This window comes from Cydia splendana, chromosome 9 (genome assembly GCF_910591565.1).
Source record: "Cydia splendana chromosome 9, ilCydSple1.2, whole genome shotgun sequence".
In the NCBI taxonomy this organism is placed as follows: domain Eukaryota; kingdom Metazoa; phylum Arthropoda; class Insecta; order Lepidoptera; family Tortricidae; genus Cydia; species Cydia splendana.
In genome coordinates, this window is record NC_085968.1 from 12,355,218 (window position 1) to 12,499,396 (window position 144,179).

Below are 144,179 nucleotides of genomic sequence, written 5' to 3' on the forward strand. Positions count from 1 at the left end.
TTCGATGACAATGCAATAATTGCATATTATTATATTGCCATTAAACTTTTGACGGCCACAGGGAAAATCGTAAAGTTTAAAATGTTTGTAAAGAACACAGTCAAAAACTTAGGTAGGTAACCGCAACATTACCCGTTCAGACACTCATTAATTTGAAGACAAGTCACATTTCCCGAACGTGTAATCAAATTTGAACCTTAAATGGGAATGCTACAGTTGAAATTCTATTGGCGTGTATGTGGTCGATAAATCGTACCATGCCTGGAAAAGGGTTAACTCGTTATACTTAGGTCCTTACGCATTTTTTCAAGACAAGGTGGTCTAACTAAATAAATATAATGAAATGACCGGTGAGCATAACAAAGCAATCTCATTTTGCTCGAGCTCGTTACAAAATAATTTAATTTAAATTGAAAGTAAATTCACAAGATAATGACAAGCAAACATTAAAAACCTGAAGTTGCCTGGAGCATCGTCCCCGGGACGCTTGCTGCGTTTCACCGCTGAATTGTCAGACTTAGCCGCCGAGCAAAATATTCACCCGCTCGAAAGTCGCCAGACACCCAGACAAGTTTATTTGAAATTTCTTTCACAACTTCTCTGGTGCCTGTTGACCATGGCCCAAAGGTTTCGACTGCAAGCGCCGCAAATACGTAATTGTCTGTTAAAAATGCATATTTGAGACGCTTTTTAAGTTGGGCGTCTTCTGCAGCCGTCCCCGGTTACCGGGCCGAGCGCTGGACGGGGGATGGAGCCAAAGTATCCACGCAGGTCACATCCCACGCCAAGGGATACACAATCATCTTTTTGAGTACCTACTAAATTACTGTCTCAAATCGTACCTACACTCCTAATAAGAGCAACACTTAGGTATCTGGCCATTTGTATAGGACCTTATTTCTTTACAGTAAGGTTTACTATCAGGTAAAACGGACTTTATGTTATAGAAGACTTGACAAAAAGTTGTAAATTCGAAGCGAAGACGTCACAATGACCAATGAATGGCAAATTCTCACTGATAATATCAGTGGGAAGCCCGTGCCTATTATGGTACGCTGTACCCACATAAAAAGACGTCATAATTAGCACCTACATATGTTTAGTTCAAGGTGACACAGGAGATGTGATTTGGCGGCATTCAAATTTGTTCTGGGCCACCCACAGGTCTACAATGTACCTGCAAGATTGCCTGTCAAAAATTGAAAGCACAACCAATATCGGAATGGTGTCATTGGAAGTTTTGAATTCAGAATATGTGCTTGCGTAAACTATTTGGTTTTCTAACAGTATATTCCAAGATATAACCACCCACCATGTCTTCTAATTGCAGTTTTTCGTATTTTCCAAACCGCTAACCTTATGTCTTGTATATTCAAGCCGGATGCTAGCAGCCGCTATGGAGCACATAAGTGGTCACTATTTTTTATTTGTGGACAAAACAATATAACTTACGGACCCAGGTGTGCATATACATATATCTTGTTTTTCTTAGTCAGACTAATAATTTTGTTTTCTTTTTTGGTGAAATAAAGAATCTTTACTTACTTACAATATCTTCTGTCGATGTTTCAGGGAATACTCATGGTCTATTCTTTACAAAGAACAAATTTGAAATGTTTATTAAAAGACATAATTTATTAAAAATTAATAAAAGGTAGGTACATTACCTATTGACTTACATTAAACAAATAAAACTTATTGACTAGCTTGCCGTAGGTGTTCCCAAGGATCTTTTAGCATTGAAGGGTGCAAATATGCATCAATATTGCTTTTATCTCTGCCAAAACTACTGTTACTGTCACTCTGAAACAAGTACAAATAAGGTATTTATAAGCATACATACTACATATTTTGAAATACTAAAAAATTATATAGCACCAACACCAAATTCAGTTGGCACGGTACACATAACAAGGCGCCTCGCGAGGAAAATGCCGCGCGAGGCACTTCAGCCTGTGTAGACGCCAGAGACGCCCAAGGCAATGCGGCCGAGGCACGTCTCCACCGACCCAGATGCTTCGCGCGGCAATTTCCTCGCGAGGCGGATCGTTCTGTGTGGACCCGCCTAATACCATACAAAATTTAAAAAATTCAAAATATATTTATTTCATAACTTGATGTTACAGAAGGGCAGTACAGTGATCCCCACACTAGGCTTAGCCTGTGACGTGGGGATCTAAGCGAAATACAAATTATTATTAATGCTACTACATCAAAATTAAAACTAAGAATTTTGTCTATAACCTTAGTTTTTGTCAAGATTAGCAAAGCGCTCCAAAAACTGCAAATGACTAAAAACCTCAAGTGTTATGAATGAAATGTGCTAACATTTATGGCGTGGGCTGAATGAAGGCAAAAAATAATGGAAAAGTTGTTGGTGTAGAACGTAAATATCACGCAGCCGTATTTAATTATTTACTTACCCCAAAACTACTGTTCCTTTGAGAATTATTAGCCCATCTGTTATTGTGACCACTTCCTCTTCTATTGCCGTTCTGAAATCGGTTATTTTGATATCTTGGTTGACTTTGGTTTTGTTTCCTGTCTTGCCATTTCCCTTGCATAGGCGTGCTCTGATTGAAAGGTATAAAATCGTCGGACATATTTATAGTCAAAGTATCAGTTGAAGCAAAACAATGCGAGTTGTTTTACCACACAAAATAAACACAAGATTTACGATACGCCATACGCTAATATTTTTTATTGACAGTTGACACCAAGGCCTATTGACTTCCTTGGAATGACGTGACCCTTCATAATTGTACATGTGTGCTCCGTTCCTAGAGCAAGATTGCCAGTAATTACCATAAAAATGTTTTACTACAGCAACATTGCTAGAACTGGCTTTGTTTATACGATTTCTAGGAACAAATCCAATTAATTGTATCAAATATATTTTGATTCGTAATTCAAAGTCATATGTAAAGTATTATTTATTTTAAATATTATCTATTTCAGTTTGTCTTTGTCTATGTTCATAAAATCTATGAAGGGTAGACGTGCCTCTACCCTCCTTGATAAAATTAAAAAAAAATCTTTTTCAATAGGCCTCTTTGATAGGCCTTGATTTGGGTCTGGCCGGTAAAAACATAGAGAAGACAAAAGTCTGTAATTAAATTAAATTAATTAAATTTCTTTATTAAAGACAACATATGGTCCATACATTTGTTAGTTATTGCTTATAATTTATGTTAGTAACAACAGTAACCTAATAAAATATTTAATAATTTATAAACAAAAGTGACTTTGTCCGCTGACCCATTGCCCATAACAGAGGACAATCTAGCTTATTAGCTATCATGTTTAGAATGCTGTTGGTACTCCCGCGCACTCTGTCAAGCAGTGAGGCCGTTTTCTTGCGCCACACGGCATTGAAACCGTCTGTGCGCGCCTCGGCGAACATGGACGATGCGCTGCAGAAACGCGGCAGTCTCAACAGCATCCTAAACGCATTATTGTATTGAATGCGCAAGGCATTGTAAGCTCGCTGAGTATATCTAACCCACAGACTTGACGTGTACAATGATGTACAATAAGCCTTAAATAGAGTGATTTTGACTTCATCTGTACACCGAGCAAATCTGCGGGCTAGCATGTTCGCTCTAACTGACAATGCCCTGCGCTCCCTCTCCATATCTAAATCAATAATGTCAATGCTGTCACTAAAGTCATTTAACGCAAAAATATCAGTTTTCATATAAAACGATTTATTCACTTGAAATATATTTATTTACCTATTAATTAAAAAAAAAACTATGCATATGTACGAGCAACATATCTAAATGCGTCTTCGCACAGACGTAGTTAAATTCAAACCGTTGTAGTAAACCAGAAACAGCGATAATTTCAAGGTAAGAAATATATTAATCTTTAAATAAAAATGAGCGTACTAATTGCCAAATTCAAATATAATAATTTAATCTTACTATCCCCGTAAGTCCCACGGACGCTATATCGCGTCCGAAATTATAATCAAAATTCATCATAGATGTAAAACCTCACATTGTTTAAGCTGGTAAATTTAGACCCGTAGCAATTAGCGACGTTAGTAATTAGGAAATAGGAAGTTAGATTATATTGTTTAATTTGTGACTGTTTTGTTTTAGAGAGTGAATCAGCAGATGGCTTGAGCGTGAGATAATAATATAATCCTGGGCCGTCATATGATTTCTTGGAAAAAGCTTAAAGGGCACGTATCTGCCGCATATCCAGACTAGTTTCCCGGTGACCAAGAACGCTGCGCGGAGCTGTGAAGCAGAAAATGTCCGATAACCGGATAGATGTAATAACAACTTGTAACCATTTGCCATATCAATGTATGTATTCATATGTATTGCTCCTAACATATATACAGTAATCCTAATAGGAATGAAAATATTTATATCTTAATAATACGTAACTTTTTTGTTACCTTTTATATATGACGAATTTCTAAATATAGTACCTAATCATTATCTTTTAACGTATTCTTTTATTTATTTGTGTTATGCCAATTTAAGAGCCCATCAACGTACACACTAGCGCCACTGCTAAATAATCGTGATTATTTAAATTTAATGACAGGTATTTAAAAAAGGGGGCCGCTACGGACTGTATTGTGTATTAAAGTACCTTTTGAATACATCAAACTAGTTTTTATGTTACTGGATTCGTCAATCTACGCGTCCAAAGTTAAAACGGCCGTTTTTGTTTTGAGCTCATAGATCGACGAATCCAGCAACATAAAAACTAGTTTGATGTATTCAAAAGGTACTTAAATACACAATACAGTCCGTAGCGGCCCCCTTTTTAAATACCTGTCGTTAAATTTAAATAATCACGATTATTTAGCAGTGGCGCTAGTGTGCTCGTTGATGGGCTCTTAAAAACCTGACCCCAACAAAAAAGAAAAAAAATCAAAAAGAAATTCCCTCTCCGGGATTCGAACCCAGGACCATTAGCTTCCTGAACTGGATTACTGCCAATACCCGCTAGGCTAAACGGGTTGTCAATTCTAATTACAATGGTATCCTACCAGAGCGCTAGTAGTATAAACGAACTTTTGAAAGGGACATTTTTTTGTATGGAGTTATCGTTCTTCTCCTAGTGAGTATTATATTCTTTGGTTGACACCATGGACCTATATAATAGGTTTCATATTTCAGTGGTTGACACTCACGTCAGTTTGACGTAACTACAGATAGTACAACGATTAAGCAAGGACACCAACAAGCACAATTCTAAACAAAATATATGTGATCAACATAATAAAAAACGGCCAAGTGCTTGTCGGGTCACGTATAATGGTTCCGAAGTGGTTGTGTCCTAACAATAACTGTGGGCCCAATAATAACTGTGGAAGATCAAATTCAATTGGTAATCAAAGTATACTTGGTCAAGCAGATCTTGTCAGTAGAAAAAGGCGACAAATTTGAAAAATGTAGGCGCGAAGTGATTACGTCCCATAGAAAATTTAAATTTCGCGCCTTTTTTTACTGACAAGATTTGCTTGACCAGCTATATAATCACTGCCGGCATTGATTGATCTTTTTACATTTTTTCTTATTTGGTTGGTACTATGCATTTATTCTTAATTTACGTTGCTTCTTTGCAACGTTCTTTGTCGTTATCTGTGGTAGAAGCTGTCCAAGACACTGTTAAAAAATCAGATTTTGTATTTCAATATTTAAACAAAAGTCAAGATTGCACATTTTTTTAATAGTAGCAACACGCAGAAGATACTTGTCAAATCTATTAGTCGATTCGATTGTCTTTCTCTGCAGCCAATAATATATTTGAGGATTTATTATTCTTAATCAAACATTAAACTATTTACGATGTTATTGTGAATTTCTAAAACGCGACAAGTTTAATATTGTTGCGGCACAGGATGTGGGTGCCGACTAAGTCTCCTAAATTAGCAGTCGGTAAGACAAACCTTTTATGTATTCCGTCGGCAATATAATACATCCTGTCCGGAATTGCAACGGAAACGTAAAAAATATGTGTATTATTCATGTTTATACGGCTATATGAGATATTGTCATACATACATTGTTTACGTTCATCTTTATTATTTACCAGACAATGGTCAGACATAGTTATAGTTATTTTAATTATTATGATGAATAATTAGCAATAGCTTGTTAATATTATTTAATAAATCAATCCTCCTAAATAAAGAGGAGTGAAGATTTATTTATAAATTAGGTTACTGAACTTTATGTCAAAGTCCTGACTAAGAAATACTGCATAGTCTTCAATGAAATACAGCCTTTTAACATTTGTTTTCAAGTTATATAACTTGTTATAAAATTGTAATAAGAGCTCTGTAGCTCTTATAATAATTTACATGAATTTATAGATAACTCTGGCATCATGGTGATCAAATCAATCAAAAACCATATGTTTATTCTTAGAATATTACATTGGATACACTTCTTCCCATTAACATACACTTTAAGATTAACAGACAGTGCAAGTGTTATTTTAAATGTCATACTTCTATGGAATTATAACATTTAAATAACACTCGCACAGCCTGGGCTGTCAAAATCTCTGTTTGGAAAAAACTTAGCTTGTTCTAACTCTAGTAAATGATTGCATTTCATATTTAATTTTGTAAAACTTTTAGTAGGACTATTAATGAAAATTGAAATGCATTGAAATTGATTCACTCTCTTTGCCAGCTTGCACTTAATGAATTAAATTCATTATTTTGTTAATTAGTCCATTTACTACAAATTAAGTATATGACGAGAGTAGGCTGATGATGATGATGATGATATGACAATAAACAGATGACTCTTGAGAATTTGTTAGTTAAGAAGGTCATTCTGGTTCAAATTGTATTTTATTTACAGATTTTTGTTTTAATCAAAAAATTCCATCTGCTCTGAGTATTTAGTAGAGTTATAATAATTAATAAAATTATTACAGCTGTTTACAACTGGAAGGGAGATGTTCGGTCCGGGTTGCCGCTGGAGATAGGAGAGACTGTGCAGATACTAGAAGAACACTCAGGTAGGTCATTAGCTTCATCATACCAACCTTCAATTCGGAATTAAAGCATACTTGAGCATTCCATAAAATAATATTTACTTTACTTTTAAAAGTTTACTCTATTAATTTTCAGCCATTTATAAATGTTTACATATACGAAATCAAAAAGCTCTTTGACTCATAATATTCATAAAAGGAGAAAAAAGCTTCCATACTTTTTCGTGTACCACATTATGTTACCGTCATACAACCTATATACTTATATTGTTACAAAATGGGTAAATTAAACTTTGTACTCATTTTTATGAACTTTTACAAAAACAAGTGCTAATTTAAACCATCTTATTTTCTGCACCCAAATGCTTTTTATAACTTTAGTGATTTTGCTCCAGTTTTCTTGGTTTTGAAACCTACTACTACTAATACATGATTTCTAGCTGCTTAGTCCTTCAGGAAATAGGGATTATTATGTATGAGCTTATTTAGATTTGTCTTAATCATAATATTTTCAAAGGCTGATGTACCTAACAGAATGTGAAATGCTGGCCAATATATTCTTTCTTTATCTGAGTATGGCAAAGCCAAAAAAAAGTGTGTATGATTGAAGCAAGCTTTGTATTTGGAGTATAAACTAATTTGCTAATTCTATGAGAAAGTGATTATAATATATCATTCCTTCCCCTTGTCCTTCCTTTGACCCCGACAACACAAACAACTTTAAGCAAACATTTAAGACTTGTAATTTGCATATTCAAACATTTATGTGATGAACTTATGAATAAGGCGTTTGGTTGGAAAACAATATGAGATGAGTTATTCGAATTTGAAGATAAAATTTGAATAAATTATTATGTATTAAGTCAAAAGTCTGTTTAGTTGCATGAACTGTCTCAGGATACTGCAATATACTCAAATGAAGGATACGATGGAAATATTCGCTGCCGACCGTTAATTCACGGCGGCTCAGTTGTTAGAGCGATGGGTTGGTATCCAGCAGTCGCGAGGTCGAGTCTCACCTAGGCAGTGAATATTTCATTTTTTTTTTCTATTAATTCTTGATTATAAACTTACTGCTACAGCAACTTTTTTACATAACGTAACAACTTACGACACATAAAACAAATCAAAGAATTTCAAGACGCTATATTTTTTTCTAGGATGGTGCCGCGGCTTCAGCACGACGGACAGATCGGCATGGGGCATCTTTCCCCTCTGCGTGGTGTCCGTACGGCCCTGCACTGTAAAGGGTTCTGGACCAACAGCTATAGCAGAGTTGAAAGACGATCCTCTAGTTCGCGAGATTGCTGTCGTGCTGAGAGAATGGGCGCGACTGTGGAAGAAACTTTATGTGGTGAGTATGTTTTAGGGTGGTATTCCATCTGTCTAATGTCATTGCGTCTCACTCTCTCATTAAGCAAAATGTGAGACAAAATACACATTGAACAAAGAAATTCGACAGGTGGAATACCACCCATAGTAACTTTATGAAAAGTGTTCCCACATGTCATAATGGGTTCCTTTCAACGTGGAGTTGAAAAAACCGGACAAGTGCGAGTCGGACTCGCCCACCGAGGGTTCCGTACTCTTTATTATTTGTTGTTATAGCGGCAACAGAAATACGTCATCTGTGGAAATTTCAATTGTCTAGCTAGCTATCACTGTTCATGAGATACAGTGGAGTTTTAGTGGTGACAGACAGACGGACAGTGGAATCTTAGTAATAGGGTCCCGTTTTTACCCTTTGGGTACGGAGCCGTAAAAAGGAGCCTGTAGTGCAGTGTTGGCCAAAACGTTAATGCAATTAACCATTTTTGGCCATTAACCATTATAAATTGACCCGTAAACTGTTAACCGTCCCTTACGGTTTATGGTTCAATTTATAATGGTTAAGGGTTAATTGCAATTAACGTACGGCCAACATTGCTGTAGTGTTGAATGGGCGCGAGTCTGAAAAGTCTTTGTGTACTCATGGTTAGATATTAGAGTCCCTGCACAGTGGCCATTTTAGAGCTGATACCATTTAGTGCGTCATAATGCTTAATTGTACAGGTTAATATGATCACTGTCGCGGCAGTATAGTTCTTTTCATTCAAGTTTGCTCTGGGAAATCGATCTGTAAGTAGGAACGGGCCTTTGGTGCTACTAATAAGGTTTAATTACAATATGTTCAGTGCACTCAAGGGTACAGTGTAGCTAGTGGGGACCCTATTTATCCCTTCTTCAATACAGTGAATCCTTTTAAACTGAAAGGGTCGGCAACGCGCGTGTGTCTTTAATAGTATTGCAAACGCCCATGGGCTGCGGGGCCGTTTAATATCATGCGGGCCGAACCCTTGTTTGCCACCGTAATGGTATTTAAAACACCTACACAATTAGGTATACATAAATGTTACATTAGCCCAACTTTCTGAGGTGATCTATCCTACTTTAACGGCTATCGAAAGGTACAGTCAGCAACAGAAGTTGCTAAGCGGGTAAGGTGTTCAAAATTACCTTGACACGCTCTTATTCTCTTAACGATAAAGTCGCGACAAGTTCATTTTGAACACCTGGCCCGCTTAACAATTTCTGCTGCTGACTGTAGACTAATGCTTCGATTATATAAAACGATATGTCTGCCGGCAACTAAACCAACGAATTTAACCCAAAACCGAAATCACCACCTCTTTAAATACATAATTTATTCACGACCTTCGTTTGATTATGGATGACAAAGATGAACAAAAGACGTGACTTGCTAAATGCTATTTCCATATTCTAGTAGTTTTTGTTTATCTGAAACATGCTCGAAGAATACTTACCTACCTACAGTCAGCAGCAGATTACATAGTCAGCAGCAGAAGTTGCTAAGCGGGCGAGGTGTTCAAAATTACCTTAACACGCAAGAGCGTAAGAATAAGAATTCTCTTAACCTGTAGCCGCCCAGACGTCAAAACATGCCAAGAAAAATGCAATTTTGATTTGTCAAAAAAGATTCATATTAGAATGGAACCGGAGACCTTTTTATAGGTCTCTGGGCGGCTAGAGGTTAACAATAAAGTCGCGTCAAGATCATTTTGAACACCTGGCCCGCTTAACAACTGCTGCTGACTGTACATTGTAGCTTCTCAGGTTATTTTTTGAGATCGATTCTGATCTTTAAAAAACCGGGCAAGTGCGAGTCGGACTCGCGCACGAAGGGTTCCGTACCATAATGCAAAAAAAAAACAAAAAAAAAAGCAAAAAAAAAAAACGGTCACCCATCCAAGTACTGACCACTCCCGACGTTGCTTAACTTTGGTCAAAAATCAATCTCAATCAATCAAATCTTTATTTTATTCTGTTTTTAGTATTTGTTGTTATAGCGGCAACAGAAATACATCATCTGTGAAAATTTCAACTGTCTAGCTAACACGGTTCGTGAGATACAGCCTGGTGACAGACGGACGGACGGACGGACGGACGGACAGCGAAGTCTTAGTAATAGGGTCCCGTTTTACCCTTTGGGTACGGAACCCTAAAAATACTATAAGGTACTTTACTGTAGATATTAAGAGGAAAGGGGGCGGCCAACACCGAGAAAAAAATACATAGAGTGCTCACTCCATACTTCAGTTTCAGTACCAAAAAAAGACTATTATTTTCGTAATCGACAATCCAGCATCCAGTAGCGGAACCATCAGTACTGCTTCTTGACAATAGATGTAGCACCGACCGAAAAGTCTAATGCTCAACAATTTTCAGCTTATATCATAATCGGTTAAACCGGAACTCTCTTTTCAACGACTTCAACTTTTAATACGAGTCGCGACACTAGAGAATTCTAGTGTCGAGTAGCGGTACTGATAATTCCGCTACTTGATGTTAGATGTCGACTGCGAAAATAATAGTCGATTTGGTACTAAAACTGATGTATGAAGTGAACACTCTATTCTTTCTATATTTCTCTATGATACAAACGTAGTCCTCATTTACCTCTACATATAAAAATACTTTTACATAATTTGATGTAAGTAAATTAAACTATTTACGATGTTTTGACTATCGTTTTTAATGCCAGGAATAATTTAATAAAACTTGGCTAGTCTTCTTAGGTTACTGACGACTGAAGCAATATTGCGAAAGCCTTACCGGAACATGGCACATTCCTTTTAGGAATGCGTTTTTTTTTATATATTAGTCATTTTAACTTATTCTGTTTCTTTGTTCTTGAATGAGTCATAATTTGTCACTAAGCAGAAAATGTAGATCTCAGAGCCTTACATTCAGCGTAGACTATGCTGTAATAGTTTCCTTGCAATAATCTAGATGGCGCTAAAAACATTACTCGGCCCTATGATCTCAAAAACATTATTAATTAGGCGTAGGTACCGTAGACCGGGGTGACTTTAGAAAATTTGGGGTTACTTTGATAGATTTAAAACGGCCATAGAATTACCATTATTCATTATTTACTGAAAATGTTCCTGTAACTAGTTAGATTACTGTATATTCATATTCACCTACTGTATAAAATCTCGCATAAATATGTATTATGGCTTAAAAACTAGAATTTTAAAGTCACCCCGGTCAATGGTACCACGTACCGGTACGTTGATTTTTTTCAGAAATTCAACACCTGAATCTCAATTCGAAATAAATGAAGTCATGTTCTGACCTGCTTTCTTCTATAGAAAAATCCATATGGTTACGGAATCATCATCATCTCATTAGGAAGGGGATTAGGGGACACAACCTCTTGACGACTCATTTTTACTTCCGTTTCTACCCGATTACGGGAAACAGCAATGTCATTTTATTTTCAATTGTAACCTACACTGGGAAAAGTTGTATTAATTCTACTCAGAATCACGAGAACTTTCGATCCTAATAAGAGAAAATAGCCTTAGTTACCGTCCTATAAAGTCTACGAAAAACGGTAACGGAATGGAAATATAAACCTTGGGACAAATTCTTTATCCTATTAGGATCGAAAGAGCTTGTGATTTTGAGTAAAAATAACATAAAATATCCCAAATATAAAAAAGTGTATTACCGTGTTAAAGTTTAATTAAATGGCTCATGTGAATAGGTATGTTTGTGTTGTTTTCCACCGCAGCGTCAAATCTACACAGCCGATGAATGAGGTGTCAATCGATTCGTTTTTATGACGCGAATGGCATAAAGGCAACATTTTTAACTGACTTTGAAAGAGGTGGTTTTTTTTTTAAAACAAACCGATATCGGATTTTTTAAACGATTTGTCTTTTATCTTATCTGCTTCTGCATAGGAACCTACATAATGCCATACACTGAAATCAGAATTTTATTTCTCAGGAACGCGAGACTTACCGGTTCAGCGCCGTGGCGAAAGTTATGAGAGAGCTGCTGAGCGGCCGACGGGCGTTACTAGCTGGGACTCTGACACAGGACCAGACCAGGGCGCTGCGGCTGAAGCTCGTCGCTAAACTCGACTGGGGTAACCGGTAAGTGAATTCTTTAGTTATACTATGTATCTTTAGGTATTTAAATAAAAGTAAACAAAGTCTACCCTCAAATGGCTCCTTAAGCCAGTTGAGGGTAGATGAAAACATTACATGATCAAAAAATTTAGGTTAAGGGCAGGTCGTTCAGTGACAGATCCAGGCGGTTTTGTATTTGGTTGGTTAACCAATAAATGTTACAACTAAGTACTCGAAAATTTACAAATTGTTTATTTTTATTTAAATAACTAAAGATACAGACTATAGGCCTATTTCTCGAACGATATTAGAATAATATTATTAGTCCACGAACTGTGAAATCGTGTGTGGGTTTCCATGATAACACTGATAATATTGGTCATCGTCATACCCCATAACGTAAATTTCCCCACCAGGCGGGCTGTAAGATTATTTGACTCGCATCGTGGAATAAAAAATGTCTAGTACTGTTTGAGAAATGGGTCCTAACCCGAAATATTAGTTGATTCCACTGAATCCCTCAATGAGTTCCGCCACTCCAATGAATGAACGGCACTCCATAGCATTGGTTATGAGGGAACTGCTCACTTGCTCAGCGACCGACGGGCACTGCTCCGACTGAGACTTTTACACAAGAGCAGCAAGGGCGTTGTGTCTTCTTGGACTTGTCGCTGTACTACGGAAATGAGTAAGTTAATAGTATAGATATATACTTGAGTCGCTTAACTTCAAACTCGGGTCAAATAAATGATTTATCTATCTAAAATCCAACTGTCCGATTTTGCGATTTTGGTATTAAGTAAAGGTAGGGTAGATTTCCTAAGAGGGTTGAATGGACTTATCCGAGTGTGAAGTTAAGCGACACACTTTGTGCTCAGTATTTTCAAACATAGCGAGTGAACGTAGCTGAGGTACCTAAATGTAATTACGGTTACCGACAGCTGAAGAACCGGCTCTCACTTTATAGCATATTGAATATTGGTAAAAATTATTAGAACTTTTCACGCTGAACATTAGATACTACTGTAATCAGTAAGGTGGTTTATTTTCCCTTACCCTTATTTTCTGACTTAACTTATCTACTTAGATGACAGACGAGTGGAAACTAATTTATTATTTACCACTTGCTACCATAAGCTTGCTAAAAACATTTTTTTTTTTGAAGACAACACTTTGTTTCAATGTTAATAATAATCGGTGGTGGTGTATTGGGATTAACACGAAATAAATAAGATGGAAACTTTTAATTCGTTTATTTGAAAGAAAATATAACCAAATTACATGGCAACTACGTGAAAATGTGTACACAGTTTCACAGTAGCAGTCTTTCTTACATAATTGTACGCAATGATCGGCTACAGGTATTTACCATATAAGAAAAAAATATCTTGTTTATGTAGTAAAGTCAAATAATATAGTTAATGTCACAGGCATACTGCTAAAACTGAAATAGTAACGTCATAATACTTATTATACAGGGAGATGTAGGAAGTTTTTATCAAAATGATTGATAACTTACTCTTAAGAATATGGCTAAAATGACTGAAAATAATATAAACTACAACTAAGTATATCATTTGCATAAAACATTCGAGACATTAAAATGGAAAACATTGTACAAAGTATCGTAGGAAGTCAGGAAATGCAAATCTGGTGTCCAATTTCATCCAAAAAGCATAACAAGGATTTGTTACAATGGCACAATATTTCGAGTAACTTACTTGAGTACAAAAATATTCTCTACGCATTTAGTACCTTATTATTTGCACCGAAATCCTACCACTTAAGTAATTAATTTGTACCTATTACTAGTAAAAAGTAAAATTCTATCATTTCAATGCTGGTGATATGTGTATTCGTCTTTTTGTCTAAATTTAAGTCTATAGTATTATTTTGTGTCGAAGTCTAGTCAAAGGCCTCAATTTGTCGCTCACCATAAGGACGAGATTTGTTTGTATCTTTATACGAATAACATGTCAAGGCGTCCTTATGGCAAGCGACAAAGTGGGTCGCTCTGCCGGCCGAGGACACAATTATCGTCAATTATTAGGTGTAAAAAGTTAAAATATGGAATTACTCGTTAGCTTAAAGTGTAAAAGTATTGAGATAAAAGCATTTATTTAGTTATACCACTAATTGCATCTTAGAACAAGTCTTCATATGCTTATTTAAAACTAAAAAGGAGTTATTTTATTATATTTGAACTAGAATAATATCTCTCACATGTTCCGTCTAAGCCACCCTGCGAGTTTCCGTTTATGATAGCAAAGTCATCTTCATCTCTATTGAGTTTTTTCTTAGACACAAAGTTAACAAACAGCTTTGTTATGTAACGACAATTGAATTTCTAACTACTAAAATTCGATAATTTCACTGTGTTAGTTCACATATATCATCGACTTTTACGCGACAGTCTCACACAATTTATTAAAATATCGTAACAATTAGATCACTCCTTACATCTATCCGTTCACACTATAAAATTCAATTTATTAACTATTTTATTCACAAAATATCAACGTACAATTTTGAAAAAAATATTTTACACTAATTTATTTGATTGAGACCCAAAGTTAAAGCTTAAGCTTAGAAAAAAGGCAAACCGAGGCTTAGTTCTTATCGTGCGTAGTCAACGTTTTCTTCTTCTTCTCTACTCTAATAAAAAGGAATGTCACGAACCGTCTATTTTCGTTACCTGGAATATCTAAGGATTTAAATTAATAAACCCAGTTACAATATAAAGTAATACACATTTCCTTCGAATGCCTCTTTACCAAGAATTAAGATAAAAATATCTTACCCTGCCCATAATTTGATAGTCTACTAGAGGCACTATGCCGAATATCAAATGACTACTGGACAAAATTGTGTACTACTTTAAAAATATCGTCGCTTACGTCTCTGTTTCCTTGGAGAACTTGTCTATATTGGGGTATATGGGTGCCATTTCGATGGTGGAGGGCGCGGAGGGCGGGTTGGACCCGAGGTGGAGCCGCCGAGACAGCTCGTCCAGGACCTCGCCGAATACCCGCATCGACATGTTTTGCCCGAGCAAGTGCAGAAGCAGGAAGTCACCCACCTGTTGCAAAAAAATTGTTGAAAATAAAATTGTTTAAAAAAATCACGTTTGTTGTATGGGAGCCCCAGCTACATATTTATTTAATTCTGTTTTTAGTATTTGTTGTTTTTCAACTGCCTAGCTGTCACGGTTCATGAGATACAGCCCGGTGACAGATAGACGGACAGCGGAGCCTTAGTAATAGGGTCCCGTTTTAACCCTTTGGGTACGGAACCCTAAAAACTGCATCTAAAAAGTTATGCAGTGTTGCATGTAGCGTGCAATAGCGAGAATATTATCCTGCCATTGTTGATTTCTTGTTACATAAATCGTGTGATGCAACTAACGTTGTAATTGATGAATGGATTACAGATTATATAGCAAACTCGTGAGCTTATGAAAAATAATCTTAACAAATAAATCAAACACTTGATCTACATACCTGCGTCTTTCTGACAAGAGCCTCGACTCCCTTCGGCGTTCCAAAGCGGAAGCGACGCTTCAGGATTTGTTCACGGGTGCTGGGCAGGAGAATCACAGCCGCAGAGTATACTAGCGCCAGCCCCGACACTATCGACAGGATGATGAACCTGAAACACGTCAAATAGTACAGTGATATTATGTCAGAATTTAAATAGCATATTCTCGTTCTATCATCTCGGTGTTTTGGAGCACAGCATCCGCTTGATACCTAATGCCTTTATGAAATCTTTTTTTTAAGATGTAGTAGGCAAGCGAGCAGTCGAATCGCCTGACTTCAGCCTGTATTGTTTGCTTAAATATTTATCTCTTCAGTCCTTTATAAAAGGAAATTCTGGGATGATACCTAAAGGTGTCCTAACAGACTCATTTCGGTTGATTGATGATTTTCACAGTCGTATAATCATACAATTGGTTTAGTATAGTGAACAAAGGGGTCGTAGCTATACGTTAACAATATATAATGGAATATCATCGCATACTCATATCGTGTCAGTCGCCTGATGAAATGTGCTTGTAATTATGAATAATTGTAATTAATAGGAATCAAATTATCAATACTATAATTGAAAGCTAAATCTAGAGGTAACTCTAGATTAGAGTTGCCTTTAAATTAAGAGCCGTACTCACCAAAACCAGAGGAAGATAAATATCTTCTCGTTCAGAATGTTCAAGGCGAGGACGCATAGCGAGTCGTGTTTCTGAATTGAACCAGACGCACCATATTTGTGGAATGTACACTTCGTCAGTCTGGGGAAGACTTCGATCTGGAATTAACAACAATAATGTTAACATAGTGCATTAGACAGAGATATATGAGTATTTAGAATCACAGTACAAGTAGTCAACTAATGTTGACAACATAACTACTAATGAAGTAAGTAATGAGTCTTTGTCAAATAAGTATCCCATCATGCAGGTGTGTGGCTAAGCGTGCACTAAGATTTTTTGTCGTGCGACAATTTTGTCGCAGAAATGCAACATATGTGTTTATATGTCAGTGCGCGCATATACGACAATATGTATTACAGCGCGATTCTAACATCGTGTCGCAAAAATGTAAATAGTAGTGTGCGCTTGGCCTTATTGCATTGAAATTCGAAAAATCGATATTGATTACTACTTATTTAGAGGTTAGAAGTTGAATCGATAACATAAAGGCCTGTCTCCATTGCGCGCGGCTGCCTCGCGAGCCAATGTTTGATAGTTTGCCGCGCAATATGGAGACAGGCCTTAACACTCATGCATGTATCATTGCTAAAGGAGTCTATAGGGATAAAATAGATTTAAAAAAAATTACCATAGGATCTGTCCTCTGCTCTTGGTTCATGTTCGAAAACCTCACTACATCAGTACCGTATGTCAAGAAGGCGCCGTTGAGGAATTTGTCTAGGAAGAAGATGTTACCAACCTGAAATTAACAAATGCATATGTGACGTCCCACGGTCAAAGGTACCTTATGGCGGGTATGGAGTTATGCATACCCCAGTAATCTACAATAAATAAGCTATCGATAACACAAAAGATCAACCTTCTAGGTTGCGTAGTTACAGAGATATGATTTTTTGAAAATAATGTTGTGAAATGAGCAACTTTACGATAGAGAAGTTTTAAGTTTAGCCGCCTAAAAAACTATGTTCCTGAAGTAAGTTACATAGTTGACTACAAATAATAATGCCTTATATATCTGAGATTAAAAAAATATTGCGACTTGTTCTGTAATGCAAATAGAAACTTTTGATATCGACTGATTTATGTGTATACTAACCAATCTCTTGAAAATAAAGTTTTATTTCATTTTCACGATTGATTGCAATGAGCTCTCAAGATTTAAATTTTATCTATTAGAAAACGACACTGACAGACAGTTTAAGCAAAAAACAATACCGATTTAGAGGTGAAAATGTATTTTCTGACTTTTTCATATAAAATCACAAAATTGAATATTTTTACTTTTAATGTGACACACAATCAATTTTTCTGAGCACATATGAAAGAAATTCTGTCATTCAAATGAAATAAATCCTAAAACCCCAACTAAATACTATATTTAACCCCTTATGCCACTTTAAACTTACATAACAATAACAGTATTTGCTCCATACATTTACGAAAAGGTACCTTATGGAAATAAATCTAATAATACATCACTACAAAATATCAATCATATTATAGTTTATCTTTTATGAATAGAAAATATTAATTTACATTAAACTGCCCCCAATTTAATTAGTTCTTCGTCATAATAATCTTAAAAAAGACCAATAATTTGTATGTAATGAAAAGGTACCTTGTGGTCAAGTTACATGATGAGGCATGATGATGATGGAACAGTTAGGATAAACTAATAATATTTTGGGGTTAAGATGGTATAAATCGTCTATTTCTTATCAATAATATATTTCGGTTGCTATTGAAGATAAGCGGCATTGAGGTTCAATGACCTCAGATATTCCATAAGGTAATGCGTCGGGTATTGGCATTTTTCAGCAAACCAATGGCTGATTTACTGCATGCGACCAAACCAAATGAAGATTATTCTAGTTAAGAAAGACTTGACGAGAGTAACTTTGGTATAATAGCAGTCTACTTGGATTTGTGATGTCGGTCTATGTACGGTTATAATATTTGCGAGGCGCCCCAACCAGAACTGAAATTATCAAATTAGTTTTGCAGAATGCTAATACAGTTCTCTACCAAACTTCTTTTCCCGTATTGACTAGTTTTTTTGGGAATTTTCAATCTTTTTTCCATAAGGTACCTTTTCTACTAAACTCTGAGACGACATTACTAGGCTTATAACTAACTTATAACAAAAATAAAAACAGGTAAACAAACTTTAGGCATTAAGGTTTCAGATCACACAATAAAAAAAAATTGAGCATTTTTTCACCTCTTTACAAAACATTTAATATCTCCGAAACTAGAAACCCTCATAAGGTACCTTTTCCCGTGGAACGTCACATATTATGTCAGTACATTTTGTTCTTTGTCAATGTTAGGTGGTAGGTACGGACTTAAAGATATTAACTTTAGAGTTTTATTTGCGCAAATATGATCTTGCGTCCCTTTTGTTTTTCTATAATAAGGAAAGACACACACGAATATTTGAAAAGGAAAGGCGAAGCTTATTGCTAATTTTACGACATTTACAAAATAGTAAACTGTCTAGCGTATTTTGTTACGGTACTACTAAGTTGAGTGAATGGTCCATACTTACAACATTGATAAAGTTCAAGGCTTCACAGAAGAAATACCCAAAGGAATAGGTGTTGTGCATGTTCAACGTGGCTATAAGGTATTCGACGAGTCGATTCTGAAAATAGATAATTATATGTTCAACATTATTTCATATTTGCATAGTCGTGATAACAATAGTGTTTTAAAAACAGGGCAAGGCCAAACACAATCAGTAAAACAATAACGAATTAGTGTTTTACTAAACACATAATGACGTGGACTAAAAAACAATGCCAAATCTAAATCATAATCAAATCGGGTTCGTTTGTTTTGTATCTATAGTGTTTAGTGGTCGTCATGAAGCAAACAGTTATAATATCAGACCGAGAGATAATACAAAGGGTTCATTATAATTTTTGGTGACTTGATGCAGTTTACATAAATTTTTGTGTCCATTAAGTAGGTACGTACTAATGAGCCATTAATTACTTAGACGTAATTAGTAAAACTTATTAATATGTGATACGGTCTAACTAAAGGATCATTTGTATTTCGTCTTCAAACTCACTCAATAGCAAAAACATGGGTCACTTGATATTTACTTGTTTTTAAGTGTACTTTATGTTGTAATTTGGACTTTAATGGCGTTATTCATAAACGCGTTACTGGCCTGAATTAGCTATGAAGCGTTTGTCTTAATCTGTCATATTGACTTACGTATTTGTAAGAAAGGGATGAAACATAATTTAACTAAACCAAGCCCGTAAAATTTTATGAATAAGGGGGTTAACATTTACCTGTCGTTTGTTCCTGTCATCGGAGATGTTGGCCACCGTGCCACGGATGCCATCGGAGATCATACGCACTTTGCCTTCCTCCCAGTTCTTCCAGATCCAGTGGGGGATGTAGAACAGGAGACCCTGACAATTTACAACGCGAATAAGTCATACGATAGTAGATAACGACTAAACATTTGTTATGCACATATTTGCACGATTTAACGCAGTTTTCTTGAATATTGACACATGCAGTCATGCACTAAGTTTTATCTTTTTACGTAGAATAGACGCCTAGTCAATATAATGTAGACATGGGAAGAGCCTCTATGTGATTAGTTCGGGGTCTCCATTGTTTCCTAAAAAGTTTTAAGTCATAATGTTTTATTTGTCCGCATTTCCGTTAGTCAGAATTTGTTTGGTTCAGAAACGCGTAACTGTTCAGGATTGCCATAAAATAAACCTAACCTAACTTATCTATAGGATAACCTTACGAAAATCCTGAAAAGTTAACGGTTTTAGTTTTAGGACTAATGATAATATGACAAACAATACATTATGACTTAAAACGTTATGTCAAACAAAGGGACCCCGATTAGTTCGTCATTGAACTTTTGACTGCGTGGTTTTTCATGTTTATTCAATATAAGATGTCGTCATCAATGTGCATGTATTTATGCGACATGTACCTATGTATGTCTTCGAGGATCTTACAAAAACGTGCATCTTACGGTGCGTAAATAGTGGTCCACTAATATATTCATATATACACTTTTATGACCTTACGTAAACCTTCTAAAAACACATCAGTACTTTGCTTTATTGGTCATTTGCGATCAAAGGTTAAAATCAAACGTAAGTATGGTCCGCCACAAATTCACTTGGCCGTTTGTCCAAGTCTACAAAGTATGTAAGATAACAGTTATTTTGGGGCCTGCGCGTACTTGAAATTATGGGAATAGAGTCGCATTACACATGATGCGCATTCCTGTTATCCCTCATTAGGGACATAGGGCTCGCAGAAGAATTCTCCATTTGTCGCGATCTTGAGCGTTACACATAATTAGGTACCGTAAATAAATGTATGTTGGACACTGCCTCACTAAGGATGATCAACAGGTCAACAAATGGATTGAGGCTAGCTACTATTGTCAAATATATTATTATGCCGGCTGTACACCATCGTCGAGACACCTCGAGACAGGCCGAGAACGAGTGTGTAGATACTGCTCCCTTCTTATCTCGTTCTTACTCGTCTTCGTCTCGCGCCTCTCCGATTGGATCAGAGCGGTGCCGTCTCGGCGAGAGGCTCTCGACGAGCGTGTACAGCCGGAATTAGGTTATTCATACCTGGAAGAAAAGCATAAACGGCACCCATTGATAGTAGGCATGTATGCGTTTGTCATCCGCTCCGTGATTGTTTTCGTTGCCAAGATTATTGACGCCGGGATGCGCGTGCTGGACCGCCGGGCTGTACGGCAGCGTGAACGTGTATGTGATCCAGCAGAAGTTGTTTAACACGTGCTGTGGTATCGAGCCTTCGGTGATACAGGATATTGGGTCGCCTGAAATTAAAATAATACATCATAAATATTTCTAATGCTATTTACTGGCTTTGTGGTTGTATTAGCTAAGAGCAACATTGTTAACTTAAATGACAATCGGTGAACCTTGTGTTTGCAGTAAAATTTACGAATCGTTAATTAATAGTTCTGAACGATGGTACCTATACACACAACCTGTGTCAAGAGATGAGCACGTATAATCGCAAGTCGAAACTTATTAGGTACTAACAAAGAAACCGGACAAGTGCGAGTCGGACTCGCCTACCGAGGGTTCCGTACTTTTTAGTATTTGTTGTTATAGCGGCAAAAGAAATACATCATCTGTGAAAATTTCAACTGTCTACAGCTATTATGGTTCATGAGATACAGCTTGGTGACAGACAGACGCTTACCCTTTGGATACGGAACCCTAAAAATATGCCGGTAGCCCTGTTCGCAGTAAACTATCCCTAGAACTAATTTGTCTACTTTTTGTTGTTAAATAAAAACTTCAATGCTAATTACAGTTTCAGTGGAACTGTTAGGATCATTTCTTCAAGCGTTACAACGAAAATTACAATTATATTTTTACTATAATACCTACGAGTATTAAATTTAACTGGACCTACTACCTACTACCTAAATCAATATACGTACGGGACAAACAATTTATCACACATTATAACGATTTTAGTTAGTAATTACATAATGTAGCATCATACGACATCCATCTTAGTACTAGTTATGCCACTTATTAAGGTCAACTCTAGTCCCAACGAATACTCAGGGTCGCGACTAGACAAACGGGTCAGCCGACAGACAAAGTTTATGTTCAGTCCCACCAAAAAGGAAGTATACACCTGTATTTCGTGACTTATTGACAATAGCAGAGAACAAATGAAAGCACCGTCAACCTTTTATGGGTAGGTACATAGATGTAGGATCGGTAGAACTATACTTAAGGTTTACTTATATGGACAGAAATAATATAAACCAAGCTGTCGCAGTAGAACAAAGACGTTTCTAAAAGTAGTTCCTTTTATGCCACAAGCAGTTAACAAAGTATGTGAACTAGAATGACAAAAACTATGGCATCATAATAGAATATTAATAGTAGTCTGAATAGACGCAAATAAATGCAATCGTAAAGTATACGTAAGATTGCAATCATTATGTCCGATGACCTCGACATTGTACGATTATGAAGTATGATTAAACGCCTTTTATTTCATTCGGCTTCTTACAATTTACTTAAAACTGCTTTGGCGGTACATAAATAACACGCGTATGAAATCGGCCAATCTTTCCGGGTGGCTCGGTAAAAATATTGTACGTATTATATAATTTACATATACGCAATTTAAGATACCTATATTTTTTTTAAACTGCGAACTAATATTTAAATTAGTATAATACACAAAAATTAGATACCTATATTAGTTCAAAGTTTGGCGAATTTCATACTGCAGAGTAGTTTCTTCTAAAATATGCTTCGCATTCTTAAATTAAACGAATAAAAGTACACGAAACAAACATTTCTATAAGTTATTTATCATTTGTCGCAACCAACGTTTGTTACACGAGCAAAAACTTGCACAGAAGACGGCTTTGTGATCTTTGCATTTATTGACGTCTTTAGATGCGTTTTCCTTACAATCTTCGTTGTAGCATATCGTTTAAACACTTCATTTAACATAGCCGGTTTATCTCTCTGGGGATCTAGTTTTATATAATACTTTGTTGTTCGCTTGTATTTCCGATAGTGCAATAGTGCAATAATGATATCCCCCGACCTCGACATTGCACCGGCGGATGGTAGTAATACTGTAATGGCTGCAGCTGCCCTGCCGTCACAATTGCGCCCGTGACTCGATCACCTTGCCCGCTGGGGTTACCATGGTATTTATAGAATGCACGTAAATTTATAAATATAACGTTTATGTCCAGTCGGCGGCAAACCTAATGTGCTTAGAACTTGCTTGTGACACGATCTTAATGCTTCAGACTCTTCAGAGGCAAGAATTTGATTTGAGACTGTTCGATAAATATGATATGTTGATTGAAGTCCGTCTTAGCTAACTCTGCACCGACTTTGAGAGAACAAGGTGTAGGAATAGAAGAGTACACGTCACGTTTTCATAGATATTAACCATTTATGATGGCAATGCTAACCGTTTTCATAGCAAATTCAATCATGCAAAGTTGGTTTGGTTTGGTCCGACTCTACTATCCTTACTATAGCGGACTAGAAATCACAATTGTTATACTTAACAAAACTAATTTAAATGTTTTTAATTCTAAACTATTTAATTTAAGAATGTAAAGTAGAATATCACCACTGCATCCCAATATTTAAATATTAGGGTACCTACTGTTTGTATTTTATTACGCGGTAAACTAGTAACGCTTGCATACAGTTTTATTGAAAATACGTATGCTGCGTCAGTTTCCGAGAATGGTGTCATGCCGCGACTTAAAGTTAAATGCCACATCGGCTATGATAAATATGAGCAACATGTGGGTTCTTCGCGTTGCCCTCCGGCGGCAAACGATAGTGACCAATATTTACGAGGTCGTTCGACAATTTTTATGTCTATGTTCATGTTTTTAACGTTAGTGTGCATTTGTTTTCCATAAATACAGCGACGTTAATAAATAGGATATCATGTATCAATCAAACAACTTCCTTGTCCTAATATAGGTAGCTGTCATTTCTTAGTTTGCTAAGAGTTCATTGATCTCTGGTTCTCAGCAACTATCGTGGCTAGAAACGTTTTTATGGATAGGTCATGCTATGTACAGAAAGTTGTCGTTGCTTGCGGTTGCTAAACTAACCTGTCTGCCTTTTCTGGATATAAAAATCTCAGTAAGGGAACGGAGCTTCAATAAAACTTTAATGATTTCTTGGTCGTAATAGTACTTCTACTAGCTAATTCCTGTCGCTTAGTTAAATTATTGTACGCCTCAAAAACACAAAAACATTAAAACATAAGCCTCAAAGGTCCCAGCCGTAACCATATTCAAGATGAGCAAGAAATCAGTTTTCGTGTAGATACTGACAGTGGTACTACAAAAAGCCAAACAGTTAAAAAAAATCTAAATTGGACCCGTAAGACTTCAGTAAGAATTTAATCCTTCGCAAACAAGGAAAGTCCAACAAACATTCAAAACAATGTGTTAGCCCGACACATTACATGACTCACTAATAACAGCCTAGGTGTGAATTTGACTGACTTCGCCTCGCGTTGATTGAGCAATAACGAGCATTTAGGGCATTAGTTAGAGCATTTATCATCAGCGCTCGCTATTTATTATCCCGCGTGCTCGACTTCGGTGTTACGCTGAGCGAAGCTTACAATCATTAGGAGAAAAAAGATAATATTATAGAGAGGTTTATAAAAAGTTATTGCAAGATGGGTATGGCGCGTATGGCGTGTATGTAAGAAAATATTGCATCGAATAAAAGCGGTGTTAGCCGGGCCTATACACGGTGTAATATGAGGAAACCGAATAATTTTAACAGCGTATTCCTGATCATATTTAGAGACAAAAATGTACTATAAACTTTTTTGAAATTCGCCTAGTTTCAAAGATAATATTAATTAAAAAAAAAAAAACAAGTTTTTATTGTTACATAGTGTAAAAGGCCTTTTTGATGGTGATGTTGCTGCTATGAGACGTAGTCTAAATATCCTTATTGATAGATGTCAAAAAGTGACAAGTAACACTTTGCAAAAAGTAGGTTTTACGTAAACAAAATGTAAAAATCAATTTTAAGCTCGGAGTAATTAACAATGGAGCCGCCATTAACAGGCGTTCCCCTCTGTCGAAAATAGGCGGCCAATGGTCAACAACTTGTCAACCATATGTATGGACTGACGTTTATCTGACATGACGTACCTATACATTTGATGTGCCCCTCCCCCGCAAAAAACGGCAGACTATTTTGTACCGAAAATTTTAGACATGGCGTCTCCGTTGGTTATATCCTCTAAGATTTTAAGTGACAAGTTTACCAATAACATTTTTTTTGTACAGATACATTCAAAAAATTTAAAAAACAAGACAATAAAAAATTTTTTTTGGCGAAATTGACCTAAACTCATATTACATTTTTTCCTTCTTTTGACCTCAGAAATGCGTGGTTAAAATTATTCGGTTTCCTCGTGTTACACCGTGTATGTGTAGGTGCAAACTATTGTGGTCTCTAATTTAAACAGTGGAGTAGATGGGGCTGACAATCCATTTACCACACGGCTATTGGTGTCTTAATTGCGTCTTAGTATTCTACTAAATCGACCAAAAGCAAAAGTGGAAACTATCAAAATACCATAATGTTTTAAGTATCGGAACGTATTTGTCCTGGCTTAGATTTCAATTATATTTGAAACTACACGTGCATTGATTATACACAGCATGGAAATATGTCATACCTAAGTTCTAGGAAATGGTGTATCATTTCCGAAGTTTGCAGAAAGTAATGCGATAGCGAATTTACGAAAATTCTGTTAATGATTACGAAAGAACTAAATAGCTCGACAGTTTCGAAATACATATTCATTGATTTAATGTTTCGAAGTTAATTATGTCATCGAAGTAAACATTTTTACGGCGTACCCTCATCTCATGCTAGTCCCACATCCTTAATTTAATAAATAAATAAACATCTTACACATATCAACCTAGAGCCCCAAACCACAGAATAACTAATAGTACTACCCCAAACTAAGCAAAACTTGTGTTGTTTAATGCTTATTAGATAATTAAGAGAACTCTTTTTGGTACCTACCTACAGATGATGTTTCCTTCCTTGACTGTAGCTTTTATTTTTCAATTAGTATTGAGACATCGTATACCTGCCTCTCCCAGCCTGTATAACAGGCATGGTATACCAGCCAGACATGTCCTACTTTACAATATGTTTCCAATAACACCAACCCTTCAGCACCGTGCTATCGATTCAGGTTATTCTTGTTATGGTAATTGCATCGTCTGTGTACATAAAACGCGAGATAAGGGCTTTAATCGCCGTAGGTGACCGCTCGCAGGTTGCACAGCTGCAGGCGGCTGTTACTGGGTCACGGAGAACTTTGCAACGTATGAAATTTATTGATGACTTCATTTCATCATTGCAAATCCAAACAGTGATCAAGATTGTACCTAGTGTGAGGTTGGTATTCCAACTGTCCAAGTTCTTTGTCCAATGTGGATTTGCGTCTCACATTTGCTTATTGAGAGAGTGAGACGCAATGCACATTGGACAAAGAAATTGGGCAGGTGGAATACCTTCCACCCTAAGTACTTTTCGAAACTTCTTACTAGAACGGTCCAAATGACTTCACAACTCTGATAAATATAGAGGTATGTTAGATAAAGGATGTTTTTAGGATTTTTTTGTCGATTATTGATCCCGTTTATAAACAAACAAGCTACACAAATGGATGACTAATTAATTATATGTATAGGTATCTGTTATTAAGCCTTCGGTATTACTAGAAACATATATTTTTATCTAATACGAATATGCTACCAACAAGACTCTGACGAGACGTTGAATAATATTTGCTTCGTCATCATCTTAATAGACTCGTAATGTTGGAATATGATTTTTTAATATTATTATTCACAATAAAAACCTATGACTAAACAGTAAACCTTATATGAGGAAAGTAGTCAATACTCAACAGGACGTCTGGGTCCTCATTTCTTGGAATTCATTTGGATCTATATAATTCTGCAAATCTTCAAATAATATATGAAAAACTGCTGCCTTGTGTTTGATTAATTCAGATCATGAGGTAACAATGGAAGAATGATTGTTTTGGTGTTGGACATTGCAACATCTTCATTGTCAGTTTTTGAAATAAACCTCATTCATAATAACTTAATTTTAATTGTTATATGTAATTTTAGAGATAATATATACCTACATGTATAGTCTGTGCGGAAAGAGAAGAGTCGTGGAATGTATGGGGCCCAATACATTCCACGACTCTTCTCTTTCCGAACAGACTATAATTTATAGCCACAGTGGATTTATGTATTCAAAAAGATTGGAAACGTCAGTACTACCTACACACATTTAAAACATTTCAACACCATTACATACCATAAGATACCTACCAAATAAGTTTTCAAATTAGAAATGTCGCTTGCTTTATCTTTCCATGCCAAAACAGATCAGTCGGTATCGCTTACTTGATTATTAATCCAGTTAAATCTAGGCGACCTAGCAACGGCTGACGCACATGATATCAATTGTTTTGCTTATTAACACCTGGAGCACAAATGTGCATGTTTATACCTAATCGTGTTATGGGCAGAGATCACGAACTAAAACGTTGCTATCTTGTAAGGGCAGAGTATTCTAAACATCGCGTTGCTAACTGAAATACAAAGTGGTATTTGGAGATATAATATGCAGCATTACATTTAAAAGAAATTGCCGACTGTTGCTATCTCGCTACAAATGTGATAGCGTTTCATATTGCACAAGTAGGTTAGTGCTTTAATAAGATAGCTGACTTAAAAAGCAGTATGTTCTCAAATCGACTTCATGTTTCTTATCTTAGTTCTCAGTTATTTATTAACTAATTAATATTTTATTTGAAACAGGATGTTCTTGCCAGACTGCGATTTGGTAATGACTCAACAGGACAACTCCTATAATGTTATTGGGATATGTGAGCTGCCTATCAGTAAGACTGATTATTTCTATTCTTGGCTTGAAACGTGCAAATACAGTGGAAAACAAATCATCAGTACGTCTACCATCAGTTTTAACATTGACATAACGCTCACGTCTACGTAATTTACTTTCTGTACATCTCGCTCGTACTCGCATATTAGTGCAAGCGAGATGTATAGAAAGTAATTTACGTAGACGCGAGCGTATCTGTCAATGTCAGAACTGGTGGTAGCCGTACTGGGGGATCTATGAATGAACTTGTGTGACATCCAAGCAGCTGAATGGCGTCGGATCGCACAGGACAGGAACGAATGGCGAAATCTAGTGACGGAGGCCAAGATCCACTTCGGGTCGCTGAACCAGCGAAGTAGTAATAGTAGTATCTATGAATGAATCTGTCTGTAGATCTAGGATTGCCCACTTATTAAATTACCTGTTCAAAAATTTACGTTTATGTTGTCAGTCTTAAGAGAGTTACTAAAGTACGAGTAGGTACTTAATCTTAGAGTGGATGAAGTCAATTCGAGGAGCTAGGTTAATTAACAGTCACTTAGAGACAAATTGCCGATGGCGAGCCTGTTATTATTCTAAATTGCACGGCTAATTCATACAATTTGCTAAATTAGGTAATTATTTAATAGTACGTTTTGAATTGAGTAACTTGCCCCGCTAAAATATCAATGAGCATTTTTTTCGACTATATCGGGCTATCTTACAAGGAAGGGTACCCAACTGTCCGACTCCGATTTGATTTATTTTGATATATGTTATAGAACTTATAGAGTAGTCTAAAATAACGGACACGTATTTTTTTTTAGCTGCCCAAACTCAACCTGTTAGGAGAAAATGGCCTTCAAAGTACTGAAAATTGACCAAACCTTCTAATTTCATATAAAAATATATTTATTATATATATATATATTTTTTTTAATATAAAAAATGAGTTTGTGGTGAAATGACAAAACACGTCCCCATTTTTTTTTTCATGTTCTCCAACATATAACGAAACCAGTAATTAATTATAAATTTTTTTGAAAAAAGTTTTTCTATGAAATTAGAAGGTTTGGTCAATTTTCAGTACTTTGAAGGCCATTTTCTCCTAACAGGTTGAGTTTGGGCAGCTAAAAAAAAATACGTGTCCGTTATTTTAGACTACTCTATAACATATATCAAAATAAATGAAATCGGAGTCGGACAGTTGGGTACCCTTCCTTGTTAGACTTCAAATATTTTTAAAGAACTAATAGGTAAAACTGTGCGTTCCGGTGAAATTAAATTCGGATTATGTGTTATACACGTACCATAATATTTTCTTACACTTTGGAATTTAGTTCAGACGATCTAAAAAGACTGTCATACTCATAACTAATAAATCTAATAATCCACAAGACCGACATGAAGGTATACACACCGCAACATGTTACAAACAATAATACGACAATATAGTATTTCATAAGTGGCTATTACCGAATCTGTTTACATCGGCTGAACGAGGGGTATGCGATAACGCGAACATAAACACCGTATACCCGAGTTCCCGCCTTTGTTGCCACTTCACTGAGGCGCTACAGATCAACCACTAATTATTAGTAGGTAGCTGGTAGAACATCCACTTGAACGTTAATAGCTTTGATTGGCACGAATTTATCTAATTTAATAATTTAGATGTAGATATTGGTATAGTAATAATCTGTGTCGATTTAACGTAGGTTCGTATTTGTAATCCCCTAACAACGGGTGGCGCGCAAATTATCTAGTAGATTAGGTACAATATTTATTTACATACATGTTTAGGATTTCGTCTCACAGAAAAATATAAGTATACACGAACGACGACGTTGCAAAAAAGCAACTAAGTAGGTATACTTAAAAACAAATCTTATATCTAATTTGTTAGTTGATTATGCGCAAGGTAGTTATGATTCTGATTAACAAACAAAAGACATCATCGTGTTAATATTCATGAAGGGAATAGTTTCATAATTGACGGGATATTCATTTACAATGGAATCGCTACAGTGAATGATTATCTCAAGTTTCCGCACTTACTTAGCTACACTGTCACAGAATGATTCGGTAATTTAAAACAATAGCACTTGCTACCTGAGACGGTGCACGACAAATCCTTACTAGCTGCAGTTCACTGACCCGATTCGCTTCAGTGACTCCAACATACGTATGACCGGCCATGTTTTGTTTGTACAAGCAATTTGTCGATGACGTATCAATTTGGGTAACTGTTACGTAGTACGTTTCCGCACCACTACTGAATGACCTGAAAATGACTCATTACAACGGACCGTTATCTTTCATGAGCGGATTCATTGTTGTATGTCTAGTTCATCAGGTCAATAGATTTGCGATTTGTGTTAAAGGAATATTGATTACTTTCACTGTGTGTCTGGTTCATGTTGCGAAAGTAATGTTGCTGAAGCGTGTTGACGTTTCTACTTTCACATTATTCCCTTTAATGTTTTACTTGCGGTATTCGGTGTTGGTTAAAATGTAACTGTTATATTATCTGTCGATACCTCATTGAGGTTAAGGGGTCGCTTTAGTAGTAGTAGGTATAATTCTAGTTGTTTGCTTAAAATACCTAGATAAGTTCAACTTCTTGTACAAGTTACACCAGCTAATAAGTAAAATAGATAATTACATTTTTGACTTAATAATTTCTGCTCAAATGTTCGTGCTCATCACAAAATTACTAACACTCATTGGGTCTTGAACCAGGGACCCCAAACTTCCCAACTAGGTCAAAGGATCCCCAGTATTTTGGATTGCGGCCCCTAAATGTTAAGGGGTATCTGCCTTTTTCCCGTGTGACCTGCCTCCACTTTCAAACCTATGAACTAGCCTAATCAGACGTGTAACAATAATGCAACTCACCAATTAAATTATTGGCCGTAACGAGTATACAAAACAGGAACAGCATGGCGGATGTGATGCGATAGTGCATCCTGAACACCATGTTGTCGATCACGGCCTTGTCGATCAGGTAGCGGACTTTGACGAAGCCCGCCACAGCGGACACCATACCCAACACCGCCATCTTGGATTAGCTGAAACAAATGAAGAAATAAATGTAGAACTGGATTAATGAACTAAGGGGTAAGTAGTAGGGTGGCAAATCATGTTTTAGGTACTTTCCATTCAAGTCATCTCCGATATGGGTAAATAATCTATCAATGCATTCAGTACGATGTCCTAAATGCAAATATGTAGGTACATATATGCCAAGCGCGAAAATCGATTTCTAGAAGACTTTTAAACAAAATAACGACTAAGTATAGGAGGGATATGATCCAAGTAAATTTCAAATATGTATATGGACACTAATCTTGGAATAAAATTTTATTTTAGTCTAATTGACACTTAACTAAATATTAATGGTACCTAATCGGCTTCCGACTTCGTACCTAAATTCACTTTCAAACCATCACATAGCTTATGAAGTCCATAATCTTATCTGATTATTGCGAAAAAAAATTTTTGATAGATAATATTGAATTCGTTAATAATACAACCAAAAATAAAATAAAGTAGGTACTGTCGTAGGTCGTGTCTGTAGGTAGGTCTGAATTGATACACTACTTTTTTTCAGTTACAAATGTTACAACACAATCTAACAAATCATATAAACAAATACAGTAGTAAAGGGGACTATAAATAAATTCACGCGGCTATAGCATCCTCGTCGTGACAAGTGCCATGCGCTACCCATACTAAATTAGAACTTTAAACGGTAAATTTTACTCCGTCCGATATGATTGGGATCAATGTGTTAAACAGCTGTCGTTCGTCGTTCAACCTTAATTACTAGCATCTTTTAACTTTCAGTCTTGTTGAATGTATTTAAGCATAAAAACAAAAGCCTATTAGAAATCGTAAGTTACAGTTTAAATGTAGTTGTAGCTCACATAGGTGCAGCATCCACAGCCGTCTCCCAATCAATGACCTCACAGCATTATTTAACGATGCGGCTACCTCTCGCCCACGCTTCGCATTAGGCGCTCGGGGTCTATCGCTTTTTATAAACTAATATTTTCGGCCCGGCCCGAACACCTTAAGCATCATCATTTCGATCATTACTTATTTAGAATCCGCCCGTTACGTCTTCTTGTATTACTACCGAGATAAACTCATAAATGAATACGTCTATGAGACAATTTGTGTTTAATGGGTCCAGCCTTGGCATGCCAAGTCTGTTCCTGTGCTATATCGCATGTCCAGCACTTTATACTATTTAGGTCGTTTACTAGGGGGCATAGGCTAATGGACAATTGAAATTGAATATCATTGCTTGCCTTGTTACAGAATAAGATTATAATTAAAAGTCTTGCGTAAGCGTGGTAGTAAGTGGTAGGAAATAATCATTAGTAACAAATAACGTATCAGATTTAGTGACCTCGCTTTTAAGTAGATTTTTTTGCGACTTAATTAAAATTTTGTTTTGTCTCTGTATGTGATTTAGGGCTGTCTGAGGAGTTTATATTTTTTTCTTTGAGGTCATTTTGCTTTTCCATTCACTGTAGGCAACACAGCAATGCTAGTCGTTCCTGTGAAGAATTTCGCCAACGTCGTGGTCGTAGAATAGTCGGCGGTAGAGGCGAATGTTGCGCCGGCGCAGGGCATGCGGCGGGTCGTCGACCGGCCGCTGCTCATGCGCCTCCTGCGTTTCCAACCGCACCCTCCCCCTCATCCCTCCCTACTCTCCTGACCCTGTGCTGATGCACCGCGTGGCAACGCGAATTTTACGCGAAAACCAGTTTGCGCGGCGACAAAAGTTGCCCGATTCGCACGGCGCGATCTGCCAATCGATTAGTTTTCGGAAATTCTTTACAGTCCGCAGCGTAGCGTGAGTTTAGCTCAACCTTAAGTCTAAGACCAGAAAAATATAAGTTATTTTATGCCGTACTCTCAACTTCTTCGAGAAAATATCTCTGAATGTATCGACGGAGTGACATGTCCTAAATGAACATTGTTTGCTAACGCGGTGACCGATAATAGGGCCACAGGGCGGGCGCAGCGCGGGCGCGGGGTGCGGGAGCATTCCACCGTTTATGACAGGCACAGGCGCATACGCTGCCGGTAGGATACATCCCTGAACCTGCTTTGTCACTCGTAACATACATATTTATTTATTCTTATCCTCATTGCCGAAGCTCATTAAATCTTAAGTGTGTCTCATTCGCAGTTCGCCGCAGAATTTTCGATAAGCATAAGCAATAAACATTCTTATCACGAATACCGATTTCATGTTTTAATATAAATTGATATCCTTAGAGCAATTTCACGGCGCAAGCAACCCACATACTTATTGCTGACTTAACAAAATGATAACCAGTTAAAGTAATCAGCTGCTGTACTTATATAAGAGCGCCGGCACGCGTCGACTTGCCGCTGAATGGACACTAATTGCGGCAGATGAGAGCGTCCGACCGAGCATCACACGTCTACACAGTCTCACACAATATGGACAACCCGTACGTGGGAAAAGAATCTCGGAGTCACTCGCCGACAAAACACAATATCGATACTCCTCGGACAATAACGGGCTATTTAAGCTGCAGGCTTAATAAGAGAGCGGTAAAAGCGTGACTAATGACAGGAAAGACGAGGTCGGTTGAAATTATTGAGCAACCTGGAGATTTGCGCGTTACGAGTGAATGGACAAGTGACAATTATGTTGAAATGCATGCGTAACTGTGATCACGATCGAGCCTTTAATCTCTGCTTAAAACATTTTTACTGTCATCAAATTTTGAATGGCAGTGGCAGTATGACGATTCGCTCGGTTGGGGTCGCAGTCAGTGACGTTGACTACAATTAACTATGTTGTCGGCGTATGCTTGTTCCGGTTACTCTTTCATTGTTTACGTCGTAGAAAAATCACGTGCGTTTAGTATCACATGCTTCATATGGGAACTTTGTATTTGTGATTGGGCGCCTATACACTTGCCTTTCGTAGTCATGTTCGAGATAAGCTGAGCTAACCCGATATCAATTCTATCGCATCCGTTGTTGAATATTACGTACGGAATACGCCTGTTTTTCGTCATAAGCTTACGTATATGGAGCTGTATAGAAACGATAGATAAGTACTCTGCGGTTGCGATAGCTCGATGAAGCTTGTGTCATACAAGGAGATTGGGTGCTCAGTCAATCATAAACCACATCATAAGGCTTCATATTGACGACTTATATAAAAATACGTATAAAATTACTATACCAAACAATGTTTTACAGTATATCATCAAAAAGATAATTGTTATCAAGCTAAGGTCAAAGTTGCTTAAGGTTGCAAACAAACGCACTCATTGTGGAACATGCGGGTTAATTGATATCGCATGTGCTGCGTACGGAATGAGCGGGGTCTTATCTGCTTACCATTATCGATGAGACCCGCACTTACCCAGCTACGAAATGACGAGTAAATGCCACGCAAGTCACCAGATTGAATACTAAACTGCGAATTCGTGGGTAAAATGGGGCTGTTAAAATTTAACGAGGGGTTATCACCAGGCGCCGGAATCATTGGTTATGCAGGTAGCGTGGTGCAAGCTCCGTGACATGAATCCAATGACTATGACCTGTTAAAGATGCTTTGTCCAGAGCGATGAGAACCTCGCACACCGCGCGGTGGGAAACGAATTCCTACTCCACTGGTTGTCATTTGAAATTTAAATGTGTTGCTGCTCAAAGTGCAGGTTTTTAAGACTACCTATATATATTTAGCTTAAATGTTCATGCTAGACTATTACTTTTAACCGAAATGTCAAACTTTGACGTTTACTTTCTATTGGAAAAGCAGGTAGGTATACTTGTATCTCAACTTCCATGCTAAGGATTTTTTTTTGGTTTGGTTTTCTATGAGAAGGTAGGTCCCTATTTCTTATTTGCCTTGACATGAAACTGATGTATGATTACCCTTGAAACAAAGATAGTAAATCTTGTAATGATCTTTAATTAAGAACAACAAATAGGACCTAATTTTAGAGATAACTAAACTTCATTGCTACAATAACGTCTTGAATATTTCGTAGGTAGATGTGCATCTACTTTATTTCATCGTTGCATACTGATTTCATCAATTTTTAATAGCCTATATTCGGGCGATAGGCTGTAAATGGACAGGTACCGAACATTGGCCAGTTTATGTTGTTTGGCCTGTCCTTGGCCGGAACATCTTCAATAAAGACCCGTGGACCGTGACAATTCACGTGCTGCCACAAAATCAAGTGTCTACCTGTTTCGAGGCATGTGGGCGATTTTTCGATAGTCGTCGGCGTGAGAAGTTACTTTTGTACACAACCGCCCTTTTTTTACGAGAACAATGATCTCTAACTTTATGATTTTCTCGGCCAAGGTGTGAAACACATTCATTACTTAAACCTAGAGTTGCTTTGTCTATTCTATACAAACAAATATTCCCGGTAAAGGGAGCTGCGTCCCTTCTCCTTCGCTTGCCGCACAGGTAAATGGGGACAGCGCCGCTACCTGCGCGATACTTTATCCTGACACGTCAGATTATGCTCATTTTGCAGCATTACTGCTATCATCTCATAAACACGTCGTATCGGTTCCATATTACTCACTGTCGTACAACATTCCTCAAACACAAGAAAGCGAGCGAAAAAAAAGACCAGGGATGACTATGCACAAGGCTTTTGTTCCCGCATATGTCCATTATGCTGTCAAACTGCATTCCTCGCATCGAAGACAGGAGCTACGCGTCTCGATCCGTCCCTAAAACCAAGCTTTTGTGACACAACTTACCTGTTTTAAACCTAACAGTTATTTTTCTAGCGCCACCTCCGGTTTCTCAAAACTTACAATTTCACGTTTAGAGTCTAACCACAACACTAAAATACGGTCTCACATTTAATTTAAATAGCACGTTCTCATATTAATTGAACACTGGTTTCTTGGATTCGGGGTATTTCATAATGGAACGATTTAAAATGAGTTAAGTAAAACGGGTGGTCCGGGCGGCTGGCTCGCACACCAGCTGCACGCGGGTCGAGACACTGACTGGGGGATCAGTGCAATCGGTCCGCCGGCCTCCTGCCTTTTCACTACCGAACTTGCGTATGCGCAGCCATGCTATCTGTCCTTGTCACTCGCACCACGCGACCGTTGCTTGCGCTCTGTCTTAAACAAAACCGTAGTACAGTAGTCAGTAGCTCTGAACCAGTTCTGTCGAGCGTTGGACCGCGCTGCGCACCGTACTTGCGTTTTCTCCACGAGCAATATGTCGGAAGTTTCATTATGCCATTTTTTAGATGAGACTATGATTACCGGTTTTAAGAGTTGTAATTGCCCTGGGCTATTGATTGTCTCGATCAGCCATTTGACTTCTATCTTACGTGCTAGAAGACCTGCTTATTGATGAAGATATCTTCCGTTCACCGAAAAAATATTGTAGGTTATACTCCTTGTTCAAACGGAAATAAAATAAAGAAAGATGCTAAATGTATATTTTTCTATTTTATTAACAATAATATTATTAATTTGACTACTTTTCTGAATTTATCATAAGATAACTTACATATTGCACCAAATGTGAGGCCATGTCATTGAATAGGCATCTGACCACATGTTCAAAAAACCCCGAGATTTCCGATCGATCGCACAAAAAACTGTAGAGTCTTACAAAAGAAGAGAGAAGAGTTAAGGGTATTCTGGACTTTTTATTTTCAAAAAAATGCAGGGTTATCGTAACGGGTTTTTCCATAATATTCGTTCCCGCAAAACGACAACGCAATAGTACATATTTATTCGTAATATAAGCTGAAGCGGTTATTTGGCGTCGTCCATACCTATATAACATATTTAGATAAGATAAGATAAGGTACCTAATATTCAATAAAAGTTACACTAGATTGTTTTTTACAATGGTAACTATGCAATAGGTATATACTTAAGAAATAGGACATTCATATATGTGACGTCCCACGGTCAAAGGTACCTTATGGCGGGTATGGAGTTATGCATACCCCAGTAATGTACAATAAATAAGCTATCGATAACACAAAAGATCAACCTTCTAGGTTGCGTAGTTACAGAGATATGATTTTTTGAAAATAATGTTGTGAAATTAGCAACTTTACGATAGAGAAGTTTTAAGTTTAGCCGCCTAAAAAACTATGTTCCTGAAGTAAGTTACATAGTTGACTACAAATAATAATACCTTATATATGTGAGATTAAAAAAATATTGCGACTTGTTCTGTAATGCAAATAGAAACTTTTGATATCGACTGATTTATGTGTATACTAGCCAATCTCTTGAAAATAAAGTTTTATTTCATTTTCACGATTGATTGCAATGAGCTCTCAAGATTTAAATTCTATCTATTAGAAAACGACACTGACAGACAGTTTAAGCAAAAAACAATACCGATTTAGAGGTGAAAATGTATTTTCTGACTTTTTCATATAAAATCACAAAATTGAATATTTTTACTTTTAATGTGACACACAATCAATTTTTCTGAGCACATATGAAAGAAATTCTGTCATTCAAATGAAATAAATCCTAAAACCCCAACTAAATACTATATTTAACCCCTTATGCCACTTTAAACTTACATAACAATAACAGTATTTGCTCCATACATTTACGAAAAGGTACCTTATGGAAATAAATCTAATAATACATCACTACAAAATATCAATCATATTACAGTTTATCTTTTATGAATAGAAAATATTAATTTACATTAAACTGCCCCAAATTTAATTAGTTCTTCGTCATAATAATCTTAAAAAAGACCAATAATTTGTATGTAATGAAAAGGTACCTTGTGATTAAGTTACATGATGAGGCATGATGATGATGGAACAGTTAGGATAAACTAATAATATTTTGGGGTTAAGATGGTATAAATCGTCTATTTCTTATCAATAATATATTTCGGTTGCTATTGAAGATAAGCGGCATTGAGGTTCAATGACCTCAGATATTCCATAAGGTAATGCGTCGGGTATTGGCATTTTTCAGCAAACCAATGGCTGATTTACTGCATGCGACCAAACCAAATGAAGATTATTCTAGTTAAGAAAGACTTGACGAGAGTAACTTTGGTATAATAGCAGGCTACTTGGATTTGTGATGTCGGTCTATGTACGGTTATAATATTTGCGAGGCGCCCCAACCAGAACTGAAAGTATCAAATTAGTTTTGCAGAATGCTAATACAGTTCTCTACCAAACTTCTTTTCCCGTATTGACTAGTTTTTTTGGGAATTTTCAATCTTTTTTCCATAAGGTACCTTTTCTACTAAACTCTGAGACGACATTACTAGGCTTATAACTAACTTATAACAAAAATAAAAACAGGTAAACAAACGTTACGCATTAAGGTTTCAGATCACACAATAAAAAAAAATTGAGCATTTTTTCACCTCTTTACAAAACATTTCATATCTCCGAAACTAGAAACCCTCATAAGGTACCTTTTTCCGTGGAACGTCACATATTTTCAAATTCACTTTATAAGTTAAAACATGGTTAAAACTAAAATTCCAACTATAATTTAACACCTAGGTAAGTACTGTCACATTTGGCATGGACCCCTCTCCCCCTCCCCCTGTTGGTGTTACGTAATATGTGGATGACCCCTTTCAGTGTGTCCATATTTACTTTCATTATAATATTTTTAATACCTTGAGCCATAGTATTGTAGGTATCATAATGAAAGCTCGATGAACTAAGTGCACCTTGTTCACCTTGTCCCTTTGTGTACAAGTGTTACAAATTCCCTTTACGATCCATTTAGTTTTTAGCCGGGGACTTAACTATGTTTAAATCTAATAAACAATAAGATTTTAACGATTTTTAGGGTTCCGTACCTCAAAAGGAAAAAAGGGAACCCTTATAGGATCACTCGTGCATCTGTCTGTCCGACCATTCCCCCCCTTTATCTCCAAAACTACTGGGTCTAAAATTTTGATAAAAATACACAAAATAGTTCTTTACCTATAGATGACAGGAAAACCTATTAGAAATGTGCAGTCAAGCGTGAGTCGGACTTAATTACTTAGTTTTTGATCCGACCCCTACGGGCGTTTTAAAGACATTTCATTCAAGTTCCACATAAAGAAATACATTGTTAAAAAAAAAGAATTACTCAAATCGGCCCACGGGTCTCGGAGTAATCGATGAACATACATAAAAAAAAAAAAACATAGCCACAACCGAATACAGAACCTCCTAAGCTCCTTCTATGAAATGGAAGTCGGTTAAAAATTAAGTAGGTAATGTACGGAACCCTTGGAACGTCCGTCCGACTCGCACTTGACCGGTTTTTATTTACGTGACGTGCCTGTTATTTTGTCTAGACATGTGTTAATACGTGTCATGTGAAACTGTAATACCCACTTTGGATCATTTAATTTTTTAGATATCTTCAAATCTTTCTGAATTTTTTTCTTTTATTGAGTAGGTAGTTATTTGTTTCGAAGGAAGATAAAAAACTAATAAATCATCCATTTTTTGCACTGATATCAAAAAAATATCAGAGCTATTCTGAGCGCGCATGGTGAAATTATTATTTTTTAGGGTTCCGTACCCAAAGGGTAAAACGGGACCCTATTACCAAGACTCCGCTGTCCGCCCGTCCGTCTGTCACCAGGCTGTATCTCACGAACCGTGATAGCTAGACAATTGAAATTTTCACAGATGATGTATTTCTGTTGCCGCTATAACAACAAATACTAAAAACAGAATAAAATAAAGATTTAAGTGAGGCTCCTATACAACAAACGTGATTTTTGACCGAAGTTAAGCAACGTCGGACGGGGTCAGTACCTGGATGGGTAACCGTTTTTTTTCTGCCGTTTTTTGCATTATGGAACGGAACCCTTCGTGCGCGAGTCCGACTCGCACTTGCCCGGTTTTTTTTTTATTACCTGAATTATAAGCAGCAAGTTCTAATAAAGTGTTAACGGTTAACGTTTACAAATCACTGATTCACTTCGACATAAAGTCGTAAAGTTGATTTTACGATGATTAGTGACACCTCATAGGCATATGAATATTAACTTGAAATTGGTTATAATTATATAATAACAATCGATATTATCTAGTACAGATAAGATTTTTATCCCTGCCCGGCCCGTCCTGTTGAATCATGTCATATCATTTTGATGACTCTTAGTAAACTGTTCTAACAGCAATAGTAGCAATACCCGATTTCTTAAAGCTACAAGGCCTTCAAGTTACAAGTTTACAGGTGTAAAGGGGTTAAAGGCGATGTGTAATGAACTCTCGTGGACGTCAGCTGCCGCTCCGTTATTAGGTTGAAGAACGGAAGCCAACCAAACACGTAAACAAAAAAATCATCGCATCCCGAATGAAATTTTCTCCCATGATAGTTTATTGCTATTGTGAAGAAATCGTCAGCCGGTTGTATCACGTTGGAAAGACTGATCAGCTTGTCATCGCACCCTAATAGAAACTTTTTCAGATCGTTTTTGTAACTTTACGAAAATTTTAACTTATAGCTATATAATCATTATAGTTGCAGCAATGTAATAAAAGTGTTATCTGTCTATCTAAATATCTTATAAAATGCGCCCCTGCTCATTACAAATTTTGATCATGCCTTCGCCTTACGTTTACATAATATAACTACATATTTTCGGATAATACCACTTAGATTGGGTGGCAAGTATGCCGCAAGCTTTGCCAGACATCTTCCAGTGTCGCTTGACTAACTGGTTTGGCGACCTTTCCGTTGCACACCGATCGGTCCCATGCCACGAGACAATTAGTCTTAATCTCAGTATTAGTCATACCCTGGAATAAGTACCTATATGTTTTTAACAGGAGTGCCGTGTGGTAGCCGGCCTAAGAATAGCCCACTCCGTGCCTATCCATGGATGTCGTAAAAGGCGACTAAAGGAAGAAAATGACAGTCACCTAAGTCAACTAAGGAGTCCCAAGGAGGGTTGACGTCAGGCAGGCGGCCGGTTGTAAAAACTAAATGCCAAATCCTTTTAGCAGCATGTATATTGGACAAAATGAGATGAGCGATAGGACTAGGGCGTACCCCGCAGGCGACGCGCAGGGGCAGCACCCGGCTTCTGTGGGAAATGGACAAGGGTTGTCGCACCAGCCCGGGTGGGGGCGACGTAAGAAGCAAGCCCGGGAACCTAAGTGTGTGAGATTGAGGTATGCCAGCTGGAATATAGGGACTATGACTGGGAGGGGAAGAGAGCTAGCAGATGTGATGAAAAGACGACGTATAAATGTAGCCTTCTTACAGGAGACGAAGTGGAAGGGTGCAAGGGCTAGAGAGATTGGGGAAGGATATAAGTTCTACTACTGCGGGAGTAACGGCAAACGCAATGGGGTCGGTATAGTACTAGATAGTCAGTTGAAACAGGGTGTCACTAATGTAAACAGGAAGAGCGATAGGATTATCGCTATAAAAGTGATGCTGGAAAACGTAACACTCAATTTGATAAGTGTGTATGCTCCCCAGAGTGGATGTGACGATGTAGTGAAAGAGAAGTTTTGGGAGGATTTTGATACAATTAAAATGGATATACCAGCAAATGAAGAGATTTTCGTGGGTGGAGATTTTAATGGACATGTGGGAAGAATGAATGTAGGGTATGAAAGAGTGCATGGGGGCTTTGGTTTTGGAAGCCGTAACGTGCAAGGTGAAGCACTGTTACAAGCAGCCGCCGCCTTTGACCTGGCAATTGCCAACACCTGGTTCCAAAAAAGAGATGAACACCTGATCACCTACAAAAGTGGTAAACACACGACGCAGATTGATTATTTCCTTGTTAAGCGAAATAAAATCAACTGTATCAAGGACATTAAAATCATACCAGGAGAACATCTTACTTCGCAGCATAGGCTGCTTGTAATCGATCTCAACATAAAAGTCCATATACTTAAAAGAAAAGAACGGCTTCCACCAAAGATACGATGGAAAATGCTAGAGAAGTATGAATGTGCCAAAAAACTCAAAGAACGGGTGATAGATAAAATGATAGAGATGAAAGATATGGAAGGATTGAATGGGAACGAATGTTGGAAAGAAATGGCAAACTGTATAAGGAGAGTAGCGAAAGATGTCTTGGGAGAATCGAAAGGCAAAGGCATCATAGACAAGGAAACTTGGTGGTGGAATGAGGAGGTGCAGGAAATACTAAAGCAAAAGAAACAAGCATTTAGAGAATGGCAAAAGGTTAAAGCTGGACAAGAAACTGAGGAGGCAATAAAAAGAACGAAGTATATGGAATGTAAGAAGATGGCAAAACGTGCAGTTGCTATAGCCAGAACAACAGCACAGGACAAATTGTATAACTCCTTAAATAGTCCTCAAGGCGAAAAGCAGCTGTACCGCCTTGCCAAAGCGAGAGAAAGGACTTCCCGTGATGTATCTTATATAAAATGTGTGAAAGATGATGCAGGAAGGGTGCTAACGAAAGATGAAGGCATAAGAGAACGTTGGAAAGGCTACTTTGAAAGGTTGATGAATGAAGAGAATGATTGGAGTAGAGTACTGGATCATAAACCGATAAATATGGGTGCAGTGAGAGAAATATATATGGATGAAGTAAGAGCGGCTGTGAGAAGTATGAAAAATGGAAAATCAGTAGGACCAGATGATATACCAGGAGAAGTATGGAAGTTATTGCGTGAGGATGGATGTAAGTGGTTGACTTTGTTCTTCAATAAGTTGTTGCATGAAGAAACTATTCCCGACGAATGGTGCGACAGTTTGCTGGTGCCCATTTTTAAAAACAAAGGGGATGTACAGGAATGCAACAACTATAGAGGAATAAAGCTCATGTCACATAGCATGAAAATATGGGAAAAAGTGATAGAGAGACGCCTGAGACACGAGAGTGATATAACACAAAACCAATTTGGGTTTATGCCAGGGAGAGGTACAACAGACGCCATTTTTGCACTTCGCCAACTGTGCGAAAAATACAGACGTGCAAAAAAGAACTTGCATATGGTGTTAGTGGACCTTGAAAAGGCATACGATCGAGTACCCCGAGAGGTTTTGTGGTGGGCTTTGAAAGAGAAAAGCGTGCCTGGGAAGTATGTGGAGCTAATTCGGTCAATGTACAACCAATGTTGTACACGCGTCCGGTCAGCTGCTGGCACCACCGACAGGTTCAGTGTCACGGTAGGCTTGCACCAGGGATCGGCCTTAAGTCCTTACCTCTTCCTGCTTATTATGGACGCTCTGTCGTCGGACATACAGGAGGAGGCACCCTGGTGTATGCTTTTCGCTGATGACATTGTGCTTGTGGGTGAAGACGGACTCGAGGTACAGAGCAGACTTGAGAAATGGCGGCATAAGCTGGAGAATGTTGGCCTGAAGATCAGCAGATCTAAAACTGAGCATATGTTCTGCGATTTCGGCGGTCTCTCCAGTTTCGCTGCCATGGAACTCGATGGCGTTACGTTGCCGGTCTGCTCCGACTTCAAGTACCTCGGTTCGCTGGTACAGTGCGATGGCGATATTGACCGTGATGTGAAAAACCGGATTAGCACAGGATGGATGAAATGGCGACAGGTCACGGGAACCATTTGCGACGCCCGAATGCCTCTTCGATTGAAGGGTAAAATTTATAAAACCATCATAAGACCTGTCGTCATGTATGGATCGGAGTGTTGGGCCCTAAAGGTGACGGATGAAAAGAGGTTGCATGTAGCGGAGATGAGAATGTTAAGATGGATGTGTGGTGTGACAAGAATGGATAGGATAAGGAATGAGTATATAAGAGGAAGCCTAAAAGTTGTACCTATAGTAGAAAAAGTAAGAGCGAATCGCCTAGCGTGGTACGGGCATGTGATGCGGAGGGATGAAAGTCATGTGACGAAAAAGGTATTACGAATGAATGTGGAGGGAAGTAATGGGAGAGGAAGACCGAGAAAAGGGTGGATGGACTGTGTGAGAGATGATATGAAGCGAACGCAAGTGAATGATGAGATGACGGGCGAGAGAGAGGCATGGAAGAAAAAGACATGCTGCGCCGACCCCAAATGAATGGGATAAGGGCAAGCGAATGATGATGTTTTTAACAGGAATGTGTGGTAATGGTTTCATTGGTTTCCGTAATCTTTTCCGCAAATCTGCGATGGGACTTGGAATGACTTCAAATTGGTTTTTCGTCTGCGTCTGGATATTTTGCTGATGTTTGAAAAGGGGTTTTTGTAACTCAGTTCTTCATCATACTGAGTAGGTATGAAAACAAATAAACCGCAAGTATTTTATAGTATTTAAATATGCTCAGCAGCAATCATACTTATTTAAGTCGTTGGGATTTAACAGTCTGAAAGATTGCATCATCATCATTCGATATTTCAAGTTTTTGGCTAAATATGGCCACAGAAACAGGTCTAGCTTGGCGTGTCTAGAGACGACGGAAAGGCTCCGATCTCCGATCATATTTGCATGAACACCGGCCGAGTTAGTGAAGCACATAATTAGCAAATATTTGCCCTCCATCACGGTCTAGCTAGTGTTCAATAGAGAATGGAGGTTTGAGGTTCTTGCTCATTTGCTTATATCTATAAAATACAAGATCGTTTATACCTACCTGTTATTTTTTGCATTGGGTCATTGGCCAGATTCTGTAATCTGACAGCCGAAAGGAGTCATCTACTAAGTTTTTGCTACATGCTTATTTACGTGGGAACAAGCGTGACTTCATTAATTGTCGCCTTGATTATGCGATTAAGAAATCATGATAGCATCAATTAGTGTTCAGTCTCAGTATCTCCGCGAGACTGCGGCCAATTTACCGTAAATTGGCTCGCTGTAAAATGACTATTTAACATCCTTTCTCGAAATTACATTTAATAATTCCACGATTTCACATAAAACACGGTCAAAGGGTCTACTTAAATGTTAGTTTAAACGTGAAAGGTTTAAGACTGATATTCGCCTGTTCCAGCGCCCTTTTAAATGAATCGTTGTCGCAATCTATAATGAACTTTATTTCTTCGTGATAGGTTTTGTTTCGGCGTGGTGCAACGCAGGGATCATCGGTGTGCCAACCAATACGCGACTTGATTGAAAGCTCGAACTACAACGTCGGTTACGTGACCGATTATCCTCTCATTTGGCCTTTAAAATAGTTTTTCTTAAATAAATTACTTAGCAATTTTAGGCGCATAGTCTTTTTATACTAGGACGGACAGGAAGATTAATAAAAATTAGAGGAATTAGTTGCCGCGCACTATTAAATAAGTGTTAATAAGTAATAATAACTATATTCCAAAAATGGGTTTGCTTTATCAACACGAAAAACACTATAAGTACATTATATTTGTAGACATTACAGCCTATATTGGTTATTAAAAATATATATTTTTTATAATAGGTATAGGCATGTACCTACTGGTAACCGTAATGTGATGACCCAGCGCGGCGTCATATTAAAGTGATCTGCAAAAAGCAATGCAGGTAATGTCACGTACTTCTTTTTAGTCATCTGAGAAGAATTTTCCTTCAGCACTTGCAATGCATCACACCGCTGAGGTACATACTAGTAGGTATGTAGGTGATATGCGAGAATAAAAAAGCAATTATTTCTTACTTTTTAGTAAGATTAAGATTACACATTGGGTCTCTAGATTTCCCACCGACCCTGTTTATATGACGTGATATGTATTTAAAATCCCTTGAGCTGTTTGAGTTGTTTGTTTGTTCTTGTTAAAGAATTTGACATCCGAATGTAGGTACGTTCAAAAAGCATTAGGTATCCTGATTTTATGAAGATAAGAATATTTTTGGCATAAAATTGGCATACCTTATTATCCGGACAGAAACACCAATATTCGCGATAAATACGATGCGATGAGCTAACAACGTAGTGTTTAAATATTTACCCTTTCTTTTTTTATTGGCCCAGCCTAAAGCGGTATCCGGTTTAATAATTCTTCGAGACTTTGTCGAGTGATTCATTACTCTCTCACAGCCTTTTCGTAGACAGGTTACATTGCGGTTTTTTTTTACAAAGAATTTCGATACGACCGCTTTTGCATATCAAATTGGTATTTGAATGCTGTCCAACGCGAAGCTACATTTACACGTATTTAAATTCAACGCATAACGTTTCTTTATACATGAGCCAAACGAATCGAGTTTTGTCGTACTATGAACTACATATTTTCAAATGATTGCGTTTTAAAGCTTTTAACTCCGGTTTCCTTTAAAGGAAAGCGTTTAAAGCTACATGGCTAACGGCTAGTGTAAGAAGTAGGTAGGTATTCTGACTTGCTTTTTCCTCATAAGGTAAGTGCATTTGGGCTTCCCAGACCACGGTGAATGAATGCAGATGACACGTTGGCAAGTGAATAACGCTTCTGCTAATTACATTAGTTTTTCTTCAACAAAAACAACATCATTAGGTTCAGGAAACCCAAGGGGATATTACGTTAAAATCGGTTGCCTAATACCTACGCCTACGACTTGATCACAGGCTTCCTACATTAGAGAGAATGGGGACACTTACTTCTATACGGATTAAATACGCCATTCAGACATTTAAAGTTTCATTGCCCAAAAGATAACAGTATAGTAAATGCCAAAAAGTCTCAAAATGGAACATAGCATAGTAAAATACACTTTACAACTAATGTATAAAGCATGTCCCCAGACCAATCCCTTATCTAAATGTGTTTTCAATGTTTTCATTAACGAAATTGTGTCATTTCTATTAAACTGTTTTTAATTTTTACATACCTATTTGTCTTTATACTAAAATAAAATACATATTTAAATACAAATCGAAATTAGATAAAATGTCTGGTATAAGTAAATATCATGTCACTCGGGGCAATTGACTAATTAGGAGCCCATGGGCCTTATCATGAGCCTTACCATGGTAAGGAAACGGAATGCTCGGTCACGGTAGAAGAGCCTCTAACCCTTTATTCACGGTCGTAAGCGCGTAAAGTAAGCGCAATTGCCACAATGACCGCCCTTGTCCTCACTGACCTAATCCATCTATTGCACTTACCCTTATCTGAGCAGCGGCATTTTAATGATCACCACGACCCTCCAAAATTGTAGTTTAAATTGTTTGAGTAAGGTTGACAAATGACAATCCAATGTAAATTTTGAACTAACGCCGACGGACCGGATAAGGGCCAACGTGCAGGAAAATGCTTATAATTTTTCAATTTGTTTTATGGCCTATTACGCCTAGAGACGCAAGCATCATGTTATTATCTACACGCCGAGTTAAGGACACAGTTATTTGTTATATGCATTTATAAATAAGGATCCACAGAAACGCATTGAAGAGTTTTTGGTTTGGCCGTGAAAAATCTCTGCCACCCAAACACCTGATGCTATACGTGATATACGTGCAGCCTGTGGATCAAATATACGAAGCGGTCTTAAGGCGCCCTGCGCGTCCAATTCAACAATGGGTATTGGGTACGGAATCCTGTTGGGGCTGCCTCGGTTTGCAGTGCCTCTGGGATGTTTGCGGAGGCACGAACGGATGATTTCTACGCCATTGTGAGAAAACGCACAGCATCTCAGATGCACCGATTGAGAAACAGCTCCCAACAGTTTTCAAACCGAAATTGGCGAGAGGCTTGATAATCCCTTTTGTAAATATTGTCCCATTCTACCGGAGGGATAAATGACTGTTGTGTTGTGTGTTAGAATATTTTTTAGAAATTATTTATAATGTAAATAATGTATGTACTTAAATATAAGTTGTTTTGTCAATACTAACATAGTGATAAGTAATATTGTACCTAACTATAATATAATCATTTATGGGTCTGTGATGTCCGAAATAAAGTCTAAATAATAATGTACCTTTGTACTTTGTAGTTTTGCACCCTAGCATCTATATTATGTTTAAGATATATCACTATATTCACGATCAGTTACGTATAGTAATTTTACCCCACCCTCTCTTTTAACTTCCTTCGTAATTCATAACATTATTGTGCATTGTATACCTTCTCGGTGCAATATCAAATGTCTTCATAATTGGTGCTCCTGAAGTGCAGGGGCACTTATAAGGCATATATTTTACAGTATTCGTTTAATTGTTAAAGGAAACTGGGCCTGGAGCTGGTGCCACGGCGGGGTGCAGCGGCGGTGGAGCCAGAGGACATGAGTCTGGTGGAACTGTACAGGGTACACGTAGAAAGTGCCGAGCGCGCCGCTGCGGTACGTATATCTTGGTTTATATGTTAAATGTGCATTACTTGGATTTGCACTTTTTATTTGCACCGAACCACTTACCCCCAGAGGCACTTATTTAGGATTCAAGCATATTTGGTTGTTCCATACTAACGCTATGAAACATCCAATGTAAGCTGGCTAAAAAAGTCTGTGATGCGACTGATGTACCTAACAACTTGAAGACGCAAGTTGGTTTTAAGAGATTTGTTACTAAAACCATCGTGTAATATTTATTTTTCTATTGCCTAGCGTAAAAATAGACCTTGCTACAGATAAATAAAATGCTCTGACTTAAATGTGTTGTGACAAAAAACTTAGATTGGCAATTGTATAAATCGTACATATTTGTTAAGACATGTTATTGTCTCGGCGGGCCGCTTGTGAATTCATTGGTACCTACATGCGCAACGGATGCGCACACAGACAAGGATAAATCCTTTTGTGTTTCCATTTGCGTAGTACATGTACCTGAGTAACCTAGCTAAATATTTATTATACACAGGATCACACGCTATACCCAATCACTTATGTAATTTATACAATTGTCCTAAAGTTGTAAGTGTTCAGATTTAATGTGTTTATTAACTTAGCACATCTCGGTCGTAATCATATAATTCATATACATATTTAGCGAAACAGGAACACAAATAGTCTAAGTACAGATTTTTTTTTAAACCTCCTCGCTCCTCCTAAACGAAACCTTTTCGTAAAGCACTTATGATTACTTCATTATGTGTTACTGTGTATAGTGGCGTGGGACCCTGCGCCGCGCCGGCGGATCAGGCAGCAGCTTCAACTCCGGAACCCTCACAAACACGAGTCTCACCAACGGCCCCACCACAGTCCAAAGCCATCACCTCATGTGCAGTATGAGGGACTTCGGCCATACAGCCGGGGGTGACGAAGCGGAACTGTTATTATGGCTGCACGATGCGAGAAGAGCACAGCCTTTGTCAGAGAGGTTCAGAGTCAGGATAGCGAGGGACGGCTTCTCGAACTATGTGGACAGACTGCATGCAAACAGCACCTTATTTGCAGTAAGTATAATGATAGGTCTGTCTTATTCGTATCACAGTCTAAAGCCATCACCTCATGTGCAGTATGAGGGACTTCGGCCATACAGCCGGGGGTGACGAAGCGGAACTGTTACTATGGCTGCACGATGCGAGAAGAGCACAGCCTTTGTCAGAGAGGTTCAGAGTCAGGATAGCGAGGGACGGCTTCTCGAACTATGTTGACAGGCTGCACGCGAACAGCACCTTATTTGCAGTAAGTATAATGATAGGTCTGTCTTATTCGTATCACAGTCTAAAGCCATCACCTCATGTGCAGTATGAGGGACATCGGCCATACAGCCGGGGGTGACGAAGCGGAACTGTTACTGTGGCTGCATGATGCGAGAAGAGCACAGCCTTTGTCAGAGAGGTTCAGAGTCAGGATAGCGAGGGACGGCTTCTCGAACTATGTTGACAGGCTGCACGCGAACAGCACCTTATTTGCAGTAAGTATAATGATAGGTCTGTCTTATTCGTATCACAGTCTAAAGCCATCACCTCATGTGCAGTATGAGGGACATCGGCCATACAGCCGGGGGTGACGAAGCGGAACTGTTACTGTGGCTGCATGATGCGAGAAGAGCACAGCCTTTGTCAGAGAGGTTCAGAGTCAGGATAGCGAGGGACGGCTTCTCGAACTATGTTGACAGGCTGCACGCGAACAGCACCTTATTTGCAGTAAGTATTAAGACTGTTTCAGCTTGTCAGAGTCTAGAATCATCACCTCATGTCGCATGAGTGACTTCTTCGGCGGAGATGAAGCGTGATTTTCAGTAGATTTAACAAAAATTTGTAACATTTCAAAAAAACGTAAAAGATACACTCTTTTCTGTTATCATAATTTAAGCGCAAACGACTTTGTTTCAAGTATTTTTGCATTATATTGACAACAATTTGAATCAAGTATTTCTGAATTTCACTGTATTTTAGGTTAGTCATGTAAATTTTATTTGTGGTTAAGGTAAATCTCATTCCCGTTATGTGTAGTCATTGACGTGAAATGGGAATAACATGTTAGTAAGAAGCTGAGTATCTATTGAGGAAAAGAAAATAAATAAATTATTGTAAGTACTTACCTACACCATGTTCGTTATAAAATATTGGCTGCACAAAGTATGTATATACAGACTATTAGTAGGTATGTATATTTTGAACCCTAAAGAAGATAATTGCTCTTGATTCAGTCATTCTGCCATACATATGATGGGTATCATAGGTACATTAGGCCCCCAGCTCCTTAGTTACATAATTTTTTTATGTACTTAGATTTTCAAGAATATCTAGAAGACAGCGGATGCTATATGGGCACATACAAATCAGCAGGTATATGATGGACGGAGTTATCCAAGTGATAACGCACTCGTCATGTTTAGGGTTCCGTACCCAAAGGGTAAAAACGGGACCCTATTACTAAAACTCCACTGTACGTCTGTCACCAGGCTGTACCTCATGAACCGTTCTCTAGACAGTTGAAATTTTACAAATGATGTATATCTGTTGCCCCTATAACAACAAATACTAAAAAGTACGGAACCCTCGGTGGGCGAGTCCGACTCGGACTTGTCCGGTTTATTAACACCGCGCGATTGAAAATATGATTTTATTATCACGCTGTCACGTGAACAAATCGTCTATCATTTTATCCGTACAGTAAACTGAATCCATCTAAAGAATTATCTTGTTGGTTCTTTGCTTTTTCTTAACACTACAACATGTTAATCTCCAGGATCTGTCAGCAACGGATCTCTCCCGCGAACTATGGCTGGTCGCATGGGTAGTTCGCGTCGGGCGCTGGGCCGGCGCGGGCGGCGGCGGCAGTGGCACCGGCGAGCGGCGCGGCCCCGTGGCTCGTCGTCCGCTCGGAGCTGGGGTGCTGCCGCTGACAGAGTTCCTGAGGCAGCCGGTGCAGGGCTCGACGGAGAAAGAGTACACTTTTAAGGTAAGGTCGCCGTCGCGTCAAGCGCGAGTTGGGCGCTGAGCCGGCGCTAGCGGTTGCAAGGGGGCACTGTACTGCCGCTGGCCGAGATCCTGCGGCAGCCTTAGCAGGGGTCGATAGAGAAAGGGCATGCTTACAGACTTTTGACTACGCCTCATACTTTTGACTGCTATGTAGCATATGCTTTGTACCTTAATAAATAACATATTTTCTAACTCTACTGTCTTGTTGGGTAAGCTTACCTACACGAAAAACAAACAATATAATGTTATCATTGTTATCAATATCGCCACAATGTTCACATTTTAAGCGCAAGTGAGTACATCCACTATCCGCAACCAATGTAGGCAACTATTCCGGGACCTATTTATGTTCTACACATTAACTGACATTTCGTAAATCTTATTGCAAACACAATAAGGTCTACTAATGGTCGCTTTTAGTTCATATGTATGATCACTGACCTGACACATTTATTGGTTCACAAATTAACACTGACGAAATCTATAAACGGTTGACCTGTATTAATATGACCGCACTGATTGTCAAAGACAAAAGAACGACTTACCGACGATTTTATTTGGGCCAATCAACGTTTTCTTGTGGCATGTTGCCACGGTTACGTGTCCCCGTATATTTAGTAAAAATTACTTACTTAGGTAATATTACCAACCACTGGACTCTTCGAAAGAAAAATGATTGTTTGACAATTCGTCTCATTGAATTGTTATCGTTTTCAGGTATACCAAAGCGAAGAAAAAGACTTTCATCAGTTACACGATATGCTAATTCGGAAGCAGACTAATAAATGTAATGTTTTACCAGGGCAACCAAACTATGGTACGTATTTCATATGTAGGTATGTAAGGCTGGTATTCCATCTGTTCAATATCTTTACCAATGTGTATTGCGTCTCATATTTTGCTTTAATGAGAGATTGAGACGGACAGGTGGAATACCACCCTTATGCCTGTGTGTTGTGAGTGGTCCATTTGGTTGCATATTACAATGGCATGTAGTAAAAATATTAATAAAAACTGAGGCGAATAACAAATACTTAATCTCCGTACAAAGTCACATACCCCGTCGTTGTTGTAGACAGCGTCGTTTATTTTTAGAAAACGTACTAGACCAACTAGATCATCATCTTCCTCGCGTTGTCCCGGCATTTTGCCACGGCTCATGGCAGCCTGGGGTCCGCTTGGCAAGTAATCTCAAGAGTTGGCGTAGACACTAGTTTTTACAAAAGCGACTGCTATCTGACCTTCCAACCCAGAGGGTAAACTAGGCCTTATTGGGATTAGTCCGGTTTCCTCGCGATGTTTTCCTTCACCTAAAAGCGACTGGTAAATATCAAATGATATTTCGTACCGGTACTGTTTTACCAGGCTACTGGTAAATATCAAATGATATTAAGTTCCGAAAAACTCATTGGTACGAGCCGGGGTTTGAACCCGCGACCTCAAGATTGAAAGTCGCACACTCTTATCGCTAGGCCACAAGTGTACCAGATCAACTAGATGGCGTTGCAAACTCATCTCTGGAAAGAAGGTCGCTTCTGGAAATTTAGAGTCGTTCGCTCAGAAAAAGAAAATGATATGCATAATCCAGCATTCGAAAAAACTTAAGCTTAAGTTATAAAAACAGAATAACGGTGTATTTGAAGTTTATTAAACGATATTGTCATATGTTTATTTCCAGGCATAGTAGTAGCTTTACGACTATTAACCAACACAGGCAGCATCAACGAAGCGGTCGCTTCAGGAGCGACGGTGACAGCCAAACGGGGCTTCCCTGACGTCATCATGCCTGGAGACGTCCGGAATGACCTCTATCTGACTTTAGAAAAGGCCGAGTTTGAAAGGGGAGGGAAGAGTACAGCGAAGAATGTGCTGGCTACGGTCACGGTGCATGATAACACTGGACAGGCTATTAGTGTAAGTAAAACTAAGGGTGGTATTCCATCTGTCCAATATCTTGGTCCAATGTCTTTGCGTCTCACTCTCTCATTAAGAAAAATGTGAGACAAAATACACATTGGACATGTGGAATACCACCCTAATGTATAAATTGTCGTGCGACAGAGACAGCCAAACGAGGCTTCTCTGACATCGTCATTCCTGAAAATGACCAGCCCAGACAGATTACTCATAAGAGTAAAATTAAACCTTTATTAGGTTAGAAATACCGCATATTTTCTTACCTGATAGATAAATAGATAGAATAAAACTGACAAAATACACGGATTTTGTATCTGAAACGCTTGAAACAAATAATCAAGTTTAACCAAGTCCGTCAATAGATGGCGCTAGTAGTGATAAGTTCCGAGTCTCGGTTCTTACAACTCACTTCTCAATATTGGCTAAACAGAATCTTTAAATTGTCCTTAAGTGGTAGGTAGTGGTACTTTACTTAGCATACGTTTTCTATAACGGTTCTTTACGAAATTGGCGAAATAAAATAATGTTTTATCTAAAACGCTTGGAACAGCTTTGTAAAAACAAAGTCCATCAAAAGATGGCGCTAGTCGTCCCAATCTTTAAAGCATGTTTCTATCATTTTGTTGTTGTGTATTATTCAAATAGATTTTTAATAACTTAAGCGTAAATAAATCTAGTTTATCAATATTTTAGGATTGCGTATGGGGTGCGAGCGGCAGTGGTGCGACACTGTACGAGTCACTAGTGCTGTACCATAACAACAGCCCAGCGTGGGGCGAGCAACTGCGCCTCACAGTGCCACTGGAGACCTTCACACTGGCTCATGTTCGCATCGAGTTCCGACATTGCTCCAGTAAGTGCTGAGTCGAGTTCAACATCAGCGTAGCACTGTACGAGTCACTAGTGCTGTACCATAACAACAGCCTCGCGTGGGGCGAGGAACTGCGCCTCACAGTGCAACTGGAGACCTTCACACTAGCACACGTTCGCATCGAGTTCCGACATGGCTCCAGTAAGTGCCGAGTCTAGCTCGACACCATCGTAGCACTGTACGAGTCACTAGTGCTATACCATAACAACAGCCCAGCGTGGGGCGAGCAACTGCGCCTCACAGTGCCACTGGAAACCTTCACACTGGCTCATGTTCGCATCGAGTTCCGACATTGCTCCAGTAAGTGCTGAGTCTAGTTCAACATCAGCGTAGCACTGTACGAGTCACTAGTGCTGTACCATAACAACAGCCTCGCGTGGGGCGAGGAACTGCGCCTCACAGTGCAACTGGAGACCTTCACACTAGCACACGTTCGCATCGAGTTCCGACATTGCTCCAGTAAGTGCCGAGTCTAGTTCAACATCAGCGTAGCACTGTACGAGTCACTAGTGCTGTACCATAACAACAGCCCAGCGTGGGGCGAGCAACTGCGCCTCACAGTGCCACTGGAGACCTTCACACTAGCACACGTTCGCATCGAGTTCCGACATTGCTCCAGTAAGTGCTGAGTCTAGCTCAACATCAGCGTAGCACTATACGAGTCACTAGTGCCAAAACAACAGCCCAGCATGGGGCGAGCAACTGCGCCTCACAGTGCCACTGGAGACCTTCACACTAGCACACGTTCGCATCGAGTTCCGACATTCTCCAGTAAGTGCTGAGTCTAGTTCAACATCAGCGTAGCACTGTACGAGTCACTAGTGCTGTACCATAACAACAGCCCAGCGTGGGGCGAGCAACTGCGCCTCACAGTGCCACTGGAGACCTTCACACTAGCACACGTTCGCATCGAGTTCCGACATTGCTCCAGTAAGTGCTGAGTCTAGCTCAACGTCAGCGTAGCACTATACGAGTCACTAGTGCCAAAACAACAGCCCAGCGTGGGGCGAGCAACTGCGCCTCACAGTGCCACTGGAAACCTTCACACTAGCACACGTTCGCATCGAGTTCCGACATTGCTCCAGTAAGTGCTGAGTCTAGTTCAACATCAGCGTAGCACTGTACGAGTCACTAGTGCTGTACCATAACAACAGCCCAGCGTGGGGCGAGCAACTGCGCCTCACAGTGCCACTGGAGACCTTCACACTAGCACACGTTCGCATCGAGTTCCGACATTGCTCCAGTAAGTGCTGAGTCTAGTTCAACATCAGCGTAGCACTGTACGAGTCACTAGTGCTGTACCATAACAACAGCTCAGCGTGGGGCGAGCAACTGCGCCTCACAGTGCCACTGGAGACCTTCACACTAGCACACGTTCGCATCGAGTTCCGACATTGCTCCAGTAAGTGCTGAGAATCCATTGTAAAAACTAAGAGTCCGTTGCAAAGCAGTCAAAAACTAAATACGATGACGACCGGTCTGGCCTAGTGGGTAGTGACCCTGCCTACGAAGCCGATGGTCCCGGGTTCGAATCCCGGTAAGGGCATTTATTTGTATGATGATACAGATATTTGATCCTCAGTCATGGTTGTTTTCTATGTATTTAAGTATATATATATTATATATATCGTTGTCTGAGTACCCACAACACAAGCCTTCTTGAGCTTACCGTGGGGCTTAGTCGATTTGTGTAAAAAATGTCCTATAATATTTATATTTATATTATAAAAATATTTTATAACGAGATGCAAAATATCGTATCCGCAGTTTTATCAGTATTCCGCCTGTCCAATTTCTTTGTCCAATGTGTATTTTGTCTCACATTTGGCTTAATGTGAGAGAGACGTAATGACACTGGACCAAGATATTGGACAGATGGAAAACCACCCTTACATGGTGCTTTTGCTTTACGATGTCATACGATGTTTATGTCTTGTGGTCAAACTACAATAATCGCTACCGCGATACCGCATAATGTATCCGTACATCTCCATCTAAATATTCGTGATAAACACACAAATAAATGGTCTTATCAGGATTCGAACCATCTGCTTCACAGGCAGGGTCACTATCACTACCACAGAATAAATAATAGTACTAGGTACAGAAGACTCACTCTCTAACAAAACGCGTCTGTTACGATCAGGACAGATATGGCCGCTAGGTGGCGACAGCGCCACGCGCGGCTTATGGCTAGCCACCAAAATTGGTGTGAAATGGATGTACTTTTAGCTACCTGTAGCAAAGCGACGAAATCGCGGAGTGAGCCACGCCTGTCACTACCGACAAAGAGAATTTGAAATAGAGAAATATTGACAAAGTAAACGACATTTTTAGAACGCCATTTGACTTTGATTCTTAGTTTTTCACTGATATGTGTTAAATTTGTTAAATGTCAAAAAGTATCGCCATCTACTCGAGAGTAGGCCAAAGGTCATACTCGCCATCGCTCGAAAAGATGGCACCATACCTTTGGCCTATCGTCGAGAAGATGGCTATGAGGCAGTCATTAATAGGGAATATTATTATTACTAAAAACTCTGCGTAGAGGGCGTCACTATCATACTCACAGGGCCCACCGCAAAACATGAAAATCGAAAATCTGGTTTCTGCCTCTCTGTCACTCTTACGTATTCGATCGATAGAGAGGCAGACATCTATAACAAAATTTCGATTTTTGCGTTTCGCGGTAGGCCAGCTGTAAACAAACCGCATTGATGCATCAATGTCATAGTGAAAACTTGTCAAACAACTGTTTAAGGCCTAGTATGTATAAGTTACTCTATGGTTTACTAAACATTGGCAGAACATTGCAGTAATACTCCCTATAGACTAAACAAAATAAAATGTTACGAAACGCAGTCTCTCATATCTAAACAAGCCACTACTAACGCCATCTATGGCCGCTCGTCGGAACTCCCTATTAAAAACTTATAAATTGCAGCACGCGACAAGAACGAGCGCAAGCTATTCGGGTTCTCCTTCGCCCGCCTGATGGAGGCGAGCGGCGCCACGCTACGAGACGGCGCTCACGAGCTCTACGTGTACAAATGCGACGATCCCACCAAGTAATTCATTTGTTTTGCGTACATTTGACGTCGAAAATATGTTTACATTTTTCGCCTTATTACAAAGGAATAAGGTACAAAAGTGTAATCATATTTTTGACGTCGACTGTACCTAACAAGTGCGGATGACTTGTTGTCCTAAATCTGGGCTAAACTCAACGGTCTGATAGGGTCGGGATGTCTCGTTTTGTAAGATTTGGCAAACATCTCCATATTGTAGTATTGAAATTTAAATAGGTACCATATGAATAGACATCCAGAAAAGTCCATAAATCAATTTCACTCGTTAGCCAAAGTTGAAATAGATGGCTATTTCATTCTAAGTCTATTAAATCATTTACACGAAAAGGAAAGTCGATAAATAACCACAAATCGCAATGTTTAGAAATATAGGAAAAATTGAAGTTAATCATAATCACTGTCTCGCGCGAGACATTACAATGGAAAAGTTTGTATTTCAATATTTTGCTTTTTGGGGCGCAGATGTTTTTAGGCTGCCGTGATCGCTTTCTATCAGTCCGGCCATATACTCGTTTGCCACCAATGGATTAATAAAAAATACAATTCAAACGAAAATATATTTTTACTTCAAATCATTGTTGGACTTAACTCTGCAACTAGCGCCATCTAGTTCTAAATTGTGACAACAATTTTGTACGCTATATTTTTATGTTGCCGTTTAAATTAAAGTACAGATGTAGTGCATAAGTTTCCCATCGTATTTTCTCAAGTTTATAATTTATTGTGTTAAATTGCTCATTTTCTATCTATTTACGTATATTTAGTTATAAAATTCAACATAGCCTATTGTTTCAGACTAGCAACAGCGAGCTACCTATCACTTCCCTCGTGTAGTACTGACGCTGCCCGCACGCCCACTAACGGCGTCGTGGTGTCTTTCCAAAGAAGTTCCAAAGAAAACTGTACCATCAGCACGCTTTTATGTTCTACTAAACTGACACAGAATGGTAAGTTAGTAAGTGTTTTTATATTTAATTATTAATATGCACCCTTCCAATGAATACATAAAATATGAACGTATTTATTTTAGGGTGATATTCCATAAACAAATTACAGAAATGACAAAGAATTCTCAATTAAATAAAAGTAAATAATCATTTGTTACGATCCGCTCCATTATAAAAAATATATATGTAAAATATAACTACAAAACAATTATTTATATTTATATTCAATTTCTCATAAATTGTACATGTTTGGCCCGAATAAATGCTTTCTGCCATTAATTTCGCGTTCTGTACGTTTACTGTTAATATAGTTTAAATACATAAATAAATAATAAAATATATCAAAAATCCACATTTAATGAATATTTAATTATAGACTATAAATTTCTGAGTTCATAACTGTGACAAACTGATGACAAAAAAAATATAATTTTAAATAAATTATTTATCATAAATTTAAATGCCTGAATAGAATACCTACCTGGTTTTGTTAATATTATGTTTATATTTGATTGTATTTACGTGTCAGCACATTTCTAGGATTTGAGAGTCTAGTCTTATTTAATTCCAACATTTGCCGCTAGATGTCGCTGTACCGTCCGCCTCGAATCCTACTTCGCGGTGTTAAGATTTTTCCTGCGTTAGTGACCTCCCTCGCCTAACATTGTGAAATCATACTTACCTGGCATAGGGGATACCGTGATCAAAAAGGCGGTTCCCCCAGGGCGAGACTCTTCCATTGCACTGCGGTTGGGTTGACCCTTGCGATTATCCCTAATGTGGATAACTCGGATGCGTAATTTTTGGTAGTGGGGACTGCGTACGCGCTGTCCCCCCGTAAATCTTTAAAATAGTTCTGGGCCATGTTGCATAACAAACTACAACTAATATTACAAGCGGAACTCCTTTTCTAATTTCACTAATTAAAAAAGGAGTTCCGCTTGTAATATTAGTTGTAGTTTGTTATGCAACATGGCCCTGGTCTGAATTTCTGTATTAATTTATAAAAGTTAACACAAGGAGAATGTAAATGAGTGTAGTTGTATGTATACCTATTGTGTAAATTGGATCGGAGCGACCTCGTGCGAAGTTGTTCAAAAATATCTTGCGGGCTTACACTCGTCGAGAACCTCTCGTCACCGCCCCGACCCTGCGGACTAGCACTACGGAGAAAGACTGCGGAGAAAGAGTCTTGTCTTACCACATATATTTTATTGATAAAGTTTGATGCGCATCACTTGTATGTATTTAGTAAATCCACTGTAACTATGTATGTTATATCAATATTTCCTTTGAAACCTTAAAACAAGAATATTTTTCCTTTCCTTCCTTAAAAAAATGCCATTCAAATTGCGCAGAGGACCTCCTGGCGCTGTTACAATGGCGTGCGCGGCCAGAGAAGGTGCAAGAGACGCTTTTGCGGGTGCTGCGGCTGGGCGACGGACTCAGTTGTGAGGAGCTCATCAAATTCCTGAGAGACGTCCTCGACGCGCTCTTCGCACTCTTTTCCACTGAGGACGGGAACAGGTACCGTGTAACCCTCTAATATAATATAATTCAGCTTGAATACTAATTTCTTATCAATCAGGTACGTCTGCGAGCGACACTACTAGTTTTATATTAAAATTTCATCGCTTCCCGAAGGAGTTGAACCTGCAACCTTTGGAACATGTCCTATCCTATCGCTCTTAACAGGCTATGCTAAGGAGCTTTTTTTTATGTACAATCGCCTGCGCTCGCGGTGGTTTAGGGCTATACTCGTTTGAACGCCTTGCAGGTAGCCAGGTAGCCGCTCGGTTGCAAGGATTAAGGCAATTTGTTCTTAACTGGAACACCGCGAGCGCAGGCGATTGTACACACACCTATCTATATAAATCATTTTCTATACACACATTGCGCTAAAATCATTGGTATTGGTATTTGAACCCGCGACCGACGACCCGGATTGAAAGTCAGACCTCAGATCCACCCTGCTACCGCCGCTTAATCCTCTTACTATTTTATATTTACGGCAATCTTGCAAAAAAATATTTACGCTGGAAATACATGCAAAAATGCAAAAAGGTTAACTGGAAGAGATCCCTCAAAGGGATAAGTTCGCCTTTGTACTTCTTACTAATTGTATGTTATTTTTAATGTCTTTTTGTACAAAAAGAGTTTACTACTACTACTACTAAAAATGGTACAGCATGAGTAGCATGACGTTTGTAGTCAGGCAAAATGTTCCGTGCGTAGCTAAGGGTGGTATTCCATCTGTCCAATGTCATTGCGTCTTACTCTCTCATTAAGCAAAATGTGAGACAAAATAAACGCTAGACACCCTAACCGCCACATTCCTAACAAAATGTATGGGATTTGGACTTTGACCGTCAGTTTTGTGACGATTGCTAACCGTCCGTTGTACATATGTAGTTGGTGAAAATGCCCATATATGTATGCCGGACTGGTACTCTACATGCACATGATTTTTACTTAACTAGGAACAGTAAAAAATTACATAACATAGTGTAACTATAGTTATCACACATTACATTATATCTACGCTTGTAACACTCTTAAATTACAGTAATAAAGTTTAGATAAAATAAAGGTGTTTAAAAAACCAGCCACTCAGACAGCGACAGTACCCCACGCCTCTCTCCGAAGAGAGAAGTGAACGATCATCGATGGCTGATGACCAGACAGTCATCGCCTTTCTCACGCTCAGGGCACCGCGCCACATCTCATCTTCGTGGATGGGGTCAGCTCACGTATTGTGATAGCCTGGTGAAGAGCTTACTATAGAAATGATCCTATGAAGTAAGGTCTTGCTGCAATAAATTCAAGCGGGGAGGGTCATGTTCCCAAGGCAAAATCTTAACACCGCGAAGTAGGATTCGACGCGGACGGAACAGCGACATCTTGCATGAAATTGGGTAAACGTAAACGTGGCCACCACGTGGACTTTATATTTAGTTGCCGGGTATGAGACGTAGTTGCTATTATTAAATATGTATTATAATTGTTAAGGTCATATTACGCATGACCCTGGCGATGTGTTTATCTCTTAAAAAAACCTCCACTGATAAGTATAAAAGAAGACCCCGTCTTAAGAATAAGAAACTACCTATGGTCACACAGTTCGTAAAAATATGATATGTAATAGCGTAACAAGCCAAGCGTATGTATTACTGTGACATAATAGGAGGCAAAGAGACTTTAGTAGGTATAGAGGCGTAACGTCAAAGTAAATTTTGTAGTCACAGTAAATTTATTGCCATCTTTCGAAGTTTCGACACAGGATTAAAATTTTTAGAACGCTATTTATAATTTGATCCTTGTTGCTTCACTGATATGTGTTAAAATTGTTAAATATGGTGACGCCGTTTACACGAGCATAGGCCAAAGTTATGTCGCCATTTGGCGGCACGTTTTTTTCTTAGACTTTGTTTATCTTATACGGAGTTATATACATCTTTGATAGGAGGAATATGAAGGGAATATGAAACACTTATTTTGGCTCAATTAAAGTCTAATAGTATTACTATAATTATATAAATTACATCGGTTGTTATTCGTACAATTAGCCTGTATAAAGTTTTATAATCGTATTGCAAGTTTTTTTATGCGAATATTCTATATATTTTCAGTACGCCGCACTCAGGAACAGTGTTCTTAGTGCTGGTTTCCATCTGCAGTCTGTTGGACGAGAGTCGGTTCCAGCATTTCAAGCCCGTGCTGGATGTTTACATCGAAGAGCATTTTTCAGCGGCCTTAGTGTACAAGTAAGTGAATATTTTTTACATTAGGGTGGTATTCCATCTGTCCAATATCTTGGTCCAATGTCATTGCGTCTCACTCTCTCATTAAGCAAAATGTGAGAAAAAATACACATTGGACAAAGAAATTGGACAGGTGGAATACCAACCTTAGTTCTTTATCTTTTCTATCAACCCTGTTGGTGAGAAATAGCATTACTCCATTGTTTTAATAGGGAGTATTACTGCAATGTTCTGCCGCCAGAGTGCAGCACTAATTTGTTTAGTAAACCATAGAGTAACTTATACATACTACGCCTTAAACAGTTTTTTTACAAGTTTTCACTATGACAATGATGATGCATCAAGGCGGTTTGTTTACAGGTGGCCTACCGCGAAACGCGAAAACGAAATTTCTTTATCTGCCTCTCTATCGATCGAATAGGCAAGAGTGATAGAGTGGCAGAAACCGAACTGTCGATTGTCGTGTTTCACGGTAGGCCATGTGATTGACCTAGTGACGCCTTCTACGCAGAGTTTTGCGTAATATTCCCTATTAAGTACAACTTTTAGTATTTATTTTTAAGCAGCTTCTAAATTTCCAGAGGTTCTAATTTTTACCCGTATATTCTACGATTTCTCAAAGACCGCTAGACCTATTTTATACATAATTATTGTTTTTTTAAAGGACCATCCTAACGGATTAGGATGGTATTCCACCTGTCGTATTTGTTTGTCCAATGTGCATTGCGGCTCTCTCTCTCTCATGAAGCAAAATGTGAGATGCAAATACACATTGGACCAAGATATTGGACAGATGGAATACCACCCTTAGCCAAGCTGTTATGTTGCCATTAGTATAATATTTTGTGCTCAGTACGGTTTTTTTTTCCACAGAGGCCTGCTATCCTCAGTGCAACATTGCGCCGAATGGGCCGCGGGCGCCGAAGGCCAAGAACCAATCAGGAAGTGCCTCCGCTCCCTCGGCGCCGTGTTCCGACTGGCTGTTCGTTCCCGACGACTGTTCGCGCGCGCCACGGGCGGACAGTATGAAGATAGCTTTAGACGGGATGTGCGGGCTGCGCTACATGCGCTAAAGGCACTCGCGCAACATCCGCATAGAGACCATCTAGCGCCTGCACAGGTATATCATCATAGGCCTTTCAGTCTATTGCAGACTATACCCTCGTAAGGCCCAATGTGCATTACAATGTACACTCTATTTCAATCTAATTTGAACCTTTCAGGAACTACATAAGGTAGCGTTTCTTTTGTTTCATTGTTTTCTAAAACAAATAAAAGTCACCTTAATCTAGTCAGGCGTGGCTCACTCCGCGATTTCGTACAAGTACATCCGTCCCACACCAATTTTGGTGGCTAGCCATAAGCCGCGTGGCGCTGTCGCCACCTAGCGGTCCTATCTGTCCTAATCGTAACAGACGCGTTTTGTTAGAGAGTGAATCTTCTGTACCTAGTACTATTATTTATTCTGTGATTTAGTATATAACAAGGTTCAAATTTAAAATAGGAAAACTTTGTATGATGGGCCTTACGAGGATACAAACAGTGTCAGGCAGGGCGACAAATTTTTCATGGCTGTATAAGCCAATACGGGAGCGGCAACTACGACCGCAAAACAGGCAGCTGTAGTGTGTCCGTGGTGAACAGATGTCGCGCTGATGACGCTTGGCTCGCTTACAGGTACGTATATATTCATCACATCTTATGTAATTGGAATAAGAGCTGGTTTCGATAAATAGTGCGAGCGCAACGTCTATTTGTCGTAAAAAATAGCTACCTTGACTCTCAATTGTTCTGATAATTGTGGTTATAAAAATTAAAATTTATTTTAGTATTTGTCTGTTGTTTGTATATTTTTTACTAGGTACCTATAGTTTTTTTGTGTTTTCGACGTTTAGTATAGTATAGTATCGTTTATTGCAAACCATGGTATAATACAAGATGTTACAATGGAATAGGGTCGCATGGCACCCTGGTAGGGGTATGGCAATTATCCTTAAAACTAAATACATTAACTAAATATAATATTTCTGTATACATCTCTAATAATTAATAAAGTATCTTATATATTTCCATGATTCCATATTTGTTTTGTAATTTAATTTTTTTGTTATTTTGGTTACTTTTATTGCTTGTAAAAATTTGACATGTAAAAGCGCCCCTGTGACCTACTTGCTGAATAAATGTGTGATGTTTGAATTTTACCAACATATTATATTCCTAAATCTACGTTGCGTAGTAAAGTACATGGTTTCATTTGCAGGTGGCCCTAATGACATCATGGGCGAGCGTGGCCAAGGAAGTGGCTTCAGCGCTGGGCCCGGTGGAGGCGGCGCGCGTGACGGCGGCGATGCTGGACGCGGCCGCCGCCACCTCGCCGCCCGCGCTCGCCAAGGCGCGCCTCGCCGCCGCGCAGGAGATACTCAAGGGGCCGCTGGGACAGGATCCCGGTAGGTTCTTAAACAGTTGTTTTTTTTTTACTTTTTTTTTAACAGGACCTTTATACAATTGTATATATCGGCCCTATCAAGTCCGCTTCTTATAGCTTCAGAAAATATGCCAATTACATCCATATAATTGAATATATAAAATAAAAATAATTACAATCTATTTGTTAAGCTTCATTTCAGCCAATCTATATACCATTTGTGCCATGTCCGATGTTGGGTTACCAAGAATGTGTATGAATAAACAGTTGATTATTTTTCAATTTGCACAAGTTAACGATTAGTCACAATAACATCAACATGGGTTAGCGATGTAGCGTATCAAGTGCTCTCGGCTTTTAGATGTTTGGAGTGGTCCCCGTGACTCGCGTCCTTAAAGGGACACTGGGGCAAGTCGAATGGCGTGTTAAATTCACATTAGATTATAAGTCGCACAAAAAAATAAAATTCATAGAATAATTCTCTACCTTCCATAATACTCTAAAATAACAACACTCGATGTTTCTAGATATCGGTACTCACATTTAATAAACTGCCAGTAGCTAAACACCGACGATACTTACATACAATGATTGTGTACTGGAGAACAATTCAGATTTATTGATCGACGCATGAATGCGCTTAGCCGAATCAAAGATTAGGTACTTCATGAATTATACTCTCCATCTTCCAGAGGCCCGCAACATAGTACTAACCACCGCATGCCACCACCTCCGAGTCCATCTCGCACGGCGCGACGAGCTCTCCCAATGCGCTGAGATGCTCGGCGAACTGGTCTCACTGCTATGGAAGAAAGAAGACCCGGACGAGGCGGTCGATCCGGACGAACTGGATCCGGATGTCGATGTTCTGTGTTTGAACACGCTGGATGTACTTGTGGAGACTGTGCTGCATTTGATTGGGGGGAATTCGCCAGTACTGGTTTGTACACCCGTTCCTGCTTATCACATAATAAATACCTTACTATAAGTGCTCTACTGTTCATGGATCATTAGTAAAACAATTATTACTATATTTACAGATAACAAATTTACTACTTACACCGTTTTTTTGTATGAATAACGACTTTATACATCACTATCATTATTATCATTGCAACGTAAAAATAAACTTGTAAGAGTCAGACTGAGATAATTCTACAACGATTTTGATAGCACACGCAGTGTAAGTGTTGTTTTAAACGTCACAATTCTAGGCAATTATGACGTATAAATTACACTTACACTGCGCTGCGTATGCTATCAAAATCGCTGCAGACTTTTCTTGGTCTAACTCAACATTTACAAATTGAATGCTACTCGGTTGGCAATTAGGTGTTTTCACTGCACTATGCATAGCTATGGGTCGCTCTTAAGGGTGGTATTCCAGCTGTCCAATATCTTGGTCCAATGTCATTGCGTCTCACTCTCTAGTTGTAATTGTAGTTTGTAGTTTTAGAATTTTGTGCTGGATCTCGGCAGATTGTGATGGACTTTTTGTATATAATAACACCTTTTGTACTCACTTTCATGCAATAAAAAATTATGATTATGATTATAAGTGGTCAAATTATCTGACGCAGTTGCCTCAATCGATCCAAGTCAACTTATAACTAGATTATCATTATTTACACATGCTTAACGTTCCAGGGATCAATGGTAGCCGGTTTACTCGGCTGCATGGAACTGCTCAAGCCGGCCCACTACCAAAGACTGTGGAGCCATCTGGCGCCGCACCCACAGGACCGAAAGCCGCTCAAGGATTTCCTCATGCGGGCCTTCTTGGTGTTCCGACATCTTATTGAACAGGATGTAAGTAAACTTCATTTCTTAGGGTGGTATTCTATTTGTCCAATATCTTGGTCCAATGTGTATCACATTGGACAAGAAATTGGATAGGGTAATACCATCCTTATTTAGATATTTTACTAATCTCAAGTTTAGTTCGGTTTGTTTGAAGAAAATAGCAGAATTAGTAACCCAAAATAATACTTTTTTCGATTTGTAATTCAACATTTTCTAGGCCTACTAGCGCCACCTATGTTAATGGTTGAAAACTAAAGGTGAGCTATCCTAACTTTACTATATAGTTTTTAAGGATCCGTACCCATAGGGTAAACACGGGACCCTATTACTAAGACTCCACTGTGCCGTCTGTATATCTGTCACCAGGCTGTATATCATGAACCGTGATAGCTAGACGAAATTTTCACAGACAATGGATTTGTTGCCGCTATAACAACAAATACTAAAAAGTACGGAACCCTCGGTAGGCGAGTTCGACTCGCACATGTCCGGTTTTTTTTAAATATTGTATTCTGAATAGTTGTTTATTATTTTATTGTAACATTACCAAACGCGCTTTCTTGTAGCTTTTGAACCTTTACATTTACAACTACTGAACACTAACCTAAATACTCTTTTCTAATCAAACTTTCCATGCAGTGAGACATTGTAATAAACTAAGCAAAATAAAACATTACGAAACGCTCTCGTATCGAAACAAGACACTACTAACGCCATCTATGGCCGCTCGCTGGAACTAAATTGCATAAGTATTGTATCAAAACTATAAAAGCTTTGTTTATAACTTTAGTCCTTTTGTCACAATATCACGTTTTCGCGTAGAATTTCCCGGCCTGCTGAACAAATAAATATTATTTTCCAATCAATCTTTCCCAGCCGTGGGACACTGCACGCACGCTCTCGTATCAAAACAAGCCACTACTAACGCCATCTATGGCCGCTCTTTGGAACTGAATTGCATAAGTATTTTAAAAGGCTTTGTTTATAACTTTAGTCCTTTTTGTCACAATATCTCGTTTTACACGCAGTTTTTCCCGGCCTACTGGATAAATAAATATTATTTACAGTACATATGGTCCTATTTTCCCGCACTAGTACGTAAAATAGCACTTTTCGTGCGTATGTCAAAAGTTTAAAGGGCCATATGTACTGTAAAACGTTGTTCGATACACGTGCGAATAGGTAATTCGCCACTCGTTTCGAACTTCCTCTTTTCCGCATTTGTATCGTAAATAACTATTTTTAATCAATATTTCCCAGCGGTGGGACACTGCACGCACGCTCTCATATCAAAACAAGCCACTACTAAAGCCATCTATGGCCGCTCTTAGGAACTAAATTGCACAAATATTTATAAAATCCCACCTTTGTTTATAAGTATCCTTTTTGTCACAATATCACGCTTTCGCGCAGGTTTTCCCGGCCGACTGGATGGTGTTGCGAGTACAGAGCTGCAAAGTACTGCTTTCTGCACTACAAGACTTGGCCAAGCCTTTATTGGAGAGGTTCTTGGGCGATGAGCCTCCACAGTTTGATTCTCAAGTAAGTCCTTAAAACTTATTAAATAATTCAAAATAAAAGTTTGCCGTTAAGGGTCGAATTAGATTTATTCGTATGTATCTGCTTTTTCGTAAGACCTTACCTTAATAATATTAACATTGAGTTAAGTTAAGAGTTAGCATTTAACATTTTTATCCATCAGGGTGCCTAGCCAAGGTGCCAATCATTCGCTCTGTGGCGAACGATACGGTAGTCTCTCTCTATCACTCTTCCACAGTTGTGTGACAGAGACATTGGCGTCTCGTTCGCTACTATCCTTGCAAAAAAAAACTATCCCTCCTAATGGTACCGATCAAATCGAAAGATATAATTTTACCCACCAAATTCAGACGCCAAAGGAAGTTTTAGACGGAAAATTTTTAGGAGATACAATCGCCATCAGATATATCGGAGCGGCCGAAGTGCTCAAAAATATCTGAACACGCACTATAACGCCTTGACAATAGAGGCGTGTTCAGATATTTGTGAGCACCATGGCCGCTCCGATATATTATCTGATGTCGACTGTACAACTTCCGAAGAAAATAGTTAGCGAATTTGTCGCTAGATGTCGCTGCGATATTCCAATGGACATCGTACATCGCGGTGTTAAGATTTTTCCTGATTCAATGACCCTCTTCAAATAAGTTTGTGCAGTTATCGCTTCTCGGCCTTTTGGCTAAGATCAAAGTGTAGTATCTGTTCTTTTCAGCTTAATATCTGAAAGTTCCCTCACTGAGGGACCAGTATATTAAACTGATTTTTGTATACCGACGGGATGTTCGGGGCTCGCTCCACTCCCGTCACGGGTCGGCCCGGCATTGCAGTGCCGCCGGGATTGGCCCACATTAGAGATGGGCGAAATGTGTCAGTAGAGGGAAAAGATTGATATATATCTTTTTACCACTGGGATATGTATCACTCTTTTATATCTTTATATCCGTGTGTATCAGTTGTCCCGCTCGTAACTGTATCGACACTTACTGACTTTGCGTCATCTTATGAATGAGAGAGAGACAGAATTGTTATTATAACGTGGCGACATTTTCATTTTCATTTTGTATCATGATGGATATAGAATAGATTGGTACATTCACAAAGAAGCTTGATTTGGTTCGTATTGTCATGCGCAAGAATATATTTGCTTAATAAAATACCTTAACAAAAATGTTTACATTTTATTAAATGCAATGCAATTTAACTCATTAACCGAATTAATAACTCATCATTGCAATTTGCATTGCATCCTGCGCGAGCGAGAAATACTATACTATCTACTTCTCGTTCCCGCGGAATAGCGAATGACGCGTCCGACCAAATCCGCCTGAACGACCGCTGTCGCTCGTTCGTGTTACTTCGGTCGACGCGCGACCGAGTCATCGCTTTCGCTTTAGTAAATCGTTGCCGAGGGAGTGAGCGGTACGGATATACTGATACATTCGGATTCGTAAAGACAAGAAGAGTGATTCATGAAACGAGAAAGATATATATCTTTTTTATCTATCACTCCTGAGTTACCCATCTCTAGCCCACATAATTAATTGTAAAGTTTGCTTATATTTGCTATGGTTTAAATACTGTAGTATTAGTACTACAATATCTCTACGACTTGAGTGTAGCTCGGGCGAGGCAGATATCAGTCCACCGATGTGTTATCCTTGTAAGTCCCCGCGTACTTGTACAAGTACAAATTAAATTCGAGTTATGAACTCTTATAGAAAGAAATAAACGAAAGTTCCAAATTCAAAAGCGCAAAAATTGGCTTGAGTCTTTATGCTCTGGTTTCCTAGGATATCGGTGCCGTCATATAGCGGCCGTCTCCATACAAATACTACGACATCCATATTTAGCCGTATTATTTAGTATGGAGACTAGGCACCGCTATCCTAGGAAAACCGAGCTGCGAGGTAACAATATCAACGTTTCCGTTTTATTCCTTTAATTTTTTTACCTACTGATTCACACTTTCCTTATTTTCCTTCTGCAATAGGGGGCAATTAGGAGGGTACTAATTGCAAAGGTTTTAGAAGTAGCTAGTTTGTTAGTGCACGACACCTTGCACTTTGTGACTATGCGCTGAAACTTGGCACAGTTGATGCTTAGCTGGTCATGAGCAGATACAGACCGGGAGACCTCGAGAGCCACGTCTCATTTAGTGGGGGGGAGGGGGGGAAGTTCGACGCCGCCGCGCTTCACTTAGAGCAACATTTCTCTAAAACTGTACCTATTAGGGCATGTGATATATCATTTTCGGTTAAATTAAGGATGAAATTTTTTTTTATGGAACCAAAACAATGCACTTTCTAACAAAAAAAAAACATAAAGAAGAAAAGACAAAAAAACGTATCTTGGATTTTTTCATAATTACCAATTTTTTTTTAAGTGTAGTAGGAATCTGAAAACAAAAAATATAGTTGTAAAGCTACACTTATTACGTTTAAGAAAATATATAGTTTATTATACAAAACTGTTGATAAATGGGAGATAAAAAATAATATTAAGCGTGGGCCAGAGTGATCTCAATACAAAATATTATGAATGTGGGAAAGTTACTTATAATTTGTTCTACAATCGTTTATTTTTTAGTTTTTCGTAAATAACTCGTAAACGGTAACCCACAGCAAAAAAATATCTGTTACGTAAATAATCTGTTTCAGATTTCTTATAAAATAAGTGCTCCTTTTTTTCGCTAAGGTCAATATTAAAAAAAATATTGAAGGGAGAAAATAAATACTAAGGTCCTCTTTTTTAGTCATTCGTAAATAACTCGTAAAGGATGTCCAATAGCAAAAAATATTTTAACACAAGAATAATTAGCATAAAATTTCCTACAAAAAAGGTTATTCAAACTTTTTCGCTAGGATCAAGATTTAAAAAGGGGACCTTAGAATTTATTTTCTCTCTTTAATATCGTTTTTAATATTGATCCTAGTGAAAAAGTTCGAATGACCTTTTTTCTAGGAAATTTTATGTAAATTATTCATGTACTAAAAATTTTTTTGCTATTGGCCTTCGTTTATGAGTTATTTACGAATGACTAAAAAAGGGGACCTAAGTATTTATTTTCTCCCTTCAATATTTTTTTTAATATTGATGGTACCGAAAAACAGTAGTACTTATTTTATAAGAAATCTGAAACAGATTATTTACGTAAAACATATTTTTTTGCTGTGGGCTACCGTTTACGAGTTATTTACGAAAAACAAGAAAAATAAACGATTGTAGAACAAATTATAAGTAACTTTCCCACATTCATAATATTTTGTATTGAGATCACTCTGACCCACTCTTAATATTATTTTTTATCTCCCATTTATCAACAGTTTTGTATATTAAACTATATATTTTCTTAAACGTAATAAGTGTAGCTTTACGACTGTATTTTTTGTTTTCAGATTCCTGCTACACTTTAAAAAAAAAATGGTAATTATGAAAAAATCAAAAATACGTTTTTTAGTCTTTTCTACTTTATGCTTTTTTTTTGTTAGAAAGTGCATTGTTTTTGTTCCAAAACTAGATTCCTCATCCTTAATTTATCCGAAAATGATATATTACATTCCCTAATAGGTATAGTTTTAGAGAAATGTTGCTCCAAGTGAAGCGCGGCAGCGTCGAACTTTCCCCCTCCCCCCTCACTAAATGAGAGGTGGCTCTCGACGGCTCCCGGTCTGTATCTGCTCAAGACCAGCTAAGAATCAACTGTGCCAAGTTTCAGCGCATAGTCTCAAAGTGCAAGGTCCCCATACAACGGTGTGCAGTAACAAAGCAGCTAAAGGTTACCTTCCTGATTTTACTGTTCATTGGAATTACCTTCCTTTTGGACTCAGTGGGTAAATTTAGAATTTTATGGTTTACCTTTTAAAAATTGCCTTCCATTAGGCAAAATTTGGATGGTAAAATTTCATAACTATTTCCTTCCATTCTAGAAAGTAGATTACCGCCCGGTCAAAAAGGAAGCAAATACCTTATTGATTCGGTCAGTCTTTTTCTCAATGTGGTTCAGATATGAAAATAAACCACCAGTTATTTGGAACGACTCATTGAGTTTTGATGTGTTACTTTTGTTATTTTTACGTGTTTTTTTTTAGGGGACCTCTTACACGGATCAACCTTACCCAAACTAAGCAAAGCTTGTACTATGGGTGCTAGGCGACGACATATACAGGGTGGAAAGGCACGACGATCCTTCCCGGAAGTATTAGGTCATTTAAGTGATACAGAGACTATTGGTAATGGTAAGAATCGTTAATTGAGTAAAAAATAAAAATTGCAAAAATACTACTTTTTAACTGTGGTGATAACCCTATAGCATGTGCACATGACGGCTAGATTAAGGATCTCCGTCGGGAAAGCTCGGGACTTTACACTTTTTTCCGATCGTTGACAGTATCGCAATGATGTATGAATGACGCATTAATGTCAAATAAATCAAATGCATGCAAAAATATTACAAACAATTTTATTACTTTCTTAGATAATTACTTTTTTCCAATATTTAATACTATCTTCTTTTCACATACGGTGTTCAAATGTACCTCCGTGTATTACAACGCCGCCGCAGCCCGTACCCGAGTATGTCGATGCACATGCGATATAGTGTATGCTCTTCGTTATTTATCCTCCGCAGAAAGCACCAATTAGCCTTTGTCTCATTTCGTCCGCAGTTTCACATTCCGTTTGATTTGGTACACCATATCTTTTACACAGCCCCACAAATTTAAATAGTCACGAGCATCTAACATTTTTATTTGAAGAATATGACATTCAATAAGTATAGTTCAATGAAAATTTAATTTCAAACATCAGACGTCTTGTCTATTTCCTACCACGCAAGAAGGTTTGTTAGTTTGGTATTGAAGAAGTATTTATTCTTGATTTATTCTTAGTATTTCATTTTTGCAAGTTCATTTGGTGCAACTAACACAACCTACATGTAATTTTTTATTATTTTAAATAGTTTCCAATTATTCGAAAATAATTTTGTGAAACGTGTTAAGAAACTAAAACCTTTTTATCAGTCAAGGAAACCAGAGATATTTATTATGAAAGAGGTTGTTGTTGTTGTTATTATCATAACTACTTTATTTACAACTGAATAAATTCACATTCTATGTTCAAAGTGGCCTCCGTGCATAATAATGCAGGCTGCAGCCCGTGCGCGAGTATGTCGGTGTACCTTTGCTAATATTCGCTCTCGAACGTTTCTACGGCGCAGGCTGGCGAAAGCAATGGTTAACCTTTGCCTCATTTCTTCGGCGTTGTCACACTCCGTTTTGTACACTATATCCTTGATAGTCCCCCAAAGAAAAAAGTCTAGAGGCGTCAGATCCGGAGATCGTGGTGGCCAACGATGCGGTCCGAACCGGCCGATCCATCTATCTCCGAATTCGTCGTTCAGGGCTAGCCGCACTTCGTTAACAGAATGGGCCGGTGCACCATCTTGCTGGAACCATACTTCTCTACGCTCGGCCACTGGTAAATCGTCAAGGTAATTCTGCAACGGCAAAAAAACAGGTCCAATCAGTGTATCCCCGTGTATTGCAGCCCAGACGTTAACGGACCACCGATATTGGTGACCCGAATGTCGGTATTCGAACGGATTTTCTACTGCATACATATGTTCATTTCGCCTATTCCACATGCCGTTACGGGAAAACAAACTTTCATCGCTCCAAATAATGCGGCGGATGAACAGGCGATCTTCCTCCAGTTTATTTAAAAGCCAACGGCAGTATGCTGCTTGTACAGGGCAGTCCCTGGGCAGCAGAGCTTGAACTCGCTGAATGCTGTAAGGGTGAAGACGTGCACGTTTCAAGATTTTGAGTACTGCGGTATGAGTTAGGCGGAAATGTCGGGCTGCCTGCCTCGAACTAGCCCTTGGATTTTGCTCGAAATACCGCAGCACTCGCTCTTCAAGTCTTGGTGCAATGTGAACTACACCTCCTCCCCGTTGGTCGTTTTGGCCCGTTCGTGGTACTATGGGCTCATTATTTGCCACGCGATCAATGGCCCGTAAAATTGACATACGGCTAGTTGGGTGTGGTGGAGGATATCTTTGTCTGTAGCGTCGTAACGTCTCGGCGGCATTATAATTACACTCCCCGTATAACATAAGCAAATTTAGGTAATCGCGGGCTCCCAAGGGCATTTTGGAACTAGGTTTTATCGCGTAATTTGCAATTTGTGGCACATTTAATTTCAAACATCAGACGGTCTGTCTATTTCCTACCACGCAAGAAGGTTTGTTAGTTAGGTATTTAAGAAGTATTTATTCTTGATTTATTCTTAGTATTTAATTTTTGCAAGTTCATTTGGTGCAACTAACACAACCTACTTGTTATTTTTAATTATTTTAGATAGTTTCCAATTATTCGAAAATAATTTTGTGAAACGTGTTAAGAAACTAAAACCTTTTTATCAGTCAAGGAAACCAGAGATATTTATAAGACGATTGCGTACTTTTGAGTGGTTGTCAATGTCACCATTTGAACTGTCGTTGTAAACAATGTTGTGGTTAGTATTATTAATATTAAGGAATAACATAACTATTTCATTCAAGTATTGAACAAGTGGAACCACTAAGAAAGCGAAAATCCTGCAATGATTCTTACCGTGCTGTAAGCAGACCTAAAAATGGTTAGATGGCAACAAATTAGCATAATTTCCTGTCGAATACTGATTGTTTACAAGTTGAAGTAAGTTCATTGACCCTGTCACCTGTTAGGGTTAGAACAAAGTAGTTTTTTGCGTGGATGTTTAAAAGGTCATAATTTAGAAACGGTTGCCCATATTAACATAGTTTCTATGGAGAAAATATAGAGCTTAGGCTAAACTATCTCCCATTTCCGGAAAGGATCGTCGTGCCTTTCCACCCTGTACACTTGTATAGATAAATACATACTCATATACATAGATAACACCCATGACTCAGGTATACATATTTGTGTTCATCACACAAATAAATGCCCTTACAGGAATTCGAACTCGGGACCATTGGCTTCACAGGCAGGGTCTACCCACTAGGCCAGACCGGTCGACTTTTTTTAGATTTTAGACTTTCACTAGACAGTGGAAGCACCGCCCAGGTATTTTTTTTAAATGCATGTTAACTTTGGTTCCAGCTATGGTCGGGGTACATGGAGCTGGGCGTGGCGCTGGTGACGTCGAGCGCGCTGACGCCGGAGCGCTGGGCGGGGCGCGGGCCCGACCGGCCGCGCATGCGCGCCGCCGCCGGCCTGCAGGTGCTGGCCGTGTGGGGCCGCCTCGGTAAGGCACGCTAACGCTCTACGGGAAACATGTGCTTTACTCCTACCCCCTTATTCATAAACGCACTACAAACCTCAATTCGCTAATAATCGTTTGTCCTTATCTGTCATTTTGACTTATGTATTTGTAAGAAAGGGATAAAACATAATTTAACTATATTAGGCCCGTTTTATGTAAAGTTTTATGAATATATGTATGAATACAATAATTCCACTAGACAGTGGAAGTACCGAAAATTAATTGACTCTTATAAGTAGACATAGAGGTTTTTCTAGCACGAACGAGGCAATGCTAGTGACTTCCGATATTTACTTTGTCTTGTTCATTTATTTCCTAATATGACCTTTATATTACTTATAAGTTAGGTGTCGATAAACTAAATATCTGAAGGAAGTCACTAGCGTTGCCTCGTTCGTGCTAGAAAAATTTCTATGTCTACTTATAAGTCAAACACTGAGTGGAACATCTTACAGTATTCTCTCGCGCGGCAGCTTTAGGGCTCAATTTGAATTAGGAGTTAAGCTTAACGAATCAGCCCAGTTGGATCTCAAAAAACCGACAGTATCCTTAAAATAGTTCGTATAATTTTACCCCTGCCAGTAAATCGCCTCTCTGACGACGAACCTGGCTGATACACTTCCGGTTATTAAGACGAAACAGGAGCTGAGTTTTAAATATTTTAGGTAAATATACCCGTCTCGCTAACGGAAGCGGCACTAAAAGTAGTGCGATAAGGACAAGGCGAAAAATCCTGCGTAAAAATCTCAAAAATCGAGGTTTCGTACTTCTCTGTTTCCTCCTCCAAAACTTAACCAATCGTAACCAAATTTGGAAATCTAAATGATTATGAAATTATCTGTGTCGGACCGTTTTGCTTTTTTGGCTAATTGATATCAGTTTTGAATGCCACGCCTCTCATTGCGGCATAGTCAATTAGGCCATTTTGGCCATTTTTGAAGGGCTCTAGCGCCTTAAAAAACAAAAATATCAAAAAAAGCAAAACGGTCCGACACAGATATTGACAATATTAATCTGTGTTGAAAAAATCATTGTTCTAGCTTCAAAAACCACGGAGGAAAACGAGGAGTACGTTTGTATGGAGAAATGACCACTCCCGTTGGCTCTTAATACAAGTATTTTATTTTACTTATTACTCCTTTTCCAGGCAAAGCACAACTCCACCTCGTGCCAGGCGCGGTGGGCGCGCTGCTCGAGATCACGCTGGTGGGCGAGCTGCGCCGCGCGGCGCTGGGCGCGCTGGTGGCGCTCATGGCGCAGGAGCGCGAGGCCACGGGCTCCGCGCGCCGCACCGAGGCCGCGCTCGTCGACAAGCTGGACTCGCTCGTCGCCGACAACAAGGCCGACGACCACTACCGCCGGCTGTTCGACTGCGTGTGAGTCAAACTATCATGCTCTAGACTTGTGTCTGACTGTATACACAACTAGTGGTAGCTGCTATCGCGATCCGTCTTCCCCGGTCTCTGTGCTGCGAGGCAACCTTATTCTGTGGGATATTGGTGATACTGATAAGTTCAATACTCTGATCGGACGTGTGGTATGGATAGACACTCTGTCCGTACCTGGTATCAATTATTGCTCCATAAAATGTTCTTTTTAACGGGCCAGTGTAAGGGCATAAATTTCATATGCAACTGAATAATTGCAGCAAACTAATGATTCCGTTATATAAAATCAAAATCAAAATCAAAATCAAAAATGTCTTTATTGCAAGATTATGGTACATTTACAATAGTAAAGTAAAGTAAAGATGTTACAATGTTTATCAGAACACATAATCTACCCGTCAGAGCATGCAATAGGTTCATCTCCTTCATCTCTTCAGTACTGAATAATACCTATAATAATATCTAGCATTTTTACATTTAGATTAGAGGAACATTAATTATTACATGAGATCATTAAAATTATAATCAAAATATTCATTTAGATTATAAAAACTTGCTTTAATGAGTGTGTTCTTTAATGTAGTTTTAAATGTTGTTCCTGACATCATTTTAATGTAGTTTGGCAAATGATTGTATATTTTAATACTAGTGTAATACATCCCTTTACGTACCATTGTCAACTTTGAGTCAGGAACTTGTAAGTTGAGTAAATACTTATTTCTAACAGGCCTGTTTGTTTGTTTAACATGAAATTCAGAGGCGTTGTTTTTGATAAAAATACAGCATTGCCAAATGTAAATACTAGTTAGGGTTAGTAAACCTTGGGTCTTGAATATATTCCGACATGAATCGTCGTCTCTCAATCCAAAAATAATTCTAACACATCTCTTTTGTAGGATGAAAGTTGATGAGGCATTTACAGAGTTTCCCCAGTAAATGATACCATAGTTTAGAATGCAATAGATATAACCATAGTATGCTAAAGTCGCAGTTTTTGTGGTTGATACATTTACAAGTACTTGCAGTCCATAACAGAATTTTCTTATTTTACTATTAACCATCTCAATGTGTTGTTTCCAATTCAGATGACTATCAATTACGACGCCCAGAAATTTGTATGATGAAACTTCTTCAATTTGGGTACCTTCGTAATTAATATTCAGCTGAATTGGTTTAGCTTGTTGAGGTCTGAATTGGATATATTTAGTTTTAGAGAGATTTATTTTGATATAGATTACTTTATTCGGCTTCCTTGAAGCTTATTTCTATGAATAAAGTCTTGTTGGAAACAGCTTAACATTTAAGTTTGTATTATTTAATATCCAATCGCTACTCTTAAATATAAATTATGTGTAATCTTTCATAAAATGCCTATTTATTGTACATGCCTCATTATTGCAACGCAGGGAGCATCTGAGTTCTGTGTAAGTACTGATTATGTTAAGGTGAAATTTGTTAGTGGTGAAAATGGATTAGTTTATAATGGCATATCGTACTTCATTATATTATAAATATTATCTGATCTCGAAAATTAAGAAGGTAACAAGCGCATTACAAGCCAGCCAGTAAAAGAGATAATTTCGAGAACAATATATAATGTATGAAATCTTCGAAGCCAATAGTTACTATTGGAGCACTCCACGGGTTGTCCCGTACAAACGCATTTTATTTCCTGTGTTGCGACTTTTTTTTCGGCATTTAAAGCTGGCGATTATGTTTATGTGCATATTTTTGACCATTTGTCATAGAAAAGGAAACTCTTTTACCTGCAAATCTTCAGAAAGTTCGCGTTTCTACGGGACAAACGGAAGACAATTTCATGGAATTTTAATTTTTAACAAGCAGAAATATCTGCGAACGATGCTATTAAGCTTAGAATAAATTTAAAAGTGGAAAAATTACTGTCTTGGGTGAGACTTGAACTCACGACCCCTGGATCGATACTCCAGTGCCATCTGAGCAAAAGACAGTGATTTTTCCACTTTTAAATTTATTCTAAGCTTAATTTCATGGAATGCTCCTATTATTAAAATGTAATTTTCCATCACCAGACTCATGGAGCGCGTATCAACCGAGGGTTGGCGCGAGGCTGGCGCGGCGTTCGTGGGCTGCGTGACGCGCTTACTAGAGAGGTTGCTCGACTACCGAGCCGTCATGCAGGGCGCCGAACACCGCGATAAGAGGATGGCCGCCACCGTCAATCTACTTGTGAGTACCGCTGTTGTTATCTATAGGGGGCGTGAATGAACTATAGGGAGCAGCAGAAGCCGTCAGATTTATGGCGCGAGGCGTTAATGTGACGTTCATGCTTCCTGTGTAGCCCACAAGATGGCAGAATCTACTATACACAAGGAAACGTACCTACGAGAACGGTACATGGTAGCACTTGTTTTGGTAATGTACACGTGCACATGTTTCCGATTCAGGCCATAGGAATGCAGACCTTCCAAACTTTAAACCACTACCATGGCTAGTAGTACAAAGGAACAGGTACTGTTCAATTTCATAAAAAAATAATCAATACTCTCTGCGCCTACTAACGCCATCTATTTTCATGTCTGAAAACTAAGTGTGTAAGTGTAGAAATTTTATTGCCCCGCCTTTTTTTTAGACTAAAATAATCAGATTAACCTTTCACATGTGTGTGGTGGTCTAAAATTGTGGGTTAAATCAAACCTCGGTCGTGCCAAACAAAAAACCACGTTTTCGAAAAAATGCAAAGAAACGACTGAAAAATTCGGCCCGGATCCTTATCAAATACAGACGAAAGGTAAATCTAAACTATAATATATGTTCTGATCAAATTTGCCCAAAAATAGGACACTTTAACAAAAAAACATTACGAAACGCCCGCATTCGTATCAAAACACATGCACTACTAGCGCCATCTATGGCCACCCTTTGGAATTAAATTGCAGGAGTACTGTATACATATGAATATTTCACAATTTCGCGTTTTTACGCAGTTTTTCGACAGTTTTTAATGTTTACTCATTTATCTGATTTGTTACAGAGCTTTTATAAGAACGAGATCGACCGCAAAGAGATGTACTTACGCTACGTGTACAAACTGCACGATCTGCACATCGCGTCGGACAACTTTGTCGAAGCCGGGTGCACCCTCTTGGTAAGCTTACTGCACACAGTTACTTCGAATTAGACTCTCAATACATACCCCCTATTATAATCGTTTAAATTAAGCGAAACTCGGAAAAAATAAATTATCACGTTTTTGCACCTCTGACATCTAAAAACCAATCTCCATTGAATCAAACACACCATCATTCGGTGACACGGTCATTTGGTGTCGAATTTTACGAAGACCTCTAGCGCCATCTATCCAGTTCTCATGTTAAATTCGTTTTTTTATTAATTCCAAAAACATCAGTCAGGTTGGTATTCCACCTGTCCAATTTCTTAGTCCAATGTCATTGCGTCTCACTCTCTCACTAAGCAAAATGAGAGAGTGAGACGCATTAACCCTTATAGTTGACGAAATATAATTTGCACCGATCCGTCATACAAATTGTTCGAGTTGGAGTTAAATACCTTCAAATATGACATTCTACCTATAAGATGACTTTTGTTTTGCAGTTGTACGCAGAAACATTGAGTTGGGAGAGCGATCAAGTTGGCGTTGATCCAGAATACCCCGAGACACCGGAATGGAAGCGAAAAGAAGCTCTATACAATCAAGTCTTACAGTACTTCGATCGTGGAAAGGTAAATCTATCTTAACACTTTCAGTGCCAAGCGCCTCATTTCCAAACCAAAATGAATATAAATATATAATAATACCTATATAAATATAAATATGATCTAGCGTGTTCTTGGCAGTGAATATGTTAAATTATCATAACTAGAGTCCGTCGAAACTAACTTGGCACCAAATTACTAGCGGTTATTTATTTATTTGATATTTATTGTGGAGCGTGGAACGCTCTGACGCTTGCCATGCCGGTGCAGAGTTAGCTTGGAGGTCTCTTTATGAGATAGTACCCTTACATACTGGTGCCAGCTCAAAAACATGTGTCCAATCACTATTGTTAGCAGGGTCTACACGATTTGAAAAGTTGAAAAGTCAAAAATTTTCTTATCGTTCCTTTGTGTGTTTTTTGACACTACATTTGTCATAAAACGTGGCAATTTTTTTCAGTGTTGGGAAAAAGGTTTACCACTTCTGCGAGAGCTGGCAACCCTTTACGAACAGAAGCTCTGCGATTACGCTCGACTCGCTCACTGCCTGCGGACCCATGCGACTTTCCTGGACTCTATATTGACGCAACTTCGCCCGGAACCAGAATATTTCAGAGTCGGCTTCTATGGAAAAGGATGCCCGCTCTTTGTGAGGGTAAGTCAATCATTTACTCCACAACACGTGGTGCATGAAAATGTTCCTGTGAAAATTCGCAATTTGGTTGAATAAATTATACAACTGCGACTAAACCTGAGTATTTAACTGTTTTAACTTGGACAGTTGTCATCAGATATAAATATCTGAACACGTCTCTATTGTCAAGGCGCTAGAGTGCGTGTTCAGATATGTTTGAGCACCTCGGCCGCTTCGATATATCTGATGGCGACTATACCTACGGCTAAAGATTATTACAATTTTTAGGGTGAGCATTTTGTTTATTTCATGTGGCAATAAAGCAGCTTGAAGTACCTGGAAATAGTTTTAAGTCGGGAACGGAAGTCCGTACTGATGCTGAATAAGTAAACTGTTGTTACGTATAACTGTTCTCTCTTTATAGAACAAGCAATTCGTGTATCGTGGTTACGACTATGAGCGCATCGGTGCGTTCACGCAGCGCCTACAGTCAGAATACGTCGCCGCGCATATTATGATGCGCAATACACCGCCCGATGACTCCATTATCGCTAACGACTCGCAATGTAAGTTCACGCACATACATACATATCCAGGGTGCAGGGTGGGTGTAGGGTGGTATTCCATCTGTCCAATATCTTGGTCCAATGTCATTGCTCACTCACTCATTAAGCAAAATGTGAGACAAAATACACATTGGACAAAGAAATTTGATAGGTGGAATACCACCCTTACATGTCTTGAAATGTAACTTTTCACATTGAATGAACTTGAAATTTTCTAAAAATACCTCATAAAGAAACTTAAAACTTCGCCTTAGTGCAATGTCCATTTAAAATCCGATTAATTTTACTTTTACTCAATCATCTCGCACTTGTCGTATGTAGCCGACAATTTATCTAAAGACCTTTTGACACTCGAATGCTCCAGGCGCGCTGGAGGTTTTTACTATGCCAGACACATACCATGCTCCATGGCTCTCTGCAGATATACCTAAGGCTATTATGTTCCGAATCACGCTCACAACGCTTACAGTGCTGGCTGCCGGTCCGAATCAGTTAGGTAACTGAAATTTTTTTTCGCGCCCGTCCTGTCATTGTCAAACGTCACCTTGACGTTTGCGCTCAAGGTGCTTACGCCTGGGAGTGTGAGCACCGTGAGCGCCGTCCATTGACGTGAATCGGTCCGATCGTGAGCGTGCTGTGTGCGCTGTGAGCGTAGTTCGAAACATAGCCTTAGAACATGTTCCTGTGTCGCAGACATCCAGATCTGCAACGTGAAGCCGGTGGCTTCCCGTCGGCAGTGGGGCCCGGGCGCGCCGGAGCAGGCGCGGCGGTTCTACGCGTGCAACGACGTCAACACCTTCCTGTGCGACCGCCCGCTGCACAAGCCGCCCATCGACAAGGACAATGAATTCAAGGTAGGCGCAATGCTGCAATACTATTGATTGTTGACGAGCACGAATTACAAAAAAAGCGTGTGTAGGGGCAGAGATTACAGAGTTGTAATTTTGCACACTACTAAACTAGAAACTTCTAAGGTTGATATTCTACCTGTCCAATTTTTTGGGTTGATGCATTGCGTCTCACTCTCTCACTAAACAAAATGTGAGACGCAAATTTAATACACACTGGACAATGAAATTGGACAGGTGGAAACCTTATCTGCGCTCTTCTAATTGTCTTGCTGATATTCTGGCAGCGTTTCATGTTAGGTGTAAGTCAACTTTCCTCTGTTACAGTGTACCTATGTCAGTTTCCCTTTAGTTCAAGTTACAACAATGTTTCATCTTTGCGGTTCAATTAATCTAACTTTATTTTCCATTTGCAGAGTCTCTGGATTGAAAGAACAACGTTGGTTACCGAAAATACGCTTCCCGGCATTCTGAGGTGGTCTGAAGTTGTATCAAGATCAGTTGAAGAAATCCCACCTGTTGAAGTAAGTAAAACTTGAAATGTATAGCACACCTTGCGGAACGGCTCAGGTTCCCAGCATAGTATACATCGCTTGCGTTGCTTGGGCTGCATTATGAACCCACGCTACGTTGTCTACATTGAGAATATATTGGATTCAAGATATATCGTACAATTTCTAGTTCGCCTGCGAAACCATGGAGTCAACGGAGCGCGAGCTCCGCGGCCTGATATCCCAGTACACCGCCGACCCGACGCGCAACATCAACCCGTTTTCCATGCGCCTGCAAGGCACCATCGACGCCAACGTGCAGGGCGGCATCAGCAAATACGAGCAAGCCTTCCTCACGTCCGAGTTCGCACGCACTGCGAGTCCGAGAGAAGCAGCCGCTGCGGCGAAGCTTAGGCGGCTTGTGGCCTCGCAGCTGGCAGTTGTAGATGCGGGGTTGACTCTGCACGGAAGGCTGGCACCGGAAGATGTCAAACCTTTGCATAGGTGAGCTTTCCCGATACTTAAATTTACCCGGATTTCCACCCAATACGAGCAAGCCTTCCTCACGTCCGGGTTCGCACGCACTGCAAGTCCGAGAGAAGCAGCCATTGCGGCGAAGCTCAGGCGGCTTGTGGCCTCGCAGCTGGCCGTTGTAGATGCGGGGTTGACTGTGCATGGAAGGCTGGCACCGGAAGATGTCAAACCTTTGCATAGGTGAGCTTTCCCAATACTTAGTTTACACGGATTCCCACCCAATACGAGCAAGCGTTCCTCCTGCCCGAGTTTGCGCGGACCGAGAGTCCGAGAGAAGCGGCTGCCGCGGCCTAGCTTAGGCGGTTTGTGGCTTCGCAGCTGGCAGTTGTAGATGCAGGATTGACTCAGCATGGATCGGTTGGCAGCGGACTCTGCATTGAGTTCGCCATAAAACATTTTGTACCTGTGAAGATTCCACTCTTCGGTAGCTTCAAACAATAGACTGCCGTCAGGGGGGTGTCACTACGCAGTTTAGGTACATTTGGCCGGCGCGTCGCCCGGAGCGGCAGGCGTATGGCAGTGGGCGCCGCTCGACCGCACGATGGTCGTGTCACGTGGCGCTCGCACAAACAAGATTCACGGTTCGTGCGCGGTTATAAGTTTCAATTTTGTTGCAGGCGAGTATAGGTATAATTTTATACCAAAATCTGACTTTTGTGAAGGAGTGAATTTTCTGTACGGTTACTACTATTAGTTATTCTTAAATATTACTTGTTTATCGTCATTCTCATGGTAACATCGCTCGTTTTCAACTTGACGCATAGTGCCACTGATGGATGAAGATAATCAGATTGATATATTTTGCAGGCGACTCGTGGAACGATTCAATCAGCTGAGGCAAAACCTGGGGCCTGGCTTGGCCAGAGCTAGGCGGCAGATGTCAGAAAGCATTGTCAAGTAAGTATCCATTATCCCTACCTGGCCTCTTTCGAGTGTCTCAGTACTTGACTAAAATACCTCTCGCCTCTGTCTCCTCGACTGCCGATTTTGGGCTTCTTTCGGCCAATTTCTGATATGGAAGGTGTCCAAGTTATGCCATCTTCGTTTGAGTTTATGTGCCCCGCTGGCACTTGGTGGCGACCCAAGCCCACCTATCCGAACGCATGCCGCAGACGTGACGTATCTAATATGATTGCTATTTCTTGTAGACTGTGCGCAAAAGACAATTTGAACCTACAAATAATATAAATAATGCTAATGAACGTTTTTTTTTCTAATTAAAGCTTGTCATTTATAATTTTCAGCACTCCGCTACCTCCAGTGCCGCAGATGGATAAACGATCGCAGAGTATACAACAAAATGACAACTTCTATGAGGATGGTCATCTCTATAACAAACCTATCGTAAGTAATTGATACATAACACCACTTCATTATCTCACAGTCTAATTTACTATCGCTATATGCTCTAATCGCTATAACCATCGTACACCATCTTAAGGCCAAAATTGGAATTTAGTAGCCTTCCATTGACACTTGACGCCAATACATAATTCCTGCAGTTCACGCATGCTTCCCTTTGCATACAATTTGACATAAAAGATTCTTACGCTCTGGACTAGCGTAAGAATACAGCTAAGCCAATCAAAACATAAACAATGTATGGAAATAAATTATCACGTGATTTTTGGTTGGCATCTGTCATCCAGATATATTTTTAAAAACGTTTGTCAATTTACTTTCAGGCCAGTACAAATGTATCTTGTTTTATGTAGTCTTACTACATCAGTTACATTTTATTTCAGTACTCACTAGAGGACAGCGTCGAGCAACGACCGGAGAGCATAATGTCAACGAGTTTACCGTTGAGCGGTGAGAAGAGTGACGGTGACGACTCCATGATCAAGTCCGCGCCGCCACTGCCTTCGAGGCCCAAGTCCGGCGACCCCAGGAGCCCTACTCGGCCTCCACTCGACAAGTATCGGTATTAACTTCTCTTTATCATGGTGCTTTTTCAGAGACATCCTAATGGAGTGTGAGGTCCGCTTTGAGCAAATTAATCCAAGATATTGGCGCGTTGGTTTGTACGAAAACGATTGCCGTCTGATTTTCTAACACGGGAAACTAGGCCTTGTTGGGATTAGTTCAGTTTTTTGACAAAGTTTTCTGTTATCGTATAGCAACTAATTAATATCAAATGATATTTCGGTAGTAACTTTGATAGAAAATTATTGCTACGTGCTAAATTTCAGGGTGGTATTCCACCTATCTTGTCCAATGTGTATTGCGTCTCACATTTTGTTTAATGAGAGAGTGAGACGCAATGGACACTGGACAGGTGAAATACCACCCTAACCCACGATCTTCAGAGTCACACGCCTGATCGATATGCTACGAGTGCCCTAAGTATTGGTACATATTACCATTGCGTATTTATTTCAGGCTTAGAATATTTGATCGCTCAATAAAGGCCTCATAAACATTATCTCACCTGTATTAAGTTTTCAATCTGCTTTTAGCAATTATTTATCACGCAAGACATGATCACTTGTCAAAATGGTTATATAATTGAAGTGTAATATTTTCAGTGACTCGTTGGACGGCGAGGCGGTGGAGCCCCGCCGCCACAGCCGCGCGTCGTGGAGCGAGCCCGGCGACGCGCCGCCGCTGCCGCCGCGCGTCTCAGGTACATGCTCATTAAATTATTGAACTATGCACACTGTGCTACTAGAGAGACTAATGGTGCATTTCCAGCGAGGGCAGCACATCGAGGTCGGAGAGAAGCAGATATTTAAAAGGTTGCTTGAGCGTAGATTGGGGGTTACAACTGCCAATTAATAAGATGAAAATACATTAGCTGTCACAAGTCAAGAGATAGAAATGATATTCTCGGTTATATGAAAAAACATGATTTATGGACTGCTTGCTACCAAACCAAGAATACTTATAATTATATAGAGAATTAAATAACCGTTGGGCAACCCGAAACTACTTTGGCCTCTTTTGTAAAATATGAATATGAAGATAGTATTAGCATGGATGAAATTGTGAAAGCGTTGAAAGGCATGAAATCAGGAAAGGCTGCGGGATATGATAAAGTTTCTGTCGAGATGCTGAAAGCTGGACAAGGCAATGTAGCAAGTCAGTTGTATCGCCTTTTCAATATGTGCTTTAGAACCGGTCAAGTGCCCAGGGACTGGTGCAAGGCTGTCATTGTACCTCTTTACAAAGGAAAGGGATCACAACTGGATTGCAAAAACTACAGAGGCATTAGCTTACTCAGCGTCGTCGGCAAATTGTATGCAAAGATATTGATTGAAAGAGTAGTGAAAGAAACCGATGAGAAAGTATGGGATGCACAAGCGGGATTCCGAAAGAGTATGGGATGTACGGATCAAGTATTTTCCTTGCGATGCATAGCCGAAAAGTATTTGGCCAAAGGTCAAAAGATCTATTGCGCTTTCGTGGATCTGGAAAAGGCTTATGATAGAGTGGTGAGGAATGAACTTTGGTCGGTACTGTCGATGTATGGATTGAGCGGCCATCTCATTCAGGCACTGAAATCGCTCTATGAGGATTCCAGTGCTTGTGTGAGAGTTAACGGATCGTACACTGAGTGGTTTAGCATCGAGAAGGGTGTTAGGCAGGGATGTGTAGCGTCACCGTGGCTGTTTAATCTGTTCATGGATAGTAGTTTGCATGATTTGAAAAATGATGAATGTGGGCTGAGAATGAGTGGGTTATCCGTCAAATGTCTTCTTTACGCTGATGACCTGGTATTGCTAGCGTCATCGGGCGATGAGTTGCAGGAGATGGTGACTGGAATGCATGGGTCTTTTGAAAGGAAAGGAATGAAAATAAATGTAAGCAAGACGAAAGTAATGGTATTTGAAAAGGAAGAAAATATGACAAACTGTGAAATTTCGATTGGTGAAGAAAGAGTGGAACAAGTGAAAGAGTTTGTGTATCTGGGAACCTTGTTCACTTAGGGACGGTAAGCATGATAAAGACATTGAAAGGAGAGTGAATGCTGGAAATCGTGTGAATGGTGCACTTAACGCTTTTATGAGCAGCCCGAAGGTGTCGCAAAAAGCGCTGAGAAGTGTGTGTGGTGTGAGATTGCAAGATAGAATTAGGAACAGTGTGATAAGGGAAAAGTGTGGACTGAATGTAGATGTAGTGACAAAAATTGAGAAAGGTATGTGAAATGGTTTGGACATGTGGAAAAATGAGTGAAAGAAGGCTAACAAAGAGAGTGTATAAGGGAGAAATGGAAGTGGGAGTTGGAAGGGGTAGACCTCGACGGACTTTCTCTGATCAGATCGGGGAAATCCTGGAGAAAGGCCAGGTCAAGAGCACCCTAAACCGGCGAGCGTGTATGAGGAATGTTATGAAAGTGAAGGAAGCTAAAGAGGTATGTCAGGATCGTAGCAAGTGGAAATCCGTGGTCTCTGCCTACCCCTCCGGGAAATAGGCGAGGCGTGATTATATGTATATATGTATGTATGTATGTATGTATGTATGTATGTATGTATGTTGTAAAATATGACTCTCGATTGGTAAATAGGCAAGTTATGTAAAAGCTCCGGCACTGATATAAAAACTAGGCTTATGAATGTGGTTGTAGGTTCGACGCGTTCGTGGACGGAGGTGCCGCCGGCCGTGCCGCGGCGCGCGCGCGACGCCGAGCGCGCCGACGACGCGCGCGACTCCGGCGTCAGCGTCGGCGTCGCCGACCACAACTACACCAACGCCGGCGATGACCGCCGCCACCACGGTAACACTCACCTCACCCCACCCCACCCCACACCACACCACACTAGCGTCTTGATTCACATACTTACAGAAATAACAAGAAGAACTGTGACAACTCATTTAATTTAAGAAACATTACCACTAGTACTACGTATAACCGAATAAAGCACATACCTACGATCGCTTCTATGAAACTAAGGGTGGTATTCCACCGGTCCAATTTCTTTTCCAATGTCAGTGCGTCTCACTCATTAAAGCAAATTGTGAGACGCAATACACATTGGATAGGTGGAATACCACCCTAATAAACGTTTTTAGTTTCAGATTTCGACCTGACTGTGGAATCTTTACGCTACGAGGAAATAATCTCAATGATGTCGGAGCCTCTGCGCGTCGACGAGGGCGAGACTCCGCCACCCATCCCGCCCAAGGGGCTCGGCCACCTCAGCAGCTTCGACTCTGGACACCACGAGAACGGAGAGACCAACTGCTAAACCCCTCCTAGGTAAGCTATCTAGGAGAACTTATCGAACCTTTAAAATCTCAGGCTAGAGCTTCCTTAAATACGCTAGAGCTGCAGCTTAAGCTTTAGTCTAAAATATCCTGCCAAACTATATTTTAAATTTAGATCCTGTGACATCGAGATTAAAGTTCAAAGTTGCCCGACAAAAACGTTAGGAACGATTTGCGCCTATAAAAAATATATAGCAATGATTTTAGGGCGCCTCATTGCTTCTCAAGTTTACTCCGTCATTTACTGCAACTCGTAACTTTAAGCTTGTATTATGAGATATTCCTTTTTATTGGGTAATATCGTATTCGCTAGAAATATAGCATTAGTAAATGTATTATTTAATTAGGCGTGCATATCATTCATTTTAGAGGTGTAACTGCGAAGTGTGATTTGTGGCGATTTATTTCTTAGTGCTACCTTTAGTTTTTAACCGGGGCCATATAATACGTGATACAGAATAAAATAAAAACTCAGATGTATAGCCAAAATCGAATAAATCGTTCCACTAATGTAGATACTTACGTGAAATTCCGCTATTTTATTTTGCGGTAGCAAAGAAAATTATTTTAATGGTAGCTCTGAGAATTTATTAGGTATAAAAAGATTATGACATGGAGATTTGTAATCGGAATTGTTCCATTGTTTGTGCAGATTTTTTATCTCTATATTATGCACAAATACTATTATTGCATTTTACTTTAATATTTTATTTTAGTGCGAAAAAATGTATTTCTATTTTTTTGGATTTTTTTAATATAATTTATATGTATACTTATAAATAAAATAAATAAATAAATATTAGGGGACATCTTACACAGATCAACCTAGCCCCAAACTAAGCAAAGCTTGTACTATGGGTGCTAAGCGACGATATACATACTTATATAGATAAATACATACTTATATACATAGAAAACAGCCATGACTCAGGAACAAATATTAGTGTTCATCACACAAATAAATGCCCTTACTGGGATTCGAACCCAGGACCATCGGCTTCGCAGGCAGGGTCACTATCCACTAGGCCAGACCGGTCGTCATTGTATAGATTACGTGTACACCGTCAAACCTGAAGAGGCTATTGTTACTTGTTTTCTGAAATGTTACTCCGATGCTCTTAGTTTACATTATAACGTAGCTATAATAATTTTCTACATCGTTCAGGACCAAGAATATAACTTTTTAATGATTTTAATGAGTATTATTTGTAAGAAAAAAAAATTGAAGTTTAAGTGAATTGTAAATTTGCTATAACTTTTTTTTCTCAAACTGAATTTTAATAAAGTACAATTTTTGAACATGAAAATATGGATACTCTTTTAACATCTTTACAAACTAAGAGATTTGATAATGTTGATGGTAAAATTACGCTTAACTTAACCGAGAAACAGCATTTCAGAGACATTTAAGAGCTGACAGGTTTCACGGTAAAAAGTTACACTTGAATGTACATTTTTTGTAATCATTTTATATGAAATTATTAACGCGCTATCAATTATGTAGTTAATTATAAGACAATTTTACTTTGTGACAATACAATCCAATATTATTCAATTATATTTTAATGAATTCCGCTACTGCTCAACTAAAATCATACCAATTCCACTAAGGCTGAATAAGAAGCTATTTGAATACGTTAGACGCAATTTTTTTTGCATCAGAACTATATAGGCAATAATGAAATCTTCATAATCCTACATTGACTATAATTTAGAAATTGACAGCATTAGATGTATACAATAGTTTTTAAATACAACATGTGCTTGAGAATGTAACTAGCGTTGGTTAAGACTCGTGTCCTTTGAATCCTCTGCTTTAAGACTCGACTCAGATTTTGAGACTCTTATAATTAAGACTAAACTCGAGTTCTTTTCAACTTGTTAGAGACCTGAGTCTTTTGTAGAGACGATTCCTTTTCAGAGAACTCTTGATATTTTTTACAAAAAAATTCAAAATGCATTGTATTTATAGCAAATTCGTGAATTAGGTAGGTACACAAATCATACAATAACGCCTAATTTATTTACTGTTATTTCGGAAAAACCTATAAAATTGTTGACGTAGTCTTTACTCGGAGACTCGAGTCCTTTTGAGTTGCTCTTAAAAAGACTCAACAAAGGACTCGACTCGGGACTTAAAAGACTCAAGAGTTTTTTAAGCGCCGAGTCTCGTAAAAACGAGCTGAGTTCTTCAAATTCAGACTCAGTGGACTCGAGTTCTTACCAACACTAAATATAATATATAAGGGGCTGTCCATAAATTACGTCATCGATTTTTGGCGATTTTTGACCCCCCCCCCCCCCTATAATCATCCAAAAATCAGGCTTCAAATGACCCCATTTCCTCTTACTTCATGCTACCGTCATCCGATGTCCAGACCCCCCCCCCCCTAATTTGAAATGACGTAATTTATGAATAGCCCCTAAGTATGTAACTCAGTTGGCAGAAGCAATAAAGGGTAACCATGCATCCCGTCTGTTCTGTACGACTGAGTACTCAATAGTCTCAATACTCATTACGAGTTTGATCGAGTACCCAGTGTTATAACAATGTCTTTCGTTTTATGAACGTATGGGAAATACCCGCAATTTATAGACCTCAAAATGGTGCAATTTTTTCATTATTTTATACATAAATTTCTCATAGTGCTTTGAAGATTTTATACGATCTTTTTACATTTAATGTTCTAACTATATTTCTAAATTGATGTGAGATATTCCAAATTAAAAGTGATTTAGTTTTAAATAAATAGGATTGTCATTCAATTTTTCGGCTTTAAGTTTAGATCTCGAATGTTTTATGAATTTCTCTTTGAGATGACTTTAAATTAACGCATTTATACAAAAAACACATTTTTGACATTCTTTAAAATAAAATGTGCAAACAACACATATTTCCGACTTCTTCTTACACAGGTTTTCATGATAACGTGATATTTTTATACGTTTCTATTCGATACTGTAGTTTTTTTATCTTGTACTCTTAAGACTTAGCTGTTAAGTTGACGTTTTCAACGAACAATATACATGTTTATTCATACGTTATTATACACTTGTAACTAATACAATTTGGTTAGTACATGCATGTTGGTATAGTTAGTAAGCAATGGACACTATTTGATATTCATCATCATAACCAAGTAATAAAAGGTGTTCCTACTCGTAAATGTGATTATTTTAAGTTTGTTTCTTTGAGCCACGTAAATTTTCGAAAAAAAGCTCGTCGAGCGTAAAACAATAATATTATAAAGAAAAGTTTTAATAAAAACAGTCTGAGATAACTGGGCAGCTAAATTGTTAAAGGTGGTAAACTAGATTTACTTTGGTCCATTCCAAGCTACCTTCTACTGGAAAAGTGCCCAAATATTTCCTTCTAACTTACGTGGTAGTGAAGTAAGCGAGGCTGGTATTTTCAAGCGGTTAAACATACATAAGTGATTAAAGCCATCGTGACTAAGATTAGGTTGGAAACAAACTTAAAAAAAAAATAGCAATTTCTTTATAATAATACTAATCGTAAATGCAGTCAGACATATTATGCGCATAATCCTGCACGTTGAAGAAATTAAACGTGCATGAAAATACACCTTACACTTTTGAAAATAAATTTATTTACCACCAACTGAATGATAATACAAATATATATCCTTGTTTACCCTTGGCAGCGTAAAAATACTGTTATTTATTTAAAATAGTTTATTGAAAACAGATTTACAATAATGTTATGTTATTTTTTCTTTTGTGCCCGGTGTCTAATATGTCTAACTCATCGATTATGCAATGAAACAATTTAAATATGTAGTTATATTTTTGTGCATAGTATCAGGCTTAAATAACATGTTTAATGACTAAGTTACCTAAGTTGGGATGAATTTGACTGATATTATTGATAGTTTGTATGTACACAAGTGATTATTGTATTACTTTAATGTATTATCTCATTAGGATAGATTATTATCATTATTCCATATAGCTAAAACCTTATTCGTAATGAAACCAAAAATTTATTCGGCTTTTTTGTAATCTTAATGACTATTCTTTGGATTCCTTATTTAGTAAATAAATCGATTATTTCGCATAGATGCTACGGTCTTCCACTAAGATTTCTTCAGACTGTTCGAACTTCCTATCGGCTATTTTTATGGCACTGATTGAATTTTGCACTTAAAGTAACTTTTTCTACTGTCAATAATAAGTCTCACCTTTATATGAAAAAAGTGTAAAAGCAGTGAGGCGACATAACGATCGAGCACTAACCTTAACTACGTTCATTTGGTGTTTTTTAAATATCAATTGACATTGTCGATAAGACTTGTACATTTATAAAGTCAAGAAATACCTACAAATCTCTAACTGATATAAGTCGCAATCAGTATTATTGATATTATAAAATAATAATAACATTTCGTTTGGCTGTAAGAACTTGAACTTCACTGTTTTATGATTGGTGTACAATGTGGATGGAATGATTGGTGTAAAAACTAGCATCTAGTGGAGGCCAATGCAATGTTAAGTACAAAGCTTAGTCTTAAATTAAATGGAAATTATTAAATAGTGAAGACATGTAGCCATTTGTAATTCAAACGGTCGAAATAAATATATAGAATGGATCGTACAAGTTGTTTGATTTTAATCTCCAAATATATATTGTAAACTGTGGGAGGTGTGTAATAAAGAGTATTATCAAATAGAATTTAGACTAGCGCTATACCTTTGGCCTACTCTGGAGTAGATGGCGATACTTTTTGACATTTTACAAATTTAACACATATCAGTGAAAAAATAAGGATCGAAGTCAAATGGCGCTCTAAAAGTGTGTCGAAAGATGGCAGTAAATGTACTGACTACATAATTTACTTTGACAATATTCTTCTATTTCAAATTCTCTTTGGTATTATATTGTATTGCAGAATGGACACCAGAGGCCGTGGTCAAGATGTGACTTTTATGAAAAATGCCATGGAAAATGCCAAAATGCGTATTTGGCATAAGTAAACGATTGTCAATTAGCTAACCCCCAGACAAATGAACGGCTGCAAATTCTGAGGAGGTCCCTGTGCACTGCCGACCCTTATACTTTATAGGAATATTATAAAAAAATAGAAAAGCTCTCCGCCTTGAGTATCTTAATTTTGTACTAAACGGCTCCGCTTAGTACTAAATTAAGGTCTTAGTCAATGAGAATTAAATCACTACGGTCTTAGTTATCTATGCTTCCGAAGCTTGGTCAAACAAGTCCATAAAACAGAACTTTATTTCATTAATATTCACCAAGCTACCAAAGGCTAAGAATTAAATTAGATACACTGTTAAGTCCATCCAACAGGTTTTAAAACATCGATAACTATAATTGCAGAAAAAGGTAAATGGCTACTCACATGCTACTCAAACATTATAATTTTCTTTACAAGCTCTTTAAGTGGAGCCTGGATGTATACTTAAGTAAGTCATCTGCAGACCTTTGTTCTTACGTGATGACTAGAGACAAGTTCTTTATGAAGACTGTTAATCTTTAAAATAATTCGCGTGCCTTTTGTTGTTTTAAGCAGTGATTTTATATTTTAAATACAAAAAAATAGTTACGGCTATATTTTATACTACTAAGCGCCACTTGCACCATCCTACTAACCCGGAGTTAACCCGTTAAACCGTAAACGCAGTGTCAAATTGTACTTGTAACCATGGCAACTCCAGGTTTAACCGGTTAACCCCGGGTTAGTGGGATGGTGCAAGTGGCGCTGGTTTATTTTTCTTCTCCTTCTTAAAATGACTGTTTGGTAGGTTAATATATTTTATGGCTGGTCTAGGTTGGCATTTTTGTCTAATATTAGACCTTCTTAGTCTTTATTAAATAACGATAGCCATGTGAACTGGGGTTTTCCAGAATGACTCAGTGTGTGTGTCAATGTCTGGCTCATTCATTACGGGCCATGAAAAAAAAAACTGAATTGCACCTCGTTTTAAGTAATACCAACATGAGATGAGATAAATAACAATTTTTGTTAGTGTGGTATTCTATCTGTCCAATTTCTGTGTCCAATGTGTATTTGCGTCTCAGATTTTGCTTAATGACAGAGTGAGATGCAATGCACATTAGACAAAGAAATTGGACAGGTGGAATACCACCCTTAGTGAGACAGTTCTTGGGTTTGATGCTCTCTTTCGCAATGTACTTTCACCACCCGCTCACACTCCTCTTTAGGTATACGCGTGGTATGGAGATTAACAGTCTTTACTATTAACTTATCTCTAAGGATGACTATTACCGGCAGCCCCGCCCCGACTGCCCTAATGGACGTTGTTTGACAAAATGTGACGCCTTAATAAGAAAGAAGCTCTGACCTGGTGTTACAACACGGTGTAATGTAATCGGAGTTACGTGCAAGATATAGGTATTTATTTTGGAGCGAGCCATATGCGCTATTGGTTTGGTAAACTATTATTTTCTGCTTCATAATTTTTTTCTACGAAAAGTCTGGATTCCAGGTCCAATAAGTAAAGTATTGGGTACTTAAGTGGTTAAGGGAGATGTATCATGAAGCCTCGTGAACGTCAGCTGAAAATAAAATAGGTAGTTATTTACTATGAAGTATTTGAACAAATTAAAACCGCTAGCTCGGTGTCATCATGAGACTGATCCAGATAGAAGGTTCGAACCATACTGTTCTACCTTAGAGATGGCCAGGGGGCGCCACAAGCCTTCAGTAGGAAGTGCATATACATACTTGGAAAAATTTGACTAATGTCGCTGTGGCCCGGTGGCCGAGTGGTTCAGGCACCTGCCGCGATAGCAGAGGACGCTGGTTCGATTCCAGCCTGGGGCACTGGAGGCCTTGGTCACTTTTTCTTAGTATATGACATTTATTTCAGTTTATAGGTAGTTATTTGTTACAAAGGATCAACGTTCTTGTTTGGGCCATTTTATTTATAAAGTTATAGGTAAGTAGTAAACAACACATTTTTGATTTGGGAACTACACTTTTTAGATTTGGGAATTTTTATGTTACTTTCTATATCTCTACTACTCCACCTACATACTATATTTCTACTTTGTTACGATTCTCTTTCGATCCTAATAGGAGAAAAGAAGTGACCCAAAATTTACATATGGAAGTACCTACATTTTTCGTTCCTTCCCTTCCGTTGCCTACATTCTTACAAAGTCTATGAACAATGGTAACGGAATAGAATTAAAATCTTGGGATACTTTGAGAGACCCCACACTAGCGTCTTTTGAGCGTCAGCGTCTAGTCATCCGTGCTATGGAAAATGGCGTCGCGGCGCAGTTGCGCCAACGATGCGTCGAGCAGCAGCCACAGAGTTGGTTAGACGTTAGTTCGGGAGACGCTAGTGTGGGGTGGCCCTTTAGGTATCTCCGTGATAGAAAGAGCCCGTGATTCTGAGTAGGAATAACATTAAAATTCCCAAATATAAAAAAATATATATAAATAAAATGGTGCTTAATCATGCTTACCTTAGCAGGCAAAAGATTCGAATATTAAAAACAAAAAAACCGGGCAAGTGCGAGTCGGACTCGCGCACGAAGGGTTCCGTACCATAATGCAAAAAAAAACGGTCACCCATCCAAGTACTGACCACTCCCGACGTTGCTTAACTTTGGTCAAAAATCACGTTTGTTGTATGGGAGCCCCATTTAAATCTTTATTTTATTCTGTTTTTAGTATTTGTTGTTATAGCGGCAACAGAAATACATCATCTGTGAAAATTTCAACTGTCTAGCTATCACGGTTCGTGAGATACAGCCTGGTGACAGACGGACGGACGGACGGACGGACGGACGGACGGACGGACGGACGGACAGCGAAGTCTTAGTAATAGGGTCCCGTTTTACCCTTTGGGTACGGAACCCTAAAAAACGTATACTTACGGGTAGTTATGATTTGTCCTCGAGACTGCACGAGCGCCTTTAATAGGAGCAATCGGACACATAATTACAGCAACAGCGAATTAATAAAAACGAAATTTCGTACATAAACCGAGCACGTGACGAGGCACCTGCATCTTGCAATTAATATCAATTATGTCTGGTGTCAATGCGGTGATAAGATCACATCAATGCGCTATCTACTGTGATCCGCGTGAACTCAATCGCTCCAAGTGCGATTATCGACGGAAATGGAATAATTGTTTGAAATAGAATGTCGCCTCTGGCAAGTGTGGTAACCATGACATTCTACGTTTTGGCTTGGAACAGATTTACAGTAAAGCGTGTGTAGCGCAAGCGATTTTTTGTACCTTTTGTGTAGGTAAGTACACCTACCGTGCTTGTGTCTGATCGAGCTGCAAGATGTTTGGCAAACAAATTAAAATATAACAGCACAATAGCAAGTACAGTCAGCACAATATGGCCGTAGCTTGTGTCGACTGCTATTTGTTTATTTTATAGTAATTTACACAAATGGTGTCCCCTATAAGTCTGTATCTTTAGGTATTTAAATAAAAGTAAACAAAATCTACCCTCAAATGGCTCCTTAAGTCAGTTGAGGGTAGATGAAAACATTACACGATCAAATAATGTAGGTTAAAGTCAGGTCGTTCAGTGACAGATCCAGGCGGTTTTGTATTTGGTTGGTTAACCAATAAATGTTATAACTACCCGAAAATGTACAAATTATTTGTTTACTTTTATCTAAATACCTAAAGATACAGAGTATAGTTTTATTTGTTTTCTTAGAAATGGGTTTTCAGTACTTATGTATAAGCGGGCCCATCTCACAGCTATAAAAAAGGGAATGATTTTGAATTCATTAATTTTATTGCTATTTTATAGGTGTGGACGCTACATCGTGACCATTCATGCTTGTTTTGCTGTCTGTAAGTACCTTTTTATTGTACTTATTTGTTTACCTTGGCGTTAAATATCACTCCATTTATATCTACTTAATGTAGGTAATCAGTAATCAGTAATTTATTGCTTTCATAGGTACAATTAGGTCTTACATTAGAATGGTGAACAAGCTATGAACCCTGAAAGGGCACTGCAATTTAACTATGTAACTTACAATCTAACAATAATATTACGAAACATAAACTTAATCGCAATATAAATAATTGTGGAAATATTACATTCATGAGATCTTTATATTTCTATCATATACCTAACATAAATTTAACTTTCAAAAAACTCTTGCATATTATAAAAACAGTTGTCTAGTAGATATTTTGCAAGTTTTTTGTTAAATATATTGTCAACATTTTCGTTTTTAATATCTATTGGAAGCTTGTTGTAAATCTTTATGCACATTATATATGGACTAGAGCTATGGATACTTAAATTTGAAAATGGAACTGGAATTGTATTTCTAGGGCGTAAATTTGAGGTAGTCGGATCTTTTGGTACTGGAAAGAAGTCGTTATATTTTCTTTTGAATTTAGTTATCTCGAGTATGTATAAAGATGTTAATGTTAATATGTTGAGTTTACGGAAATGAGGTCGACAACTATCTGTTAGGTTTATGTTGCTTAGGATTCTTATGCATTTCTTTTGTAAGATAAACAGGTCGTGTATGTTGGTGCTATTGCCCCACATAACTATACCGTATCGGAGCCAGGAGTGAGCAAAAGCATAGTAGGTACATAAGGCGGTTTTTACATCTGTATGTTTCTTTACTTCTCTTAGAGCGTATATAAATGAAGATAGTTTTGATATGATTTTTTGGATATGGAGTTTCCAGTTTACGTTTGTATCTATTTCGATGCCTAGTAAATTGGAGGAATTTACGCAATCTATGGTTTGATTATTGTATTTATAATTGATGGATAAGCTACTTTTCTGATGTGGTTTAAACTGCATGATCTTTGTTTTTTCTACGTTTAATTCAAGGTTATGGAGATTTAACCAATCAACTACTTTAGTGAGGGTGGCGTTTAAAAGAGAATTTAGGTTATTTTCATGTGTAGAGTATGGAAAAACTATGGAGATATCGTCTGCAAATAGGATGCTAGTTTGGTCAAGTATTTTAGGGAGGTCGTTGATATATATTAGGAATAGGAGGCACCCGAGTACACTGCCTTGTACAGTCAGCGTCATATAGTAGGTAGCATCCAAAGATACAACCGGTTTCGGTACCTACACCGTATAATATGTGTGGCGTACCGAACTATGTATTTGCATACTTTGGATGCTACCTACTATACGACGCTGACTGTACCAACGACAAAAATCTGTGTAAGTAGGTGCAACACAAATTTTTTTTGGGCGAGCTTTTTCGATCCTAATAAGAGAAAGAAAGTGTTCCAAATTCATTTTTCCATTCCGAAACCATTTTTCATAGACTGTATGACTAACGGAATGCAAGGAACGAAACATGTAGGTATGGATTTTTTTTTCGTATTAGGATCGAAGTGGCTCGTGATTTGCTCGTGATTCTGAGTAGAACTATATAATATAAAAAAATCCAATTCAAAATAATGTGATGTGTTTGTGTAGGTACAACCTTTAATAAATATAATGATTGGTAATATAATGGCGCATCTTTGGCGCATACAATCCTTTAAATTAATTCTTTAAAACATCGGTATGTACCTTTTTCTTGGATTTTATTTGTATCAAACCTGACGTACAACCTCAGTCTAAGGAGAAACTCAAAGAGAATATAACTGATTGACATTGACAATCTTAAACTGCTAAAAAAAAATATTTTTTCTGCTATTTCACGAACTATATAAATCTAATTTGCAATAAAAATATGGAAGCACTTCCAATGGAGTCTAATCCCGATACCATGAACAAGTACTTACAAAAGTTAGGGGTGCCCGATAACTGGCGGATGGTGGACGTCATAGGGCTAGAAGATGAGGCCCTGGGATGGGTGCCGCGACCTGTTCTTGCCGTGGTCCTGCTGTTCCCGCTCTCAGAAGCTTACGAAGTGCATCGCACCATAGAAGAATCCAAATTGCGAACCACGGATAAGGAGGCCCCTAAAGACGTCTTCCACCTTAAACAAGTCCTAAGTAACGTGTGCGGTACAATTGCGCTCGTACACAGTATCGCCAACAATGTCAATAAAATACAACTCGGTGATGGACTTCTGAAGAATTACATTGATGAAGCCCAAGGCCTAAACTCCGCGGCCAAAGGAGAACTGCTAGAGAGATCTACTGCGATCCTCGAGGCGTACAAAGAATTAGTCCGCACCTCCAGCCACGAAGCTGAGCAAACCGAAGGATCTGTGAACTACCACTTCGTCACCTTCATTCATAAGGATGGCCATCTGTATGAGTTGGACGGGCGTAAGGATCAACCTATCGACCATGGACCCACCACTCCAGAAAAGCTCTTGGAGAACGCCGCTAAGGTTTGCCGTGAATTTATTGAAAGAGAACCAGACAACATTGGCTTCAATGTTGTGGCTCTAGTGCCGGCTCAGTAATACCACTTATTTGTCAATTAAATACTTATTTTTCTTCCCTAATGCATTGTTATAATTTAAACGCGCTTATTACATGTATTATGTGTTTAAAGTAATTTTATTCAGCCATGCCATTACCCAACCCTTTTCTTCTCTTTTGCGATGAAAGTATCATCGCTAATGAAATAATCGTCGGCGCTGTCGGCAGTGACGCGCGCTTGCCGGCGTCACGCGATTCTTCGATATGGCACTACGAAAAATGGCGTTCATTAATTCTCTTCATTAGCGAATACGCGCAACTTAGCCGCTTGCACCGGCCGTCGATTTAAGACTTCCATTCATAATTAATCTTCCCGTATTCAACAAATCGCCTCTCGGTGTTCGAAACGCTATGTTCACGTCTCAATTAAGAAATCGGCGCACTCTCGCAACACGGCTCCCGCATTCCTCCTTAGAATTCTCTATCTTTGGAAACTAATTAAAAATTCGCCGCGCCTTCTTAGTCCGGTGTTCAATCGGGTCGATATAACTTCATTTAAAAACGAGCAATCTTGTTGAAGATAAAGGCTGGCGAGAACGAGAAAACAACGAAGAGCAGCGAGCCACACGCGGCCGGGCCCGCGCCTCCGCAGTCGCAGCCGGCGCGACAAAAAGAAAAACTACGGGGAACTTCAAACTTTTAAAAGGAACGCGAGAGAATTCACCGCGTTAACTATGTCGATACTGGGAAGGACGGGACATCGGTAAGTCACGTCACCAAATAAATGACGCCGGGTCTGAAATAAATATATAAATATGTGTAAATAAAGAAAATACGGCGGGGACCCGAAATGCTTTAAATATTCAAATGAAGCGAGCCGAGGTGAAATACGGAGGTGCGCTCGCTCGAGTTGAGCCCAATTAAATCGGTGCCACTGAGGTAGAAATTAAAAACAAAAGGAGGATGACGGGGGTCCGGCGCGCATTTTTCTCATGAGTATTATTAGCGCGATGTCAACCCACAAAAAACGGCTTTAGAGGCTTGTCGCGGTGATCCCTATCGATAACAACCCGCGTTTTGTACTGTTTTGATAAGTGTGATGGTTGGGGCGCGCGACGTTTTGTTGACGTTTACACTCCGCGTACAGCGGTGATCGATACGCGGCCGCTGCGAGGAATTGGATTCCTTGAGTGGCGGCAGTTGCACCTTGAATGACGATCGTGTTTATGTTCAACTTAAATTCATGGGTTAAAAACAAGAATCCATAGAATAATGGAGTAAAGGTTCACAATAATAATATACCAGCTGTAGTTACGTCTGCTGTTTCTGATTTCTGAAAACCACAATTACTGAATGCAACATATACCTACCTAAATAGATCTTAAGGGTTGTTTTAAATTAAATAAAAAAAATGGCACAAATTACTTCAGATTACCCACGGATTTCACAAACGCAGGCCCTGACGCCTTCAGTCTAATTTTAAAAACGCTTTAAAAATCAGGCAACTAATTTCTGACTAGAAAAACTCAGTTGGACTTTTTTTCCTTCCAGCTTATTAATGCATAGCAAGAGTTCTAAAGCAAAAGTATAACTAGGTACCTATACGGAGTATTAATATACCTGCAGTACAGCAGTCTGCTGTTTCTGATTTCTGAAAACCACAATTACTGAATGCAACATGTCTAAGTTTAAAAACGCTTTAAAAATCAGGCAAACAATTTCTGACTATAAATACTCAATTGAACTTTTTTTTCTACCAGCTTAATGCATAGCAGGAATTCTAAAAGTACATATAACTGGGTATACGGAGTATTAATATGTAGGTATTACAGAAGGGAAAAACAAGCACAACCTCAAACCGTGTTGGCCACGATCATCAGTCATAACGTGGAGTGAGAACAGAATATTATTGGCTTTATTCATATAAGTTTCGTCTTTTTTACTTAAGGTATTTTTCGTTGTGTTCTATCTTTCATAAAACATAGGAACAGAAGTTTTAACCCCACGAAGGCCGAGTTATAAGGCCCGAAAGTATCCTAGCAAAAAAATCTTTTCCATTGCTCTTTTCCTCTTATGCCCTCCCCCTCTGTCATAGACAAAAAAAAGACAAATAAACCTTTAATATGCATATTGAAGAAAAAAATATAGGTACGATTTACTTTTTTTCGAAAAAACTATACCTACAGTAGGTAACAAGTTTTTCAAAAAAGAAATAAATTGTACACTTTTTCCTGAAACCTCATTATACAACAAAATTACAATAGGGTACTTAAATATTTATTTATAATGAATGGCGGATAGGAATTTCTATATTCTCTCATTTATTGTCCGAATTTTTATAGGAATTACTAACTTATATTATGAGTAGTGTACCTAGTTCATTTCATCGTTTATATTAGTCAGTACTTAAAGTGGGCATTCATTAACACTCGCCGCGACCTCTGGCGGCACCCGCTCGATTTATTCAAACAAAACGCATTTATTTTAGACACAACACCCACAATGGGGATCTAAGTGCTTATTGGGAGAGTTAACTACTATTGAAATATGAGACTTGATTTGGAAATCGTTTAGAATTGTACGTCTTTCACCGCGGACGCGTAAGATATTTAAATGTTTAACAGCAATATTGAAGAGGCAATGGATATAATGAAATCAGGAGGTATTTTCCGGGTGGTAGGCGCTGGGGTCGCAGCGCGAGGCTCGCGACGGGGAGTCTACGCAGGCCTACCGACGCTCATCACTATTCAATAAGCTCCATTTATTGAAATTACATAATTTGTGTGTGAATAATGACGATTGTGATGAATCTTCGTGGGCGATGCGAGCGACTTAAGCCCGGTTAACTTTTGACCGAGTGCGTATTAATAAGCTGTCTGTGCTCGAGGGCCACTTCAGTGTAAAATAGTAGTAAAGACGTTTAGATTTCATATGATTTAACTTTCTTGTCCATCTGGGTGTTAGGTGTAATACTAATCATGTGGCTAGGGAACGTTTAAGCAGTGTGTATTGATTTCTGGCATGGTGTCTGAATGAGCGAGTGGTTGAATGGTTTCCAATTATAGAGGAGTGGTAGTCATGTGAACTTTCTACTTTAGGGTAATGGAAGTGGAGTTCTAGATTTTAGTACTACAAAAAGAAGAAATTTCAAAAAATATAGGCTAATAAGTTGGCTTTATTATTCTAGCTAGCAGCCTAATAATGAGTGGCTGATTATTTTTTTATTTATTGAAACATATATCTTATGAAAATATTGACTTTACTGAAATTCCCCATTATCTAAATCCCAGTAGAAAAGCTTTCATATCACTCTATTGTTAAATTTGACTTAAGCTTTTTCCAATGAAACCACCAGTAGGTAATTCGCCAACGTTTTAAACCATCGCTGAATTTATCATAGTTGTACGACATCGCGGATTCGCAACGTACACTACCGTCTTTATGAATAAAACATCTTCTCCATTGCCGAATATACGGGTATGTAGAAAGCTTACTGCTTGCTTACTCAACCTCCTATTTTAGTGGCCTAGATTATTAGAAAAGCAACCCACCGCCGTTTAAATAGAGCTCAAATTTGGAAATCTTGTCGAAAGAAGGTAGGTCGGTGTGAGAGTAAAGATGTGAAGTGGGATGATATCTTGCGCTGGCGCTGCGTTTACGATTTCCACGAACGGCAGCGGTAAGGCACGACGCGGAAACGGTAAATTGTCTAAATTAAATGTAGGTAGATGTCCGCTCGTGACGTGAGATTGGATTTAATGTTATCATGACGTTTTTTCATCTGGTCATTTCTTAAATTCTTTATAGGTGGTGTCACGTGAAACCTGCATGGCTATGAAGTTTTCTCGGATATAAGACGTCTTACTATTTTCCCATCGAAATTTATGTTATTTAAAAGAAAAGCATAAATTTATCCTAAACCCTAAGGGAATGAGACGCCTTTTTATTGAGTAAGGGATTCTTTATATTCAATCTTTCTAACTTAGCTATACTCTCTTAGGTACTCCTTCTAGCGCTTACCCAATTGTAACCCGGATCCCAATAAAAAGAAAAGACTTGTAAAAAAAATAACCGTTTGTAACAATTTGTAATCAGTCAAGTTATCACTCAATAAATCTCTCATAAAGCCTATCTCTGCAACTCGTAGTTTCGGAAGTCCGTCGGTACCCAGTGTATCAGGCCACTGGCCGCCCGCAGCGCTTCCCCCAATTATACCTCGAATTAATTCCATTTAAAACAAACAGCATTTGCTGCGTTTAGTGCATTAGCTCGACAGGACTCATAAACTCCGCTTTTGATTGATAAATCCTCGGCAAGTAACGGCCGGGCGACGTTCGCGTTATGGTCGCTACTGGACCACTTCGAGAATATTGCGCACTGGGCACCTTTGACTCGATGCGAGATCTGCATAATATTGAAGTCGTTACGGTTAAATACCTTTATTTAAATCAGTCAAATAATCGTTAACATCACACCGCGACATGGACTTTAGTCGCACGGTTAAAATAATAATAAAATTCGGTATTTTATTAGATTCCTTTACATGTTTATAACTTGCAATAGGTAAGTAAATATTATAGTAAATTGTCAGCAAGTTCTGTCTTGAGAGTTTAATTTCATATAGTAAACATAACAATTATGAAATTTATAGGTTACAACTTCTGCATCTACTTTTATATTATATTATCTAATGCATATTAACTACCGATCAGTTAATCCTAACAAAATAGTTTCGGATAAGCCCGAAGATTCCTCGAATCTGTGTACGTATCGCCGTGTCAGGTTAATTGGTGAGTGGCGGGGTGGAGGAGGGGGAACGGGTAGATTAATGAACGGCTACCGCGGGCTTATCGCGCAGCATCTGGCGCATGACTGATCATCTGTCGTGCGCGCGCGCTCGCGACTAGGGTCGCGGTCGCGACCGTCCGATGGATCTATGGTCTTGTCGATATTTGTTTAGGCTAAAGTATAGCACACATGTAGCGTATACATAAGCACTGTTCAGCGAACTCGATATATGGGAGAAACGCACTGAAATCATCTTTATCTGTCATTTTATTCCTCTCTGGCACATAATGCCCGTGCCGATGCTGATGTCTTCGTAGACGTATGATCCTCCGAGGGCGAGGAAAGCTTCGAGACCCAAACATACGCAGTGCGAAACAAATTTCCTGCTAGTCGGATTCTACATGTTTTATGTATCTGCTAAAAGGTGAGTTCTTTGCCAGCATTGGCCTTTTCTGGACATTTTCACTGGACTTTAACAAATAAGTATCGCGTCCCGGCGAAAAAGTTTTCTTAGGTATTCAGCCAATAAAAATACGATTAAAATCTAAATAGGGCGCTTCGAGATAGCTGTTGATAAAATATATTCACATACCTATTGCCTCATTTGCTACACAAGGCCCGAAGTTGTGTCAAGTTGTACATCTAATATAAGCTCTTTATAAGCATTAGTAGGTACCTAATTTGAGCCCGTTTCTGTAGATGTTTTTATCGACACTTGCCCGATGGGCAGCCCTAGCTCCATGATATGACAGTGCTCGGGCACTGCTTCTCAGAAGTCATACTCATCGAATGCCTTACGAGCACCGTGGCCCACTCGGCTGAGGTTTTTTCTCCGCTCCATAGTTTTATTGGGCGCATTGAAATATTTTTGTTTAGATTAAACGTCGTTTAACCAGTAGGTTGCTACATTAGGATTAATGTCGGACATCAGTTACTTACCTGTTTGTCCCGATGGTTTATATTGTTGCGCTATTGAGGGATCGGTCATGGGAACTGATCTGAGTGACTGAGCACTTTGATTTTGATATGTGGCGTTTTTGTGAGTTAAAGCTCGGCTAATCATTAAATTTAAGGTTTGACTTTGTCTTATTCGTCTCGGGAACAAATAAGCCTAAATCTTGCTTTAGTAGGGGTATTATTTTAATAACCGTAGCGTGAATTAAAAGAGCAAACTATCAAAATACATATATCAATTATAATCAGGGTGGCTAAAAAATAACTGCATTCCCGTTGCCAGGGAGGTTTTGGGATTATACTGAGCAACTTTTACTATGGGACCAACCCCGAAATCGCGAAAAGAAAATTTGGTTGTTTCATACATTTTGGCTGGTTCATTTTAATTTTTTTATATTTTTTTAGGGACTTATTTGTAGCAAATTAACAGTAGAGTCTGACCAAGCTAACTCTGCATGGCATTTGCAATGACCAAGTGTGGCAATGTCATTATTAAGGTCAAATTAACGTTAATAATGACACCCTCTCTCTTTGTTCTGTTCAAGTCGGTCCTTAAAGGAATAAGTACCTATGTTCAATTTGATTACGCACTGTGTACTTAGGTACTAGTACAATACGAACATACTTGTTAATTTATGTTTTGGACAGTCCATGTATAACCATGCAGCACAATAATATCACAAAACAGAAGCCCAGGAGCAGTGCTCACACAATAATTAATTGTTCATTTAAATACAAAGGCTAATTTAATAAGTGACCCGACTCGAAAATGTCAAAGTGATTCAAATAAAAAACGAGTAAGAAAATAAATATAATAAAGAAGGATGGCGCTCGGACGGCAACAGGCAGATCGCCCAGGCCGGTGTCATGGGAAATGTGACTTTTTATACTTGAAATAAATTGGGAGTCATTTTTTAAAAGTGTCTCTTTTTTTGTTGTTTGGGTATTGAGCAGTGCTACAATGGGTGGACACGAACGGCTGTTAGGTAACATTTTTAACATCATTATAAGTGAAAAGCCGTGAGTGATGACCCGTCCCCCGAGCTCGTTACTCCCGAGGCTTAGGGCAGACGATTCTGGGAACCGCCTCTACGCAACAATTGTGTGCATTTACTATACGAGCTACAGAAACAGCCTCCATGTGACATAATTTATTAAATTAAGAATGGTAAATCGTTGAGGAGAACCACAAAATACAATGAACCTTTTGTTCTACGAACATTTTTAACAGCATCATAACTTTTCTGAACTGTCACCGTTTTACCATTCTTTTGTTTTTTACTGCTTTATAATTCTCTGGACTTCCGTATGTTTGGAAAAAAAAATAGATTTCTATTTAAAAAATGAACATTCCTCGTATGTTGTGGGTCTTGTGGGTCCGTGGGAGCGCCCCCCCGGGGCTCCCGCGCCGCCCCGGTAGCGCCCGCGCAGCCCCCCGCCGGCCGCGACACTCGCTCCCAATACTGATCCAATGCATGATAATTAGCTGACAATTATAATTAAAAACGTATTTAAAAAGCCGGTAACATTCATGTCTACCTCAATCAACTGTGGGTATCCCACATTTGATTAACTTGCAAATTACTTTTCCAAGAGAACTTGTGATGAGATAAAATTAAAGTACGTACCTAATAGGGGTATTTTTGAGAAGTACTTCAGTAGTCCTCCAGTCTTCCGCATTGCCAGCGGTCAGTGAAGCAATATTATTATTTCGGATCTTATGAATGGATTGCTTTTACAAGTAACTCTAGGTAACGATGTCCACTTATTATTTTAATATGTCATGTTCTGGGGCTTCAGAAGCCACAAACATATTTCTATAGATTCAGAGTGTCCATATCTCAAACAAGAACATGCAAAGAATTTCTTTAACGATGCCTTGTTTTTTATTTGAAGTCTTCGAATTCTATCCTCTAGTTACGGAGCCCAACACAGATCATTCAGATAGACGGGCAATGTTTGTTTTTTGGGGCCCGGCTATAAAAGCATCATGATTATCTATCATATTTAAACTTCGACAGATACGTCGGGGACGTTAGCTTCGGAACGTACGGGCCATCGATAAGCGACGATAAGGTAATGGTCGAGATAGAGCGTCGGCTACCGAATCTGATACGCGACGGTAGCCAGATGAGCGGTCACTCACACCACCATATCTTCCATACTTTATTGAACACCATTTTATTAAACGTGCGATTGACATTCGAGCATTCCGGCGGCGAGAGAATAAACCGAGCAGCTAATAGGCACTTACCGACCGGCTGTGGCGCGGACATTGTACGCGCTAATTTTATTATATTGATCATCCACCGCCTTATTACGCTCTCCTGCCGAAAGCCTAATCTAAAAGCCATCAATATACCGTTATCTAGAGCGGAGCGTCGATAAACCAAGTATACGATCCATAAATGAGTCTACAAAATGCGACGCTAGCTCCTAATCGCGAGATATTTACTCCCGAGGATGAAACTGCCAATATTTATAACGCAAGACATAAAGCTACCTAACACAATAAAAACGAAATGGCAAGACGCGCAAAATTTTATGCTAATCGACTGTAAAAATGCAATAAAAAATACGACCTTGTGGAGTTTAGCTGCGTTGACGCGAGAGTTGCGTCGGACACAGATAGGGTTGCCATGTGTAAATATAGAATATTCTGCTAAAAGTCCGGACATTGCCCAAAAATTCCTGACATTTGCTGGACGGTCATTTCTATAAACTCTTAGTGGTCCACTAGCCTCTTCATTTGCCAAGTCCAAACGTTTGGCTACATTGACGTATAATATCTAAAGACGGGCCTTATGGGCAGGGCCGTCTTAAACTATGCTGGGGCCAGTAGTGCCCCACTGTTGGGGCCCTTATGGAAAGTAAAGAAAGCGAATTAAACTAACATTTTTCTACTATGATCTTCTATTTATTATGGGTAATCAAATATACTGTTACTGTCTGTCCTTCGGGGCCCCTGGGCACAGGCCCCGTGTGTCCTTATGGTAAAGATGGTACTGCTTACGGGCACTAAAAATGGTACTAATAGTTTAGCGGTGTCACTCACGAATTCGAGTCAATCGTGCAGTCTAACGCGACTAGTTGCGACCAATCGCGCGCGTGATGCGAACTCATCAACCAATTGCGTTGTAGCAGTGTCACACCGCTGTACTGGCCCCATTCATGCTCAATTCTTATTGCCCGTAAGGTCAGTCCTTAGATATACGTCAATGTTTAGCTACATACCTTCTAGTGGTTATTTGAGGTTTCTAAAAACTCCCGGACACTCGCCAAGTCCCTCCGCAATCCTGACAGTGGACCAAAAATCCTGATATGTCAAGGGAAATCCTGACGAGTTTTGGCAACCCAAGACAGAGGTGGGCAGGCGAACAAATAAACCGGCCACGTTTGAGGTTACTTGTCACCTTTGTTCACCATGACATGCGTCAACGTCAAGATACACTATTAAAATTATATTAAAGGTATACCTACCTATTGCTAAAATTTTTATACAAGCTTTTATAAATGGCCGACTGTACTTTTCATTTTAACACAAACCCAAACTCAATGATGTTGTGTTATTTTGTAACTTTGATGATGATGATGATGATATTTTTACTAAACTATAAGCACTATCATTCATTACATCTGGTACGTTGCATTTTCGCAGTTAGGGCTTAGCCGAACCTTCAGTAGCCCTTTTTATTTAAGATACGGAACTCTAAAATTAATGTAATTAGATATTTCGGATTTTCAATTGATAATCATCATAGGAACGCATGCCGTCCACTATACTAACACAGGTAGCTCGAATAAATAAGCATCTCCAATCTGGTTATTAATAACGGGGCACTGGCTCCGTCCGTCCGTCCGAGTGTTGACAGCTCTTTATTTGTCAATGTCCACTTCGGCCGACGCATCATCGGTTGCGAATATTTTCAACCGGAGTGGTGAATATGATGGCATCCGGTATTTTTTTATCTATGGAAGTCATAGTGATCAAAAAGTGTAATTTTTAGTTTCTTAAAAATCTGTTGCAGGACTGATTCTTAAGTTCCTCGGGCACAGTATAGGTACATTGCCTGATTCTTTTGGCTTACATCTTGCATGCGGTATAGTTATACCGTTATACTTACTGCCGTATAAAATTCCGTATCCGAACATGATCCTTCTTTTGTTTTCTGTAGCATTTGTTACATATCTAATTAACCCAATTAAAATATACCTTTTTCGTTACCACTTAATTACTACTAACAAACATTATAAAATTTAGTGCCTACCTTTTAACTTTTTAACCCTATCGCTAATGTAAACACCTTTTGTACTAAGTACCCACTTGCAGTAATTACATACTAGTCAATCATACATCATATTAACAGCTTTCTCAAGTCAAGAATATTGACTTACAATAACGGTTCTTATCTATGTGATCCTGTTGTTATATCATGACTACACCTTCAGCTGCCTTTAAATTAGGCAGGTTATTTGTTGCTTTATTGTAGGTACTTACTAGGAACATAATTTTACCTTTGAGGCCATAATACTCGTATTTCAAGTTTTGTTATAATTTTATGTTTTATTCATTCCTAAAATTGAACAAGAAATCAAACTTTAATGATATATTGTTTTTGCAGTCGAATAGCATTTTCTAGGTATCGATAGCCATTTAACCGGCGGCGGCGTCAGACGCCGGCGCCTGCGATCACTGCAATGGCTCCGGATAACAGCATGCTAATTGCCGTCTAAAAACTAACCTTCGCCGGAAAAACTATCAGCGCGCATCGAGGGCGCATCACCGCCGCCGCTGCATTACGATTAATTGATGCTAATTAATAAATTAATTAACCATGTTAATACGACGCTCGAGCGAGCCGGGTTTTTCTCACAACTGGCACTTACATATTTGTCTGAACTACATTTTTATTACCAACTCCAGAATACCCCTTTTTGCGACGCTCTCTCGATACGGCACGATCTCCGCTTCGTTTAGTTCATATTTTGTAATTAATTTATTAAAATTAATTACGAACATCGAGATGAACCGCACGAGCTCCTAATTGGGACTCAGTTATGACAGACATTCATATTTTCATTATTGATTGATTTAAAGCTGCAGTTTATAATAATTTATGTCATATTTTCTCATATGTTTGATTTCACTATAATTAATGTGCGTCGGTCTGAAAGAGGTTTTCTTAGCTTAGAATTTGACGTCGTTAAGATAAGCAAAGGATTTATGCGTTGATTCATGTGCGAAAGAACTTCTTTCAAAGAAGTTCCGTTCATTATGGTTTTAGTGCTTGTTGCGCCGTAGCCGTTTAAAGGCTTACAACTTTTTTAAGTCAAGTGTTAATAAATATGTATTATCGGTATAAGAGAGACGTGTAGGCTTTGACGTTGTCGCGACCTATCTGTGGAAAAACTGGGAAACCTGGGCACACACGCCGCGGCACCTGCGGCCTGCCGCCGCGTAATGTTCAGGCGCGCAAGCACGTCACTCACGTCAGTTGCATAGATCTATGCTAATCAAATCTTTCTTACTACCATTTAAGAATATAGTCTTAATTTGTAAACAGCATATAAGAAAAATAGGCGCACTCCAATAATAAGTTCTTCTGACATGTGTCGGCTTTACTTATGATCTGAATAAGTAGCGTTTCATTCCATTAGGAATACCGACCCATAACTGCGTGCAACTTTTTTACGATACGCTAGCATAGGGGTCGGTAAACTTTTTAGGAGAAAATTGTAACGGTGTGTGTAACGAAACGTTAGACTACCACCTTTCCTATTGTTACTGGCACATCCAAATTCTAAATTACCTTTTTAAATTCAAATCCTTCTTGAAATTCCATTCCATGATATTTATTTTCAGTTCGATCCAATACCTACTTCGATCGATAAACATATTTTTATTTTAACGGACTGTACTTCCTACTATGTACATTGTAATGTAATTGTAATTGTGATCTAAATAGACAATATGAAAAGTGGAGTGAATAGTGTGCACGATTACCTAGTACCCAAGCGCAACTCCAGATCTATACCCACATCCTAATAAAGGAACATTAATTGTGCCTTATTATTTAAATCAATAAACACCTATCGTCGTCCCTGGTACCTGCCTTTGATTTCCATCATCCCAAGTGAGGCTCCATCACCTGCCCCCTCACAAAAATAGTTCAGTATCAGGCGTCTCATAGAGCTATCGAAAGTTGGTTTAAGTGGTCTAAGTTTTTTAAGTGATAATAATATTTTGGATACCTTGAAAGCCACATGGTTTACTATCCCTTGCGCTAGCAATTAAATACATATTGATAATGCGTAGTAAAATCTACGCTACCTGTGTAGATACACTGGCCCTTTCCCACCATGAGGTGGTTCCCATGAAGGAACCAGTAACCAAATACGAGTAGGTGCAGCGACTAAAGCGGCCGAAAAGCTTAAAGTCCAGAAGTACAGGGGTCTCGGCCCCGAGTAAATTTTTATGCCATTTGGGGTTGAAACCCTTGGCCCGTGGGGTCCTAATGCTTTACCACTTTTTAAAAAGCTATCAAAAAGACTGATCGACTTCACTGGTGACCGAAGAGCTGGCAGCTTTCTCGCACAACCTATTAGTATCGCAATACAGCGGGGAAATGCAGCCAGCGTCCTCGGCACCATGCCAAAGGGGCCCAATTTCTTAGTTGTATTGAAATTTTATTTAGTATTCGTTTTTAGTTTTATTTTCTAGATAGGTAAGTTCGTTTTTTTTAAATTACGTATTAGGTATTAAACTTGTGGAACGTAGTTGTGGTTTTACTGTATAATTCTAGGCTTCTCGGCCTTAGGTACCTACGCCTACGCTCGCTGTCTAAGACAAGAACTAAAACCAAAGGCTAGGTTTACCTTCCAAAGCATTAAGTAATTACTCAAATCGGTCACCCATCCTAAAACTGACCGTAGCCAAAATTGCATAAACTCAGTACCTACCTAATCGATGCGATTGTGCAGACTGCAGAAGGCATCGAGGCAAAGTCGACGTGAAACCTGAAATGTTGAGAGACCTAAACGGGCTAAGAGAAAATACTATACGACTAACAGATAAATCAAAACATGTCTACTATTGTTTGATTAGTACAAATCATGATTCCAATTTCAATGAAAACTTCGCCTCCCAAGAATTTACAAGACAAAGGCAAGCAAGCACGAGCACGCGTCGGCACCGGCATGGGCACGGGCATAAATACAAACTGTGCTGGCACATAATATAACGAGTATAGGGGGCCAATTTAACAGACTTATTGTCTCCGCGCAGCTACAATGCAGACATGGTCGACGCAAAACGACCACGACGCCGGGGTCCCCTGACTGCCGATACGAAACAATGGTATTTAATCACCGATGATAAATGCTGTATTCGACCACGTTTTTTAACGATACAGCCGTATTGTTTTGGCGGGAGCTTACCGTTGGATACGAAGATAACTCGCTGCTGAGAGTGGCTTAGCTGACAAATTGGAATAAAAGGAATATTTATTCGTGCTCGCGTCGTGCAAGTTTGGACTTGGACGTGGCGGATCTCGCGAATTATGGATATGCGCGTGGATTCCTGGCGCGAGTTGTTCGCGGGTTTTGGATATTGATAGGGACTCGCCTGACATATTTTAACTTATTGTGGAAAGTTTGTTTTGTTACTCGTTTCCTTAATAACATACTTGCATGAATTTGCAATACTGATAAAAAATAATCAAACAACATGAAAAAATCTAACATAAATGTAAGGTTAGCTACTTTAACGATAATTTTTAAAACGTCTTCGGTTTCAATAACTGAATAGGTCTCCGAAGGCACGCTACGCGTCTCAAAACAAAAGCGCACTTATACGAGATTTACATAAATCACGATATTTTGTTAAAGTAATGCGAAGAAAGGCTGAAGGCTGGAGGCTCGTAAATTCGTGGCTTGTCGTAAACAGCAGGACGCCGGGCGGAACTGAGGACGACGGATAGACCAGCGAGCCTTATGATTTACAATTGCAATGTTCGAACAAGATCTGTGATTCTATTTTGCGAAATTGTTTGACATGACATCGAGACCCGTATGTGATTGTATTTTGCGACTCAGCTTTCTATCTCCTTAGGTATGGTAAACTATCGGTAAGGCACTAAATGAGTGAATGTATATAGAAAACTAAGAAGGTATGCAAGGAATCAAAATACCTATCCTATCTCTTATTGTATGATAAAATAATACCAGCGAATTATTAAAGAAATAAAAAACTATGCCTAAAGTTCAAAATGATACTTCTCCCATTAAGATTTGCAAAAATAATAACAATAGCGTCACAAAATATATTTTTAATAGACAGGAATCCTCGTTGAATAATAGCGTCTCAAAACTGGCACTAGCCGTGCGCCGGCGCTGCATGCCGGGCCAATCTGCAAAAACAATTATGTCGCCGCGGAATGTTGTATGTATTTGTATTTGTATCGTATTCTCTCGTTGTTTTGGCCTCTAGACGCCGGTGGTGCTGGTATAATGCGTGCCGATAAATATTTATGCAATTTATTCATATTCTAACCGGACTGCGGTCGAGCGGTAGCTGGGTGCAGCGTAGAAATGGGTTCGATTACTGGTTGGATTTATTTTGCAATATGTGCTGTTTTTTCCAGTAGCCAAAGGGTTTGCAGTAGATTGCAAACCGGTAGGTGCTGGTAAGTGTCTGCGCCATTCTGGATTAGGACGCTAAGTGGGCCTCCGGCTATTTTAGGATGCAACCTGGAAAAGCCTATTTTAGCCATGTAAAAAATGCAATTCGATGACTTAAGTAATTGAGTCTTTAAATGAATGGACTCCTTTGATTTGCTTTGTAAGAATCAGTTGGGTTAATGGTTAGTGTGCTTGTTTGGCAGTGTCGCACTGGCGAGCAAGGGTTTCCCCCTTCATTTTTAGCGAGTCTCCTAGTCAAGGGTTATTTAAATTGACAAAATAAATTGGAAGGCGACCTCTTCTTATTCAAAATACCTAAGCTGTAAAGAAAATGTAACATGCATTAAATCTCTTTGTTTATTATCTTAACCAAAACTCCCTATATAAAATAAATCTGTGCATCAAACGAGTGAAGCTACCAAATATGAATTCTGGCGCGAACGAATATCAAAAACGTTTATAAGAACCAAAGCAGATACAATAGGAGTCGGTATCAAATGCGAACGATTGTCGAATCTGGCATCTGTGTAGGCGATCGTCGGATCAGTGTAGTGCGCGCGAAAAAAGGGAATGCGCGGATTTCGGCGCGCCCGGCGGTCTCGCAGCGCGTGACGCTTTTTCCCAGCTTCGACTTCGTATTGTGGTTATTAATTTTGATCTTTTTAACTACATAGCGAAGTACCTTTTTTAAGTTCGAAGAATAGAAAATATGAAGTGGCTGAAGGATATGTACATATCATGTTTGAAATCCTAGTATCACACATCACACACTGTTAACTGTACATAGGTGGACCTTATGCCTTTTGTAATAATGTCCACCGATCTACAGTTAGGAGTCTTGCTGTTTGTAAGTACAACTAGCTAGTATGTAGTATTTAATACATTCGTAACATTATATACGATTGTATTAGATTAGAGCTTTGCAAAACGCAATAAAGGCCCGCGTTTATATTTATATTCATTAATATTTTAGTTTAGTTTGTGTCTAGAGTATTCAACTTTATTAAGTAGAATGTAGCTTAATGATGTACCTCCTACTTTTTTATTAGTTAATCGAAATTATTAACAAATTAGAGACCCGAAGATAATCGAAGTGTAGAAACAGGTGCTTAGGCCTCGTTGATGTCGTTTGTTCCCTCGAGTAAGTGTAAGTCGTAATATTTATTTCAGTTTAGTTAGTGTCATTATAGATAGTGTATCAACATTTTAATGCATAGTACTTATAGTTTAATCGTTAGTAGACAAGTAGAAAAACGCAAAGAATCTTATCTATGATTATTAGAAACTCAATGTTTCGAATTTCAAAAATATATTTCACAAACACTAATGTTTTCGAATGTGTTTCACAATAAAATAATATATTTTTTACAGCTTCACGTAACCCAAAAATTCCTTCCCGTGGACATGAGACATCACAAAAGAATGTGCTTCATATATGTCAAAGTTCGGGTAAGATGTAACGCACGTCCTGCGAAGCGACGTGGAGACGCGTTCATGTCCTATAATATTCAGAATTACGCCACTTGATTGTAGCGCTTAAAGCGATTGACATAAGGTCCTTGTGCGTTGCCGTATGTTACGGATGTTCTAGGAACGTGGACTGGGCGTGCCCTCACGCCGCATCTGATAGCCGCGTCCGCGCAGAGTTTGCACGCTCGCTGCTCTACCTTACTTCCACACGCAAACGAGCCATGGAAGACTAATAGTCTATGTTTGATGAAATTGTAAGAACGTCCATCTATCGACTTTAATTAGTTTTAATTTTTGGTTATCAAGCTTAATAAGCTATAGGAAATTTAAGCTATAGGAAACAGGATCTTTCAAAATAAATAGTAAGTACATTATATAGTAGTTGCACATGAAATTCGATAGTAAAACTGTTCTCAGCGGGGGACGTGAAACGAGCTGGGGGTCAATTTTTGAATTTCGAACGCTCGATATCGTGTATTTCGTTCAATAATATCTGCACTACTAGGCATTTAAATTCTACTAATAGAATTGAAAACGAGTGGTCAATACACTATGTTTCCAATGTCTATCGCTCGTATTTCAAAAATTAGCATTTTGCTTTTTTTCACCGGTTTTCAAGTGACGAAATCGAACGATCGAAATTCAAAAATTGCCCCCCCTGCACCTAAAGTATATAAAAAAGATATTTAATACGTAATGATTTTGTAATGAGTCCATGAATTTTAGAATCTCTTTTAGATAATCAAAGTAAAATTACGCAACCCTCCGCATAAGGAACGCATTACAGCGAAGTAAAATTCGTACTCCATAACCGAAAGGGCTCTGATACCTCACATCTCTGATAGCTAGATCTTGCAACTTTGATAGCTTGCTAACTGCCGACAAGAACTAAGTGTATAATAAGTATACCTACCATCTCGCACAATAATCTGCAAGCCAGTACGGTCTCAGAGATTTGCTCTGTGCGCATGATTAACTCGTGATATCAATTATTTGTCGAAGGAATAGGTATGTCATCAGTGATTGCGGACGGCACAGAGACGGTCGGGAGTAATCGGGAATAGTCGGGAATAATTCGCGTTGTTGCGGCGCCGGCGCGGTGTCGGCCTTAACAATTCTCGCCGTCGAAGAAAAACGTCGTATCTGACAATGGGACCTATAGTGGATAGCGTCGTTGTAGTTCCAAGGGTGCGAATTGTCGCGGACGTTTTGCGATAGCATCGTGCCGCGGCGCCGCGGGATCTAGATCGCGGTGTGCGCGCCAAAGACATGCTCGACGGATAAAGTCCTCACCGGCGACATGCCCGCATGTGGTATGCCTTTGAAAAACGCAGCAAGATGGATCACTCCACTGCAGCCTACACTACATTCTAGGATTTGTTTACGCTTGAAACCCTCAAGTTTCAAGGAAACTGAAAGAAAACATCAAAAACACGTGGTTTGATTTTTATTGGAAATTTCCATGTATTCGTTGTCTACTCTATTCGTACACAGACAAAGTGCCCGTTATTCTGTGATAACACAACGCTATACGGGAAGGGAATTAATTTGTTTTTACCATAAATATTTATTTCTTCCTGAGTTATGGATGTTTTCTACATATAAAACAACATATTATATAAACATATCTAACTATACGTAAAGTACGTACCCACAACACAATCCCTATTGAGCTTACTGTGGGCCTAGGTCGATCTCTGTAATATTGTCCTGTATTTATTTATTTACTCCATGTTTTCCATTGTTAAATTCAATCTACTTATCGGCTTTTTTTGACCTTCTGATTCAAGATCCTGGCAATCATACTTCGTTTAGATCACTACTATCAACTACCTAGTCTCCTATTTTGTAGTGTAACATGTGTGTAGTTCTCCTTGTGTAATAATTATTGACTGAAATTGTACGTATACTGTAAACACAAGCGGAACACACCGCGATGGCCGCTGCGCCGGCGCGCCGCTCGTGAAGGCATCCTAGGCAACGCAAGCGCATCGTCACAACCCATGTGTAATGTATTTTTTTATTCAAATCTACTTTGTGAGTGCCGACAAACAAGGCACACGTGATTTACACTCCAACGTACAAGCTTGCAAATTAAAAGAATTTTCCGCCCGTCCATTGTTGCCACACGACGCTTGTTGTAGTTCCGTTTTTACCAGAAATGTTTAATTATTTAAAGCACGTCAGTGGCTTCGCATTTGGCAGGTTCTATAGAACAGTTTAAAAGTTGTAGACGGTAAAACACGTTGCAAACAAGTCAAACGTGATCAAAACTTAGCTTGATTGCATTGGCTATTGAATTAACTAAAAGTGGTTTTTATTTGATCAAAGTCGCACGGAGCGCGTCGTTATCGGCACGTCGACGTGGCAAGGCATCTCTAAACACAATTAGAAGCCCATCGTGGATATAATAAACAGCATTCTTGATTTCTTTTCCTATGCCTGATTTAGCCTGAATGACTCCACGTTAATCGGAGATAACCTTTAAGTACACTGGAGACGTCGCACGTTATTATATTCGCTGAATAACATTAGTAATAATCGCTGATGAATTCTTTCGAGACCATTAAAGGTGTCATAATGTATTGTTTAACAATTCTATTGGTAGTATTGGGATAAGTAAACATAAGTTTAAAGATAATAGCCGTTTAGAAGTGCTTCATTAATAAAGATGATATTGTAGTTCAATGTTTCATGTCCGAGTTTTTTGCTTAATTCAATCATTATAATTTTGTCAATGCGATTTTATTTAATTATTAAATAAATAAATAAATAAATATTATAGGGACATTTTTTACACAAATTGACCAAGCCGCACGGTAAGCTCAAGAAGGCTTGTGTTGTGGGTACTCAGACAACGATATATATAATATATAAATATTTAAATACATAGAAAACAACCATGACTCAGGAACAAATATCTGTATCATTATACAAATAAATGCCCTTACCAGGATTCGAACCCGGGACCATCGGCTTCATAGGCAGGGTCACTACCCACTAGGCCAGACCGGTCGTCAATTATTATTATTATTATTATTTTTAATCATGCAATTATGTAGGTAAAAGCGTACCACAAATAAAGTGGACTGTATGAGTGATAATTAAGTGATAACGACAGCGGAAACTTAACTCGAAGCTGTACGTAAAAAAGATGAATTCACACGTTTGCATAATTCGGTATTGTTTCTATCTTTAGTTTTAGCTATATATGCTTAGAGCTTGTGAGCCTTACCTTTTATTTAAGTACTTAGTCATGGCTCGAGATGACAAATGACATGAGATAAAATGCACATAATCATAATTCTATATTCCAAAGAGTAGGTATTCGATTCCTAATAATTAACAATAATCAATTCCTTAAGTGAACATGACTAAGCCAGATCGATCATTGATTTTGTAAAAAAAGTCCGTCGGTACGACCCGTCCTCCCAAATTATAGTGTTTAAACGTTTTAATACAACGCTAAGAAATGTGCGTAAAAGTTATAAAATTCCGAACTTATAATATATGTAACACTGCCTTCTGGCGGCCATTACTTAGGTCGGAACTTGTTATTAAATTCGGCCTTATTTATTTATTTATGAGCATGTTTATTGTATGCGACGAGCCTCTATCGGGCCGGTGCCCGCCGTCGTAGCTCCGTATTACATCTTCACGATATTATCATACATTTTCAGATGTTTGCTTATTTACTTACCATTGTGAAAATAACCTTACGGTACTATACACGTTGGGGGCATTGCACATTTGAGTCTCTAAGTACCTTAAGTAGGTAATTGTTGGCTTTTGAATTTGAATTTTATCAAACGGAATATAATCAAACACAAAGGAACCTACCACATACCTATTTCATTAAAGTACGATTAGTTCTTCAGTTATTTCTTCAATGCAGTGCCTACTTTACTTATATGAAACATCTCTACCTATATTTGAATTCATCATTATTATTTATTACATTTAATTTATATGAATGATGCGACTGGCCCTTGTTGGTAGAAAAACTTATGTGAAATCGAGTTAATGCGGATAACGTTATTCAATATTAAATTTTATAATTTTGTAATTATTAAAAAAGCTATCAAAACAAATATGGCTCGATTAATCTTTTAAAAGTGTTAGGGAGCCGCACCATCGCCTAACGCCAAGGCGTGAACATTCAATCCGAGGCAGAATTATAATCCAGCCTTAATTACAGACGAGCTCGATCACATGAAATATCGGTTTGGGAGGAATATTCAGAGCGCTCTTACAAGAAAAGTCGAAATAATGCAAAATTGATGATACTAGTCGACGAAATTCAGGACTTTGCGCTCATTATTAGAAACAATGAGTACGTGTTCCAGTAAAAGCGTCTTCTTATCTTTATAAATATCGTTGTTAATATTAGAAAAAGGACTTATTAAATTAGTAATGATTTTTTTTCTGATGGTCGTTTCCGAAAAACCCCGTGAAGCACTGAATGGCGAGCTCTTATTTGGAAATGTTGAGAATTTTACTCTGCTAAACCTGGCTATTTTGTATTACTAATACTCTGTACTTTAGGCATATCAAACTATATTTTTCCTACATACCTTTGAGAAAGAGAAAATCAAAGTAAAACGAACTCGATTTTCTCTCCGAAACAAGTGTCAATTCCTACGAAAATCTACTTAATATCGAAGTCATTTTCATACTCAAGCAATCTGCAACGTTTGCTTATACTGTTGGTATACATTAGTGTTTATGAAATTCTACTATAATTTTTTGGCAATTTTTTGAAAACTACTCTATATTACCGATGACGCGCGCTGCGCCAGCTCAGTGCCGCGGCAGAGCTTGTAGAGGCAGGACGTGTGTCGGTCGGCTCCGCACATTTTCAACGGCGACGACGAGGTTTTTTATCATTGTGTGCGGCGGGCGCCGTGTAAAACGCTATACTGTGTGCGTGTAAACCGCAACGAGAGACTTTGATCCTAGCACCGTTTTTATAGTATTATAATTTATAATGGTACAGTTTAATAAACTACCGGACAGGATTAAAAATATTTGAAACGACCTGACATTCTATATGTATTTATTTGACTCAAGATAGTTTGACTCAGGGTCTGATGATGGAGCCGGAAGGTGGTCACCGGTATCAATCAACCATGCAACTAAACCACTTCGTGTTTAGGCTCGTTTTATTCATCTCAACAAGATCTTTGACACAAGATAGTACTCAGGGTCTGATGATGGAGCCGGAAGGTGGTCACCGGTACCAATCAACCATGCAACTAAACCACTTCGTGTTTGGGCTCGTTTGATGCGGCTCAACAAGATCTTTGACTTAAGATAGTACTCAGGGTCTGATGATGGAGCCGGAAGGTGGTCACCAGTACCAATCAACAATGCAACTAAACCACTTCGTGTTTAGGCTCGTTTTATTCGTCTCAACAAGATCTTTGACTTAAGATAGTACTCAGGGTCTGATGATGGAGCCGGAAGATGGTCACCGGTACCAATCAACCATGCAACTAAACCACTTCGTGTTTGGGCTCGTTTGATTCGTCTCAACAAGATCTTTGGCACAAGATAATACTCAGGGTCTGATGATGGAGCCGGAAGGTGGTCACCGGTACCAATCAACCATGCAACTAAACCACTTCGTGTTTAGGCTCGTTTGATTCGTCTCAACAAGATCTTTGACACAAGATAGTACTCAGGGTCTGATGTTGGAGCCGGAAGGTGGTCACGGGTACCAATCAACCATGCAACTAAACCACTTCGTGTTTAGGCTCGTTTGATTCGTCTCAACAAGATCTTTGACACAAGTTAGTACTCAGGGTCTGATGATGGAGCTGGACTGTGGCCACGGGTACCAGTCTACCATGTAACTGAACCACTTCGTGTTTGGGCTCGTTTGATTTGTCGCAACAAGATCTTTGACACAAGGTAGTACTGAGGGTCTGATGATGGATCCGGAAGGTGGTCACCGGTACCAATCAACCATGCAACTAAACCACTTCGTGTTTGGCTTCGATTCGTCGCAACAAGATCTTTGACACAAGTTAGTACTCAGGGTCTGATGATGGAGCTGGACTGTGGCCACGGGTACCAGTCTACCATGTAACTGAACCACTTCGTGTTTGGGCTCGTTTGATTCGTCGCAATAAGATGTTTGACACAAGATACTACTCAGGGTCTGATGATGGAGCTGATGATGATAGACAGGTACCCGTCGCCACCTTCGCGCTCCATCATCAGACCCTGCTAGTAGCATTTTCGTTGGGGCCCACGGTGCCAACGGTAGGGAAAACGTTGGGATGAGGTTCGTTCCGTAGCCAACATTAATTTTGTATTGGCCCACCATCGCATTTACCAACATTCGCTGTGGCACAGATGCCCAACAATGGGCCTTTGTGTATTTTGGTACCGTTGGCTAAACAACGATAATATTCGTTGGCCCAATGATGACATATATCGCATTTACCAACATTGGCAGTGGCAGTGATGCCCAACAATGGGCCTTTGTGTATTTTGCTACCGTTCGCTAAATAACGATAACATTCGTTGGCCCAATGGTGACGAATACCGCATTTACCAACATTGGCTGTGGCACGGATGCCCAACAATGGGCCTTTGTGTATTTTGGTAACGTTGGCTAGTCAAGGATATCATCCGATCGCCCAATGATGACAAATATCGCATTTACCAACATTGGCTGTGGCACTGATACCCAACAATGGGCCTTTGTTTATTTTGGTAACGTTGGCTAATCGACGATATCATCCGATGGCCCAATGACGACAAATATCGCATTTACCAACATTGGCTGTAGCATTGATGCCCAACAATGGGCCTTTGTGTATTTTGGTAACGTTGGCTAATCAACGATATCATCCGATGGCCCAATGATGACAAAAATCGCATTTACCAACATTGGCTGTGGCACTGATGACCAACAATGGGCCTTTGTTTATTTTGGTAACGTTGGCTAATCAACGATATCATCCGATGGCCCAATGACGACAAATATCACATTTACCAACATTGACTGTAGCATTGATGCCCAACAATGGGCCTTTGTGTATTTTGGTAACGTTGGCTAATGAACGATATCATCCGATGGCCCAATGATGACAAATATCGCATTTACCAACATTGACTGTGGCACTGATGCCCAACAATGGGCCTTTGTTTATTTTGGTAACGTTGGCTAATCAACGATATCATACGATGGCCCAATGACGACCAATATCGCATTTACCAACATTGGCTGTAGCATTGAGGCCCAACAATGGGCCTTTGTGTATTTTGCTACCGTTCGCTAAACAACAATATCATCCGATGGCCCAATGATGACAAATATCGTATTTACCAACATTGGCTGTGGCACTGACGCTTAACAATGGGCCTTTGTGTATTTTGGTACCGGTGGCTAAACAACGATAACATTCGTTGGCCCAGTGAGCACAAATATCGCATTTACCAACATTGGCTGTGGTACTGATGCCCAACAATACCAGTTGAGTTTGCTTGTGGCGTCACTAGATGGCGTTACTGTCTCCAAACATCGAAGTTATAGTTATTTTCTCGATTATTCCGGATATAATCATAATATTTTTTTAAAGTAACTTATAAATCTAATAGCTATAACTATAAAATTTATACATAAATTTAAAAAAATTGTATTTTACCAACATTTTCTCAATTTAAATCTCAAAAAACATAAATCTCGCTTACGAAGTTTCGAAGTGCGGTTAGTATATATACAAATTAGAGTGTATAGTAAGTGTACTTGCTTCGGCAGTACATATACTAAAATTGGAACGATACAGAGAAGATTAACAACAACTGCTGCCTGGCCTAGGGCCTTCATGTGGATACAACCAATGCCTACCGTAGTGTAATTGTAATATTTATCAGCAAAGGCCCAACGTCGTATTACACAACCACTTACTTAACGTAGGGTAACTGTAGGACTCGTAAACAAAAGCCCATTACATAATTAGACTGTAGGCACACTATAAATTACACAACTATTTACCTACGGTAGTATTGTAAGAATCCTACACAAGGCCCAACGTTAAAGTTACAATGTTGGCCCTTTGTGGGACAAGCTGTGTTGGGCCTTCAACCTGGTGCACGACTACCTACCGACCTACCTGACTTGCCGTTGGGTAATTGTTGAATTTGCAAACAGAAGCACAACGAAAAAATTGCCCTTTTTTATTTTTATGCAGTTGGCCCTACAGCAAGCCATACGGCCAAATGTAACAATTAACCAACCATCAAACAAATGTGTATAGGCCCAACCACGGCCCAACCAAAACCACCACCGTTGAATAATTGTATGATTTATTTAAATAGGCCCAACGAAAAAATTACTCTAATGGCCCTCTGTTGGGAATCTTCGGGAGGGCCTTTGACGAGGGCCCTCCAGCAAATCGTACGGCCAAATGTAACAATTAACCAACCATCAAACAAATGTGTATAGGCCCAACCACGGCCCAACCAAAACCACCACCGTTGAATAATTGTATGATTTATTTATATAGGCCCAACGAAAAAATTACTCTTATGGCCCTCTGTTGGGAATCTTCGGGAGGGCCTTTGTCGAGGGCCCTCCAGCAAATCGTACGGCCAAATATAACGGTTGCCCAACTAATACGTAAACAAAGGCCCAACAAAATCCCTACAAGAAAATGCTATTAGGGTGAGTACTACCTTGTGTCAAAGATCTTGTTGAGATGAATAAAACGTGCCTAAACACGAAATGGTTTAGTTGCATGGTTGATTGGTACCGGTGACCACCTTCCGGCTCCAACATCAGACCTTGAGTACTATCTTGTGTCAAAGATCTTGTTGAAACGAATAAAACGAGCCTAAACACGAAGTGGTTTAGTTGCATGGTTGATTGGTACCGGTGACCACCTTCCAGCTCCATCATCAGACTCTGAGTATCACCTAGTGTCAAAGATCTTGTTGAGACGAATCAAACGATCCTAAACACGATGTGGTTTAGTTGCATGGTTGATTGGTAATGGTACCTTCCAGCTCCATCATCAGACCCTGAGTACTGTCTTGTGTCAAAGATCTTGTTGAGACGAATCAAACGAGCCCAAACACGAAGTTGTTTAGTTACATGATAGACTGGTACCCGTGGCCACCTTCCAGCTCCATCATCAGACCCTGTGTATCTTCAGTGTCAAAGATCTTGTTGAGACGAATCAAACGAGCCTAATCATGTTACTACATGGTTGATTGGTATCCGTGACCACCTTAATCATCATCAGATCCTCAGTACCAGTTCGTTTTTAAACCCTCGTTGATACAAACTTTACAACCTATAGGTACCAAATGCAATGACGAAACATGTAAATAAGCGAGTAGGTAAGTACCTATAATTTCTTTCGAGTAATATACCTTCATAAGTACAAGTATGGGGCTATTCATAAATTACGTCGTTTCAAATGGGAGGAGTGTGGGGGGGGGGGGGTCTGGACATCGGATGATGGTAACATGACGTAGGAGGAAACAGATTCATCCGAAGCTTGATTTTTGGATGATTTGAGGGTTGGGGGGGGTCAAAAATCGTTATGAACAGCCCCTATGTACATTTGCACTGCATTTAGTATTTTCGTACTTACCAAATAACAGTTTTAGAACTTTAAAAGTTAAGTACAGTTAGTGTTGTTATGGTTGATTTCAATATGCTTCGCGAAGGATCAAGAATGTTTAATCCATCTTTGTAGTGCGAGTGTGGTAGAAGGGATCGGCGTACTGAGCTCGCACGGCCTGCCGCAGCGCGTAAAATACCTAAACTCGCTCAACGCCGAAACGTAATAGCGCTCTTCAAATGTACGGTACAGGTGCTGCGGCCCGCCCCGGCCGCGGGCCTCGACACTTGCGCTCGCGCCCAACCACTTGCACGGCCTCAAATGTTCCAACTTTATAGACATTTATTGACTAACCATTCACTTCTTCTTCCTCGCGTTATCCCGGCATTCTGCCACGGCTCATCCCATGATTTGACGTAGGCACTAATTTTTACGAAAGCGACTGCCATCTGACCTTCCAACCCAGAGGGTAAACTAGGCCTTATTGGAATTAGTCCGGTTTCCTCACGATGTTTTCCTTCACCGAAAAGCGACTGGTAAATATCAAATGATATTTCGTACATAAGTTCCGAAAAACTCATTGGTACGAGCCGGGGTTTGAACCCATTTTTCTAACTGACTAACCATTCACACAAGAATAGAAGTTTTGCTCACCATTGCCGCCATGTTTAGATCGGGTCTATCTAATTAAATTTGAAAAACTATCGCGCTGATCGGAAAACAAACAAAAAAACTGTCGCTCGAGATGGCAAAAGTTCCTCGCGAACTGTGCATTTCAGTTGCATCCGATAGGATCTTCTATATGCAAGGAACACAGAACTAAGTTAAGTCTTTCTCCTATCGCGCAGATTTATCTTTAAAACCTACTTGCCTCGGACCGTTCGCGAGGAGCATTAGCCGTCTTCGTCTGAGGCAGATGCATCGTGCACGAATGGTGTTTTCCAATAATTTCATACTCGAGGCAGCATCGAAGAGTCATACTACGTATCTGCGGATCCATCTCTCGCCTTTGGCCACGCGCTCTCGCTATATACGGCCCTTATTAAATGCAAAATACGAGTAAATTCATCTTTACATAAGCGCGATCTCGTTAACATTGCATTACCAATATTTTAAATGTATGTATGCTTTATGCGGGCTTTGTTGCAGTCGAGTCGTCTTTGCGATATACCGGGGATGTTCTGTCATTTTAAATAGCTTTAGCCTTATTGTTTTTGACTTCTAGGTGGGTACTGTAAGACTCTTGGAGTATTTAGAGTGGAGATGTCATCGCTGTCATTTTCTTTACGAAACAGTCTGCCGATTTTTGCGGGGGTGGGGACGTCAAATGTATTGCTATTTCTACATGATTTGTATGTAACGTAGTACAAATAGCCGTGTCAGTCCATACAAAAGTTTACACAATTGTGCAAGTTTTTTGGCAGAGGGGTAAGCTCTCAATGGCTACTCCAGTTATTAAATGCTCTAAGGTAAGACTATCGATAGCTAATAACACAAATATTTTTTATCAAACTTTATCGTAAACCCTGCTCGCTACAATGAGTATAATGTGTTTCGCATGTCATATATTAGGTCCCGTCAACCGGGGTGAATAGGGAAGGCAAGGTGGATAGAATTAAAGACTGGGAATGACATATACCTAATAATTTCTTATAAAATAGGTACCCACACGAATTGTAATGTACCTAGGTGTTATTTTAAACGTCAAACTTCTATGAAATTATGACGTATAAATAACACTGGCACTGCGTGTGCTGTCAAAATCTCTGCAGACTTTTCTTGGTATAACTCTATCGTGATTCGTGCGATTGAAAATAATAGTAGATTATATATGCCTTTGGTGATAGCCACACTGGGCAAGCATTAATGTCATGTTTGGTTGTCAAACTAAAAGTTCAAAGTTGAACCTCTCAATGAACGGTTTTTATGTGTTCCAATAAATACTTCATAAAAAATGGATTTACTTGAAATAAATAATTCTGATAAATAAAATAAATATAAATAAAAAATAAATATCGTTTATTTGCCAGAAATGTTGTACATTGGTGGTAACATTTCATCTTAAATCGAATAATTTATAATGATAAAGAGGTTGGATTTTTAATAAAGAATCTGTTAATTACGGGGTAGAGTGTGCGGAAAGATAAAGGGGCCCACCGATTAACAGTCCGCCGGACGGTATCGGCCTGTCAGTTAGAAAAAAATTTTGACAGTTCCGAACAACTGACAGGCCGATACCGTCCGGCGGACTGTTAATCAGTGGGCCCCTTAAGAGTCGTCTTCTCTTTCCGAACATTCTCTAAGTCTATATTGTCGTTGTTTTGATAGTAAAAACCGGCCAAGAGCACGTTGGGCCATGCTCAGTGTAAGTTTTCGTAGTTACCCGTCCGTCACAAAAGGCTGTCTTGAACGAGGGCTATTTATTAGTAAGTATCACGTCATGCATTACAAGCAAAAGGGAGTACCTTCGCAACTCTTTTACTAAGAAGGGAAGACTTCTTGCAAGAACTCCAAAACGGCTTAACCGATCATGGTCGCTTTAGTTTTCATTAAAGTATTTTCTAAGTTTTACTTTCACGATCCAAACTGTTTTCAAACTTTGTGCACATTTCTGTTACCTTATTATCAATGAAAACAGAGCGGCCAATAATATAATGAACATATAAAATCTATTCTGAAAACGAAGTATTTTTTGTACTTACGTTGCTTATTTGTTGTCTCTCTCTACCATCTTCTAAGTAAGTAACATACTTCGGGTTATCTGCCAAAAGTGAAGCCGAAATACGGTCGATGTGTGCGTACGACGCTCGAGTGTTTACGCTAAGCGCCACACACAAATAATGTTGCCAGTATTTCTTTACTTTATTCCCCCGAAAGTAGACGGATTTAACCTCCTAAGACCCAGAGTCATTTCTGCAGTTTTGTATTTGGAACCTTCCTTTATTCCATTATAGTTCAATTTCGATTTTAATTTTCTTTTTAAAGTAACTCAGGGCTTAGGAGGATAAACATCTTCCTTAGGTTATTCCCACTAGTTACCACCAAGTTGTTACATTACAGGTGGTAACAACTGAAAAAAATCCCGGTAAGTAATTACCTAATTACCACTTATTTTTTTGTTGTCAACTGGGGACAACTAAGAAATAAAAATGTAAGTAGGTATTTACCGCTAACATTTTGTTAGTGTTCAAAATGAATAAAAATACCTATTTACGTCGGTACAACACACCATATTTAACTACCTGGGTAGTGATTCCAAGTCAGCCCAGTGCCGGAAGTAAGTAGCTTAAATACGATATGAACGGTTTGATGCTAGGTATGAAAAACAAAAACAGTGTTGGCTGGCATAGACTCATTTCGAACAGCCGCAGTATTTTTTTCTAGTTTCTATGCGTAGCCAAATTGTCGGTTGTGACGATTACGGCGTAAGTTACACCTGCGCCATCCTCACATTTACATAAAACGAAATCGCCCCGTGGACGATCCGGCACGGAATTCAGAATATCCATAAACGTAGCTGCCAGCACACTGAGGCCCATACTTAAAAACAAAATTAAAGGGGATAGCCGTACGATAATATGAATTAAAAATAATAAAACAAAAAAAGAGTCACGGATCGCCTCGAGTGAGTTTTTTTAAGTTTTTTCAAGCGAAGCCTGCGAACAGAGTACGGCCGATATCTCCTGACAATATCTTTGACGAGTTTTTTATGCTGCATTATTTTTAAATGAACTGATTATAAATGGATGTTGGGCGATTTAACGCCCAATCTAATTAGGTAAATGATATGTGTTTTCGAGAGAAGATGATAAAGATAGCGAGTTTACTATTTATTGATTGATTTTTAATTGGGTGTTGTGATTGTTGAAGGCGGTTAATCGGTTTAATGGCACGGCTAACTTGTCGCCGGTTTTATTTTGGCGTTCACTTTAGCATGTTTCTATTTCATAAATGCCGTGATTTAGTGACTTATAATTTTTATGGCGTGGTAGCGTGGCACCCGCTGTATGTTACAGCGGGTACAGTTTCTATAAAATACGATAATTCTAAACGGACTAAGTATTAATAAGAACAGTTATTCAGGTTACTTTGAATAATATTCATGACTTAATTTACGTCGTGCGCGAGGTTCAATATTAAAATAATGTTGAAATTTATAACACAGCAAATATTTAAAACTTTTGGAGAGAGTTTATTAGTGCCATTGAACTAAATATTTTTGTAATAATTTTCATGAATGTTGCTTGACATGCATACTAGCATAAGTAGATTAGGTAGTGATGAATACTTACTCACTTGGGAGTACCGAACAAGTGTAGGTAAAAATAACATTTCTTAAATATAATACTTTATTGGCATTTTAAACTATCTCCAAATGTTAATATTGTTGGCTACTTTGTAAAAATATAACTTAATATACGTACTTATACTTATCACACTGTAGGTACTTTTTGTAGGGCTTCTTAACCACCCTTTTGATTTTCTCCACTCCACTCTTTCTACCTAACTTTAATATGATCTGACCACAATAATTACTACTATATAATAGCCATATTTTACAGAAAGTAGATGAATAGCTTTTACCGATTAGGTACTCACCTGATATTTTCTAATAGGTACTTAATTAAACATCATGTTTTACTACTCCAATTTTAAAGTTAAGTCGTTATAAATTCTTTCATTTTACAATACAATTAGGTACAAATATTTTACAATTTTGTAGAAATATTATTGAAGTGAAAACTTCTTTAGCGGCGCTGGGCACTTTTTGAGGTGGGGAAATAATGATAAACTCGAGACAGCGTAACGCGTAACGCGATCACGTGACCGTAACGTTTAGATGGCCACTCAATTAGATGGCATTTAAATCAATAAAGAAAAACTCAATGACATTACATGAAAAAGGTTCTAATCTTGTACGGGTTGAAATACGAGGATCTCACAGTTACATACTTACTAACTTTATATCACTCAAATATAAGTCAATAAAGCTACATCTTGATGAAATCGGTAATAAAAGTGAACTCTAGTTCTGGTGAATAAAACTCAAAATATCATGACCAAATATATTTAGATGCGAGGTCTGCAAGGTAACTTTACAATTTCTATTCGAATTTTAAACAATTAACGCTACAAATTTGAATTTCGAATTTAAAACAAGCTCACTGACCAGCAATTTCGGAACTAAAGTTTTTCAATAGAAAGGAGGATGGGTCAATTATACATAGTGCTGCAGACATTTTGGACTAGTGATTGAGTTTTCACCTCTGTCGGCACTCCCGGAGTGCAACCCGTTGTTTTTTTGTTTTACGACATTGCTATGATTTTAATATTTTTTTCTTATCTTTGAAAAAATATTAGAAACAAAGTAGATATTTTTTTTTATCTGGTGATCTTGTTATGTAAGTACATAAGGGCTCTACGAAGCAAAATATTTTTACGCCAAATATAAAAAAAAAATGTTTACAATGAAGATGAAAGTTCAAGAAAAAATTGTTATTTGACAATTGCATAGCTTGTTGTAACATTAACTTGAAGATAAACTTTTACAACAAAAATTTATTTTTGAAGTATGTATTTAAAATACACATTTTTTTTCAAATTTTTAAATTAATATTTAGTACCTTAAAATATAGTTAATGTTACGTACTCGCTTTTGACGCCACGAGCGCATACCAAAAAGTGACGGTTATTTTCAGCGCTAAATTAAAGTTATAATGAATAGAGATAAAGTTCCTAAAGTTAATATTTTTTATTAGGAATATCGTCCTCTTTAGGAATCTGTTTTTAATATCTTAAGTTTATGTTATTAGTTTATGAGACATTGGTCAAAAATGAAATACTTACCATATTTTTCACTTATTTTTGTTTTACATCTGTTGCATATTTTTGTGTGATAATAAATACATTTTTCTAGACATCATTCCGAATACAATGAGGCATCACACGTATTTTTAGGAACAGTGTCTCTATTTTTCACCATTTTGTCGTCTAGATAGACCTATAATTGATATGGCAAAAGGATTAGAGCTGATTAATCTCTTGTTAGACTTAAATTGTATTGTTATGCACAGTTACCAGCCACAATTTCTTCGACAACAATTTGCGTGTAGGTATAAATATTTAACACATTTTTTTATCGAAATATAAAATATGTAACAATTTTATTGGATCTGACTGAACTGAAAAACTTTACAGAGCGATATTGCGCTGATAGTATGTTAATTTTTGCTAGTAAACGCAGCAAATAATGTAAGAATATGGCTGAGGTGTGCCGATAAACGCCGATTATTGCGGAGATATGACTTAATATAAGTTCAAATAGTTGTTCAATGTTCCGGGCTAGTATATTTTTTTATATTCAACGAAAAAAGGGCTGTAAGTGATATTAAAGTTAATATCTAAAACATTAAAAGCTTTACTTTTATAAAAAAAAGCGGCCAAGTGCGAGTCGGATTCGCCCATGAAGGGTTCCGTAGCAGCAAGTAACATAATAAAATTGCGGTTTACGATTTATGACGTATTAAAAAAAAACTACTTACTAGATCTCGTTCAAACCAATTTTCGGTGGAAGTTTGCATGGTAATGTGTTTTTTTAGTTTTATCATTCTTCTTATTTTAGAAGTTACAGGGCGGGGGGGGTTGACACATTTTACCACTTTGGAAGTGTCTCTCACGCAAACTATTTAGTTTTGAAGAAAAAATTTGAAGACCTATCCATAGATTAAAAAAATAATTTGTTTCGAATGTCACTTATGGTTGGATGGCAAAAAGGTTTAAGTAGGTATTAAAACTATCAGAATTTTGCATTTTACAGCGTAAATTGCCTACTAGGTACCTAGTACGTGGTAGGTAGGTATTGTACCACTTTACTAATACAACGATATTACATATCTAAAAATTTGCTCCTCGCTTGCGAAGACGACATGCAAAATCCGAGAATTTTTATTAACACTGCCGTAATTCGTAAACTAGTATGTTAAAAGCTATAGGTAATAGACCCCTTGCCTCGTGATTGCTTACATGACTTTGTACCAAAATAGGAAACGTAAAGTAAATACCTACATAAGCAGTAAAACTTAGCTTTAAGCACAATTCGATTGTATTCTGTTTTTGTTGCATGTTTGCTACGCGATTACTTCGCTAATCGTGAATTGGTTTTGATGGTCCTTTTTAATGTGTTTGTCTAATAAAGTTGTACTAACTAATTAAATATTCTGACATCATGATAAATAAACATGGTTTTAGTATCATAAAGAATTTGGAAGAAAAGAAAGAAATCCTGCCTAAAGCCACCTTTTAAGGGCAAATTCATTGCAAAAGCAGACTTGATTAATTTTAGTTTTGAGAAGCTAGCTTTATTTGGCACTGAAAACTCTATTGCAGAAGTTTTAATGAAGGTGCTAATCGTAACAAATACAAAACGAGCATAATGTGTGCTGAGTTGCAGGCTAGGTAAGTATAACATACTCTTTCATTGTCCAGGGTTTTCTACTGGGGAACAGAAATAGCTGTAAGAGGCTGGAAATCCAATAGCCATATATTATTTTATTCTATTTGCAAATATAGGTAGGTATGTGCCGGGTTTTTAACTTTCATTTGCCTTGGCACTACTGTCAAAGTTAAATTGCCCCCGTCTGTCCGGGGTATGGTCGACAGAAACTCAACAACTGAAAATTTACAATGTTGTACATGTATGATGATTATGTATGATGTTTTACAATGTTTTACAATGTTGTACATTGTAAATTTTCAGTCTTAAACGTAATATCACCGATTGCGATGGCAATTATTAAAAATTTGGAATGTGATGAATAATATATAAGTAGTAGACCTTGAAAGTAATAGTACTTGATAAACGGAGTGAGGGATTGAACATTCTAATCGCGGCACCAATGTGTGATTTGTGAAGGAAATTGACAGTGACAATCGCCTGCCTTAAGGCTGCAGCAGTAAGATAAACGTACTGGTGCTCGACGCGGTCCCAGTCAGTCCCATGTCATCTTGAAACTTAAGTCATTGTCAATAAAGGTGACAACACCGTGTCATCTATTGGGCATTAGCATGTCGAGCACTAGTACGTTTACCATAGTGTTACTACCTAATACAGTAAAGCTGCAGCAGTCACCTTCCAAATACACTTATAATCTGAGCTCGTTCTTTGCTGGTTTAATTATCTGACTCTGAATTAAAAGCTGTAACTACTATAGTACATTGTAGGAGAGGACGGAAAACCGCTAAAAGATGGACGAGTGAGTTCGAGGGCCGACACGTTAGTGGAGGCCCTCGAATAATACGAGTCCATCTTTAGCGTTTCCGGCCGAGGCATTACGTAGTGCTTTTCACGACTACTGCGAGGAAATAAGAAAACATTTGCATAACTATAAGTACTAGCCCGCGATTTCTCTGGTAGCAAATTACTAGCCACTGCCTGTGCTGTCTCTTGAATTTTGGTAGGAGTCAGCGTACGAATATCATTTTCTTCACTAGAAGAACTCATTTTTATAGCGATCGTAGTCGTAGATACTTGTTTCTTGTATTTTTTAGTCAAACACAACACAATTTACACTATCCAATTCAGTGAGTATTTTCCGATCCCGCCTTTTTTACTTTTTTATCACTTTTAAGAGGCGTTTTTCTGTTGTTTGCTTCAAACCGACTCTAAACTTAGAAGCGTTTTTGCTAAAAAAACACAAACAGCTACAAAAGTAAAAAAACGCCTTAAGCGTTAATCGAATGAACTGACTGAATGAATGAATGGTATTGACATTTCTTTTTTTTTTAACTAGAAATTGGTCCTATAAATAACCTAATTTTATTTTTGAAGGAAAAAGTTGCGCCAAAAAAGACCTTTTATTGATTTTTATGTTTTAAATGATACTCATTGCTGTAGCGAACTGTCACCAATGACAGATGATGATAACAATGAAACATTGTAGTAGTGGTGGTTCAGGTGCTACAGCTATTGCCTACTTTCCAGCTTGGTTTTAGACCATCTATTGCCACATTTCCGAACAGTGGCGTGAAAAATTAAATTTGTTACATTATTTTTAATTTTCAATTACAATAGGACATTTTTTTTTCGCGGTTTTCTTATAACAAATTGGTGGCAGCTACGACTAGTAATAGTGTCATTAGGATGGCAAATGTAGTAGCGTTACTACCAGTGTTGCTGGTGCAACGTTGCAACAACGGGAATGGGCGATGTCATTGTCAATTTCTTCAATGAACTGAATCCGAGTGTCATTATAAGAAATTGTTATACTGTAAGAACGTGGAAAGCGCAAGTGACACAGGTAAATAGACGTGTTGTACCTCGAAGTTAGTCGTGAATGCGCGTGAGCAATGAGGATGTGCGTCGACTGCTGATGCCAGCTAACGTGGGAACTGGCCGAAGAAAGTGGCAAATCACATAGATTCATCTCGCTTCCTTGCTCATTGCAAACACGTAAGCTTCAATAAAAATTCAATTAAATTAAAATATAGCGGCCACTCTGTCTTGCCATTCGTGAAACCGTAAAAACTTTGAAGAGCTCACCGAGAGCCAACGTCTTCAGGCGAGGCAACATCATAATTTAATGTGGCAAAAAGTTGTGTCTTAATAAATAAATCAACGGATTTTTTCACTGTCCATAACTTAAAGAAGTCGAGGCGGGAAATCCGATGGAAGTCGAAGGCGAAGTTTTAAAAAAGGAAACTGCTCTTGCGGCGGTGGGCCGCGCCGCGATTGGCCGAGCGCGCGGGGGCGGCGCGCCGGCCGGCGATTGGCCCGCCGCCGACGCACCGTAGGCGCGTTCATCTCGAAACGCGAACAAATAGATTTTTTTAAACAAAAGCAATTTTCCTATTCTTCTTGTTGGCTTTTGTATAGTTTGTTTTTGCCGAGCTTCGTTTTGTATTGTTTATTGTAGTCGAGTGCGCGACAATCCACTCCCGGGTAATTCTCAGTGGTATTAACACGACTCCTCCGCTCGTATTGTTACGTCGCGCCGGGGCCGCATGTAAATTTGTAAAAACAACAATTGTTATGAAAAACAAACGCAGCGAGTTGCAACAGACTATTGTCGGAGGCTGCGTCGATGATAGCTACCTAATTAACTTTGTATCAATAGGCATGCCTGACAATAGGCAGTAACACTCGGACAATAGTACTCCACTCATTATATTTTGCATTAAGATTTTTCCGACAAGCTTTGATTTCAGGTTCGATAAATCATGATCCAGTGTCTACAAACCAATCATCAGCACAATGGCTAGGCATTTTATTGAGTATTTACTCAGATATCATCTTGAAAAACCTTTCAGATTCGGGTGACTTTCTTAACATGCTTTATACTATTGTTATACCTAGTGAATCTAAATACTAGCGACATAAAACATTTTTTTACAAATTAAGTAAAGTATCAAGTCGAAAAATATGCGTCAAAAAGAATATTAAGCTGCAAACTTTTTGTTAGATTTTGAAAAAGTGTAACGTGCATAAGAATGCACACTGCCAAATTTAGGTTTGAGCCCAGAACTCATTGCTGATGCTCATATTACTGTAGGGGCACTTACGTAAGTACTTAGGCAGCTTGTACTCGGGGTACCTACTTCCATAGCTGGGCAGAAGTCCGTTAATCCATTAATCGTTAATTGACGAAGTTAAAAGTTTTCGAGTAACGGATTAACTTTTAAGTTAACTTATAAACCTGTAACGGACTTGTTAACTTCCGTTAACTTTCCTTAAGTCCGTTAATCGGTAATACCTAAGTACCTACTCACACCAAGGCAATTTTTTTAGTAGTGTTACGCAGCCTACAGATAAACCCAACAGAAACTCAACGAGAAGCATAGCTCAAAATTTGGCAAAAATATGGCTAGAAATGAAATCGAAAATTCATTTGATGATGTTGCTTTCTTAGGGGAACCAATTTTAATAAGATTATTCCTCAAATATAACACTAGTATACCTTCGAGTGCTGCTGTGGAACGCCTGTTTTCGGCGGGAAAAGATATTCTTTCTCCAAAACGGGCGTCGCTATCAGACGACAATTTTAATATGCTCATATTCATGAAGGGGAACATGCACCTTATGGCAGATGCTAGCGAATGATATTTTTCTTAACTATGCTATTATTAATTAGTAATGATTACCATGTTAATTAGTAGATTAGTCTTTAATAAAAATCAAAATTTATGATTATTTCTACTAGTAGTTTTATTTCCTATTGCGTATATTTACGATTTCGAGTTAACGGTTAACTTTAACTTCCGTTAAAACTTTTAAAAAGTAACGTTTTAACGTTTAACGACGTTAACTTTTTATTTAACGGATTGACGATTAACGAAGTTAACTTTTTGATTAACGGTGCCCAGCTCTGCCTACTTCAGTAGTAGTATATAATGTGTAGGTAAGTCACTTACCTACCTAACTGCCTACCTACAGTCCTACACATGCATTTACACGTCCAAAGAAGCGTTCTATGATAGAACTTCTATTACATCTTAGTTGTACGAGTAGGTACCTAAGTAAATACCTATACTTATAACAAGGGTTTCCCAAACTTTTCTTTATGTCGTAAATATAAGCAGGCAGTTATTATCGAGATTTACTGGGACAGTCCCCAGGGTGGCATGAAGTCGTGAACCGGTGGCGTGGAATATAAAATGGACGATTAAACAGGCAAACAGGCAGACTCTAATCTGTATTAGTGCAGACGTGTTACGAATATAATGAACTACAACACTAAGTAAGGCGAAATGTTACCGTGCGATACTTTTTATGTTTAAATTTTTAATATGTCAGTTTAGCTTCTACATAATTACATATATATATATGTAGTAGGTAAGTAGGTACCTGGCAAAGGGTAGTTTTTTGGTTTATTAAAAAAAAATTTAAACCGCCAGCTATAATTTGTATTTTTTTAACGCGCCTATAAGTTGCCAAGAAATAAGTTATTTCTTTATAAAAAAAAATCGTAGCAATGAATGACATTTCAGGAGTTTTTAATGTTGGTCAGGCAGAGGAAAATCAAAATAGGCACAAAACTATCGTATGCATACTGCGTAGGTAGTCACCCTATGCTTCCCAATTGAACATCATATCTGCATACGTTTTTTGTATCATTGCAATCACAATTAATCAGTAAACTTGTCATTGTACCAACCGCTGCAAACCGTTGCTTTAACATCAATCAGTGTGCACAAACGCGCGTCAGTCGTCACGACAAATCCACATTAGTAGGCGCGAGCGCAGGCCGGGTATCGCCCGAGAGCGCCCGAGAACGCCCGAGATGTTACGAGATTGGGCCCATTTTTCCTCCAAATTGCGCCCTTTGTTATGCAAAGCGCGCAGGCGCCGTGTGCGGGCGCAGCCGCTGGGTTCCGAGTCGTTTGTGCTCGTGTGACACGCCTTTATCGCACATCGCCCGTACTTTTTACAATGCGCTATATGACTCTGATTAGAATATTTCATTAGCTCTCAGTCTAACTAGCTAGTGACTAGACTATTTGCTTTTTAATTATGTCTATTCAATTTAAACTCGACGGGAGGTCGTTCGGAAGGCTTAAATACTACAGGAAGTCCAAATCCTCCTGAGAATACATTACGTCCAAATTGAATGCTTACTTGTAAAAACTTAAGTTGAACCATCTTATCATCATTAGAAAGGACTTATTTATTATTATGCTATAATAATATGCCCTTGACGCTGACAATGATGGTATTACATAATTATAAATTCTATACAGGGTGTCCCAGAACAACCACGTCACAGTGACAACGGAGGTAGTTCAACTCAAGAGGATCCTAACCAGCCTAACATGGCCCCAGCACGGCAGAGTTATTACCGAAGAAAAAAAATTGAATTTACCCCTTGTACTAAAAAAATTAACACAAAGGGGAAAATCCTCTGATAACTAGAAAACCATGCAACTTTTACTGGAGTCATGTTAGGCTGGTTATATATATAGGTTACTCTTTAGTTGACCTACCTCCGGTGTCACTGTGACGTGGTAGTTCTGGGACACCTGTAGGGTAGGTATAGATGCATGTTTGCTATTGCAATCAATTAATTAGCCAGGTACTAACACGCGCGGCATAAAGACATTTCTGCATATGCATCCATAGATAACAATCGGCTCGAGCTCGCCGATCATCCATTTTATTATGAGTAGGTACTATACAAAATGAGCTCCTATTGATTTCCCTACATTAATTGCGAGGATTGAACAACAAACACCTGTATTTACCGTGATACATTTTAAGCAGCTTCCCTATTTTAAAGCTAATAAAGGCTGTATTCGCTTGAAACCTAGTTTACCGACGGAATTGGTTTTCATTTTAAAACGTTGAGCTGGGTTATCAATGATCGTGCCAATGCATCATATTTGTCGAGCGTTTCGTCATAGGACAGGGACGGATCGCAGATCGGAATCACATCGATAATGAAGCGAATGCATTAAAAATATCAGTTGCACTCACCTGTCCCTTTGCATTGATGGATAATAGAACGAAAACAACATACCCACCTACTCAACTATGATGTCTATGATATAAATAGAAAAGACTTAAACGCAGTTAGTGAAATCGTGTTCCGCAGGGACTTTCCGATGCCGATAAGTTTATTTAGTAGTGTGTTACTGCAACCGATTTGTTCTTAAACGAGCTTGTAAGTTCACGAAACAGTTTTATCAAGCTGCATAGCTAATTTTCTCTAGACTAGGAAACGTAGTTTAGAAGGAAACATGCCAGCCCTTGGGCCGACATCAGATGTTACAGGGACGAGAGATCACGTGAGATTAGCCTCCATGTTTTTTGCTCTAAGCTTACCTTTACACGCTTAAAATGCATTCCATGAGCATAAATTTAAATTTCTGTTATCGAAATAGTTGCAGAATTTACGAGCGGCTAGGAAATGTAGTCGAATGAGTTATGTGACGTGGGAAATGTTTAAGGGAATGTACGCGTGTTTTACATGTCTAATTGCGTTAGACTGGGGAAATGGGAGGTTTGCGCGCTGAGCTATGATCGCAGGCAATTTATGATGGTGCGGTGTCAAAATAAATTAATGAAATGCAATACTGCATATTTTAACGAAAAGCATCAGATAAATCGGAACTCAAATGTCTTAAGAATAAATTTAACGGGTACTTGTACCTATTTTTAATTATTATTAACTACATAGTGTTAAATTTGATAGTATGTAAGTACTTTAGGTTCTTATGAACAATGCGAAAGCACATCAGCGAATAGTCTGATGAATACTCCAAAAAGTGACCTATTCAAAGATTATTTTCTCAATGTCACACAAAAAAAGACATAATACATGTTATAATAATGATAGCTATTCGTCTAAGGCGTCTGTTACACAGGAGGTAGACCGCAGGAGCGCCGGTCACGCGACGGACACCTCGGTCTGCGGTCGGAGACAATTTAGCGAGCCAATCAACCTGTCGGCGGCTGTTTGGAAACGATTACTAGTTAAAATTGAAATTGTATTAAATTGATCTTATTGACTTTTAATTCAAACGTACGAACCAAGTGGTAATGGGTAAGTATACACTTACGTAAATACTCAAAATGTTTAAGTTGAAACTTGAAACATAAATGTGATACCACTCATCAGAACAGAAAGAGGGACTCTTCTGTAAAGTTCTGCTACTTATGTTAGAAGTATTAGAACACCAAAATTGTTGTTTAATTCATTTGCCTATACCTATAGTCTTATAATAATTAAAAGTATAAGAAAAAAATATATTATAAAATTGTATTAGGTACTTCCAGAGTAAAATAACAAATAACACTTATTATTTAAGTACTTGATATACATATTTATAGCTATAAACTTCTTCGCTCTATTATTTGCTGATATTGTCAAAAATATGATAGGTAAATAATATCAAAATTAATAACACCGCATATTTAAAAAGTGCGTTTTATACCATGCGATAATTACAGGACTCGTAATTGGGTATTTTCTTATGACGGACTGATGTAATGTAGGTAACGGCTGCTGTTTTTATGTGTTTAATTGTTAATTGTTAACATTTATAATATTGTTAACAATTTGAACTGAACACTATTTTAGTCAAAATATTTTTAAGACATAACTGAAACAATTAATCACATTAAAAAGTATACTTTTAACTAAGGAACTTTCGTTTGCGTTCGATATTGAATTTTGCGAGGCTTTTTGCATTGTAAGCATATGTGTACCGTTAACAGAAAAAGGTAATTACTGCATAAAATAATAATGACAAGCAATACCTCGGTCAAATCATAACATAAAAATCTTACTCGTAAATTAGAAAAATAAAATATGTACCTACTATGAAATGACGATATTCGATTTTCGCGGTAGAGTCTCAGTTGACGACCACAACGTTTACATTACGTTTTGTTAGAACTAAATCGTCAATAACCCACCATTTAATATCAATAATCCATCTCAATAATCTTTTACATAGGTACAGAAAAAAATTTTTTTGATGTAGTTATTATACCTACCAAATTTTATGACAAATTAAAGTCCCTCTATGTACGCCGACATTTATGAATTCATTTAAAAAATAAATTATGCAAAATGTAAGATTTATCGAACCTGAGCTTGACGAAATGCATTCGAATCAATAATAAAACGAACGACGATCAAACATTTCGAAAAGTAATTAAACGTCTGAAATATTAAAAATCATAATTCTCACAGTCACGAATAAATTGATCTCTAAACTTACCTACCTAAACTTTAGTCAAATACATGTACCGAAATTATAATTGGGTAGTAACCACAGAAACAGTTGCAAACGCCTCGATGTTTCTGCTGACGCTACTGGTAGCGATTGCATCGTCTGCCTCGCGCGCATTGCGCCTCGCTAATGAATTCGCGTGTTAACCCGTGTCGCCGACATAACCATGGGAATGCCCGTCTGACTGTTCCTGCGACATCAGACTGATATGATAGTGATGTCGCCGACGTAACCATAAGAGTAAAACTCAATCCTCATCCTGCCACAGCTCTTTGATTGAACTGCGCCCGAGTGAAGCGAGTGAATACGAGTAAAACATGCTCGGTATCCAACTGTTATGAACTTAATTTTGTATCAATCAGAAACGTCTGCGAACGATGCTGTTAAGCTTAGAATACATTTTAAACGTGGAAAAATTACTGTCTTGGGTGAGGCTTAAACTCACGACCTGGATCGCTAGCCCATTGCTCTGCCATCTGAGCTACCAAGACCTCACACAAGGACAGCAAGTAGGTATTTCTACCATAATGGGTCTTTAGGGTGGCCCCCTAGCGACATCTACCGTAAGAGTATTAGGTACACTTCTTAGACTTCTGCTCACCAAAGAGTATTTTTTTCCACTTTTAATATTTGTCGTGAACTTGTCGCCGATAAGGCTATAACCATGAGAGGTCTTTGACTGAACGTGCGCAGCCTAGCTGTTGTGATTTTTTCGCCGACTTAACCATGAGAGGAGAGTGTAACTTGTATGACTATTGCGACCAAGAAATGTGAACGTGTTGCTAATAGGTAGGTACCTACCTATCTCTGTGAGTAGATATATGATTATCTCGATTATTCCTCCGATTCGAGGCTCGACTTTTGTAACGTTTTGTTGGTGAAAGTTGTCGTTGTTAAATTCAAGATTTTGAGTTTTGATTCACCACATTCATGATGTCGTTTGGATATGAATTTTTGGCTAGTCGAACTGTTCACTGTCCAGTTCAGAAAAACCTTGGTTTTAGATAGGTAGTATGTATCTTCCTTTAACAACACCGTTAGTTACCTACTAGGTATACCTCTACTGATATCTAGCACAAATTGTTTACAATTTAAGCTAAATATTTAGCTTAAATTCGCTTGGTTAGACGACGTTTTACTGCCTATTTTGTTTCAATTCCTTTGCCAAAATTAATCAGTGGGTAAATTAACTCTTTACGTTATCAACGTTTGACGGTTAACCGCCTATAACGAGGGCGGTTAACAAAACACGTCTCTCGCGTGAGTCGCCACATTTGTAGACTCCCCGAACCTTGTACCTCGCGACCCGCTATTAGTTTCCTTCAGGCCCACTATCGCCGCATCGGCACAGGCTCCTGGACGTAACGCTAGTTTTTTGCAAACGATATACAGATACGAGACAATTAAAAGATGCCATCGCGAATTTGAAATCGAAAACGTTCGCAATTTTCACAGTTATTTGCATCGAAATTGGGTTTTTTAAACGTCCGCAAAGGATGCGTTTACGCATGCTCGAAACGCATGTCCAATTAAAACCTTGAAATTATAATTACTCATTAATTACATTTTTACTTTTATGCGCAATGGAGTTACTGTTGCTTTGCATGAATTCGATGATATCGGTATTGCTTACTTTAAAGTTTTTGTAAACAAATATTTAACAAAGCGTTACGGCCAGCACCTTTCAATTTAAAATAGAGGCAAAAACTTTTGTTAGTCGGAAACTGTTTGCTATGATTGATCCATTTTTCAAACAACCAACAGGTTATTAAGCAACAGCAATGGGATTTTATTCAGATTCATCAAACCAATTCGAAATCATAATTGATCTGCTGTGTAAAAAATATGGGGTTGTTAGGTTGGAGCTAGGCGCCAAACGTCGGTAGTATTAGTAGTATGGAGTTGTAGGGCGCTGCTGGCGGCGCATGACTGTTCGATCGGGGGAACCCAATTAACGGACGGAGCCACGTGGGACCGAAACAATACCTCCCAGCAGACAACAAACAAAAAGAGATCCTGTAATGTTAAGTTCACATTATTAAGTAGGTACCATCGGCCCCAAAAGTGCATGGCGACTATATCAATGAATTCATTCATAATTTCTCCATGCAATTTCGCAGCTCACTGTTACACATATTATATAGCTCAGGTTTTCTCCAGTTTACACAATATAAACTATTTACATAGTGGCCAGTCTTCGCGAGCCCCTTAATGTTCCGCTTATTAATAAAAACTTAACTGAAAAAAAAAAAAAATTATAAAACCTGTTCACAAAATTTTACGATATTTCCTGTTCATAAAATTTCACGGCATTTGTATAGAAGGTCTATAAAATAAATATTATTTAACATACCTATATTTTACCTACTGAAAGGCAATCAATGACTTGAGTTACCTATTCATTCCAAAATTTCGGTTTCGTCACCTCCATGCAATATCCTCATTCTAAAACATGAAATGAATAAAGTTTTATTAAAGATAGCACGTGGAACTGTGCCGAAATATCGGGAACCAATTAAAACATATACATCGTAAATACGCCGTATCTAATATGTAGTAAATATTTATAGTGGAGACTGGTGGGAGACTTCAGGGGATAGGGATACGTGGAGAAATAAGAGGAAAGCCTACTGGCTTTCCTCTTATTTCTAGCCAGTAGTAGGACAATATTGGACTCATAATAATAAATAAGGTTAAAATACACCCCAATCAGAATTACCCAAGTCTGATTCCTCCTTGTAAGTAGAGATACCTATATCAAGAATCAAGAAAACACCTGCGTTTTTTTTAAATGTTAACATAACTTTTATTCAACTTAAATAGGTACTCGTATGTAGGTTGTAGGCACCCCTTAGAGTGCAGGATATAATGCAGCTGTTAATTATCAACTGTTCACAAAGTGCGCTAGTCGCTAAATCGCATGAGCATTAAGACCCGCGCATCTTAAACTTTCTAAGCTCTCTCTTGTGTTCTCGACAATGCTCGCTTAATCCTGTGCTGAAGAGTAAAATGCAAGCGTACACTTGACTTTAACTATATGTGCTTACGACTACCTAAACAACCTACATTGTTGTTGGATACCTACATACAAATATTAATATTACAAAATTTACAAATGCTTTTTATGTCAATAATTGTACGCGTAATAATTAATGGATATTCTGCTCCTAGCTTTGTTATTAGCTATTTTATACAGGTTTTGAGAAATTACGAATTTAATTTTATTTTAGGCGCTTAATTGTATTAAAAAGGAACTAGATGAACGACTATGGCGTACCTTAAATT

General features: G+C 38.6%; 4 protein-coding genes and 3 non-coding genes across 7 annotated transcripts; 5 read left to right on the plus strand and 2 right to left on the minus strand.

The window, feature by feature from the left end:
- Positions 1-5,729: 5,729 nt before the first annotated feature.
- LOC134793590 (dedicator of cytokinesis protein 3) lies at positions 5,730-88,369 on the plus strand. Its single transcript, XM_063765212.1, has 35 exons — positions 5,730-5,906; positions 6,919-7,002; positions 8,139-8,332; positions 12,277-12,425; positions 48,197-48,311; positions 49,076-49,363; positions 51,108-51,320; positions 52,058-52,157; positions 53,019-53,254; positions 53,951-54,110; positions 57,073-57,196; positions 58,013-58,164; positions 59,523-59,691; positions 61,794-61,928; positions 62,799-63,045; positions 64,186-64,372; positions 65,043-65,290; positions 65,998-66,159; positions 67,567-67,695; positions 74,814-74,958; positions 76,124-76,352; positions 78,416-78,572; positions 79,378-79,491; positions 79,959-80,087; positions 80,521-80,715; positions 81,119-81,260; positions 81,954-82,114; positions 82,525-82,632; positions 82,790-83,103; positions 83,941-84,030; positions 84,378-84,477; positions 84,879-85,057; positions 85,662-85,759; positions 87,701-87,850; positions 88,153-88,369. Exons 1-35 carry the CDS (start codon positions 5,870-5,872, stop codon positions 88,320-88,322), a joined length of 5,610 nt encoding a protein of 1,869 aa, XP_063621282.1. The 5' UTR covers positions 5,730-5,869; the 3' UTR covers positions 88,323-88,369.
- On the minus strand, positions 14,503-36,188 carry LOC134793589 (innexin inx3). Its single transcript, XM_063765211.1, has 9 exons — positions 35,907-36,188; positions 31,017-31,189; positions 21,246-21,460; positions 19,917-20,039; positions 19,160-19,255; positions 17,240-17,350; positions 16,570-16,706; positions 15,902-16,049; positions 14,503-15,480 (listed from the first exon to the last, which is right to left on the minus strand). Exons 2-9 carry the CDS (start codon positions 31,177-31,179, stop codon positions 15,295-15,297), a joined length of 1,179 nt encoding a protein of 392 aa, XP_063621281.1. The 5' UTR covers positions 31,180-31,189; positions 35,907-36,188; the 3' UTR covers positions 14,503-15,294.
- Positions 41,139-44,183, plus strand: LOC134793881 (uncharacterized). The gene is made up of 2 exons (XM_063765596.1): positions 41,139-43,225; positions 43,258-44,183. The coding sequence occupies exons 1-2, from the start codon at positions 41,139-41,141 to the stop codon at positions 43,397-43,399; spliced, it is 2,229 nt and encodes a 742-aa protein (XP_063621666.1). The 3' UTR covers positions 43,400-44,183.
- Positions 58,839-59,000, plus strand: LOC134794057 (U1 spliceosomal RNA). The gene has a single exon (XR_010144627.1). It is a non-coding gene; the product is annotated as a U1 spliceosomal RNA (small nuclear RNA).
- On the minus strand, positions 60,770-60,973 carry LOC134794060 (small nucleolar RNA U3). The gene has a single exon (XR_010144630.1). It is a non-coding gene; the product is annotated as a small nucleolar RNA U3 (small nucleolar RNA).
- Positions 68,352-68,544, plus strand: LOC134794059 (U2 spliceosomal RNA). The gene has a single exon (XR_010144629.1). It is a non-coding gene; the product is annotated as a U2 spliceosomal RNA (small nuclear RNA).
- Positions 88,370-99,007: 10,638 nt separating the features above from the next.
- LOC134794004 (ubiquitin carboxyl-terminal hydrolase isozyme L3-like) lies at positions 99,008-99,834 on the plus strand. The gene has a single exon (XM_063765710.1). The coding sequence runs from the start codon at positions 99,051-99,053 to the stop codon at positions 99,732-99,734; it is 684 nt and encodes a 227-aa protein (XP_063621780.1). The 5' UTR covers positions 99,008-99,050; the 3' UTR covers positions 99,735-99,834.
- The last annotated feature ends 44,345 nt before the right edge of the window (positions 99,835-144,179 follow it).

Coding starts and splice junctions, on each gene's coding strand:
- LOC134793590 (XM_063765212.1), top strand. CDS start 5,870: ATGTGGGTGCCGACTAAGTCTCCTAAATTAGCAGTCG. Junction 61,929..62,798: donor TCAGCGGCCTTAGTGTACAA/GTAAGTGAATAT, acceptor TTTTTTCCACAG/AGGCCTGCTATCCTCAGTGC. Junction 80,088..80,520: donor AGTACTTCGATCGTGGAAAG/GTAAATCTATCT, acceptor AATTTTTTTCAG/TGTTGGGAAAAAGGTTTACC.
- LOC134793589 (XM_063765211.1), bottom strand. CDS start 31,179: ATGGCGGTGTTGGGTATGGTGTCCGCTGTGGCGGGCTTCGTCAAAGTC. Junction 19,256..19,916: donor ATGACAGGAACAAACGACAG/GTAAATGTTAAC, acceptor ATCTATTTTCAG/AATCGACTCGTCGAATACCT. Junction 17,351..19,159: donor CCTTGAACTTTATCAATGTT/GTAAGTATGGAC, acceptor TGTTAATTTCAG/GTTGGTAACATCTTCTTCCT.
- LOC134793881 (XM_063765596.1), top strand. CDS start 41,139: ATGTATATTGGACAAAATGAGATGAGCGATAGGACTAGGGCGTACCCC. Junction 43,226..43,257: donor GTGGAGCTAATTCGGTCAAT/GTACAACCAATG, acceptor GCGTCCGGTCAG/CTGCTGGCACCACCGACAGG.
- LOC134794004 (XM_063765710.1), top strand. CDS start 99,051: ATGGAAGCACTTCCAATGGAGTCTAATCCCGATACCATGAACAAGTAC.